The 138,952-nt window shown below is 37.7% G+C and overlaps 21 protein-coding genes across 35 annotated transcripts; 9 read left to right on the top strand and 12 right to left on the bottom strand.

Moving 5' to 3' along the window:
• The first annotated feature begins 15,040 nt into the window (after positions 1-15,040).
• LOC103930278 (rhamnogalacturonan I rhamnosyltransferase 1) lies at positions 15,041-18,999 on the top strand. Its single transcript, XM_009339591.3, has 8 exons — positions 15,041-15,911; positions 16,410-16,477; positions 16,601-16,689; positions 16,809-16,974; positions 17,100-17,389; positions 17,467-17,671; positions 17,769-17,926; positions 18,260-18,999. The coding sequence occupies exons 1-8, from the start codon at positions 15,584-15,586 to the stop codon at positions 18,504-18,506; spliced, it is 1,551 nt and encodes a 516-aa protein (XP_009337866.1). The 5' UTR covers positions 15,041-15,583; the 3' UTR covers positions 18,507-18,999.
• A 3,538-nt stretch (positions 19,000-22,537) lies between these two features.
• Positions 22,538-27,984, bottom strand: LOC103930262 (transcription factor BIM1). Of its 8 annotated transcripts, none has more exons than XM_048587965.1 (13): positions 27,826-27,984; positions 27,598-27,725; positions 27,145-27,425; positions 26,651-26,728; positions 25,035-25,436; positions 24,839-24,908; positions 24,592-24,743; positions 24,377-24,485; positions 24,206-24,275; positions 24,026-24,121; positions 23,463-23,932; positions 23,161-23,290; positions 22,538-23,070 (listed from the first exon to the last, which is right to left on the bottom strand). In XM_048587965.1, exons 3-13 carry the CDS (start codon positions 27,179-27,181, stop codon positions 22,966-22,968), a joined length of 1,719 nt encoding a protein of 572 aa, XP_048443922.1. In that variant the 5' UTR covers positions 27,182-27,425; positions 27,598-27,725; positions 27,826-27,984; the 3' UTR covers positions 22,538-22,965. The 8 variants fall into 8 exon arrangements, with proteins under 8 accessions (XP_048443922.1, XP_018498732.2, XP_009337847.2 ...); XM_018643216.2 differs by having other exon boundaries at positions 26,651-26,739; positions 27,145-27,433; positions 27,648-27,725; XM_009339572.3 differs by having other exon boundaries at positions 27,145-27,433; positions 27,648-27,725.
• Positions 27,985-45,501: 17,517 nt separating this feature from the next.
• On the top strand, positions 45,502-48,606 carry LOC103930247 (phosphatidylinositol 4-kinase gamma 5). Its single transcript, XM_009339552.3, is given in 4 exon segments — positions 45,502-45,692; positions 46,187-47,293; positions 47,295-47,905; positions 47,907-48,606. Coding segments are annotated over 3 exon segments (1,905 nt in total). The 5' UTR covers positions 45,502-45,692; positions 46,187-46,306; the 3' UTR covers positions 48,214-48,606.
• A 5,525-nt stretch (positions 48,607-54,131) lies between these two features.
• On the top strand, positions 54,132-59,287 carry LOC103930229 (protein ENHANCER OF LHP1 1). Its single transcript, XM_048587565.1, is given in 13 exon segments — positions 54,132-54,531; positions 54,852-55,769; positions 55,772-55,968; positions 56,071-56,247; positions 56,558-56,671; positions 57,008-57,112; positions 57,379-57,513; positions 57,611-57,666; positions 57,746-57,848; positions 57,925-58,041; positions 58,172-58,298; positions 58,412-58,542; positions 58,626-59,287. Coding segments are annotated over 13 exon segments (2,889 nt in total). The 5' UTR covers positions 54,132-54,248; the 3' UTR covers positions 59,052-59,287.
• Positions 59,288-60,267: 980 nt separating this feature from the next.
• On the top strand, positions 60,268-61,948 carry LOC103930239 (E3 ubiquitin ligase BIG BROTHER-related). The gene has a single exon (XM_009339539.3). It carries the CDS (start codon positions 60,348-60,350, stop codon positions 61,764-61,766), a length of 1,419 nt encoding a protein of 472 aa, XP_009337814.2. The 5' UTR covers positions 60,268-60,347; the 3' UTR covers positions 61,767-61,948.
• A 1,941-nt stretch (positions 61,949-63,889) lies between these two features.
• Positions 63,890-64,714, top strand: LOC103931732 (basic leucine zipper 43). Its single transcript, XM_009341255.3, has one exon. It carries the CDS (start codon positions 64,023-64,025, stop codon positions 64,542-64,544), a length of 522 nt encoding a protein of 173 aa, XP_009339530.2. The 5' UTR covers positions 63,890-64,022; the 3' UTR covers positions 64,545-64,714.
• A 140-nt stretch (positions 64,715-64,854) lies between these two features.
• Positions 64,855-67,648, bottom strand: LOC103930222. Its single transcript, XM_009339514.3, has 5 exons — positions 67,462-67,648; positions 67,251-67,324; positions 65,387-65,490; positions 65,219-65,273; positions 64,855-65,135 (listed from the first exon to the last, which is right to left on the bottom strand). Exons 1-5 carry the CDS (start codon positions 67,567-67,569, stop codon positions 64,997-64,999), a joined length of 480 nt encoding a protein of 159 aa, XP_009337789.2. The 5' UTR covers positions 67,570-67,648; the 3' UTR covers positions 64,855-64,996.
• A 1,777-nt stretch (positions 67,649-69,425) lies between these two features.
• On the bottom strand, positions 69,426-74,138 carry LOC103930211 (serine protease SPPA, chloroplastic). 2 transcript variants are annotated; one of them, XM_009339502.3, is made up of 13 exons: positions 73,673-74,135; positions 73,370-73,553; positions 73,001-73,138; positions 72,741-72,911; positions 72,563-72,666; positions 72,072-72,139; positions 71,775-71,941; positions 71,320-71,389; positions 70,677-70,831; positions 70,379-70,484; positions 70,199-70,286; positions 69,960-70,103; positions 69,426-69,844 (listed from the first exon to the last, which is right to left on the bottom strand). In XM_009339502.3, exons 1-13 carry the CDS (start codon positions 74,081-74,083, stop codon positions 69,614-69,616), a joined length of 2,037 nt encoding a protein of 678 aa, XP_009337777.2. In that variant the 5' UTR covers positions 74,084-74,135; the 3' UTR covers positions 69,426-69,613. The 2 variants fall into 2 exon arrangements, with proteins under 2 accessions (XP_009337777.2, XP_048443456.1); XM_048587499.1 differs by lacking the exon at positions 69,426-69,844 and having other exon boundaries at positions 69,962-70,103; positions 70,191-70,286; positions 73,673-74,138.
• A 4,546-nt stretch (positions 74,139-78,684) lies between these two features.
• Positions 78,685-79,962, bottom strand: LOC103930193 (protein SOB FIVE-LIKE 2-like). Its single transcript, XM_009339491.3, has 2 exons — positions 79,539-79,962; positions 78,685-79,250 (listed from the first exon to the last, which is right to left on the bottom strand). The coding sequence occupies exon 2, from the start codon at positions 79,246-79,248 to the stop codon at positions 78,901-78,903; it is 348 nt and encodes a 115-aa protein (XP_009337766.2). The 5' UTR covers positions 79,249-79,250; positions 79,539-79,962; the 3' UTR covers positions 78,685-78,900.
• Positions 79,963-84,217: 4,255 nt separating this feature from the next.
• On the top strand, positions 84,218-86,938 carry LOC103930183 (ceramide synthase 1 LOH3). Its single transcript, XM_009339488.3, has 6 exons — positions 84,218-84,501; positions 85,190-85,419; positions 85,573-85,728; positions 85,830-86,015; positions 86,175-86,359; positions 86,567-86,938. Exons 1-6 carry the CDS (start codon positions 84,346-84,348, stop codon positions 86,599-86,601), a joined length of 948 nt encoding a protein of 315 aa, XP_009337763.2. The 5' UTR covers positions 84,218-84,345; the 3' UTR covers positions 86,602-86,938.
• Positions 86,939-87,071: 133 nt separating this feature from the next.
• On the bottom strand, positions 87,072-90,155 carry LOC103930173 (serine/threonine-protein kinase 16). Its single transcript, XM_048587591.1, is given in 8 exon segments — positions 87,072-87,631; positions 87,977-88,101; positions 88,340-88,525; positions 88,712-88,855; positions 89,010-89,086; positions 89,089-89,151; positions 89,640-89,690; positions 89,693-90,155. Coding segments are annotated over 8 exon segments (1,032 nt in total). The 5' UTR covers positions 89,853-90,155; the 3' UTR covers positions 87,072-87,405.
• A 1,199-nt stretch (positions 90,156-91,354) lies between these two features.
• Positions 91,355-95,791, bottom strand: LOC103930164 (agmatine deiminase). The gene is made up of 10 exons (XM_009339467.3): positions 95,597-95,791; positions 94,246-94,360; positions 94,066-94,155; positions 93,852-93,936; positions 93,645-93,700; positions 93,481-93,559; positions 92,902-93,036; positions 92,488-92,720; positions 92,141-92,302; positions 91,355-91,762 (listed from the first exon to the last, which is right to left on the bottom strand). Exons 1-10 carry the CDS (start codon positions 95,653-95,655, stop codon positions 91,493-91,495), a joined length of 1,284 nt encoding a protein of 427 aa, XP_009337742.2. The 5' UTR covers positions 95,656-95,791; the 3' UTR covers positions 91,355-91,492.
• A 1,710-nt stretch (positions 95,792-97,501) lies between these two features.
• On the top strand, positions 97,502-102,339 carry LOC103930149 (inorganic pyrophosphatase TTM1). 3 transcript variants are annotated; one of them, XM_009339456.3, is made up of 12 exons: positions 97,502-97,688; positions 98,272-98,637; positions 98,973-99,087; positions 99,199-99,394; positions 99,478-99,591; positions 99,701-99,874; positions 100,360-100,554; positions 100,726-100,848; positions 100,924-101,033; positions 101,151-101,274; positions 101,364-101,636; positions 101,733-102,339. In XM_009339456.3, the coding sequence occupies exons 2-12, from the start codon at positions 98,298-98,300 to the stop codon at positions 101,946-101,948; spliced, it is 1,980 nt and encodes a 659-aa protein (XP_009337731.2). In that variant the 5' UTR covers positions 97,502-97,688; positions 98,272-98,297; the 3' UTR covers positions 101,949-102,339. The 3 variants fall into 3 exon arrangements, with proteins under 3 accessions (XP_009337731.2, XP_009337723.2, XP_048443448.1); XM_009339448.3 differs by having other exon boundaries at positions 98,265-98,637; XM_048587491.1 differs by lacking the exon at positions 97,502-97,688 and having other exon boundaries at positions 97,710-98,637.
• Positions 102,340-102,406: 67 nt separating this feature from the next.
• LOC103930140 (H/ACA ribonucleoprotein complex subunit 2-like protein) lies at positions 102,407-104,229 on the bottom strand. Its single transcript, XM_009339439.3, has 4 exons — positions 103,994-104,229; positions 103,802-103,871; positions 103,124-103,229; positions 102,407-102,738 (listed from the first exon to the last, which is right to left on the bottom strand). The coding sequence occupies exons 1-4, from the start codon at positions 104,127-104,129 to the stop codon at positions 102,577-102,579; spliced, it is 474 nt and encodes a 157-aa protein (XP_009337714.1). The 5' UTR covers positions 104,130-104,229; the 3' UTR covers positions 102,407-102,576.
• A 159-nt stretch (positions 104,230-104,388) lies between these two features.
• Positions 104,389-108,964, top strand: LOC103930121 (phenylalanine--tRNA ligase beta subunit, cytoplasmic). Of its 5 annotated transcripts, none has more exons than XM_048587495.1 (19): positions 104,389-104,547; positions 104,658-104,713; positions 104,807-104,907; positions 105,062-105,191; positions 105,281-105,396; positions 105,519-105,585; positions 105,826-105,867; positions 105,997-106,038; positions 106,247-106,323; positions 106,530-106,656; positions 106,745-106,912; positions 107,120-107,236; positions 107,336-107,455; positions 107,548-107,757; positions 107,882-107,989; positions 108,101-108,196; positions 108,281-108,364; positions 108,510-108,578; positions 108,695-108,964. In XM_048587495.1, exons 1-18 carry the CDS (start codon positions 104,490-104,492, stop codon positions 108,576-108,578), a joined length of 1,788 nt encoding a protein of 595 aa, XP_048443452.1. In that variant the 5' UTR covers positions 104,389-104,489; the 3' UTR covers positions 108,695-108,964. The 5 variants fall into 5 exon arrangements, with proteins under 5 accessions (XP_048443452.1, XP_048443451.1, XP_009337705.2 ...); XM_048587494.1 differs by having other exon boundaries at positions 108,658-108,964; XM_009339430.3 differs by having other exon boundaries at positions 108,510-108,596; positions 108,727-108,964.
• A 454-nt stretch (positions 108,965-109,418) lies between these two features.
• Positions 109,419-112,261, bottom strand: LOC103930111 (protein MIS12 homolog). The gene is made up of 7 exons (XM_009339410.3): positions 111,978-112,261; positions 111,801-111,858; positions 111,094-111,213; positions 110,836-110,931; positions 110,608-110,746; positions 109,799-109,936; positions 109,419-109,683 (listed from the first exon to the last, which is right to left on the bottom strand). The coding sequence occupies exons 1-7, from the start codon at positions 112,097-112,099 to the stop codon at positions 109,622-109,624; spliced, it is 735 nt and encodes a 244-aa protein (XP_009337685.2). The 5' UTR covers positions 112,100-112,261; the 3' UTR covers positions 109,419-109,621.
• Positions 112,262-114,732: 2,471 nt separating this feature from the next.
• Positions 114,733-117,236, top strand: LOC103930104 (plant cysteine oxidase 3). Its single transcript, XM_009339400.3, is given in 7 exon segments — positions 114,733-114,962; positions 115,832-115,858; positions 115,861-115,896; positions 115,899-115,981; positions 116,084-116,240; positions 116,508-116,708; positions 116,810-117,236. Coding segments are annotated over 7 exon segments (807 nt in total). The 5' UTR covers positions 114,733-114,784; the 3' UTR covers positions 116,935-117,236.
• Positions 117,237-117,356: 120 nt separating this feature from the next.
• On the bottom strand, positions 117,357-120,131 carry LOC103930095 (enolase 1, chloroplastic). Its single transcript, XM_009339390.3, is given in 8 exon segments — positions 117,357-117,664; positions 117,784-117,834; positions 117,922-118,068; positions 118,168-118,485; positions 118,577-118,731; positions 118,870-119,062; positions 119,064-119,178; positions 119,593-120,131. Coding segments are annotated over 8 exon segments (1,467 nt in total). The 5' UTR covers positions 120,015-120,131; the 3' UTR covers positions 117,357-117,598.
• Positions 120,132-121,323: 1,192 nt separating this feature from the next.
• Positions 121,324-123,770, bottom strand: LOC103930072 (protein CHAPERONE-LIKE PROTEIN OF POR1, chloroplastic). Its single transcript, XM_009339365.3, has 5 exons — positions 123,526-123,770; positions 123,352-123,440; positions 122,414-122,796; positions 121,677-121,753; positions 121,324-121,598 (listed from the first exon to the last, which is right to left on the bottom strand). Exons 1-5 carry the CDS (start codon positions 123,582-123,584, stop codon positions 121,448-121,450), a joined length of 759 nt encoding a protein of 252 aa, XP_009337640.1. The 5' UTR covers positions 123,585-123,770; the 3' UTR covers positions 121,324-121,447.
• An 855-nt stretch (positions 123,771-124,625) lies between these two features.
• LOC103930082 (probable acyl-activating enzyme 17, peroxisomal) lies at positions 124,626-130,482 on the bottom strand. Its single transcript, XM_009339373.3, is given in 15 exon segments — positions 124,626-125,010; positions 125,102-125,314; positions 125,500-125,598; positions 125,678-125,803; positions 125,931-126,147; positions 126,310-126,404; positions 126,559-126,779; positions 126,943-127,016; positions 127,332-127,457; positions 127,547-127,587; positions 128,324-128,487; positions 128,490-128,527; positions 128,714-128,985; positions 129,064-129,193; positions 130,051-130,482. Coding segments are annotated over 15 exon segments (2,184 nt in total). The 5' UTR covers positions 130,308-130,482; the 3' UTR covers positions 124,626-124,899.
• A 1,432-nt stretch (positions 130,483-131,914) lies between these two features.
• Positions 131,915-134,411, bottom strand: LOC103930064 (calcium sensing receptor, chloroplastic). Its single transcript, XM_009339353.3, is given in 7 exon segments — positions 131,915-132,262; positions 132,390-132,471; positions 132,474-132,520; positions 132,622-132,763; positions 133,045-133,237; positions 133,785-134,030; positions 134,164-134,411. Coding segments are annotated over 7 exon segments (1,176 nt in total). The 5' UTR covers positions 134,380-134,411; the 3' UTR covers positions 131,915-132,012.
• Between the last annotated feature and the right edge of the window lie 4,541 nt (positions 134,412-138,952).

Genomic DNA, 138,952 nt, shown 5'->3' with positions numbered 1-138,952 from the left:
GGTATCGATGGAAATATCGATATGCAAATTTGTAGAAATATCCATGAATATATCAATATCGGTTGCCTTATATGGAAATGATGGAAATTTGCTAAAAAACTTGGACATTTAAATGAAGGTTAGGGAATGTTATATGGCAATTTGTCGATATTTAAATATGTTGGAATTATTGACGAAATAGGTCAATTTTAACCGAAATTTAAGAGTTTATGCTGATATCATGTGAAGTTTAGACTTCACCACCATTTTCATATCTTTTTCTGATATTTCCACAAAAATATCGCATGTATCAAAGAAATTCATACACTGCGTAGGAGCAAATCACAACCAAGTCAAAGGTAGAATCGCACGTTAGGCTTTGAATCGTGCATGAGAGAATGAAGGGACTTCACACGCGCTTATAATTAAAGAGTTGGTTTCACATATTCACGTGTTACGACTGTAAATCTCACATCAAGGTTGATAGATACACATTAGTGCAACTAATTAGATCCAAAATGGATTACTTTCCACCTTATGATCATGAAACTTGACATTTTGGCAAAGAAATCAACCAACCTTGAATTCAAATTTTAATTGATCCAACTCATACAAGGACCAAAAAATTATTGCAGAATTGTACACTAGCTAAAATTGGCCTCCTATGCTTTGAAACGCATGCATTTGATTAAAAAATGGATGTACGATCAACCCTCTCTCTCGTTTTTATTAACCATAAATAATGCTTAATTGCTAGCCGGTGTTATTACTCGTGTATACTATATACTAATAATTTTGTAATTGACTTCTTTTGGAGCGCCCAAAGTCTTACTCATTCTGTCATTTAAAATCTTGATTACAAGTGATTTAAATTGAAAGAGAAATAATAATATTAATATTTTTTTATAAACGATAGCAATATAGTTAGTTGTTAGAGAGAGGAGAATCGGTGAAAATTAAATTCGCACCATAATGCATAGACATAATTACTTTCTGTCATAGCAGTAAAGTGCATTATCGGTATTATTCATACTTACAATACTAACCATAATGTTGACCTTACAATTGTATGTAGGACTTTTATAGTTGTATTACAGGGGAAGTTGCCACCTTTTTCTGTCAGACTTTCTCGTTTTACCCTTTTCGGTTATCATGCTCATCATGCAACGTTGGACGATTGTAGAAATCAGAAATTGTTTAATTGAGTAACAGGTTTATCTGTTTATTAGACAACCACTACATGACTAAATAATTTTGAATTTAGTTGATCCTCAAGGGGTGATAACCTACAATTTAGATGGTTCGAATCATCTTGCAACATTATAAAATGAGAAAGATAACCCAGAAGGTTCAAAGAAGAATGATGCTAGCATTCGTCACGTATTAGATAGTGTCAACAAGATGATCAATTTTTATGTGTGTCAATAAGAGAAATCAAAATAAAATAAAATAAATCTCCATTAGTAGCTAGGTAGCACAAATCAAGGGTTCTTGTTGGGTTGATCAGTAGAACTGGGATAAAAATAATGGAGACGTGGGTTAGTGTCAAAACTGAAAGTGATCGAGTGAAAACAATTGGCATCGATTGTGATTGCTTCAGTGAGTGTGAGAGAGACTCATGAATATATATGATTGAAAGTTTGAAACAGCTCCACATGCACATGGGCGGTGGTGTGGGTCTCCAAATTAGGTCTTCTGCTATTTGTCCACCTCTCTCTCTCTCTCTCTCTCTCTCTCTCTCTCTCTCTCTCTCTCTAAATTATCGAAGAAGCTCTACATGCATGCAGGTTAAGATCCCCTCTGGATCTTAACTGTTCGAATCCTACGGATCAACCAATCATGATCGTCCGAAAGAGATCGTGCGGCTAGGAATCAACATCAAGCAGCAGCCCTCAGCAGCTGAAAACTCAAGGCCACACTGCAATACATGGTCGACAACGTCTCTCCAGGTGCGCAACTACTTCTCCGACAAAGTCAAGTCGACACCCATGTTTAGATTCACTTCAAGCGGATGGACCTGCTCCGGCAACTAGGAGGAGGGAGAACGAAGTGGACGACCCTGTCTGCAGCCGGGAGGCTCCTTGCTGGACCCGGAGAGGATATTAACCCCTTGCATGCCTTACTACATATATGCACAAGTATAAGCCCTCCCTATTATTTTACGATTTAATTTAAAAATATTATTGAAAAATTCGTTATACGTACGAAAATATTTCGTAAAATGCTACAGACAAGCTGGGATGTTGTCTTTGTCCCTAAATCCCTAAAACCTCACTTTTAATTTTCAAAATTGTTAATAACCGTTCCTAAGTACGATTTTAATTTATTCTAATTTGAATTTATCTTGCAATATTCATATAATAAATTGATTTATGTCGGACAAATATTTCAAAAGATGCTACGAACTTATTGTGACATTTGAGTCGTCCCTACAACTCTAAAACCTCATTTTCATACTAGAAAAAAAGTAGTTGTCGAAACTTGAATTTAGTTACGTATGACTAAGTGGTTTCATAACTTTATTAAACTCGCTTACTCTATATATAAGCACCAACAGTGGCGAAGCCAAAACATGTCAGGGGGAGGGGCGAACTTACAATGTCCAAGTTCAAAAAAATGGCACATTCAAATCCTTTTATATAGTAATGTCTTCCATAATTTATTAAAACAAACAAAAGCATGCAAGGATTTAAGCATTGTTTTTTCTTGCAGTATCGTTTTATTGCGTAACAGTATGGTGAAAAAAAAACTCTTTGACTTTCAGACTATACTAATATGACTAACAACTAATCAAACCAACAATTCAATTAATCAATACCAATAATCACTACAAATATTTAATAAATAAAAATTCAATTCCATTAATCAATATGAATAATAATATAACTTATTCAATAATTCAATTAATCAATAATCATATTAATGTATTACCCTATGATTCAATACTAATTAAACAAAAATTCGTATTAAATAGTTAATTAGGATTTGAAAAATAAAAAATTTACCTAAAATTGGGACGGATGGCGTGGCGGCTGGATGGCTACTGAAATGGAAGCTGGCATGGCGGTTGGAATGGAAGGGCCAACGGAACAGGTGGGGTTGGGTGTTCAGACTACTGTCGTGGCTTTTGGTGATTGCTGGGAATTGGGGCTCTGATGGAAAATGGGGTAATGGCGAATGGGGACGCTGCACAGCAGCAAAGGCCAGAAACCAAACCCTGCTGCAGTAAAACGGGCTGCGTTGGGTGTCCTCCAATATTTTATTATTATTTTGTTTTAATAAAGCAGTAAAACGGTGCCGCTTTGCTTAAATGAATATTTTTCTTTCATGAATCAAACCGTGCAGCCCGCACGGTGAGCTGCACAGCAGCAAAGGTCAGCAACCACCATACTTTCCAGTTTCCGGCCGAAACAAAGGGACGTTCCTGGGCCTGTTTTTGGGCGAGCGGAGGGGCGGCGGCCCCCCTTCGCCCCTATGTAGCTTCGCCACACTACCTAATCGAATAGCATGCATCTTCTCCGTCTAAAGCACCCACCTGGAATTTTGGTCGAATGCAATCTCAGGTAGGGATGGGCAAATACCCATTGGTTATGGGTAACCGCAGTTACCCGTCCATTTAAATTAAACGGTTACGGTTATGGATATAACCGTTTACCCGCGAAATTTAAATTGGCGGTTATGGATATAACTGCGATTATAAACGGATAACCATTTACCCATTTATTTTATATATGTAAAATTAACACAAATCATGTTCTCGATCCAATAATACTTAGCATCCAATATATTAGCAAGGAATTCATCGGTCCTTCTCTCAATAACACTGCTACAGGAATGATGATTCTCATCATCAAGGAATTCGCCAAATTAATTTAAATTCCTTGTGGGTAACCGTAAAATTGACAGAAATGTCTTCTAAATAATTTTTGTAATCCAATAATACTTAGCAAATATTATATTTACCTTCATTGGTAATAGTTAAAAATATCATCCGTAAACTATTATTTCAATTATTAGAATGGCATAAGGACTTAAAAAATTAAAATACGGAAATGTATGCTGAATTATAACGGTGTTTAATTGTCAAAAAAAAAAAAAATTATGACAATTTTTTTAATTTTATTTTCAAGTTGTTAAAAAACATGTAGACGGGTAAAAACGGGGCAATGGTGAAAAAAAAAAGAAGAAGAAAAAGAAGATAAACGGTTTAAAAAGGGTAAATGGGTATTAAACGGTTACGGTTATTGGTATGGTTAACCGTTTATAAACGGTTATGGATATGGGTATAACCGTTTAGGCAATTACCCAACTAGTAAATGATTATGTATGTATGAGCATAAACGGTTATGGGTAAATAACCGCGGTTACCCACCCGCCATAACCGTTGCCCATCCCTAATCTCAGGTCCGTCGAGCTCTGGTTTGACATAAAAAATCGAACATTTTCTGGGTGGCTAGAGAAAATTAGGGTTCTGGTCGGCTGAAGGAGACGAGCCAGTATCTGCTTTCTCTTGCATCCTCCTCCATTCTCACTTCTCAATCACGTAAAATTTAGCCCTTGTGTGACGGGAAGATAGGCCAACATTTGTAGTAGGGAAGAAAGCCAATGGAGAGAGAGAGAGAGAGAGAGAGAGAGAATGTGAAAGTGAGAGTGAGAGAGGAAGAAGACTTGTTTCCGTTTTCAGCCGGGTTCTCTATCTCATTATGCAGAGGAGAGATTCGCCCGATTGGTGATAGCATGCCACACGTGTATGTATTGTAGAAACAATCACATTCCCAATATGTATCCTTGAGGGGTTAGGGTGGCCTATATATGTATTATGTATTCATATTAATACACACACGTGTAATACATGAACCGCGTATCTTGAGTTATTACTGATTCCGTTCCGTGATGAATTTTTTTTTTAGAGAAATATGGTCGGTCGTAAGTAAGAACTTGTAAAACTAATTAAAATTGTTGTAGAATAAATAATATTGGATTTGGAGATTCAAAGTTGGTAAGTGGAAGCAAGCACATGAGCTAATGATTTGTTATTATATTTTCAAGTGAATGCTTGAACATAATGCTTTTGATCGATAATGTTTTCTATCTCCGACGTGCGGTTTCTGTTAGGGAATGAGATACATACATACATACATACATATATATATACACACACACATACATACATACATATACACTGTTCACCATGGTCCCTCCAAGTCTATATTATTATTTAGAGGTATTGACAGGCCTCATCATGCACTTTAAGAATTCAAGAATATTTGGCCCCATTTTATCTTGTTTTTATCATATGCTATGCTAAATTTCCTTTATAATTGACACACTTGGAGTTGGTTTAAATAAAAAATAAAAACAAAAGAAAACAACCTTCAGCCGACACAAAGTGAAATATAACTCAATATCGCCTCCAACAAAGTGTAGACCAAATGTCACAATTATAAAAAAAAAATGATCATTAACATGATCACTCATCTGTACTTCAATTGTGACGAGAACCCAATGCATGCATGTAAGAAAGTTATTTAGAAGCAAAAAAATTCAAGTAATATCAGTTCTGGATCGAGAGATCTTCGTTAGTGTGTGTGTGTGTGTATTTGCATGAAATTAGCCCTAAAATCTCTAGGCAACGTTGATTGATTTTCATTTTTTATAGGAAATGAAATCTTGAGGGAGGGGGAGGCATATGAATCCAGTGAGGTGATAGACAAATGCAGTGGTCAACATTTTGGTCCCCATATGGCCACATGATTGTCTCTTAATTTGTATTATCCTCTCTTGTTCACACTGGTAATTTGAAGGAAGATGATAAACCCTAATAAGATCCACGGTCTAGCTGATATTATACAAATACGTCGTTTCTAACACAATGCCATGTCACTCTCATTCTCCACTAAATCTAAGCCCATATCACATTTCGATACCACACATTTTGAGAATCTTCTGCTTTTGGAAATTGATGAGTCTATGATTATTTGGAGTCTTAACACTTAATCATGCCTAATTATGCAACTATGGTTGTTTGATTCTCTGCAGGTCACACCAAGAAACGGGGTCCTCTAGCTAGTGGTTTAGGGTTTAGCAATTTGAGCCAACATATCGTGGCAGATGCCAATCATGCCATACTCAATTAAAAATATCTCATGTGTATGTATGTATTGCATCCATACTCAATAAAAAATATCTCATAAGTATTTATCAAATTTGATACTCGTAAGTCATAAGTTAATATTGATCGATCAATATTATTAAATTTATATTTTTTACACACAAAATAACATCAAAACATTAAGTTGCTTATAAGAATAGAAATTAAGTATGACGCATCGTACTATAATAAATAGGGAAATCGAATGAAGTAACTTAAAATAGAACCCACAAGCAATCTAGAATTCATCAGCAATTTTAGTATTAAAACAACCAACTGTCATTGAAGACGGTTAAAAAAAACAACATGCTTCCATGAAAATTTATCATTGATGATCAGTCCTTTCACATTTTCCTCATCGTCAGTGAGTTTAGGAGACAAAAGATTACAACCGTTGGAACCAAACATGCATCCAAATTCATGCAAAAACTAGTGATCAGTCCTCTCCCGGACTCGGTACTGTGGATTTTTTTCAACATGACAAATCAAATCCTTCCAAGATGGGAGACTTTTCAGTAGCGAGCTCCGCTCCTAAAATTGGTTTTATTTTATCAACATGCTCAATTAGCTGATCAAGGTCTTCAACCACCATTAAATGGTCGATAGCTTCAGGTTCGGCATTGCGCTTCATGAGAAAAGCGTCAGCTTGCTGCACTAGTTCCATTAAGGCAGTGTTTTTAACTAAACATGTTTTTGATGAAAATTATTTTACGTTCAAAGAGTCCAATGTTACTTCAGTGCCTCACCTTGCTTCTCCATCCACGAATCCTATCCACAAACATCCCCACCACAGTCCACACCTCAACCACCACCTAGGAATACCATTGCCTCTCCACCATGGCAGGTTCCAACAATCAAATTCCATCGTCGACTATCACTCCCTTGATTCCCGTTGTTAAATATTTATATACTACTCCTGAGGTAAGGGTTTCTCATCCTATGACCACTCGTGCAAAGAGTGGAATTCATAAACCTAAACCTAAATATGCAAATCTTACTACGTACTGCTCCTCTTTTGGTTGAGGGTACATGTTATAGTCATGCACAAAAACATGAAGAATGGAGAAAAGCAAATGGCAGATGAATTCAATTCGCTGCAAAGGGCATCTACTTGGTCTTTGGTTCCATATAAACCTAACATGAATGTACATCCAAATAAATGGGTTTTTAGATTTAAAAGACGTTCAGACGGATCAATTGAGCGTTACAAGTCTAGGTAAGTTGCTAATGGCTACCATCAAGTTGCCTATGGTTAAACTTTGAGTCTTGTAGTGACTCATTCCACTATCAGATTAATCTTGGCCTTAGATGATCAATTTTCTTGGCTTATCAGACAATTGGATGTTCAAAACGCTTTCCTGCATTATAGTCTGACTGATGTAGTCTATATAAAACAGCCAACGAGATTTGTTGACCTTCAGTACTCTTCTCATGTCTGCAAGCTTCAACGGTCCTTATATGGTCTCAAAGCATGGTTTCAATGTTTTTCTGATCATTTAGACAACTTGGGGTTTGTTTCTTCTTTGGCAGACTCTTCTTTGTTCATCTACAGACATGGGAAAAGATTGATAAATCTTCTCATTTATGTAGATGATATTTTAATTACCGAAAACAACTCTACATGTGTCTGTAATTTAATTCAAGAAATGGGTCGTTTATTCTCCATGAATGACTTGGGACCACTCCATTATTTTTTAGGAATGGAGGTTCATTGCTCTAATCATGGTATGCATCTGCAGTCTAAGTACATTTTAGATCTCTTATCTCTCACCAGAATGCTTGACTGCAAGCCTATCTCTACTCCAACCATTGCTGGAAAACGTCTTTAGTCCTTATGATGGTGAACCACTAGCTGAAATTCGAGAGTGCTGTAGTGTTGTTGGTGCCTTACAAAATATCTCACGTTCACAGGCTCTGATATCGTTTGCTGTTAACCATGTATGTCAGTTCATGCACCAACCTACCACAACTCATTAGGTTGCTTTAAAACGCATTCTGTGTTATCTAAAGTCCACTCCTACTCCTGGTTTATTATATAAACCTAGTGCACTCTCTCTAATGGCTTATGCCGATGCTGTTTATGCTGGTGATCTTGACAATAGAATTTGTTGGAGAACAATTTAGAAAAAAAAAATAACAGAAATACAGAACTTAAAATACTTATACTTTATTATTCAAAGACACTTGCAATACAGAATGAAATTACACAATAAATACAAAAATTAAAATGATACTAACTTGAATGAATCGAGGGTAGAGGCTAGCGCAAAAGCTATGTCCTTCGAACAGTATTTCCATCCCACTCTTGTGCGTGTGTTTCTACAACGTTTGCTTGATCAAGATACAACTACCTAATTCTACAACCCACACTAGATTATAGAATTCTAGCAAATTGCTTTGTGTGTTTACTCTCTTGAATGTTTGTACAGAAGAGAAGGAAAGAAAAAAGATGATATTCGATGAACTGAGGACTCCAGTTATATAGGCTGTTTCATATCTCTTCAAATACCTTTTGGATGCATCTGAAGCTATACAACTCTTTCCAAAGAGTTGTATCTATTAATCAAAACGTTTTTAATTAATTTAATTAGAAACTTAATTCGAAATTAAAAGTAATTGATCATATTGTCTTGATTAATTTATATTAATATTATGATCTAATCATCAATCGTAATCGCCACAATTAGTGGCCCAAACCTCAATTCTCATTCCAAATGATCCAATACCTCATCACTAATGAAAAGGACTTGACCTATATAAAGGCCTTTGACAGCTTGTGGTTTCCCATGTGGGACAATGGGAGCTCAAAACTCCATCAGAATTTCAATAGAAGGTTATTGTATATTTCTTGGCCAAAGCTTTGTTTCATGAAGCTCGAAAATGCAACGAGGTGTCTCATGGTCAAGTACAGAGGCTGAATATAGACGATCAGCCTAAACTGTTGCAACTCTTTCGTTATTTTGCACTGTTGTTTAAAGATCGTCATCTTCATCTGGCTTCTCCAAAAATCTGGTGTGACAATGTGTCTGCCATTTCAATGGCTTCAGGCACTCGCCACGTGGAAGTCGATTATCACTATGTCAGAGAGAAGGTCACTCAAAAGAAATTGCTGGTGAATTATGTTGCCACCAAAGATCAAATTAATTGTTGATTTTCTCACCAAAGGACTAGCCACTGCTCTTTTCAATTTGTTGCTTGTACTTTTTCATTGCTAAATGCTTATTGGAGTGGTGATTTACTTTTACAGTTTTAACTCCCAATTCTCAGAGTTTTTACAGTCACAGACTCACAAATGTTAAGTACGAGATTTGGGGTTGCTGGAAATTGTTAATATTTTCTCACTTCCGCTACTGCATCTTTGATGGATGCAGGGTTTAGGGTTTAAGCATTCAAAAAATAATAAATTTGGGTTTGGTGAAGCCCAAAAATATATGGAACAAGGCGGATGGTTACAGAGGCAACCCAATTGATGTACAAGGCCCATGCTCATTACTCACTTGTATCTTCTGTTTCCCAAATAGAAGTAACTTTGGGTGCGGAGCGATTCGAACAAATCTTTTGAGATAATTTCTGTTGGAAACACTTTTATTCGTTATCGTTTATATATCTTACAGGTCTTGTTATTATAAATATTAACAAATCTTTATTAAAAAAAAAAAAAAGTACTTAAAAGCTCTTCTTAAGAAGTATGTTTAGAAAATGTTTTTACGATTCAAAAACATTTTTAACTCTTTTTGCCAAACAAAGTCCGAAGCCCTTACCAAATTGGAAGGAGAATTGAGTGGTGTATATTAAAATGAATGGAATTGGAACATCAACTACCTTGAGTCATTTAACAATTATTGATTTAATTTGGAAGCAGTTTTACTCTGTTGTTTTAATGTTCGAAGAGAATTCATTCCACTAGGATGTATGATATATTTGCTATCAAATGATAAGGACCAGTCAACCACAGGAATTTCTATGCTCTTAGTCAAATTACAAATGGAATTTTGTTTATCATGAACAATTATACTCGGGTCTTTCCTTAAGAAAAGACAATAATTCAGATATAAACCCCACCATAAAAATAAGGGCAGAATAAAACTTCCTGTATTCTATTACATTCTCAATCATCACATGATAATATGTGATGTCATGGGTGAGGAAGAGAGAATTTATCTTACACTCAATAACTTTTGTGTAAAAGATTAACAAATACATGCAAGAGAGAAAATTTTCGATAGAGTTTTCTTGCAAGGGTAGCTCTCAAATGCGGTTGAATCGAGTGAAGTCAAACAAGACCAAAATATAGTATCAGTGAATTGTCATACATTAACAAAAGTTATCTTATGATGATGCGATTGGAATGCCCCTAGACAAGTGTTTCTCAATATACAATAAGCAAATACTTTAGGTAGACTTCCCTACTAGGACAGGTCTCACTCAGTCGAATCGCGTGAGGTCAAGCAAAACTAAAATAAAATGTCAATGAAATCTCATACTTTTGCAAAATATATCATACAAATAATGTAATTAGAATGACGCTACACAATTCTTTCTCAAGACATCATGCAAATACATGTTCCCTACATCTTAAAGTTGCATGGTTTTTAATCTATTGATCGAGTGAACAAGCATGAAGCTTGAAGAATGACATCAATAGTTAAATACCCCTCACCTACTCCTCTACCGAAGACCTACTCAACAGAAATTTTTTTTTAAAGTGCTCGGAACACGGACAGTACATCATATGTTATTACACAGGTAGAGAGAAGTTTTATTTTCAAGTGTCACTTCACTTGTATAATAATATGGCGTATGTGTTTGTGTTCTAGACACAATGAAAAACCTTTCATAGTCAATAGATGCGTCACAAGTCACAACTTAAGAATCCAAATTCATTCACCAATTAACCGCATAATCTTTAATAAATACAATTATTAAGGGATTAATGGCTCTAATACTTTTCTAGCTGAGACAATTATTAAAGGTTTAATGTAATGGCAGCTAATTCATGAACTTTTTCCCCTATTTTCTAACAATGATGTGATTCGGAAATTCATTAATTTAAAGTTTCAACCATACCATACATATGAATTCAGTCCAATAATTAAAGGTCGCATTATTCTGTATTTGTAGAAAAATATTATTGGGTTCGATGGATTTCTGTCAATGTGTCATATTTCAAAGCGGAAATTAAGGACGTTTGGGATAAAAAGTAAATTTCGTTTCCAATACGTCCCCCACATGCATGTGCATGCTCTTAAGTATTATCAACCCTACGTACTAATACAGTGGTTTAATAGCATGACTAAACAAGTAAAAAGGTTCTTATGTGGATATATTTTTCAATGTACCGGGACTACAGAGTAGTACATGCATGTTATTATATAATCGAGGGGAAAGTTTTTTCTTTTAAGTGTTTTTTCAATTGTATAATGACATGTATTGTTCCGCCTCGTGTTCGGACACATTGAAAAATCTCTTATTAGGTTGATTAATTGGTAAATATACTTTGTACTTAACAGATAATTTGATTGAATGCATGTTTCATTAGTTGGGAAATTCGATATTCATGAATGGCAAATGAATCCAAATAGAGTGCATTTGAGAATAAAAGTAATAAAAATTGGTAACCAAAGTGAATATAATTATAATTACTAGGATTTAAGGTTTTATTTCGACTAGAGGGCTTATATTTTAAGAAGTATGGTACTGGAAACGAGTTATAACAATTTTTTTCAGCTAAATAAATTCATGGATTACAATAATACAGTCATATTGTTTCTAAAAAAAAATGTGAGTGTTGATAAATTCATCTTACTGTCTTATTTTCTCACTCGGTTTTTAATAAAATAAAACTTTACCAATTTACCTCTTCTAAATGATATCTAAGAACCAACGCAAAAAAGAAAAAGAAGATTATCTTCTCTATTCACCATCTCTCTGCAACTATCTCAATTATTTCAAATAATTTTTTTATTTTTTTTTACTTTCTATTCCTCTAGTTGAATTATATATAATAGTTGTTCAAAACATTTTATTAATTAAATAAATATTTGAAATTTTGAAAAATGAAATGAGAGACCAAAAGAAGAATTGGGCTTTGAAGGGGTGAGATTAGGCTGTCGCAAATTTAGAAATGGGACGTAAGGATGAGATTTTTGGAGGCTTGGTCAGTTGGTTGTGAGATTTGGAAAGGGAAGGGGTTGCTTTGGGCATCTAGAGAGAGGGAAGGAAAGAGAGTTGCAATCACCTGGAGATCTAGGAAGTGAGCAGGTTTTGTAATTCTAATCGGAATAAAAATCGGGAAGAGAGGCCTTGGCGGTGAGTGGAGGCTCGGCTAAGCTTATCAGCACTCTAATATTTATTCTTTTGAAAACTATAAACAAAAATTTAGATATATATTAGAGGTTATTTTAAGAATAACTGTGGGTCGAAAAATAGTATGTCAAATTTTTAACATTTTGTGGTGGGTGAGATTATTAATGGAGGCGGAGGTGGAATAAGACATTTGGTGGGTCTAACAGCACTAAAAAATTGTGTAGTAATGGAACATTGTCGCGTGATATAACAAATTTACCCATGTTATAACTTATAATACGATATCCTAATATTTCCAACATAAATTAATGACTAAATTATAGAATACATGTCATGTGTGAATATGGAAAACTACATCATTGAAATGTATGATCTTATTAGTGAAAGAAAATGTCAAATTCATATAGATTGAGGTTTTAGCTTAATGAAGACTAGCAATGTACACACAAAACTTAAGATTGGTTTGATAATTTTGGAAGTTGACTTGCACCATTGCAATTTGCAAGCTTGGCGTGATGGGATGCACAAAGCTTTGCCACAATTGAAAAATAGAGCAATGTGCGCACCATGCCATTGCCACTACCCAAATTCATACATCATTTAAAAATGGTGAGTCGACCACTCAAATTTTCAAGTCATTTATTTCTTTCCAAATTAGTGGAAGAACTAGAGCATGTCAACGACCTTCGAAGCCTAAATATATGAAAAATTATAGAACCCCAAATAAGGTAGCTTTCTAGTACCATATCGACAAGGAAATTTAACCACCACACTGAGCACTCCATTCATTTCCCATCCGACTTCTTCCATAAAACCTTCACCATCATTTATCCCAAGACTACGATATATAATTTCTTAGGAACCATTTATGGAGAGGTTTTTATTGTGCCGTGAACACGAGCCGGTACAATAAGTGTCATAATACAAGCCAAAAAGTGGTTGGCTACTTAAAAAACATAAAATTTCATCCACTTGTATTATAACTTGGTGTGCTGAGCCGTGTTTCGGCACATTAAAACTTTCTCCATTTTATATGTGGAATAAATAAAAAAAACAGAGATCTTAACACTTTATATAATAGTGTTTGAGCTAGAAGAGAAGAGATCATCTCTGGATCTCTTCCACCAAGGCCACTAGATAAAGTGATATGGGTCTTTGAAATTTCATCGAACGGCCTATCTGTTTTGACCCCTTAAAAGCTATAATAATTTTTGGCCGTTGGATGAAATTTCAAAGACGTCGGATCATTTAATATGGTGGCCTTGGTTGAAGAGATCTAGAGATCCGAAGATGATCTCTTCTCGAGCTAGAGCTAACTAAAATTAAAGATTTTTTTTAGCCAAAATGGTTATTGAGATTGACATTTCTCATTTTGGTGTCTGAGATTTAAAATCAATAAAATTGGTCTTTGAGTTTCCCCACCATCAATTATTTTGGTCATTTTGTTAAATAAGTACAAAAAATGACAAAACACTCTCAATTTAATAAATAATGAGCCAAAATGATTTGAAAAAAAATTTGAAGGTATTATTGTTGTTTTATTGTTATTTAATAAAAAAATTTCAGGAAAAAACCAAAATGATTGATGGTAAACAAACTTAAAAACCATTTCTATTAATTTTAAATTTCATGAACCAAATTGATGAGTTAGACAACTTTCAACGAACATTTCGGTTAAAAAGTCAAAATTTTAATTAGGAATTAATTAAAGAAATGTTAATTAACTATTTTTTTAGGAAAGTATGAGTGTACGGCTCATAGTATGGAGAAAGATCCGCTGCGGGCTGTGGATATCCTCTTATCCAAAAGTGCAACTCAACCACTTGAGCGCGTGACCCGCACACACCAACAAAACCCGGCCACGTTTCCCACAGCCGCACCCACAAAGCCGAAGCGCGCGTGGGACATCTACATCCCCTCCGCTGTACACTTAGACAATGTACTTACAACCCCGTCCAATACGATTAGAATCGGGATCCACAGTCCCCACTTCGATGCGTCCGATTTCAACACGTGTCCCAAGACCCCAGATCTACGTAGATCCGGACGGCTCCTCCCGAAAACGACGTCGCGCCTTGCGCCGTACATGACACAACCAACAGTCGGAGGGTTCAAAGTTGCTGCACTGTACTTATCGCCAAAATACCATCCCACGTTAAAACAATGTTAAACCATTGTTGGCGATTAACTACCAACCAACATCGGGATTAGAGCCCCTAATCACATGAATTAAGAGCTTAATCCGTTAATTATTAACTCCAGGTGCGGGACCTGCGGAACGATAAAAAGAAACTTATCGCGATAAATTGTCGGCGTGTAGAAGGAACCGGCGACAACGAACCGCCAATCTGATACCGAGCCACGATTTCGCCCTCGACGTGTCGTGAATAGAGGGCGGGGATTTGCGACACGTGTTAAAGACAATAATTGGGGTGGGCCCGGCCGGACCGCTGTATAGCTGGCTGGCATTTATTGGAGGCTACGGGCACTTTTTAAGCATATATGTTAGCACACAAACGCCCACTCGAGTACTCGACCCGTCGGTGCACGTCACGCACACCTTTCACGCGTTTTTTGTTCCTCTCTCTCTCTCTCTCTCTCTCTCTCTCTCTAGAATTGCTCGCAACACATGATGTCATGACACCACCACCAACACTGCGCGTCTTCTTCCCTCTCTCCTTCTCCTCCATCCCAATCTCTCTCGCTTCTTAAATCGCTGCCCCCCCCCGGCGGCGAAAGCTCCGGCGACTGAAATCGCCGGAGAACACGGCGGATCTGAGAGGGGATTGCAGCTCGCATTTGGGGTTGGATTGCGGGGTCTGGAATTCGAGTGTGGCGGCAAAGATCGGAGCTTTCAATTTTTTTAATTTGGGATTTTTGTTTTTGCTGTGAGAAATCGGGTTCTTGATGCAATTTTTGGAGGGAATCTTCAAGCGCGAGAGTTTTGTAGCAAATCTTTGAGGAATGTGGTGAGTATTTTGGCTACGTTTTGGGAAATCGGGTTCTCGGATCTTTGCTGTTTTCTATAAATAGTGGGAGCTCAAAAAAGGAAAGCCATTTTTTTGGATCCGGTATCGGCCAAGACGCACCGTTTTGGGCCACTGCGTTGATGTTTGTAGGAGGAAGAGAGAGAATACACAGAGATTGATGTGCAAGGTGGAGAAGAAGGAGAGGAAGGGAGTGATGGGAATTAAGGTACTGGGAGGCGGCGGAGGAGGGGAAAAGTTAAAGAACTCGATGCTGGTCACGGCGTCGTCGTCGCCGTCGAGGTCGAAAATGAAGCTGTGGATGATACGTGCGACGACGTCGATTTTGTTGTGGACGTGCATCGTGCAATTAATGGCGTTGGGGGATATGTGGGGGCCTAGGGTTTTGAAAGGCTGGCCTGCTTGTTTCTCGCAGGAGTCCGCCGCCGCCTCCTCCGTCTTGCAAGACCCATTGCCTTCTGTTCCGGCCAGAGCTCTCCCGCCCAAGAGTGAGTTTGTTATTATTTTCTAAATTTTCAGGAAATTGAGGGGTGTTTTGAAGTTTTTTGGATGTGGGTTCTTGTAAGTAATTGCTAATCACTCCAAATGGCAATTGGGTTGTTTTTGGATGATAATCACTCCAAATGGCAATTGCGTTTTCTGATTTTTTGAAACCAACCCAAATCCTCACTTTTTGTGTGTAATGCACACCAAAATTAATAGCTCAGCAGCTGCTTTGGCTCCAAGCAATGAAATACTAGAAGGTAGAAACTTGTAATCCAGAAAGCAGCTAGCTAGTTCAAAGTTAACTAATTCATACAGGCAGTTACGAACCGGTGGAGTATGGTGATATGGTGATAGTGTTTGAACTACTAATGTAAATTACAGTAGTCTGTACCCTTTTCATCTCTGTCCTGACTTTGTTTGTCTTGGTCTTTATATTTTTCTTTGGTTTTGGATGATTGTTGAATCGGCCTTTAATCTAAATTTGTTTTGTTTGCCATCAGGAGTTTATAAAAACAATGGTTACCTTATGGTCTCATGCAATGGGGGACTCAATCAAATGAGAGCAGCGGTAAGTGGTTGGCAGCTGTTTACTTTGTATTTAACAGGAATTCGTTGCTGGTGATAACTTACTTGACGTTTAAGTGTATGATTACAACTTTCATTTTTCCTTTCTTGGTGGTGATGTCTACAGATATGTGACATGGTTGCTATCGCAAGATATTTGAACGTCACTCTCATAGTCCCTGAACTTGACAAAACCTCCTTTTGGGCTGATCCCAGGTATGCCAATATATTTTTCCTAACATTTTCAAGTTATTGATTGTTGTTTAGACTGTAAAAGGATGACTAGGTTTCTTCCACCCAGTATTGAGAGTTCTTACCTTCTCTTGATATGGCAGTGAATTCAAAGACATATTTGATGTGGATCATTTCATCACATCCTTGAGAGATGAGGTTCGCATATTGAAAGAGCTTCCTCCCCGGGTAAAGAGGAGGGTGGAGCTAGGAATGTTTTATACGATGCCACCAGTTAGTTGGTCTGACATGTCTTATTATCGTAATCAGGTTAGTGTTTGCATTGTTCTCTATAACTTAGCTGGAAATTCTATATGGTGCCACTCTTAAACATTTATAAACCACATCATAATTGATTGAAATAAAGTCCTTATTCTTTTTTCTGTTTCGTACAGATTCTTCCTCTGATACAAAGATACAAAGTTGTACATCTAAATAGAACTGACGCTCGACTTGCCAATAATGGACAGCCTTTGGAGATTCAGAAACTTCGCTGCCGAGTAAATTTTAGTGCTCTGAGATTCACTTCTCAGATAGAGGAGTTGGGTAGAAGGGTTATCAGGCTTCTAAGGAAAAATGGTCCATTCCTTGTACTTCATCTTAGATATGAGATGGACATGTTGGCATTTTCTGGTTGTACTCAAGGTTGTAACATCGAGGAGGTGGAAGAGTTGACAAGAATGAGGTAACTTATACTTGACACTCAATGGATAAAGTGCAGTAATATATTAATTTGTCTGCCTGATGGTTTCGTTTTGGCAGATATGCTTATCCCTGGTGGAAAGAGAAAATAATAAATTCCGACCTGAAAAGGAAAGATGGTTTGTGTCCTTTGACACCTGAAGAAACTGCTCTTACATTGAGCGCCCTTGACATTGACCGTGATATTCAGATTTATATTGCAGCTGGTGAAATCTATGGTGCAGAGAGGAGAATGGCAAGTCTTGGAAAGGCTTTTCCAAAATTGGTAAGTACAAGAAATCTGAAGCCCCCTTCTGTATTTTATATTTGGTTACTTTTAAGTTTTCAGTTCTTACAAGTTGTCTTTGATTTTGTTTAAACAGGTCAGAAAGGAGACACTGTTGGAACCATCAGACCTTAGGTTCTTTCAAAACCACTCATCCCAAATGGCGGCATTGGATTATCTTGTCTCATTGGAGAGTGATATTTTCGTTCCCACGTATGATGGAAACATGGCTAAAGTTGTTGAAGGCCATCGCAGGTACTTTCTGCTTACAGGGTAGTTTTCCTTTGTTCATAGAAAAAGTTATATGGAAAATTTTCAATGCATCTTGTGGATTCATTTGGCTTCGGTTGGTTGATTTTATAATTCAAACCCCAAAAATTTGAAACAACTGCCAGTTTTGGAGCTTTAGTTCATCAACAGGTTCATATATTGGAATCCTTGATATTTGTGATGAAGGATGTATTTTCTACATGATTAACTTCATGCTATTTTCCTCAGTTTAACCGTTACATGATAGGCTGCCCTTATTTCTTATTAATGGTGAAAGTTGTCATCTAAATTAAACATTGTACGTTCATGATTCTTCAGGTTTCTTGGGTTCAAGAAGACGATTCTACTGGACAGAAAGCTTCTTGTTGATCTGATAGACCAGTACACTAGTGGGTCATTGCATTGGGATGAATTTTCATCTGCAGTAAAGGAAGCTCATGCAAATCGCATGGGGAACCCAACTAATAGGTTGATGATTCAAGACCGACCTAAAGAAGAGGACTATTTCTATGCCAACCCGGAAGAGTGCTTGCAACCATCAGACGATGAACTAAGTAGTACGTGATAAATAATGTTAGACGACTTCTGACACTCATCCAGTTTTCTACAGTGTTGGCTACTTTCCCACACAGGTCTATTAGAAAAATTGTCTACAGAGGTACAGCCATAACAAGCGTTTCGTCCTAAGGAGGCGATGGAGATTGTCCAAGTGAAGTAATCTTCAAGAAGAGCCCGAGAGGATGCGCGTATGGTACGAGCTGTAGTACATCTTTTATCTTCTGTATAAGCCGAAATAATCCATCCAAATCATGTATAGAAGCTACCCTGCCATTCAGGGTGGGAACGAAATTAAACTGCATTCTGTGTGGGGAGGGAAGATCATATATAGGTTTGGTTTTACTGGAACTGCGAAAAATCATCATCAAGAGGTGACCCTATTCCTTACATTTTTTTTTTTCTTTTTTTTGTAATTTTTTTGTTTCTTCTAGATCAAACCCTATGGTATTGTGATTCCGTTAGTATATTATATACTACATCCTCAAAGTTTTCTGCTTGCACAGATCATTCTCTCTTTCACTCGTTTTGTAACACCGGTCACGGGTCTCGGTCCAACTCAGAGAGAACGGCCAGGCCGGCCGGGATCCGACGATTGTGTATTTTTACACAAATACGCCATTAATTTATATTGTTCCATAAGTGTTTGGTTTACTTGGAGATCAAGGTTCCAATTCCATGTAAATCTCATAGGACAATGACAGGTCAAACATGTTACCCTAACCGTACGTCGGCTTCCATTTTTGTTAACAATTTGTTCCCAAAAAATTGGTTGTGTTATAAATAAGCAAAAGTTAGAGAGAATCTTTGAAACGGGTGTAAAATATCACACTGTTTAGTTTTATAACTATAACACAAAAGGATGGCAAGTAAAAAGAGGAAGTGAGGGATACTGATATTATTGTTTTTGGTTCTTTTCTTTTGCAGTGTATTGTGATCACACATGGAGTGTTTTTTATATAGAGCAACATCCGTGACAAACCAAACAAATGAAATGATTGCCACTTTTGAAAACATTACACAACAACAAATACATCACGATTTTCAAGTTTTCCTTACCGTGAGCATTCATTCTCACAATTTTACAATAGGTTGGTGCAAGGGCTATTTTTTTAAATGGATTTGGAAATTTGAGAAAAAAAAAAGGAAGGAAATATAGTTGTGGGAATATTTTTGTCGGTGGAGATTTGGATTTTCATGTGAAGGGGAAGTGAAAGGAATCATTTGGTCCTTTGATTTTCCTTAGCTGGCATTGGCATTGAAACCTTGTGTATATGGCAAGCATGGGATCGGGATTGCTTTGTGCACCAATATTTTGGGGAATGGAATGCAGGTGAGTTGAGTGTTTTTTTTCGTTTAAGGAGTTGGTTGTTGAGAGCATCTCAAAAGGATGTGTCGAAACTGTCACATTGATATACAATAGTAAAAAATGATAGAAAATTCTCGTCAACTAAGCCTTCAGTTTCTTATGTGAAGCTTAGTTAATTGAGGTAAAGCCTTCTGAGTTCAAATTTGACAGTTGTTGCCAATTGACGTAATGAATTTTTTTTTAAAATAAATGTTGTTGTGTTTTCCAAGTATTTGAATTATTGTCTCAATAAATGTTGTGGTGTTTTCTAAGTATTTGAATTATAAAACGATATTTTTATTTAACATATCGGGTGGAGCAAAAAATTGTACAAAAAGTGAAATTGCCACATAAGCCATCAAATATCGTTTTCATGTTTTACATTTGACATCTTCTTTGGTAATACTCTACCATGTCATGATCATTTTCTTTGCAAATAAATTACAATTTCTTGTGTGTATTAATTCTTTTTCTTTTTTGTGATCTATGAATATAAGTTATTTGGTATCACAACTCGCATATCGGACGGAAAATTTTGGATTCAATAAGAGAAGTCAGCTTTTAAATCTAAATCATATAAAAATCAAAACCAGAAAACTTGATTCTTTATATACAAAAATCAAACTCACATATATCACTATAAAAAACGTTCCAAGCCCTAAAGTATTGAGCTAAATTTTTTTTTTTTTTTGGTCCCTAGGACAAAAAATAACCACCACCACAAGAACCAAAAATGATCTCATCATCTCAATTAATTGGAAAAAGAATACAAAAGATACCTTGTTAAATATAAAAGTGTCTTTTAATATTTTCATCATTGTTTTAAATACTATTACTTTGTCTTGTTTCGATAACACATATATATATATATATATGTATGTATGTATATATGGTTACAATACAATATATAAATCAATCATGAACGAGAAGACATGCCTAGAGTTTTATGTGTTATTTTTTTTCTCTTATAAAAAATTTATATAATATTTTTTGAGAATCGTTTTGAGATTTGTATGATCCAAGAAATCCACAGTGAACAAAGAGCAATCTGCCTGGTAACTTATTGGTCGATGCTCAATAACTCTAATAACCACAGCGGGTGGTTCTATAATTCGGGAGGAATTCTAGGCCTGTCTTACACACATTACATTCTGAGTTCGATTCTTGCTGCTGATAAATCGCACGATAGTGGCCAGAGAATGTTGAAATGCCTATGTGAATCTTGTCAGCCTCTGAAAGAGTGGACTGCCGTGGCGAAGCCACCAACTGGTCCCCTTTAAAAAAAAAAAAAAAAAACCCTAATCACTACTTGTAGTACTTAAGGATTAATTAAGCAGAGTTTAAGTTTCTTTCGGTGTACGTCGCCTTGAGCATGAAAGGAAATGCAGAAACACCTTAACTTGTATTTGAAGTCAATAAATAAAAGAATCATTATCTTTTACTGCACGAGTGTGATGGTCATAAAACTCAAATATCATCTGTTAGGTTGATATTATATGCATATTTTTTAGTCATGGTTTTAAATGAAATTGTTGAGTATATTATATAATGTATATAAAATTCTAAGTTGGAAGTTTTCTGGGTTTACGATGCTCTTAGGTAATTGAAGTGAGAAAAAGTCCTCAGAAGACGATCCCTATGATAATATTCACCCGATCCAATGTTTTAAAAACTTGATCCAACCATTTATTTACTAATTAATAACTTAATCACTCTTATTGGTTACTGAGTTTGGTGTAATATTCAAATTATACTATTATCAAAATATATTTAATCATGAACAGGTTAATTAATAAATTATATAGTTCCGTATCAATGAACAATTTATAAGATTGGGTCCATGTTAAGGTAGTAGGCTAGGCTGGCATACCTCTTATTGGGTTGGCCCAAATCATTTGAAGGAAAAGAGAGTCAACGGAAAATGATTTTCGCACTCTTTTTCTTTCTGTTTCTTGCACAACCTTATTTGCATTTCTTGATTCTGTTTTGAGTTTTCAATTCAAAGCTAGAAAAGAAAGAAAGAGGCGTGGAGTCACTACCCTTATGCATGTGATGTAGTCTCTTGTGCAAATCCCTAATGTCGGACATCAGGTGCAGGTCGAAGTCTCGACCGATCGTAAAAATCTCTTATATTAACCCTAAAAGTGCACATTAGGTGCATAATTGAGTGTCGAACTAAATATAATGCAGAATACGACTATTAATCTTGAGAAAGCCAACAGGATCCTCTTCGGATCCCTTTGGTGATGATCTTAGGGATCCATAAATCGTGTCCGTTCATCGTACATCGTGTAGTCAATTTTTGTCATGTACTATTTGTATTTAATTTTAAATAAAAATAATAAAAATAATTACTGACCGTATGATAAACATATATGATTTATATATCTCTGAAATCTTCACAAAGAGGATCTGGCGAGGATCCGAATTCTTGAGAAAGGTACATTAAGTGAGCACCTTCATGATGAGAAAAATATACATTCTCGCGAACAACCACTGCATCATGTGCAATAATGAGTTGTTGTTTGACCAGCCCAAGATCAGTGATCACCACTCAGAACTGCACATGATGCACACCCGTTAAGGGCTGCGCGGAATAATTATGATAAGAAATGAGTAAGATAAAAAAAAAAAAATCATTAGCACTTAATCCACAAGCAATAAAAATTACAAGAAGAAAAAGCAGCCTCAACTGAAAATAGCAAAAGCAGCTTCTCAGCATTATAATGGAAGCCTTGACAATAAAGAGATTCTGTTTACACTCAAATCTCGTCTCTGGACACCAAAAACAATAAATAATATTTCGGTTAGGAAATCTGTGGAATTTGGATCCCAACTAACTAAATAAACTATAAGAAATGAGAAACTACATGTACATTGTACACAACTAATCTCTATCTCGATTGGGTAGGTTAAAATACACCAGTAGAAGACATAAACAATAACGATAAAACCTTATCTCACTAAGTAGGATTGACCGTATGAATCCTAGAATATCGTTGCGCTCGATTTAGTGTGAAGTCTTCTGCCACAAACAGAAGACATGAATAATTATAAACCCCATACTTCATCAAAGGGGTTCTTAAAAATGAATTAATTATATTTAAAAAATAATAATTAATTAGTTTCTGCATGTCTTGAGTTTCTTTTGGGCGCGTTCAGGTTCTTCGCTGCTTGCAATTACAGAGTGCTTTTTCCCTAAAGTGCTTATGGGAATCTCATTTTCCTGCAGCAGAACGACAGACAAGTTTAGCTGTGTTTGTAATACGAACTCAAATTCGATGCGTTTTGTGACAGCTACACGAACATGACATACCTTAATAGCAGATTTTGGTATAGGTGATCGTCTATTTGCTCGCTTCCCTAGCTCGATTTGCACGGAGATGCTGGCCAGTGACAAATCCACGCCGGAACTCTGCAGGGCTTGTGTCAGCGTATTCAATAACCTGTCCAATGCCGAAATCTGCTTATGTCATTCACTCATATATCTATACGCATCTTCAATAAGTAGAGATTTCAAGGTTTATGGTTTGCACGTTTTCGAAGTAAGCTCAATAAACTCGAAACAAACACGGAAAGACCGATTGAACATGTAACTTAGAGCACAAGAAAACTCACCCTTGGGAGTAGGCACTTGAGATGTTAATTCGACCGCCTTCAATTGTCAGCTCCTGTTCTTTCAGCTTCTCCCGAGTAGCAGCACCATCAGTGGTACGTGATATTGTCTGACATAACACAGGTTGATGTCGAGATGTGTTCTCTGCATCAGACGGCAATCTAGGTGAAATTTGAGGTACTGCGGCGGCAGCACCACTAGTCCTGACAGGAGTGAAGAAGTTTGGCTGCATTGACAAGGGAAAGGGCATCGGCTTGCTTGTTATTCCAGGGTGGTGATCCACTGCTTTGAAGGTAGTTTCAGTACTTGTGTCGGATTCTACAGGGTTCTGAGCAAAGCTTCCGGGGATTGCCGGTGAGACGGAAGTAGGTTTCTCATCAAACGTTGCAGCAAACGCTAATGCAGGAGCAGACCCACCATTGATGCCTCGAGATTGATCACAGTAACTTTCCCTAAGCTTGTGATTGTTTCTCTGTTTCGAGAAAAAGATTAATGAGTCTACTAATATATACGTCGCGGTATGAACAGCATACATGCCACAAAGGATAAAGGCCTGACTTCTTACCCAAGGCATCAATTTTGCTGGATCAGGATTCCATCCTTGACATGAACCCTCGTACTTGCTTACTCGTTCCTGTAAAAACTGAATGTATTCGACAACCTGGGAAGCGAAAAGATTAAAACCCGGTCATTCAAAAATTCGAAAAGAAAGGAATAACTTACAACAGTTAATAATTGTGCGTACCTCTAGTAAAAACGACGCCTTATCTCTCTTTTGATCACTGTGAGGAATGAGCTCTCTCAACATTTGGAATCTGCACATACAACTTTCAAGGGTCAATCTACGATTATGTTGTCAAAACCGCCAAGGAGCTATCATTAAATTTTTATCATGTGAAATCGAAGATGAACTTGCCTGTCATTTATTTTGCTCCTCCTTCGCTGCTCTGTGGCAGAATGTTTGGATCGTGGCGTGTTAGCCTTCTGATCAGAGCTCTTAACATCAGCTTTTACCCTCAAATCGCCTTCAGAAACACACAAACTCCTTGGTGAAGATAAAAAAAAAAAAGTAGGAGAATAATAGGGTAAAGAATTTCAAACGAATTTTATCCATCTAACTACGAGACATACCCTTATAGGGGGTGGCGGCGTTCGTGGTAGCGGTAGAGGTCTCTTTTTTTAGAACAAACTCTTCTTGATCGTCTAGTTCGTCTTCCTGGGTACTATCCTTGGCGGCAGACTTCATCATCTCCCTGAAGCTCATGTTCTTCTGCCCAGATGACCTATTGACATTCCATATATGTATCAAAAACTGCATATATGATATCGAACCCAATAACACCGACAATAGTAGAGTTTGAGATGGCTAGGGACGGACTGAGAACTGAAGCAGCCGCGATGATTGTTGGAAGATGACTGCGCAGGCCGCTCCAAAGAGGTCCATTGCCCTGTCAAAATCCCAGTAGCTGCCATGAGTTTCATTTCCATCTTTTGTTTCTTCTCATTGCATTGAAATTTAAGGCACACAAATTATGCACCACATGGATGCAAAAACACAAATTAAGTTTAATTACCTCTCACGGTACCCGCGGGTCTTTCTCCCACAACATTCTCCTTCCCTGTCTTTCCCTTATTCTTTGCAGATTCTTCCCACAAAGTGAATCCACTTCCGGCGTAAGAGCTACAGTTCGAGTTTTCGTCAACGTTTTTCTCGCTACTACTTGCTTGTGCAACTGTAAACACCGGCGATCCCTCTGGTTTCGGAACCCTTTGATTAATATACGAAATGTGGCTTATACTGTAAGTCCCAATCCCACCGGGAAGAATGTGCTCCACAGAAGTAGTCGGCTGCGCCGCCGCATGAGACGGTGGTTTTTCAGTGGTTGATATCTCAGCTGAGGTCTCTTCCTTAGCAATGCATGGCTTTCCCATTCGTTCAAGTGGTTGTAGGAAATCGTGTGTTTCAAGGTAGCCTCCTGAAATCACATAAACAAAAGTTAAGGTGTTGAGCGGAGGCAGGAAATTGGTAAGGTAAAGTTTCTCGGGAAACTCAGGGACGCATGTTGCCTAGGTAGTTTGTAACGCTCTCCACCTAAATTCGAATTCTGGTTTTCGTAAATTAGTATATATTATAATAGAATATAGCTCGAAACATAATTAAAAAACCGAAACATTCCGGATTCAGTCCTCACGATCCAGTTTTTCGGATTCATATTTCAGATCCAAGATTTTGAAGAAAACATGTTACACAAAATTTAATTAATATGACAAAGTTTTATATAATTAAACAAAAATAACCCTAAAAAACATGGATCATCAACTTCACAGCCCACGCTTCATACCGTGCACCTGCATCAGGCGTGATATGCGACACGTTAAGTGTCCAATCAAGTCTAACTTCCATGGGTGGGCCCCATCAGGTGTGGTAAAGGGTTGCCGTTTCCTTTTTCGCATTGGCAGCCAATTTTAACTGTTTCAAGGCTGGCCTACAACATAGATGGCCCACATTGATAACAACCAGATCCACGATTCACTTGCGCTCACGTGCATGCATAATCCTGACCCTTATATTTGTCTAAATTATGTCTTACGGATTCGACGTGAAAAACAAAGTATCGGCTGTAGATTCTTGACTCTCTTTCTTTTCTCGATTATTCGGATTAGAGATTGATGTAAGATAAATTTACAGAGACAGAGTTTATATTTGTCTAACAAAACAAGCAAAATACATATTTTCTCTTGCATATCAATTCACACATGCAAATAATCAGAAGAAGAAGGAAAAAAAAAAACTTTTTAAAAAAATAGAAAACAATCTTTAAGAGGAGAAGAAAGAACTTTATTTTTTAAAAACTGTTAATGTGACGGTATCTCTAATCATTTGTAAATACGTGAGAAGATTAAGGCACGAGATAATAAATAATTAGTTATCCACCACTTAATTTGCACATCATAACAAAAATTCTAAATATAAAAATCATCGTGAAGAGAATAAAGATCGTTATGTTACAAACATGTGAATGTGACGCATTGCGAATCTACCACGAACTCTAACGTAAATAACTAGCTTAAGATGCGTTACAATAGAATCTTGTTGTACCAAAATTTCTCTCGCGGTATAAACGAAGAATTATAATTGTTTAAATATTTTTAAAAATAATTAGAAGAAAAAAGAAAAAAGGAAGGATACCTTGTGCGGGTGATCTTGGATCTTGCTGGGCAGCTGAATGACTGTAGAGTGACAGAAAATCATGCGTCGATTTTCTTCCTGTAGAAAAACTTTGAAATCAAGGTTAAGAAATAAAACACATTTAATTCCCTTCCCATTTCCTAAAACACATTTGTCAAAATGTTATTTGAGAATGTCATAGCTCCACTTTGGTCGTCAGATTTAAAATCAATAGGATTGGCCATGTAATTATCCATCATCATCGATCATTTTGCTTTTTCTCTGAAAATCTTCGTTAGATTGGAGAAACTACCATTTCAAGCAGATGAGTTGATTTCATTAAAATACTCGCAATTTACGAAAAAAAATTACATAAAGACTAAAATGATTGACGATGGATAATCTGAAGAATTACTTTAAATATCGGAGCAAAGTGAAGAATTAGAACAAATTTTGCGAATATTTTGGCTAAAATGTCAAAAAATCCTTATAATTCTTTTCGAACAATGAAATACCTTCCGTTCCGAACGGCCGGGGCTGAGGAAGCTCCATATCCGCACAGGCCGCCGGCTTAGATATTATTTTCCCGGAAAATTTCGTAATTTTAAAGGAACTTCAGTGCTTTCTGCTTCCGTTTTCAAATTCTTTCGACTGCTTCAGCTTCACAGATTCGCGGGGAGCCTTGGATGTTCGAAGGCACATTCGCTTTCGCTTTCAGAAGACGAGAGGAAACACAAAACCCAAGCTTTGATTCGAATTCTCCCAATGCTTTTCGATACCAATTGCTTCGCTTCGCCTGCAACTCTTAAATTTTCGGCACGAAATCGTCAATTTTTAATTTTCCCCATACATATCAAGAAAATTCCAATCTCGAATTTTGCGTTCGTTGATCAGATTATTTTAGATTATCAGTCTTTCAGTAAAGCAAAAGAATTTATTAAAAAATCAAGAGCTTGAAAATCACAAACCGATAAGATCCGAATAGAATTCAAATCTATAAACCGGAGAAAATTCGGACCTGCAGTCTCGGCGATTTGAAAACTGTGAATTATTGCAGCAGTTCACGTGAAGATTCAGCTCCACAGTCGGAATTTCACTGCAGAAAAGTGCTTTCAATTCAGATGGAACAGAAATGCATGACAACAAAAAGAGGGAGAAAAATCGGCTCCGATATTTTTCGAGCTTAAAAATCTCACCCTTTCGGAAATTCACATCACCTTCGTCTCCTTTTTCCGAATTTCCGATGACGAACTGTGCGCCGATAGTCGGACTCTCTCTCTCTCTCTCTCTCTCTAAAACTCTGTTTCTCTCTCTTGGCGAGCTTGTGAGCTCTTTGGCTGGAGATCTTTTATAAGTCTGCGTTCCCTTGCGTTCTGCATTTTTTTAATGTTTGTTTTGGGTTTTTTCCGTTAGGTGAAAGCCGCGGTGGGGATAACGACGTTGCGGCAGGGTTGCGGCAGGGTTGACGGCGTTAAGTGAGTGAAACGGAGGGTTAAAGTCTTAAAGGGTACTGTTTGGAGTGCACTCCGGTTTAGTATAACGGGGGTAAGGGAATTTTTTGGAAAAACTAATGAAAATATTTTGAAAACTTTGAGTTTTAACAATAAGGATAAAATAAATAGCATCAAGATTAATTTTTTAGTATAAAAATATAATTTTTTTGTTAAAATAAATCACATGAAGGTTTTTTGTTAAAGTTTTTTTTTTTTTTTTTTAATTTGGGTTCACGGAACTCAATTATTTACTTTTTGGGTTGGAGGTTTTTTATATTTTCGGCAATCCCGATTTTTGTTTATTCTTTTTATGATATGGCAATCCCGAGTAATAGTCTTTTCATGTGTTCTGTCCGTTTGTCCACATACAAGTGAAATTTTTTATTGTGACCGGAACACGAATAGTACATCATGTGTTTTTATATAAGTAGTGAGAAATTTTACTTTTCAAGTTATTAATTTTTTAACACACATATTTCACTATTTTCATAATAACACGTGATGTACCACTCCGCGTTCCGGTCACATTGAAAAATCTATTCACATACAGATAATGACTCTAATTTTGTTTTCAGAAAAAAAGAACAAAGGCTTTTTCTTTCTTCTCTTTTTAGTTATGGATTTTTTTTTTTATATTAGAAAAGAACCGTCTTTAAGATTTCAGACGTTATGAGTGAAAATTTGATGCTAGAAAGTAATAATTTAAATTTGAAGTAAATTTTAAAATTCATACTAATTATAAGGTTATAGTGAGATCAATAAATACTTAAAGTTACCGATTCCATCTTAATATATGTTAACTAGTAAATACATTACCTTAATTGAAGTTTGCATTACTCTAACTACTTGATCTATTTTTGTGATTTGGGATGTTCTCTTCGACTGGCGTGAAATTATGAATTAGGATTAAATGGTGAGTGCATGGAAAACAGAAGTATCATTGTTTGTTTCAATACAAGTTTGATTTGTAATTGTAACCGTACTTGTAATTGTACTTGCAGGTTACACTAAAGTAATGGTACTTGCAGGTTACACTAAAGTATTATTGTTTGTTTCAATACAGCGATATTATATACATTAAGGGAAGGTGAAGATTTTCCACTTTTAAGTGAATAGTAATACAACTAAACTAAGCACTAGGTGATCTATAGAAATCATAAAAGCGAAAAAAAATACGACAACGTGCCCGATGCAAGAGTGGCGGTCCAAATATGCCAAGAACTATAGTTGGCGTTGTTGGAAATGTGATTCTCCTCTTACGCTAGTGGTCATGCAACATCGTGGAGATGATATGCCCATATGCAAGCTCATCATTGATTAATGTACTCTATGTTGCGGCACTCTTATTTTTTCGATTGAATCTAATGCGAATTCCTTCTTAATCAGTAAATATCGTACTTTTTTTAGAAAATATATTTATCTTTAAATATTCATCTAAATTCATTAGATAAGTAGATCCACAAATATTTTTAAAGCATCTCTAAGAGAAACTCTAAATTTTTGTTAAATTAGCAAGTAAACAGCGTCAAAAAACTATTTTAGCTACTTAGTTATTATTAACAATTGAAAGTTAACCTACCTATTTTCTAAAGAAACATGCTACAGAGACTCTCTCAAAATAAGACTTTCCACCATCTCATAATTTATCGTCAATTTTCATACTGATGTTATAAAATATAATGCTAAAAACATGAAGTAACAGAGATTTCACGAAAGTTCATTTTTGAAATAAGATTTTGACTGTATGAAACAGTGGGTTACTGGAAGTAGGGTTAGGGTTAAATGAATGCACGTGCATTGAGGGGGCAAAGGCCACAGAGAAAGGACACTCTGTCTCCCTGCGGTTTTTGGGAGTTTGGATCGCCGAAGCAGACATAACTTGTGGAAGCAAAGCAGCAGGAGTCCTGCCAGGACGCGCAGAAAGGAAGGCAATGCAAGTTACACAGGACGGACAGAAGCCAAAAAATGGCCAAAGAAAATAAAGGAGAGTCACGTGGTGGGGTAAACTAATTAAGCGTTGACATGGGAACAGTAGAATGTTGACCTCCGTTATCTCGGGATTTAATGCACACTTGAGTGATGGTTACTGGCACTAATCCCCATTATTTATCGAATCATATATTATTATTACTGCTACTCAGTCAGAGCTCACGAGGTTTCGAGAGGAGTCGGATCCCTTTTGGATTCAATAAAATTGAGTATGCTGAGCAAACGATTCGAACTGTTAAAACTTGATTCAACAGCCACAAGCAAAAGAACTTTCTAAAATTTATAATAATTATAATCGTCGAATCAAATTTCAACGGTCTGGATCGCTCTAACTTTTAAAGAAGAATTTCCACTAGAAAACACTAAAGGGAACCCGGTTCCGTTGAGAGAGAGAGAGAGAGGATGTTGGTGGTAACGGAGGAAATGTCACGTGCCGCTCCATTCCCTCCTCACGAGTTCAGTCACTGATTTGGCTTTAATTTCATCTGTGCCGGGAAACGCGGGACTTGTATGTGGTGTGGGCCGTCGCATTCCACTTCCCGATGTAACCCCATCATGTCTGTGTTAACTTATATGAGTATATTGTAGGGGTGTGCGGATGCATTTCGTGAAGGAATGTTATTCGCACACTTCTTTTTATTTTTACATTTTTATAATTTTTAATTGTTAGGTCGAATGAATTGAAGAAGATTAAAAAATAAAAATTTAAAAAGAATGTGTGAAATGTATAAAGGAGTGTGTGGATATCATAACCTACGTTGTATACCTCCCTTATAACATTTCGAATATACTTTGTAGGTCTAGGTTTACTACCAACACAACATTAGTAATGTTCTTTCAACTTAACTACATATTATTGGATGTTGGGTTTTATACAAAACTCTCAGTGATATTAAGGATGAAAACTCTATGTATTAGTTGTATATTATTTTGTAATACAACCGACCTATTCTCCAACAACTTCATGTTAATTATACAATTCAATGAGTAGGAAATTTATACATAATATCGAATAATTGAAATGTAATATCATGATAGTTGTTTATACTTGTCATATAAGTTAGAGAAATGCTAAGAAGTTTCTCTCAAAAGTGAGACTTTTTACGGACTTTTTATCATCTCATATTTTTTGCACAATGTTTTATCATGTTGGCACGGGAACTGACATTAACTGTGAGGTGTAGTGCGTCTATGAAGAGTCATACTTTAAAAGAGTCTCATTAGCATTTCTAAGTTATGGACTATTTACATTTTTTAGGACACTGTCATAAAGCTCATAGCTAATGATATCGTGCAATGTGTTTTAACTTACACATATCAATTCTTATTGTATTATTAATATCATATACTGTTATTGCGATTCGTGCATGTAAGTCTCTCTCTTCTCCATATATCTCAAACTAATTTCCAAGTTTTCTGCAAATTCATTTTTCTTTCGGGAAATTCTTACTGTACGTTTATTTCTTATATTTGTTCAATGGTTGGAATTTCATTTGAAATTATCCATCTGTAAATGCTAATACAGTAATCACAAATAAGATTGTGTTCTTTAAACGTAAAGAAAAATGGATAATATGTTCTCGTACTTCCACATGTTCATGGAGAATCTTAATGTTAATTAATCAAGAATTATGGTTCTTTATCTCTACATTAATCTCCGACAATCATGCACGCCAATTTTTAGCATTCACATTGCGATCCAACAGCTTGGCGTGACAACATCTTTTTTTTATCTATTTTCCATTATATAAATCTTAGAAATAGTATATATTAAAATTTGCAGAACATGGCTCTCAATTCACAAGTCGTACAAAAGAAAAAAAATAAAAATTAATAAGTCGTACGATTCATGTTTAAGTGGTGAAAGCAGTGAAATACAAGTCACGTGGTGTATTGTTTTATGTGTTTTAATAAGTCGATGATAGGTGTTATTATATTTTTCCTCACTACCCTCAAGTAATAATGATGACCATCTTATTTACCACCGTTAGATGAGTTTAAAATTTAAGATATGTGTAGGGGATAAACACAAATCTCAAAATTTAAATTCACCTAACGATGATAAGTAATGCGATAATTCTTACCACCATTTGAGAGTGGCGAGCAAAAATACACCGACCACCTAATACTTTTATTCCTTAAGAATTCTTTTGGATACCTCAAGCCTGTCTTAACTACTTTAATATTTCTTTTAACTTGTGGTTTGCCAAAATATATTGGATTTGATATTTTAGGGAACATGAGTAATAAGCCAAATGCCGTGTCAAGGTATATTTATATGTTTATGTGTTGTAATACTAATTATATTATATGAATTTTCATGTGATGCCCATCCAAAAGAGGACCCAAATGATAAGATGCTTGCAAACACTTGTTTTTCTTCTAATTAATTCCTTAAATAAGTCACATTATATCTTAACTAATTAATTAGTATGGTAGCACTTCGTAAGAAGATGTAGCTAACACCGTGTCACCGTGTCCTAATTATTAGGATAATTTTATCATAATATGATAATTATGTTAGAAGAGGATGAACTAGGAGAGAAACCGGACGCAAAAATAGACCTAAAAAGACACGTTATCGAGAGAAAACTATAGATTTGTATACTGGAAAATAAATATTCTATAAATTGCCGTCTTATTTTACATCACATGCAGGACAATTGTCACATCCCGGCCCGGGGCGAATCACTTCCCGGGCCCGACTCCACCACCGTAGCACGATATTGTCCGCTTTGGGCCCCGACCACGCCCTCACGGTTTTGTTTCTGGGAACTCACGAGCAACTTCCCAGTGGGTCACCCATCCTGGGAGTGCTCTAGCCCCCTTCTCGCTTAACTTCGGAGTTCCTACGGAACCCGAAGCCAGTGAGCTCCCAAAAGGCCTCGTGCTAGGTAGGGATGGGAATATACATTTAAGGATCACTCCCCTGGGCGATGTGGGATGTCACAATCCACCCCACTTAAGGGCCCGACGTCCTCGTCGGCACACTCGCGGCCAGGGTTAGGCTCTGATACCAAATTGTCACATCCCGGCCCGGGGCGGATCACTTCCCGGGCCCGACTCCACCACCGTAGCACGATATTGTCCGCTTTGGGCCCCGACCACGCCCTCACGGTTTTGTTTCTGGGAACCATTCCCTCACGGTTTTGTTTTTGGGAACTCACGAGCAACTTCCCAGTGGGTCACCCATCATGGGAGTGTTCTAGCACGCTTCTCGCTTAACTTCGGAGTTCCTACGGAACCCGAAGCCAGTGAGCTCCCAAAAGGCCTCGTGCTAGGTAGGGATGGGAATATACATTTAAGGATCACTCCCCTGGGCGATGTGGGATGTCACAACAATGCTTAGTTGATAGTTGCGTTTATAAATTTATATTAAGCAACCCAATTAGTTAGCACATTAAGTATAGCGTGATAGTAATATAAGAGAACGCATATAGTTCAATATCATGATGAATAAGGTGTTAAGTTTATATGCATGGTTGGCATTTCAGTTTCGCACAATAATTTTTATCAATATACATATGTATTGTAGAGGTCATATCATATGACTTGCGTTTTTGTGTCATGACTAAAAGTGGAGAAAGTGTGGGTATGAGTGTCTAACCATGTTATCCGATGCATGAGTCTCCATTTTTTTCAATTCTATGGTAGTTTCGCCCCATGCGTGGGCTGTTGTAATCAAACAATTTTATCGAAATTTATCTTGTTAACAACTATGAATATTTATACGCGACTATTTGATCATTTACCACTAAAACACATTTACCTCATCATCCTTTCGTTGCATATCAAACACCATAACATAATTGTTTAGATATAGGCCCATACAACTCATATATCTCGGATAAAAACCCACCTATGAATCAACATCCAATAAAAACCCAAAATTTAAATAAATGGCAACATAAGAAAACAAGTAACCTATTAATATAAGTTATTTACAATTTATGCCACAACTTTCTATAACTGTTCTCATACAACCCATTATTAGCCAACCATTATAGCTAACGTTTTTAACAATTTCTTTTACTAGTCTAATAATGAATTAATATAAATGCATTACAATATCTCTTAACTATATTATTTTGCGAACACATAAACATACATATGATAGTAAAACATAAAATAGAAGATACATTTTTTGAAAAGTTAAATTGTAGGTAAATTATATTCATACAAAAACAAAATTGTAGATACACTATTGTTGTTAAAAAAGGTAAATCTTTTATGAAGTATTGTAGATACATTATTGTCACAGTAGGTAAATTAGTTTCATATAAAATCAAAAAGTATGTAAATTATATTCATACAAAAATAACATTGTGGATACATTATTGTTAAATAAGAACAAGTAAATTTTTATCCTAAAATTTGAACAATAGGTACATTATTTTATTGATAAATATTTTAAAATATAGACTATTTCACTAAAAAATATATATATTTAAATTGAAAAATGTTGTTAAGATTAAGAAAACTTGCCAAATTAATTCCTATATCAAATTAGAAGCAAATTTTATGGAGTGAGAGAAACATGAATCAACCAAATTAATTACAAAATGTGGAAATCTTGAATTCTCATATAACATGCAATGCATTTAGAATATTAGTACCTTTTTTTTTTTTTTTTTTTTGTAAAATCATTAATCCTCCTTAAAATCCACATATGTTTAATTGTACACATTAAACATGCAAAAAGGGGTATTTTAGGCATTCAAAAAATTTAAATGTGTAAAGTCAAACATAATTAATGAATTTGCTTATGTGGAGTCTAGTCATTGGGTTTTATTCGAGTAAAAAATTTATGTCGGGTTTTATATGAAAGAAAATGAGTTTGAGGGGTTAAAGTCATATTTCCAGTAAAAATTTTGCTCGATTAAGAGATGGTAACAAAACAATTGATATGACTTGCGTTTTTGTGTCATGACTAATAGTGGAGAAAGTGTGGGTATGAGTGTCTAACCATGTTATCCGAAGCATGAGTCTCGATTTTTTTCAACTCTATGGTAGTTTCACCCCATGCGGGGCTGTTGTAATCAAACAGTTTTATCAAAATTTATCTTGTTAAGAACTATGAATATTTATACGCTAACAACTACGACTATTTGATCATGTACCACTAAAACACATTTAGCTCATCATCCTTTCGTTGCATATCAAACACCAGAACATAATAAAATTTTGTTCGATTAAGAGATGGTAACAAAACAATTCGAGTACCACGTGAGAAAGCAACAACTAATTAATACAAGAAACCAAAGTTGTAATTATAAAAATAAGATTAGGGATTGGGACGATGATGGGCGGATAAGAAGGTAATAATGAGAGGCTCAACCGCTGGGAGGAAGATGTGACCTGAAAAGTGACGTGGCGGTCGTTTTCATGGTGGTCGTCACAAAGGCAAAGCCAATGGCTTGGGGACAACTGAGTTGACCCCCCACCTCACGTGCATCAAAATACCCGCAAAAGAAAAAACACCACCACCACAAACACTTTGTTTTCTTGCTTTACTTAATTGCTTTGGCCCGCTCGTCATTTAGTACTATAATTTAGTGATATTTCTTTTTATTTGTAAATGAAAGGTTTTAGATTTGTTTCTTGCCAAAGACGAATTTGAACCACATTATTACTAGTTTATTATGAGGCTTATCACACCCCTTACCTTAGTACAAATAATATCGTTTGTTAAAAAAAATAATAATAATTATCACATCCCGCCCCAGGCCACCACCACATCCCAGGCTCGACTCCACCGTAGCACGATACTGTCCGCTTTGAGCCCCGACCACGCCCTCATGGTTTTGTTTATGGGAACTTACACGAGAACTTTCTAGAGGGTCACCCATCCTGGGATTGCTCTCGCGTGAACTCACTTAACTTCGGAGTTCCTACAGAACCCGAAGCCAATGAGCTCCCAAAAGGCCTCGTGCTAGGTAGAGATGAGAATATACATATAAGGCTTACGGGATCCACTCCCCTAGGTGATGTGGGATGTTACAATCCACCCCCGCTTAAGGGCCTGACGTACCTCGTCGGCACACTTCCGGCCAGGGATTGGCTCTGATACCAAATTGTCACATCCCGGTCCAGGCCCCCACCACATCCCAGGCTCAACTCCACTGTAGCACGATATTGTCTACTTTGGACCCCGACCACATCCTCACGGTTTTGTTTCTGGGAACTCAGACAAGAACTTCCTAGTGGGTCACCCATCCTGGGATTGCTCTTGCGAGAACTCGCTTAACTTCGGAGTTTCTACGGAACCCGAAGCCAATAAGCTCCCAAAGGCCTAGTGCTAAGTAGAGATGAGAATATACATATAAGGATTACATGATCCACTCACCTGAACAATGTGGGATGTTAAAATAATAATATATTGCTTTGGCCCTCTCACCTTTGGAAATTGGAAGAGATGATCAGAGTTGAGAGACGGGAGATGAGCCCACCAAACTGAACTCTGTCACCATCGATCCTCTTTAATTTGGGTCCCGTGATCCCCATTTATTCTTAAACTAATCCCAAAATTTCTCATTAGAAATCTTCACACTTCATGGTTTTTTTTTTTTTTTTTTTTTTTTGAACTCATACTTCATGGTTTTGGTAAGATAATTTACGTGTTATATTATCGTGGATGCCGAGGATGATATGTTATGAATTTACAGTGCAACATCTATAATAGAAATACATTTTATAATTGAACGTATTCATAAAACTAGCTACTTGAAGGTGTGACAATCATATTAAAAATTTACATATTTTGAGAGCTATTAACAAGCAACCATACATTACTTGTTTAAATGTTATAATATATATGATTGACAAAATTATTGTTTCGTGAATCTGGATGTAATACTAAGTTACTAACAAATAAATACGCGTGTGAGGAATCCAACTCAATATGTATAATCTTTAACGTAAACAATGAATATGAAAGTGTTGTGATATAAATAAGAAATAACCAGATATAAAACACATTTTATCAGGTTTATTAGACCAGCATATACCAGATTTGTTAAACCTACATATTTTCAGTTCACCAATTAAACTATAAATCCATTGCAATGTTTGGTAATTGTCACACATGCGATGATGGTTTCATAATCTACATGGTTTAAAAGGAACCCAACATGCTGCTATTAATTTGGACAATGTCATTTGTGCAGTAAACAATTTTTAAATCCCATTTCATAATCTACATGGCATACGTTTTAAAACATTGGACCATAGCTTTGTATTGAGTTCGATTTCTGGCGCTGGTAAATCACACGATGAAGATCAGAATGAGATCAAAATGTATCTGTGAGTCTTTCCTATCTCCAAAAGGTAGAATGTTGTGGGGAGCCACCAGCTTCCCCCCTCAACCCCTCTTCTTTATAAAAAAGAAAAAAAGAAAAAAAAAAAAAGAGATGGATTAGACCCAATGTGGGGAGCCACCAGCTTCCCCCCTCAACCCCTCTTCTTTATAAAAAAAAAAAAAGAAAAGAAAAAAAAAAAGAGATGGATTAGACCCAATGCAATCCATACACTAAACAACTTAAAAACAAGGTGATTAGTAAAGTGATTAAAGATTCCAATACATAATGACAGCACACTGAGTTCATGTACCATCCACAGCACCAATGTTTTATTTAAAAGCTTTATTTTATTTATTTGAATAATTTTATAACGAGAACAAAGAGAAAGGAGTAGCCAATTCCAAAAGAGTAGTTCATGCATGCATGATCTCGAATATCATGCAGAAATGAAAATTAAAATCTCATTTGCATAAATATTAAATTGATAGTTTTAACCATAATTGGCTTGTTAATATATAGTTCATCTAATTTCAGAAGAGAAAATTAGAGAAATATAATTAAGAAGAATCCGAACAATTATACATTTCAGATTAAAATACATGAATTTATTTATATTAATATACCTTTGAGGAATTTCACCCATTGGAGGAGGCAATAGCAATGGCATGTAATTGCCCGACTGAAAAGTAAGTGTACTTGTGCAATTCCACTCGTTGAACAAGAGCAAGGGTGATTATTATTTACAATTTTTTTATGTTTTGTAAGTGTGTTTGAGTGTGAATTTTTAAGTTTGTTCTTTGAATGTAAAACTTTTTGTTTAACTCCAATAATTTAATTTCAAATACAAAGCAAAGCATGGAATTACAACTATTAGCAGAGTGTTTAGCCACCAATGCAAAACATGTAACGCTGGCATTTTACTAAGAAAAATGAGATTATTTAGAAGTGGAACTCTCCATAAACTCTATATCCTCATCTTAGTTTAACAGTCAATTATCCTTACCAATATTATAAAATATTATTATTAAAAAAACATGAAGAGGCAAATAATCGATAGAGTTTTGAGATCTCTTTAGCATTTCTCTTTTATTAATTTAGTAGGGGGAGTTTGAAAAAATGATGGAACTTTGGGGGGCTTTGGCTTTTAGTAACAGAGTGTTTCGGCGTAACATGGACATTCCCTTCCTAAGGAATCCGTTTAGGGATTAGGTTAACATATTGTTTTCGCGTGTGTCAGGCGTTTTAGGATAACTGGATTTTCCATACCCTATTCCCTCGCAGGCTCCTTTACTGACATCTTTGATTAATTAATTACGTTTTTCTTGCTTAGTTTAATCAAAAGAAAATGAATCCTCTTTCCCGATCTCTTCCACTAAATCTATCAAGGCATACAATCCGAGCTTTAAATTTGAATCAAACAGCTACAAATAGAATGCTATTTTAAAAATTATAATAACTATAACCGTTTGATCAAATTTCAAAAATCTGAATTTTACGCTTTGGTGGAGAAATCCAGATAGAATCTCTATCCTAATCAAAATATTAGGAACCAACTAATTAGTAATTAGATTTCTCCACGACTTTTACGGCCGTGGACGCGTGTCCCTATCCCCGCGGAATCCGCGCTCCATCACGTGATTGAAAATGTCCGCCTACCACATCTTCAGCCTCCCAAATCACGTGGCCAACTCACACTTGCGTCGCGGTGGGCCCCCACGCCACTACAACCATTACGCGATCCCGTTTCTCCTTCTATTTTATTTCCGTCAAAAGAAATAAATTAAAATAAAATTAGTTAACGGCGTTAGTTCAGTTCGTGAAGTTCCCAAACCAATTTATTTGAAAATGCCACACAACAGGATATGGTAGGGTTTGAGGAGTCTTACACTGTACATAAATATGTCGTTATATGTAAGTTTCTCGGATTCACACGTTGAGTCGCTACATTGATTAATAATTTTATTAGATTTTTAAAGATTATATCATCAGTCATTATTGTAGCGTTTAACGCGTTGCACATTGTTTTGCAACGAAATTTTTTTGTCAAAAATGAATGCTGAACATGGATATTGGCACTGTTGCACTCCTCGTTGTGGGGAAGAGTTATTGAGAGAACAATTTATTTACTCTTCACAGGCAATTAGAGTCACGCGTCGAAAAAACGTGAAAATACATCAAACTACTTTATTCATTTGAGATGTCACGATTACGTATTATTGACGCATCAAGAATGTTAGTCAGTCATTTTTGCCGTCAGGGATTTTTTGGGCACGAGAAAAACTGGGAAGGGCAGTTTTCGGTGCAAATTGGCTTTACCCATGTGATACGCATACGTATGTTTTCACAATGACGTGATGGGACCCCCTCCCCCTCAGACAAAGAGAGCAAGAGAACGAAACGGGGACGGCTAAGCACTATGCACGTGAGCAGGCAACCCCTCATGTCTCACGTGCGCCCATCCCCTGCCGTTCAGAGCAATTTCAATGTGTAGGGTACTCCTCGACAATTGATAATTGAATCTCCTTCTGTGAATAGTAATTACTTTTAATGAACGTTAATTATATTTTATATCTCCATCTTTAAAATGAATAGTCATGACAATAGGTAATAAAATATAATATTTTTAACCGATCTTGTCATGCAACGTGTCATTATTCGAAAGTATGATTTTTGTGACTAGAATTTGATAAGATTTTTAACTAATTTCGTCGCGCTGCATGTCCTTACCTATTTAGAATCGTTGAAAATATTGAAATGTGTTGTAAGGTGGGAGAAAATAAAAAGGTATTTATCAAAATATATATATAATTTTTTTATTTTTTTCATAATTTTTTTCAAATTAGTTTTAAAAAAATTATTAACTTAATTAATCTGGACAGTAGGATTACAAAAAATTTGAAATCCAACAGTCCAGAATGAGACACGTGGCCCACCCAAACATTTCTTATTTTCTTTCTTTTTCTAAAAATGTTTTAAAGCCGAAAAAACTGGACCGTTGATCTCAAATCAAACGGTCCAGATTCAAAGTAATTGAGTGGGGCAGACACATGGGCCCCATCGTCTGAAAATAAGCCAAAGACGCGCCCTCACACGCATGACACAATTTTTTAGAACGTGGTTGTGACGTCAACTTGATGTCACTTCCCTTCAAGCACTCGGACCGTGAACTCCCGTCTACTCTCTCCCACAAGCTCTCCCTTAGCCCAATAGTATGAATGGACTGGAGTTAGTTTGGAGGGCAATTAGATTGGATTTGTTGTCAATCCCCATGACTAAATACCAGTGGAGCTGCCGCCTCATCAGTCCTGCCGCCTCATCGCGTGCGGTGGGGACCCTATCTCTCACCACGCCTATCGCCTACATCTTCCCTCGCCTTCATAACGCCGTCATACACCGGTACAGTCTGTTAACGTCGTTTATTTTCACGAAATACCTGATCAACTCCTTTGAGTCTTGAGTGATGCCGTTGGTGAAACGAGGATAATTTGGGAAATGAAATGATGAAAGGAGCATGGGCATGGCCGCATCACGAGTGGTTTGGATTTCATTGTTTGGGTAGCTTTCCTAGCTTTAGGCCATAGGCCTATATACCAAGGGCTCCCTCCCTCTCTCCCTCTCTCTCTCTCTCTCTCTCTCTCTCTCTCTCTCTCTCTCTCTCTCTCTAAATGAGCACGTACTAGGCGGTGGCGGGGTCACTCTTTTTCTCTTCACGGTGTCACGTGGGGATGGAAGGTGGGGCCAGCGTCTTACCTATCCCGGAAAAAGGAGGGAAGGCAAAAAAAACTCGAGTGGGGGCATGTGCCTGCCTCTCCCAAGTGACCTGTCGTTTAGGGGTTGCGAAAGGGGTGTGGTGGGTGACGCGGCGAGGTCACGTGGTGGTATTGCGTGCGCCTTTGCCTGGTTCTTACAAGTGCAACGTGGCCCCTTGAGGGGTGGGACAAGTGTCGCCGTCAACCGTGGCAAATAAATTTGTTTGGAATTTGGCATGGAATATCGGATGATGAGGGTTTCGTTAGTGGGCGGCACTTGCCAGTGTTTTGAGCGCATTGCGGGTTCTTGTGTTGTGTTAGGACCACAAAGCTCCGTTTGGATGTCACATGGTGCAATGTGAATTATGATTGCCTAGTTAAGATGTTGGAATTTGGATGGTGTTGCTACAAACTCATGATATGGGCACACTACATGTCGATATTGGCCAAGCTAGCATTCGGACCTAATCTTTGTACTTACATCAAACTACGACAAAGTTAACTGAAATGCGAGTGGGGTGGGGAAGAGGGAGTTTTATAGGTATGTGGTCGTATGGCTGACTGGATCCAACTCAGAGTCAATAATTTCTCTCGACATGTATGCTTTATGTTCAAAACAGAATTGCGACAACCCTACTGGATACTCTCTCTCTCTCTCTCTCTCTCTCTCTCTCTCTCTCTCTCTCTCTCTCTCTCTCTCTCTCTCTCTCTCTCTCTCTCTCTCTCTCGATATAGAGCTCAACTAGTTCAACTTGGGTTGAGCAAGTTTAGGTTTTGAGTCACCACAACAAAAAGATACTATCCAAAATTATGTTGGATGCCCTTGGTGGAAAGAAGTTGAGCTTTTACATAACAGCGTAAGATCGAATCCTGTCCATGACTAATCTAACAAAATCTATAGTTTGACAGAAAAAAAAAAAAAAAAATTGAAGTTCGATGATGAAGCCCACACGAGGATGAGAATTTGGCCCACGTAAGCTGCACTTCAGAAAATATGGACCTTCATGTACGTGGTGTAACGGATTGGGAGCCCACTATAAAGCCCAGTACATAGAAATCATTTTCTTTACTTATCTTGTTTCCCTAAAATTGTTGTAACACCTTCTAATTCATAGCTTTAATTTTATGAAGGGAAAATTTATTTGAACCTATATAACTTCTTTCTACACCTAACTTAAATTTTAATTGTGAATTATTTTTTTTACCCTATTGCATAATTACCACCAAATACAAGATGAAATTAACAATAAAACCAAAATTTATCAATAAACCCACATCCCAAATAATCAAATTCTACTATCACGCAATGTTTATCCTACTTTCATCACGCAATTAATCAACATTTATCTGAGCCATTTATTCACAAGAAATCATCATTATGTGTTGTCTGCACTAACAATAGCAATAACATCTTTTAGAAAAATCGAAAATCACGAACCGTAAAATTCTTCATAAACTAGACATCCATAACTTTCCAAGCATATAAAGCACAATATCTATTTCATCTTGAGGAAGTACAGCTTAATCTTCAAACTTGACAGAAGTATAATTCCAATAGAAGCCAAACGCCATGGATAAACAACAAACAAAGGAGCCATGACCTTGAATGCCGTGGTGAGGAAAGGAGATGTCAAGTATCCTCTTTGTCTGATGATGAGACCCCATCGTCGATTTGTAGAAGCATTGATCATACGTTGTGAATAATATTCCACGAGTTCTTATTCTTCAAATTGATGCACCAATCTCTACTTTTGCTAATGCAAACTATTTAAGGGAAAGGTAATTAAATACAAGTTAGATATCGATATATGAAAATAACGTAGTTAGCAAGATGGAGATTTAATCTGCTCAAAATCTGGTTCACAGGATCTCAAAGTGGTACATGAGGAGGAAGACTAGTTCTGTTTGACATAGTTCATAGTTTTGTTTGATCATGAGCTTATGTTTTATTCTTTCTTCTGATCTATCAGCTTGTAATAGCAAACCCTCAAAGTAAGGTGATCAAGAAGCTCACGAAGTCCAAGTTCACCAAGAAAATTGGTAAGGAATGGGTGTAAAGATAAATATATATTTTGAATTGGGTTTACGTGGATAGTTTAGGTAGTAAATTTGGGTTTAAAAATATATTAAACTTTTAATTAAAAATAATATAGGTGTAGAGTGTGAGTTGGATGTAGAAAAAGATTATATGAGTTCAAATAAAATTTACCTTTTATGAATACCTATGAGATTGGATTGAATACCTGGTATAACAAAATGAGTGTCGTTGTATTGAATTGTCATGTGCTTATATATTTGAAGTTTGAGTTTGATTGTATCAAGATGCATTCATGTGTGACGAATGTTTTCACCAATCTGAATCTATATGATATTACTTGATTTCGTTTTATTTATTTATTTAGTTCTCTAAGTACAAATACAATTTTACAATATGAAATTCTAAGAGCTTTAAATATAGTGCCAGGTGTTGGAATTTGGGTGTAAGAAAGCGAACATGCTACTTTATTCCATTGACATAACACACACTGTTTACAACTAAATGAATCATGATTTGTATGAATGTGTAGATGGGGAGTATTGGTCAAGGAAAATAACTTTCACACACTCATTTTCATTTTCTCCTCATGCATATTATGTTTATTTCTTACCATTGGATTGAACAAAGTTTATTATTACCGATGCGCATGAAACTTAATTCTGATAATATTTTTCGGCTTGGAACTCAAAAGCTGTCACTTTACACCCTAATACTCAATATTTGCTTCACTTTGTCGGAATTTCATCTATTTTGTCAAAATGACAATATTACCCCCAACAAGTCAACATATTTGACTCCATTTACAAAATAGACAGAATCTTGCTAAATTGAAACAAATATCGAGTTTCAAGATGTTAGATAATTTTTTAATTTCAAAGAGTAAAGTAAGATCATAATTCAGTTATCGATAATATTAATAAAAATAAAATAAATCATCGAATAATGTCACATCCCGGCCCGGGGCGGATCACTTCCCAGGCCCGCTCCACTACTGTAACACGATATTGTCATAATATTTTTCGGCTTGAAACTCAAAAGCTGTCACTTTACACCCTAATACTCAATATTTGCTTCACTTTGTCGGAATTTCGTCTATTTTGTCAAAATGACAATATTACCCCCAACAAGTCAACATATTTGACTCCATTTACAAAATAGACAGAATCTTGCTAAATTGAAACAAATATCGAGTTTCAAGATGTTAGATAATTTTTTAATTTCAAAGAGTAAAGTAAGATCATAATTCAGTTATCGAGAATATTAATAAAAATAAATCATCGAATAATGTCACATCCCGGTCCGGGGCGGATCACTTCCCGGGCCCGCTCCACCACTATAACACGATATTGTCCGCTTTGGGCTTACCATTCCCTCATGGTTTTGTTTTTGGGAACTCACAAGCAACTTCCCAGTGGGTCATCCATCATGGGATTGCTCTAGCCCCCTTCTCGCTTAACTTCGGAGTTCCTACGAAACCCGAAGCCAATGAGCTCCCAAAAGGCATCGTGCTAGGTAGGGATGGGAATATACATTTAAGGATGTGGTATGTGGTATCAGAGCCTAACCCTGGCTGTGATGTGCCGATGAGGACGTCGGACCCCTAAGGGGGTAGATTGTGACATCCCACATCGCCCAGGGGAGTGATCCTTAAATGTATATTCTCATCCCTACCTAGCACGATGCCTTTTGGGAGCTCACTGGCTTCGGGTTTCGTAGGAACTCTGAAGTTAAGCGAGAAGGGGGCTAGAGCAATCCCATGATGGGTGACCCATTGGGAAGTTGCTCGCGAGTTCCCAAAAACAAAACCGTGAGGGAATAGTAAGCCCAAAGCGGACAATATCGTGCTACAGTGGTGGAGCGGGTCCGGGAAGTGATCCACCCTGGACCGAGATGTGACAAATAAACTTTAATCATGACACGTAAAAAAATGATCTACATAAAACTCATTCACCGTCACGCGACAACGATTGAATAATACATGTTGGTTTTAGGACATACCTCTTGAAATAAAAATCTGATTTAGATAGCATTGTAAAATAAAATATTCCCTGCGGTCCAGCCTGGGCTCATGCTGCAAGCCGGTAAACAAGCGGCAAATGTAATTACATACGTACACGATAAGACCCCCCTCTCACCGTCCCGCCAAAAATATTTCCACGCATTCGACGCGCTATTCTCCGTACACATTCATGACGATCTGAATCAACAGCCATGATCACGTCCTTCTCTCGATCCTACGGTCGATATGATCAGGTGTTTGTCGTAACTTCACGAAAAATGGAACCGACGTAGAAGATAGGGAGAGAGGATTTGGTGGCTTTTGGTGGAAGACAAACGCTGTGCTGGAAGAAGAAGCCGTGACCCTGATGGCTGAATCTTTTAGCCGTCGGATCTTCTCCGTGTCCTCTGATGATCGTCAGCTCTTCTTCTCCTTCTTCTCTCTCCGTGTATCTCGCTGATCTCGCCGTCGAAGATTTTTGATTTCGGAGACCGCCGGTGAGGTTTCAAATGTTTGATATCTTCTCTTGTGATCTTTCTTTTGGTTTCTCACTTTTCAATTTGATTTTCTTGCTGTTTGTGATTTATATTTTCTCTGCGTAATCCTCCGTTTGGTTGGCGAGAAACTGCGGGAAAGCGAGCCAAACAACAATTGACTTTTTATTTTTATTTTCAAATTTTTAGTAGATTGAGATTAAATACTCGATTTTTTTCCGAATATCCGTACGATTTGGCGTAATTTTTATTTTTTTTCCTGCGCATTTTTCCAGCAACTTTCTCAGCAACCAAACAGACAGTAAGACCAGTAAAAGAAAATTCAGTGATCTTTGTGTACACTAAAAATAGTCAATTCTGAGAGTAATCAAGATTTAGGCATTTTATGGAGAAATTAAATAGTTAGAAAGCTTGATTACAAGTAGTTTGACGATTTTGCCTTACTTCTTGTTAATATGATGGATGAAATGAGACGTATTTACACCGTTTCTTGGCAGGTTTTCGGTTTGCTGAATCGAGCGGCGTGATCAGAAAGGTTCCTGATGTAGTATCTTGAGTCCACATCTTGCCTGTGTGAACGTTATCAACGATTTTATAGAGTAATGTTAGCATAGTGTATGATTGATTTGCATATACCGCGCGATTCAACAAGGATTTTTCATCCTTGTTTGATGGCTACAAAGTTGGAGAGTCCTGTTAAGACCCAGATGGCTGTGACACTGCTCGGTGGGCTGCTGAATGGCGACCGCCTTGAGAGCGCGAGAGGCAGTCTTGCTCGGAGGAGGCGTGTCTTTGTGCAGACTGAGACTGGGTGTGTTTTGGGAATGGAGTTGGAAAGGGGTGACAATGCCCACACGGTTAAAAGGAGGTTGCAGCTTGCCCTCAATGTACCTACGGACCAGAGCTCTTTGACGTTTGGGGATCGTATATTGAACAATGATCTTAGTGCCATCCGCAATCGTTCAACGCTACTACTTGCTAGGAATGTCATGAACAGAAGCTCGTCAACTCCTTGTCTGTCACCTACTGGGCAAAATCTGCAGAGGGATCAGGGTGATTCTATTGAGGTTTTGGGGTGTCCAAATAATTTTGCGAGAATTGATGAACTGGTTAAGGAGATTGTGGTTGCTATCAAGAAGGGTTTTGATCCGATCCCCGTGCATAGTGGGCTTGGTGGTGCTTACTTCTTCAGGAACATCATGGGCGAGAGTGTTGCCATCGTGAAGCCAACAGATGAGGAGCCATTTGCACCGAACAACCCTAAAGGCTTTGTAGGCAAGGCACTCGGGCAGCCTGGCCTGAAGCGTTCAGTGCGAGTTGGGGAAACTGGGTTTCGAGAAGTTGCTGCCTACCTTCTGGATTATGATCACTTTGCTAATGTGCCTCCAACTGTTCTTGTGAAGGCTGCACATCAAATCTTCAATGTTAATTATGGCGTCAATGGAGATAAGATTCAGAAGAAGAAAAGGGTTAGCAAGATTGCGTCTCTGCAGCTGTTCATCCCTCATGACTTTGATGCCAGTGACTATGGAACTTCAAGCTTTCCTGTATCAGCCGTTCATAGAATAGGCATTTTAGACATTAGGATCTTTAACACTGACAGGACATGCTGGGAACCTTCTGGTTAAAAAGCTTGATGGGGAGTTTGGTAAGGTGGAGCTCATTCCAATTGACCACGGACTTTGCTTGCCGGAGCACTTGGAAGATCCATATTTTGAGTGGATTCATTGGCCTCAGGCATCAATTCCTTTCTCTGATGATGAGCTTGAGTATATAAGTAATCTTAATCCAATTTGTGACTCTGAGATGCTGAAAATGGAGCTTCCCATGATCCGAGAGGCATGCCTTAGAGTTCTGGTCCTGTGCACAATATTTCTTAAGGAAGCTGCTGCTTTTGGACTCTGCCTTGCTGAGATTGGTGAGATGATGAGTAGGGAGTTTGGAGGGCAAGAGGAGAAGCCAAGCGAACTTGAAGCTGTATGCCTCGAGGCCAGGAAGATCATAGCAGATATGAACTTGTCAACCTTTGAGGCGGAAGAAGGAAATGAAGAGTTTCTGTTTGATATAGATTGTGAGAATGCTGGGATTCTTGATCCTTCAGACGTTATGTCACATCACTTCTTTGATCAGGTTTCATATCCTTTTGGGTCTAGAGGCGCTGATGGTCGAAACTTGCTGTCCAAGCTAGATGAGTGTTTGGAAGAGGATGAAGTTAGGGCAGACGGAATCACTATCCAGCCAAATTTGTATCAAACCTGCTTCAAAATTGCCCCTTCCTCCGAAAAGAATAGATGTGGGTGGGAGAAGCCGGCTCCAGAGAGCTGCAACCATATCCGGAATCAGAAGAAGTGCAAATGATCAGTTACCAACCTCACCATGCTTCGTGAAGGTTGCTGACATGAGTGAGGAGGAATGGATTCTGTTCCTTGAAAAGTTCGGTGAGCTTCTTTACCCCGCCTTTGGCAACCGAAGGTCTGCAACACTCAGGCAGAGAAAGAGACTTGGAACATCTTGCAGATTTTAACCTAATTCGACTGCTAGTTTGACATAGAAGCGCGGAACCGCAGAGTACAAGCTGCCATCAGTTTTTGTTGGGGGATTTGGGGATTCTCTAATTTCTGCAGCAACGAAGAACATCGTCATCAGCGGTATAAGCAGTCTACAGTACAGTTATGTAGATAGTTTTAGAATCAAGAGGGATCCGGGATCAGCTCGAGTGCAGGAATAAAGATCACAAATCGGTCTTCTTCGTTTTCTGTTTTATGCTTGTAGTTTCCTTTCTGAGTTCTGGCAAGAATTCAGTTGTAGAAAACTAGAGAAAGTACAGATAGAAATGGGAAAAAGCAAATACAATATGGTGTGTGTGTGTGTGTGTGTGTGTATATATATATTGCTAGTAGTTTCTTTAAATTGTTCAGAGCAGTGTGTCTGACTCCTTGCACCTGAGTTAAATACGGGATGAATCTCGATATGCTAGATTTCTTTGAATGCCTCGACTCCTCGCCCATAAATGGTATGCGTGGAAAGCCTTGTGATCTCCTTGAATGCCTCGACTCCTGAAAAACAAAAGATTTCGAGTAAATTGGTTAACTTCTGTTTCAAGTAACAAATTTGTTTCATCAAAAGCCGTTCTTGGACGCTCCGAGAGTAGATATAAAAGCAGATGTCCTAATTAGTTAACCATGACAGGCAAGTATGTGGCAAAAGATGTCACATGTATGCACTTGATGTGTGACGTCTTTTGACATATACGAAAGACATGATTAATTAACCATGACAGTCAAATATGATTGATTAATCACAAGTTGATTTCGATAACTTCCCATTTGGCTATTTGTCAAAAATCCATCATTTGCAATTTTTTTGGTTATATAGTAGATTACTTTATTGCATGTAACTATTTGCCCCCTACCCCCAAATGCAGTACTTCTATCGTTCCTGTTTGTATTTAAGTTCTTGTTTTAGCTTGCAGCATTTTATTGTTACTCGATTAATTCAAATAGAAGCCAAATATAGTAAATAATAGCTTGCGAGGCTAAGCTCACACTGTCCTCTTAGTATAGATAACGATATTATCTATATTAAGGGGGAGGTGCTGAGCTAAGCATCACAATTGGCTAGCAATAATATAGTTCAAATTAACCCTTGACGAAAATCGAACCTAACACCTCTCACTTACAAATGAAAATGAATATTACTACTCGACTAGGTAAATAATAGTTAACTAGTTAATAAATAACAAATGAAAAGAAAGAACCCTTAAAACATATATATAGAAGGAGGGAGAATCGAATTCGGAACCTCCAAAGCAAGAATGTTCTTAACTAACTGAATTTCAAATTTACAAGCCCTTGTAAATGAGAATAAAGAACATGATTTGGGTGGCTTGAGAAATTTGAACAAATATATAAACCTGTTGCAGGGATCCTTTCGAACTCTCGTAGCACTTAGAAATAAAACAAAATATATAGCTTTGAATATTAATTCTATATTTCCAAACTTGTTTCTCTGTCAAAAATGCTTACATAACCGGAAATTGTAGCCTTAAAAGTAAAATAAATAAACAACCAACAAAATCCACAAAGATAAAACACTCTCTGTGTGGAAAACCTAGCTAAAACAAGAAACAATGAAGAGTAAGACAAAACTTTGTGCCCTAAAGCTAACTCTAAATTCAAGCCGCCGCCGGCCTCTCCACTAGTGCTCTGCAGATCTTCGATCCTTACTTAGTTATTCTTAGGTGGATGAGGTTTTGGGACATGGTAGTCAGCATTGAAGGGTATAAACCCAGGTATTTTAACCTTCACACGACCACTACTACTTGCCACTTCTCAATCTACGTTCTCCATTGCTTTTCAACACTTCCTCTTTTGCCATTCCTAGATTCCTTTCTGGCATCATTTTCCTCCCCCCAATTCTTGTATCTTCAGCTTCTTCCACAGCAGCGGGAACGCCGTCATGAATTTCCTGAAAACGCAGTAGTTTTTCTTAGAATTGTAAAGATCTGTGTTTAAAGTGATGCTTAAGGAAGTGATTTTTGTACATTTTTCACCTGCATATCATGCTTATTTATGGTTTTTGAATTGATAATCAAAGGAAATCAAGACAGAAAATAAACAGGAGTATGATAAGAAGAAACGGATTGGTGAAAATCGTATTTCCCATCTGTATTATAGCTAGTGTACCTTTTCAACATCGACGAGGCTTCTTCTCAGCACTACTAAATGGCCAGTTTCATCAGCAGTCAGCACCACTTTGTTCATAGCTACATGAAGCATACAGAAAAATCGATTAATAAGGAGATAAGCGTTTAAAAAAATAAAATCGATTACGCGTACACACAGATTATCTCTAACTACTTTGAGAAAACATACTTAATTATCAAGTCAAGAAATATTACCTCCATGTGTATGAGCTGTAGATTGTATTAGATGTAGCAAAATGAAGACAGGAACGAAGGTAATTAGCTTGAAAGACGCCATTTTTGGTTCCTTCTTCTTTGATATATGTATATATGTAATGTGTATGTTTTTCTAACTTCGAAAGCTATCAAAAGAGAGGAACCCTAGTAGTGAAAAGGAAGAAGATCTTCATATATATATATATAAAGATCAAACGGTCATAGTAGCAAAGCTACGGCTAGTACTAGTCAACACATTGCCTTTCTTTTCTCCATCTATCGTAGTATTAAAATATGAATACGGTGTTTTTGGCAGAGGTACAGTTACCTGGGAAAAAGGATCGATGAAGAGAAAAAAAAAGTAACAGAAAACAAAGCACTGTTCAAAGTTTTGGTTGATGTAAAAGTTGACAACGGTTTTTGCGAGGGTTGGCAACTTGGCAATATATATTTCTGCAATTTTATATGAGAAGAGTTAACTGTAATTGTTAGGAAAAAGCGTTGTGATCGCGTGGAATGGGGAAGATACGGTGTTCAGCGCCTGTCTGCCGCCGTGCATGCAACGAGGAGGCTTCTTTTCGTGGCCAAGGTTGGCCGCATACAACTTAACCCTAGGGTTTCGGGCTTTATAGTAATTTTATTTAGTTGTCGACTCTCCTCCCCATATAAACATGTCAGTCTCTCCTAGGGTAAATTAAACTAACATGCATGGTAAAAATTAAGGTGGAGTTTGAGAAGGAAGCACATGCTCCTCATTTGACCAAGTGGGTGTTTTGGTAATTTTCGACGTGTGAAGAGAGGAATATTTATGTAATTATATGTATAGTTAATTGGGTTATTGGATTTTTTCAGAAGGCTGCTTGAGAATGTCCACATGTGAGATTTTACTGATTTTATAAGGTTCCCCACCCCAGAAGTGGAGTCGTCAACGGTGAAAAAAGGGTTCAAACTTCAAACACCATGGAATGCATGGGAGTGAAAACTTTGTACATTCCCATGGATTTAGAAATTTGAGATATGTAACAGTCGGTGAATTAGTTGATGGAATTAACATTCATCAAACTTACTTACTAAGGGGATGTATTTATATTATCTTCCTTCTTAAATGACTACGTGAACAAAAAGAAACGACAAATATAAATCATGTGATGCATGAGTTCTTTAGATAAATAAATCATGTCAATCTTGTCTTTAATAACTCATTGGAATATAATTTCTAGTGAGCATTCTTCTTTGTTTTGGTTGAAGAATTTGTACCCGGATGTACGGTAAAACAACTAGCTTAATATAGGGATTCTAAATGTATGTGGATATGATGACAAAGTTTAACTCCAAATTTCAAATGCAGACAGCTTTTGGTTTGCGAGTTTGGCGTTCAAACATGGGGATTCAAATATAAAGGAAAGTTGGGTTGCCTTTATAAGACATGGTCACATGCAACCTACCTTGCCATGCATATATATATGTGTGTGTGTGTATCATATTTCAAAGAAACAATTGTATATTATGCATCATTGAGATACTAATATGTCGCTCAGTAACTCATAGGAAATGCCCCAATAGGAAACATAACCAACCATTTTATGCAGATTGTTCCTACCTACCGAGAGAGCTTCAGTTTAAAGGGTGGGCGCCATCCGGTTATGTTTGTGATACTTATTTATATCGTGTGTCGTGTTTGTGTAGACTCACTTGTTGATTAATACGTATATCAATATAAAACAACAGTTAATACTATTCATTGCAAAAATGAGAAAGGAGAAAAGTTATAGTTTTATTAAGATAATATTATGCGATGAACAATGTTCATGTTTCATTCGTGTATCATGTACTCATCGAATCATATATTAGTACAAATTTTGAGTAGTGTGAATGTGTTAGCATCTGAAATTACAACCCCTAAGTACACTAAAACAAAGCAATTGCCCATTTGTTATAAAAAAAAAAAAAAAAAAATTAGTGCTACACTTATCATTTAAATATACCACCTCATGTGTCTATATAATGGATAATCATAAATTTCAAAATTTAGTCATTGTCTGGAATAATTTTTAAAATGAACTAAAAGCGCTTTTGGTGAAATTGATTTTGGTTTCCAAAAGTTCCAGATATTTGTTTTCTGCAGAAAGCACTTTAAGTGTTTTTCTATGATCTACTTGGACTTTTACCAAGGATTAATTTCAAAAACATTTTCATCAAAAGTGTTTTCAGTCATTTTAAATGCATTTCTAAATGAGCCCTTAAAGTCATCTAATTGTAATAAGTAGGTTGATGAACATTACCACCACTTTAGGACGGTGAGCAAAAATACATCATTTTAGAAAGGGAGTTTTAACGAAAAACCCACGTTACTGTTCACTTTAATGAAAAACCATATTTTTACACTAAAAAAATCAAACATGGTACTATTTACTTTACTATTTATTTTGTCTTTATCGTTAAAACTCAAAGTTTTCAAATCCTTTTCATTAGTTTTCTTTATTAAAAAATGCCCAGAAGTCGAAGAGAAGAGCCAAAGATTGTCCAATCTATTTCACATTTATCGATCATTGATGTTGGCTGGATTAAGAAGCTATGAAATCCAAATATTAGCGGAAGAGGGAGTGGAGCACCATTAGATGATTATCCAGTTACCGGCGAAGGTGGGATTAGAGCACCATCAGTCACCGGTGAAGCAAGATGGAGATGGAGAGATGGGAGGGAGGAGGAGATGTCGATGTGGGAGACTGGAAAACTTAAAAAGTCGGGTTTGATTAATTTCTTAAAATTTTACTAACGAAGAGATACATATTTATTTTATAAATTTATTTGAGGTGATTATCGGAATCGGATCTCCTTCGGACTCAAATGAACTGAGTTCAAGGATCAAATGATCCGGACCATTGAAATTTGATCAAACGATTATAATTATTATAACTTTTAGAAGGTCTCCTATTTGTAGTCGTTGGATTAAATTTCAATGGCCCCATATCATTTAATCCTTAAACTCCGATTTTTTTGGTCCAGAGGGGATCCAATTCCGTGAGTATCCACCTAAACTGGTACTATACATTTTTTTAATTGATGTGGCTATCCACTTCATCTTCCACGTAAGGTATGAAATTGTGATATGTTTTGATGGTAAGAAATAAGAATAATATTATTATAAAAAATAAGTGAACGCATGTGAATGTGAAGAAATTAGTTCAGCTCATTCAGATTTAATCAAAATTAAGAACAATTTCTCAAAAAAAAAAAAATTAAGAGTTCGATATTTGCAATGAGTTTTAGTAAAATTTATGTAGTAAATTGGTAAATATCGCTGATATTCATTGATTTTCTTATATTTTGCTAATATAGATTGAAGTTTGCATTTCACCTCCCATTTTCATATCGATCATTGATTTTTCAAATATTTCAACTGAAATATCGACAATTTCATGGATATTTTAAATAGTGGTCGCAACAAAAACATAGACCAATATTTACTGGTGGGCGTGTCACGCTTAGTAAGATCCAACTACTTGGTTATTGAATCTTACCCGCCAAACCTAAACCCCCATTTTCCCGCCAAAACCCACATTGCCTCTCTTTCTCTCTCAATTAAATCAAACAACAAAGAAATCTGGAAAATCCAACAAAACCCAAATCCAAGTTTCCGTCGATCCGCACGCAGAGCCATGAAGATCCGAACTTTGAAGCTCCGAGAGGCCCACAAGCCCACGAGCAGCGGCGGGGGGCCGTCGTACTGCTCGGTGCTGTGGGACCAGCAGGCCTACCACGTCGTGACGGCCTCCTCCTCCGACCCCACAATCGCCATCCACGACTCTCTTATTCTGTCCAGCCCTCCCAAGCTCCTCCGCCACCACCGCGACGGCGTCACGGCTCTCGCTCTCAGCCCCAACTCCACCTGCCTCGCCTCCGGCTCCGTCGACCACTCCGTCAAGCTCTACAAGTTTCCAGGTCAATATCTCCTAACCATTTCTCGTGTTTTTTTGGTTTTAGGGGTTTTGAGAAACTGGGTTTTTCGATTGGTTTGAGTTTTGTCTGAAATTAATATCAATAAGCAAAAACAAGATTTGGTAGATTCAATGTGAAATGCTGGATTTAAAGGGGGTCATTGAATTCAAAGGCTCACTAGTTCTTGGATCCCTGAAAAAAGTGAAAGCTTGGATTTTTTTTCTTCAGATGTTATAATTTTGAAGCGTTAATTGTTACAAATCTCTCTGTGTAATTGCTCTCGGATGTTAATTTGTGATTAATTTTATAATTAAACTTGTTAGGTGGAGAATTTCAGACAAATATAACCCGATTCACGCTGCCAATACGTACCCTGGCGTTTAACAAATCCGGGACACTGTTGGCAGCTGCTGGTGATGATGAAGGCATTAAGCTTATTAACACAGTTGATGGTTCAATTTCAAGAGTTCTTAAAGGACACAAAGGACCAGTGACAGGTTTAGGTTTCGATCCCCACAGCGAATATTTGGCCTCTATTGATTCAACTGGGGCTGTTATATACTGGGAACTTTCATCTGGAACCACCTTGCATACCCTTAAAGGGGTAGCTCCTAACTCGGGTTTCGATCATTCCATAATGAATGTACTTAGCTGGAGTCCTGATGGAGACAAGTTAGCCGTGCCAGGGTTGAGAAATGATGTGGTGGTTTATGATAGAGACACAGCTGAAAAGCTGTTTTCGTTGAGAGGTGATCACACACAGCCTATTTGTTCCTTGGCTTGGTCACCTAACGGAAAATACATGGCTACTTCTGGTTTGGATAAGCAGGTTCTCATCTGGGATGTTGATCGGAAGCAGGACATTGACAGGCAGAACTTTGAAGAGAGGATATGTTGCTTGGGGTGGAAGCCCATTGGCAATGCACTGGCTGTTATTGATTGTATGGGAAAGTATGGTGTGTGGGATTCAGTGACTCCTTCATCAATGAAGTCGCCCACTGAAGATGTTCCCAATCTACAATCTAAGAACAGCAATGGGCTGCTTTTGTTTGACGAAGAGGAGGGTCAGGAGCTTAGCACTTCTGGTAGTTTAAGTGATGTTGGTGAAGATAGTCTTGGGGAATCCAAACCGCCTAGCAGGAAGAGGCCACACAAGCACTCTGCATATGAGGATGATTTGGAAGAGGATGGTTTTGATGGCTTTAGGTTGATACCAAATGTTGAGTTGGAGTCCCGAAAAAAGCGCGTCGTAAACACAGTGAAAGTGTTGATAATGAGAATGAGGGAGCAAGCAGCAAAGTGACATCGATTAGATCAAAAATGCAGGTGGCATTCCAGCCTGGTGCTACTCCTTTGCAGCCTGGAAAAAGGCGCTTTCTGTGCTATAACATGCTTGGAGCCATAACTACAATTGAACATGACGGATTCTCCCATATTGAGGTAACCTATGGCATAAGTCACCAAACTCTCACTATTACGTGATTGCTTTGTTAGCCCGGAGTGCCTTTATATCGTACTTACATTTAAGTGTGTGTGATGCAGATAGATTTTCATGATACAAGTCGCGGTCCAAGAGTTCCATCAATGAATGATCATTTTGGTTTCACAATGGCTTCACTTAATGAGAATGGAAGCGTTTTTGCAAATCCCTGCAAGGGAGAAAAGCACATGAGTACTCTCATGTATCACCCATTCAGTAGTTGGGCAAATAATAGTGAGGTTAGATCATTGCCTTTAAATATTAAGGAAAACTAATGAAAAGGGTTTGAAAACTTTGAGTTTTAATGATAAGGACAAAATAAAGGGTAAAGTGAATAGTATCAGGATTGACTTTTTAGTGTAAAAATATGGTTTTTCGTTAAAGTGAACAGTACCGTGGGTTTTTCGTTAAAACTCCCTAAATATTATGCATTAATGCTATATTCTGGTGTGTATAATACATGTGCACTTTGAATATTTTAACTGCCTATGCATGATGAATATGAGAGCTTTTGTATAATGTTGACTTTGATGTGTGATGCAAACCCAGTGGTCTATGCGATTGGAGGGGGAAGAAGTGAAGGTTGTGGCACTTGGCACATCTTGGGTGGCAGCAATTACGAGTCTTAACTTCCTTCGCATCTTCACTGAAAGTGGTTTGCAGGTATGCTGATATACTTCAAATCATATTTCTTTTGTCGGTGAATTAAGTTATTTTGGTGGAATGGGATTGTTAAGTTGTTTATGGCTGTCTCTTTCTTATGTTTGTCTAATGTTGACTTCTTTAGCATTTATCTCTCGACAAATTTAATAACAGCTTTAGCTATAATCTTTCATATATTTAATGTAAAAGGGCCAGGAACTTGTTTGACTGATTGAGGTTAACAATGTAACAATTAGTTAGTGCATCAAATTTTTGATTTTGAGTTACTCTAACTTGTTGACGATAGTAAGCTTAGTTTCTGGAGTTATATGTTTTTCTGAATTCATTTCATTACAGAAACATGTTGTCTCCCTTGATGGACCTGTCGTGACCGCATCAGGCTTCAAGGATGAACTTGCGATTGTCACTCATGCTTCCAATTGTCTTCCTTCAAATGAACAGGTCTGATTTTCAAGTGATTATCGATACTATATTACTGCGTTGATCTGTAAGGTTTTTATTTTTTAATTTTCTTATAACAGAATTCTCCTTTTTCTACTTGAGATATGTAGATTTACAAGTCCAGCAGTGCATGTTTGATACCATTGGCATCATTTTAAAATAAAATCAATTATCCTCCATTTGTTCGGGCTGATGATTTTGCACTCATTATCTCATTCTATTTTATCTGCTGAAATGAAATTGTTCTTTTCTTCTGAAACATGCAGATGCTTGAATTTAGAGTACTCAACGTAACTAATGGAAGCCAGCCTCTTAGAGGACGGTTGCCTTTGACTCCTGGTTCACATCTAACATGGTTCGGGTTTAGTGAAGAAGGGCAATTAAGCTCCTACGATTCCAAGGTATTTTAACTCTATTTTCAAGTTATTCTATTACTATGACTTAGAAACCGCTTTTGAGATTGGATATGAGCCGTTTTCTATATTCTTTTTTTTATAGGGCGTGCTAAGAGTTTTTACAAGGCAATATGGTGGCAGTTGGCTCCCACTCTTCAGGTTCAAGATTCTTCTGCGAAACAATATACATGGAATGCTTCTCTAAACAAAAATCTCTAACAAATAATCTATCATGCAGTGCTAGCAAAGAGAAGAAGTCAGGCGAAAACTATTGGGTGGTTGGGCTGAATGCAAGCAAATTGTTTTGCATAGTTTGCAAAAGTCCTGACTTGTACCCGCAGGTAAGGAATGCTCGCCACCTCCTTCCTCTCAGATGTTTCCTCTGCAAATCATATCTTGACCATCCTACTTTTTCAGGTGATGCCGAAACCAGTCCTCACTCCGCTAAATTTTTTGTTCCCTCTAGCATCCTCTGATCTAGGGGCAGAAACCCTTGAAAATGAGTTTATACTCAACAACACGCACCTCGCACAGGTCTGTCCTTTTACCCTCCTCACCTCATAGCGTTTATGTTCTATGTTTGAGAAAAGAACTGCCTGCTCTATGCCTGTTCTACCTGCTGCTGGTCTATGGCTGAGATGCTCACACGTATGTTAACTGACAGATTCAAAAGAAAATAGAAGAACTGGATGCTGTCGGTTTGGACACCACTTCACTTGACGATGAAGCTTTCAATACAGAAGCAGCTCAAGACAGATGCATCTTAAAGCTTATTGCATCCTGCTGCAACGGTGAGTATTTTACAGTTTATTGCAACATCTGGCCTCTAATCTTGGTTCTTGATTCCAACAAAATGGAAAATATTACAAAGTGCTGAAATGCTTGTTTGTGTTGGCAATTTCAGGAGATAAGCTTGTGAGAGCAACTGAACTCGTGAAGCTTCTGTCCCTCGAAAAATCAGTGAGGGGTGCAATCAAGCTTGTCACTGTTCTGAAGCTCCCTAACTTGGCTGAAAGGTTCAACAGCATTTTGGAGGTAAATATTTCAATAACCGATGAAACTGATTCGTTTCAATTTCCATCCTGCGGTTTCTTATGATCTTTCATGCCTTCTAACAGGAAAGGCTGCTCAACGAGAGTAAAAGAGCTGTGGAAATCACCTTCCCTACCTCAAACCACAACGCATCTTTCATCACGGATGACATTGCAGCCGCAAAGAAAACAACCTCTACCGAGCCAAGTAAGTTGTCAGGAAACGACATTCCACTATCAACGCCAAAATTGTCGGCTCCTTTGTTTACGAAGAAAGCCAAAACACAAGAACCTAAAGTTGGAACAGAGAAAACAGACGAAAAACTGGCGGAGGATGATGTTGGGAAGGTAAAAACGACAGAGGCGAAGAATGCTACACAGGTGAGCAACAATGCCGGAGAGACCAAGAAGGTAGGGGAAGTGTCTGAGGTACCAAATGATCAAGAAAAAGTGAAGAAGGCAGAAGCTCCTCGACGAGCATCTAATCCATTCATGAAGAAATTAATTAAGTAGATTAAGTTCCTCTTGGTTCCCTAATTACAAGGAGCTTAGTGTTTGAGCAGCATTAGTAGTAAAGTAAATACGACCCAGGTATCTATTTGTCTCAATATTGGGCCTGAACCTTGTTATGGGCTAAAGAAGCAAATTAAAGTATCCGGTCCACGGCCCAAGCAAATTTGCTTGTTTCCGACATGTCTTTCTCCATAGGAAAAATAGGTTCCAAGTAAAAGAATATATAATTGGAGTAATTGCTTCTTAACTTTAGCTCAATTAGAGTTTCGGTCGGTTCTTCAATTAAAAATTCTTGAATATTGGTTTTTAAACTTGTAATAATGTAAAGCAATGGTTTTTTTGGTTAATTACGGTAGAAAGTTCATGTATTTTATTGCTCCTTTAAATCCTTTATGTTTGAATGAAAGTTCTAACGGAATTAGCAAAAAATACTCGCTCCAATTCATAAAAAGTTTAAGGATCAATACTCACGAATTGTAATTCAAAGACCAAAACTCTAATTTAGAAAAAATTCAAGAATTATTGCTCTAATTTTCTTGTCAATGAGTGTTGGTCGGTTCATTGCACGTAAGACATTAATTTTGTTTTTTTTTTTTTGCAAGAAAATATATTACAAATTAGTAAGTTTAGGATCTAATTAGCCAAAAGTAGGCTCAATTATAGATACGTGATTCAATTTGTAGACTTTGAGCTCACACGTACATATTCTAAACTAAATGATCTACAGTAAGGGAGATTTGAATTCGTTTCCATTTTGAATAACCTTCACGATTTGAGATCTTTTTTGGAACTCTGTTTTCCGAGTCAACGGAATAAGTGAACTGGACCATTCATTTTAATATTCGATCCTCACTAGTCCATTTCATTGACTCACCCTACATAAAATTAAGGGTGTGGATCTCTTTCTTTTTTCAACGGCCTGAATCACTTAATTCTTGAACTCTGAACACAGAAATCCGAAAGAGATGGAGTTCAACCTTCACCCACACCTTCGAAGTTTACTGAATTAACAATTATTAACTTGGAAAATGTTTTATGTCGGAAATCAGTGAGTGACACTCAACAAATAATAAAATAAAATAAATTAAAATAAAATAAAATAAAGTGAGTGACAAACAATCAAACATGTCTCTCCCTCAAACAAAAAATGTGGAAAAACGAAGGGTGATCTCGTAATTTCAGAGTCGGCAAATCACAAACTTTAAAAGCCCGCAACTTTCCTCCCTCGGAAAATCGAAGCACACAAAAACCAGAGAGAAAGAAGGAAACTTTAACTCCTTAAGAAAACGAAACGACATGTCGATGGCGGAGGTCACCTTCTTCCAACTCCACGACGTCGACGACGACCCTCCCGACCTCCCCTACTGGGCACACCAGGACCTTGACCTCTACTCCTCCGATCCCGATTTCCTTCAATCCGATCGCGCCCTCCGCCCCTCCCGCATCGTCACCGTCGACGACGACGGCGACCTGTTATCCCAGTACCAGTCCCCCGTCCACGTCATCCGCAACGACGCCGTTTTGGGGGAGCCCGATTCCGGATCCAACCTGACCAACCGATCGGATTTGCTGGACCGCCGCGAGGACCAGGTGAATTTCGTGATGGATCTGTTCCAGCAGCGGGTCGAGCAGTCGTCTCAGGTAAACGCTCGCAGTCCCCTTTTGGTTTCTGAAGATATTGACGACGAGGATCGTAGTTTTGGGGTTATTGAGTCGAATTGTGATGTGGGTATGGAGGGTTTGGACCTCGATTTGAGTTTAGGGTTAGGGTCGGGATTGGATTTTGGGAATTGTTTGGATGGGGACGGGATTGATGATCCCGAGGAGGATGATTTCTTTGTGGGGAGGAGGGTGTCTGGGTCTGAATTTGGTGAGGAATCTTCCAATTTAAGTAGGGCAGATGATGATGCTTACGAGAATTGCGTGAGGCTGGTTGGGTTCGGGACCGATTCGGAGGATGATGAGAACGGGGTTATCGGGATCGATTTGAATTCCGGGGATGAGTATGGCGTGCAGGGTCGTGTCCATGGTGAGAATGATGACGATACGAGCATCCCGCTGCGTTGGGATTCGTTTATTTTGGAGGACCATAGGGAAACTAACGAAGATTTCGAGTGGGAGGAAGTTGAAGACGGGGTTGATGAGAGAGAGGTCTTCAGTACGTTTATTGATCATGACATCGAGGAATCAGGACCGGTGGCAGTTTCAGTTTTGGCAATGGTGGCACCGGAAGAGGAAATGAGTGTGGAGAGATCCGAGCATGTGGATAGTTTGGAATGGGAAATTTTGTTGAATTCCAATACTTGGGAGATAAATCCAGATGTGGCGCCTTATCCGGACGATGATTATATTCACACTGCAGAATATGATTTGCTGTTTGGTCAATTCTCTGAGAGTGAGAATGCAACAGCGGGCAGGCCTCCGGCTGCCAACGCTGTGGTTGAAAGTCTCCCATCCGTAGTTTTAACTCAGGAGGATGTGGAAAAGGGCAATGCACTCTGTGCCGTTTGCAAGGATGAGATGAAATCGGGGGAACAAGCAAAGCAGCTACCTTGCACACATCGGTACCATGGTGACTGCATTGTGCCGTGGCTGCGCATAAGGAACACATGTCCTGTTTGTCGACATGAATTGCCCACCGCTGACGCTGCTTACGAGCGTAGAAGGAACCAAAGGCATGCTCGTGGGTCGAACGATGGTCGGGCAATGTTTTGAGATCTTCCTTCGGCATTAGGTATTCGAAAATGTAGATACTGCTGTGGTAAAGAGTTTTCATTTCTCTGTGAGGATGTTATAGTTCCTGATGCTTTGTCAGCATATACATTTTTTTGTGCTTGTTTCTTGTTGGAGGATGATTGTCAAGCATATAATGTAATAATATTTTGGTGGGTACTCAATTTTTGTCTTGTATTCTTATTTTTTGTGTGCTTTTTTCTTTTTACGATATATGCGATAAAATTCATCTAAACTACGAGATTGAAGATTTGAACTTGGGTACGTGTGCAAAAATACACGGCTCTAGCAGTTTTCTTTAACCCCTTTAGATTTGAAGGCATAAAACTACACATTTGGACAATGTTCATAGGTTTTTAGATACCTCTTGTTTTCTTTTCTTTTTTTTAACTTTTCTTTGATTGGAAAAGAAAAAATATATTTTATAAATAGAAAGTTAGGCATATTTAGGGTAAAAGTGAACAAGTAGGTTCACCAAATGCAAAACAATCAGACAAAATCAATTAGTAACTAAAGAACGGGGTCACCGAGTGATTGGAGCGAATTTCAGGTTTGTATTTTACACGGTTCATTCTGAGTTCAATTTCTAGCGCTGGTGAATCATATAATGGTGGTCAAGGGAGGCTAAAATGTCTCTAGGTTCTTTTCAACCCCCGAAAAGATAGATTGTCGTGACTTCACCACCAGCTGATTTCCTTTTCAAGTAAAAGAAATTAAAAACTCAAAAAAAAAAAAAAAAAAGGAATTGGTGGTGAAGACATCCATCCAATGTTTCATTACAGACATTGAAATCAAATTATTGGGTAAAATCCAAATGACTCATAAACCCAAATTTTTTATGTTTATTTTTCCATCCATCGTGCATAAATAGCTTATTAAAAACATAAAACAAAAAATATGAGCATGCGTGTTAAATTATAATTTGCAGTAAGCAAGAATGGATACTTTCAAAGGAAGAAGCCAAGTATTTTTCCGAAATCTTATCCCACTACGTCCCTTCTATTTTTTCTCGCCGGCCAATTTTAGTAAAAGTGTTTAAACACACAAGTTGGTGATTACGTAGATTAAGCAGATGTTAATGATAGTCAATAGATTGGATTAAGTTTTCAGTAATATTTAAGTGTTCAACCACAAAATCAAATGAAAATTATGTTTATAAGTCCAACAAATTCAGCATGAGGAGGATGGTGATGCCCATGATTTGCACCTTGTTTGTTTTCTTCACAAAATTCCTTTTGTTTCCAAAATTAGGGTTATCTTTTTTGGTAGATAGAGCCACTAAGTCAAACTTTATGCATGAGCTTTCTCAATCCAAACTATTGGTATTTATCACATAAATTAATCTTAGAAGTAACCTGCACGTGACTATCTGGTCTAGCGACATTCAGTTTTCAATTGATTGTAAAAGGCCTGATATTCGGCTCACACAAATCCAATGGCGAAGTAAAGTATAAGAATTCAATAATGAGTTATGGTATGTTGTAACTCGTATTTTTTGCCGCAACTTGGTTAACCCACTTATAATAAAAATAAACATGTCGGCTCACAGGGTTTGAGATTCGACTCACAAGGTTTGTATTGCATGGATTTTACAAGGTTTGTAATAGAGACCACCACTATTTATATTTGCAGCGAGTTCGATACCAAATTGTGACCGCAACCTATACGACTATATATGTTCCAAATATATCTTTGTAAATATCCTATTGTGTATAGAAAAGAGAAAAACCTAGAAGCAACCAAAAGAGCTTAAGAACTAAGTCTATCCAAAACAAGGACCCCTACTTATATAGCCATATTTTTCACTTTGCAAGGTAAACCTAACCATTTCATGAGATCACTTGTCTTCAAGAACTAGCCCTTCCCTTTACATTTTTAGCAAATCCTAATTACTCTGTTAATCACATTCCTGGCCAGACGTCGGAAGTAAGTAATGTGAGATTAAGACATCCATGTTAGCAAATCAAGGTGATCATCCGCTCTGATTCTTTCCTTAATCTCACACGCCTTTCCGAAAACCGTCATAATCTCCAGGTGCAGGTATTTGCCTTCAGATGTTGATATGAATGTGTAAAGACAAAAGATGTTAAACAACACAAATTACATGGCAAGAAGAAGCTTAATCTCAATTAATTTCTGATTACGTGAAGGTCAAGAAATGTATGTATATATATAGATGCTAGAAGCTCACTAAAAAATTACTAAAACCCCTGTGAATTCTTCTTCTTCTTCTTCTTCATGGAGCCAAATGAATCAAAGGGGACTCGGTACTTACCTAATCACTGCCTCCCAACGCATCCCCATCCAGATTCCATGCCGATCTACCCGCCTCGATTCTTCCCCGTCTCTCATATCCATGTTCCGGCCCATGATTTCTCACCAAACGCCTCGTCTCTCAGCAACGAAGCGGCCTTCGATGAAGCTGGGGAGCCGGACATGAACTACGAAAGAAAGCTCAAGAGAATGATATCCAACAGGGAGTCCGCGAGGAGGTCGCGAATGCGTAAGAAGAAGCAGATTGAAGAACTGCAGTATCAGGTGGATCAGCTCCACTCTACCAATCGCGGGCTCTCGGATAAGCTCATCCAACTGTTAGAGGGCAACCAACTGATCCTCCAGGAGAATGCTCAGCTAAAAGAGAGAGTTTCTTCCCTTCAAATCGTCCTTGCTGATCTCATAACACCTCTGAGGAATGCCGGAGATGTCACAGGTAACACAAGTGGCAATCGACTTAGAGCCGAAGACTCAAGTACGCCATGATTGCCTGCCTCCCTACTACGGAGAATTCCACTTTGCTTCATCCGGTATAGGGGTGCAGTAGTATCGATGCGTAAAGTTTTCCCTCTTCCTTTCTTCCCCTGCTGTCTTTCTACAGGTAAAAACAGTTAAAGATACACGAGTTTAAATGGTCGATGTAATTTGTCAGCGATTTGCACACATACGATGTTATCATTCTGTAAATTGTCGTCGATTTGCATCCTCAACTCTACGTTACATCCATATGATCTTATCAATAAGATGGCAGGTATCCGACCCTTTTCGGTACAAATGCATACATCGACAGTAGATATAAGAAACTTCTGATAACTCGATTAGAGATTTTCAAAATTTTGGGTCCATGTACTCCAAGTCATTTGTTAGCGTGCATCAGAACATTCGTTTATGAAACAATAGATATAAACAGGCCCTGAAAATCGAAAAAAAACCTATCATCAATCGCTTTTCTTTACTTGATGCTTCCCATTTGAGACGTTAGGCGAGGTTTCTGCTGTAGCGGTAAAAGTTGAAAAGATGTTGCTCTGTTCTTCAAAACCCTGGACCGGGTCTGCATATGAGAGGGTGCAAGGCCATCTAGACATAGAGGAACTAAACATGATTAGCTTCGGAAACAGCAAGTGAAATTCAATTAAAAAACACGCTTCAATATACTCTACCTGCTCGACTTTATAACCTGATCATGTATTGTCACACTCTCATCAAAGATGTTGCCTGCAAGAACGAAGAAAATTAATTTTGAATAATTCAGCGACTTGCACTCATTGTACTTTGTATACATGTATTAAAATGAACCCGCATCATAGATTTAAGAAAATGTTGCACACCTCCATATAGGTTCGTCTTTGAGAAGTATTTTGCAGTCAACCAACGACTGTAGTCCACTTCATATTTCTTGAACTTCTCGATGTGGTTTGCGCTATGGAGGTCACTAACACAAACAAAGGACATAGTTTATCATCCAGGCGCTAGGCACAGGTTCAAATTCATGATATGACACGCAAGAGAAGTTAAGGCTCATTTTAAGCATGAAATATAACTGAGAAGCTAATATCCGGCAGCAGTGGGAAAAACTTTTCCGCTAAGCTGCACCGAGAGGAGAGCTGAATATGAAGAAGACATCGGTAGGAGCAAACTATAACAATGACAATTATAAGTCTACGACAGGGAAAGAGTGATAAAAAAATCAATGGGGTGTTCTGTTAAAAACTAATTACAAAGACTCAATAACGTATCAGGGTTACAGCACCCCTAGCATCGGAGCCATTGGTTATGAAAGTAACCTGATACGTGATAGTCCTAGCCCCTTAGAAATACTTAAAACTCATATGTCACGTGCATTTTGAATAACTGAGCTCATAAATGGTAGATCAACCAGGCATCAGTAAGCCTTTCTAACGCTCCTGCATCACACAAAGATCTAATTTGTGCACATGAAAACCCCCTATCACCAACCATAACCAATTCCAAGAATTTTACAATTACAGGGAGAAGAAATAAAGACAAAGCACAATGTAATAGGCATGTGAGCTTCTAGATGGAATTCCCATATACTCTACATTTTTAACAAAAGGGAAGATAGGTCAATGATACCCTACATGTGTCTGCGTTGGAGGTCAGGGGATGTTGGGGTATCATTATGTAAACCAAAGAACCTCCTCAGTTTAATTTAAGAACGTAACGTAGTACCTTCTTACAATGAAGTGGTTAATAATGTCGATAGAGACTTCATATCGCTAAATTTTGACCACTATGGACTGCTAGATTACAACAGTTGTAATTAGGGAAATTTGTGGCCGATAAAGACTACCATTTCTGTTTGTGTGTGTGCAAATGCAAAGGAGAGCGCAAGGCTTAGAACTTAGAAGTGTAAGCTAGTGTAAGGCCCGGAAATTCAAATTCTGAAAATGGGAAGAAGTAATCGTGAAAATCAAACAAATAGAAAGTAGCACTACTATGTTCTCAATCACGAAACCATTAAAACACTTAAGCATACTAAAGCGCGGAAGATGAGAGAGTCTGAGAAGAGTTTCACAACTGAATTTTCAAAGTAATAGAAACCACTCAAACTACTGAGTCCACTGTACAAATAACTAAAATCGATCATGCATTGCAGAAAATCATGTCAAAACGATCCACACAAGATCCATTCTTCGATCAATCTTTAGGTCGCAATTATCTGTAACATGTTCTCCCTGCAGATAATTAAGCTCTTCCTATACAATCTATTCAATTTTTGGGAAGTTTACTCGTAGCTCATTCCCATAATTCAGGACTACGCAAAAATTGGAAAAACGAGTATAATTAATAAAGTCAACAGCTTCATTAATTTTCTTTTACCTGGAAACCAATTCACACACACTTAGCAAAATACAAATGACAAACACATAAACAAGCATAAGTCTCTGAAGAATTGCTACCGAAAACCAAACTTACAAGTTAAGCCAAATAACCAGTAGAGCAAATTACACACAGCGGTACGAAAAATTACATCATTTTCACTAAAATTGAATCTACTGGGAAAAATAAATACCAAAAAAATTGAAAAATAATTACTAAAAAGAGAAAATAATGGCATGGTAATTGCAAAATACGTTCCTCAACAAGGAATATAAGCATGTAAGTTGAAAATTTGAAATATTCAAACAAAAAATAGAAGCGAAAATCGGAAGAAAAGAAAGAGATACTCACTCATAATATGCAGAAACAATACCAGGCTTCTTCTCCTCGGCATCCAGAACTCCATTGTTGGCTCCAGCTTCAACCTTCAACGTATTTAAAATACGAAACGGTGAAAACCCATAAGAAATCATTACACAAAACCATATGTGTGTGTGTATATATATATATTATACAGATATACGTATAGGAAGAGATGGGGAGACAGAGAGAGAGAAAAAACCTGTGGATTTGGAGGAGAGTGAGAGATGGGTCGAGTGGCGGAGTTGTCGGAGCTAGAAGCAGAGGAGGATGGCGACGCCGGAGACGACGGAGACGGCAAGCTCGCCATGCTCACAATTTTGCTGTTGCTAACAGCTAAGAAACTATAACAAAGTCCACAGCCAAGTGAAAAAAAATCGTGGCTTTGCAGTGTTTTTCTTTATTATTTATTATTATTTTTTAATTTTAGTTTTATTTCAGCGAGGAATAGTTAAGAAGGGATCCCTTTTCTACCAAATCCATCAAGTTCAGAATCGGAACCGTTTAAATTTGATCAAATGACTACCGTTATTATAACTTTTAAAGGGCCCTGTTTGTAGTATTTGTATCAAATTTGAATAGGCTGATCCCTAAGGGCCCCTGTTTGTAGCCTTTGTATCAAATTTGAACAGTCTGATCCCGAATTTGGTGAATTTGATGGAAATAGATTCAGAGATGATCCCCTTCCGGATAGTTATTGCAAGCCCAAGAGGTAGGGTTGTCAAAGTTCCCAATAATAAGAAAACTAATTAAAGGGATAAAATAAAGGTTAAAATGAATAGTACTGGGATTGACATTTTAGTGTAAAAATGTGAATTTTCTTTAAAGTGAACAGTATCATGATCTTTTCGTTAAAATTTTCAATAATGGCATCTCTTGCTTTGAAATCGTCCTGTATACCCGTTTAATACTTTAAAAATTAAAATTATATGGTTTTATATAAGTTTTTGTTTAATACAGGTTTTTTTTTTTTTTCATTGTTCATAAAAAAAAGAAAAAAAAAACTCTTAGGCGATATGCTTTATGGGACGAAATGGCCAACAAATTTTCAGTCAGACAACTCTCTTTGCCGACAAACCAATTTTTCAATGAAATCGAAATTTCTACAAATGATTCCATTGGCATCCCAAGATAGAGGCCATGTAGGATCAATAAATCCTTTACTTTTGAAAAGTCAGAATATATTTTTCGTTTTTGCTAACAAAATTAGGGTTTAGGATAAGAAATACAAGCCACGTAAGGTGCGAAGAGTAAACGCCCTTAATTATTTAAGCCTGGAGATGATTATTTCCAATAAAAAAATCAAGGGCGAGATCGTTCATTAGATTTTGTCCTCTTGGAAATGCACTTTGAAACAGTCAAAATTAATCAAATAAACTGATTAAGTACAAAACCTTAACTACAAATTATTGAAAACTTTTAATCTTTGTAAGCATATATGGATTAGATGAGTTGATCAAGACAGTGTGCTTGTCGCCCTTTATTCAAATTCGAAAACCTCTCCTTGTGTAAATGTTATGGATCTAAGATATGATACCAATATACATGTTATAAAGTAAACAAATTGGTAACACAACGTGACGGTTGACGGAAAAATTATTGTACAAGCAGGTGTGATGCTAATTAAGGGCTTGTTTAAAAGTGGGTTAAAATGACTAAAGACATTTTTGGATAAAAATGTTTTTGATTTCCAAAAACATTTCACAAAAAACGCTTTCAATCATTTTGAAAATAGTTCCAAACAAGCCCTAAATGAGAGGAAAAAAAATCGCTATTCTGTTATGTAACTAGGATATCAATATATATACTTCTTTAATCGAAAATAATTTCCGCACACCTTTTTCTCCATTGAATTCGAAAACCCTTTTTCTCCATTGAATTCGAAAACCGGTTTCCTCCTTGCTTTAACAATAATCTCCACAAGAACAAAGGCCATCTTTTAAATGATGGAAGCGTTTATTCTCTCACAATTTTCTCCCTTTCAACAACTTTTGATATCAGCTTAGCCACAGAAGCCATAGTTGAGATGCCTGTTCGTGTGGAGAGGATAAGACATTGGCCATAAATATTACATAACAAACATGTTTGAGTAAGGGAGCGGAATTTGAACTCGAGTGCAAAGCAGTAGGCCCGGCCAAACAAAGAGCAACTGATTTAACTCACACATGCAGTCGTCGAATATTTTGGTATTGCTTGATCCTGTGGTAGATGTACAATTTGCTTACAGAATACTCCACAACAAAAAAAAAAAAAAAAAAACTTCCACTTCCGATAAATATGACCACAAGATATAGCAAAAATGGAATTTTAGCCCTCCCAGAAGAAAAATAAACGGGAAAGCTAATAATACGGTTTTAGAGGGAACCAAAGTAATCTTTCAACAAAGAGAAGATGGGGTTGGCCTGAGAAGCTCCCTCCAGTCTCTGAAACATGATTCCGTCCATTCGGGCTTGGACTCCGTCGGAAAACGTCAACTCCTGCAGCACTTCCTTCATTGTTCTATCCACTCCAACCAATGTAGCCCCTATGCCACTTAAAAGTTCTGGCAGCGTCGGGGAAGGTCTTGCGAGCTCCACGAGCGCAACCTGGCACCACAGTATGCACCACCATTAAAGAACATCCCAAAGAAAGGATAATACACTCAAACACTCAAAGTCGAAATTAATATTAATAACCAACAAATTTTGTTGATGACCACACCTGTCTGTCTTGGGGTATATTTGCCTTGAGCTTTGCTATTGCGACAGCACGAGAAAATCCGCCAATAGCATCAACTAAACCTCGTGATGCTGCATCGTTACCAGTCCAAACTCTTCCTTGTGCAACCTCCTCCATTTTATCTACCTGGCAACACAACAAAAGAGGGACACTTTAATATTTCAAATTAACAGAAGGAAAAGTATGTGAAACCAAAACAAAAAATGAATTGACCAGCATACAGTCATCGATCTGGAAAAAGCTGCCTTGTCTCGAAATTGCTTATATGCATTCTGTGCAGACTTAGCAAACAGTTCAGCTTCTTCTGGTCTGTATTGGAAAAGAAAATGTTGAGTTTGAAATTTTTGCCATTTATAGAAATATAGGAGACATTAGATACTCTTGGCAACGAATCTTTTTACCTGAAGGGTCGTTGTTCAGCTGCAAGAACTTCAGCATATTTTCCCCTTGATATGATTTCTTTGTTGAAGCCAATCCTCTCATACAGTTTTCCCAGGTTAAACTTTCCTATAAACAAAATTCATATGCAAATACATTAAAAAATGTCACACAATTACGTAGTAGATGCGTGTCTGTCACTGTTTTGACCAGCGTCGTTATACAATATAGATCAAATGGGGCTGCAGTGTAGAAGCAATGCAGACTAATGCCTTCGCCACTTGGCTAATTCAATTTATGATTATATAAAGTCAAACTCACCTGTCACAACTCCAATGGAACCAGTTAAGGTTAGATTTTCTGCAACAATGGTGTCTGCTGCCATTGCCATATAGTATCCTCCACTTGCTGCCACATCAGACATCGATGCAATGACAGGTTTTGATGCAGCCAAAAGTCTGATTTCCCTCCACATCCTGCCCGACATAAACACATCAGGGCAAGCAGTTAATCGTGTGCACCCATAGGCACACAAATACACAGTTTCTTCTACACAACAGTACTTTCCAAAATATCAACAATTTATGGGGCAAAATTTAACATGTAGAGTTTTATGCAGCTAAAATAACAATAACTGTAATACCCCACTTGTCCAAACATTTCGCCTTCATTTTACTGATATTGTAGTTTCAATCAAAGAGAATTATCTTCTTTATCAGGCTCATTCATCATAAGCAGACTAGACAATGAGCTAAATAGAAGCATCATCCGTTTCCCCAAATCAGACCCTTACTGCTGCAAGACCCTGTTTTAAGCCATGCTAGCACCCAAACTCTACACTATGTGGACATTGCGGATGAGAATATCCATACTCATTCAGATGCTCGGGATGTTTCCCAATTACTATAAATGTACACTAATAAATATACGCATGAAATTAAGCTTAAAATATACTAGCACTTACAAATCAGAAGCAAGAGCATCACCTCCAGGGCTGTCAATTCGGATGATTGCGGCCTTATATCTTTTTGATTCTGGAATGGGAAAAATATCAACATGATGGGTAAAAAAAAATGAGATAGCAGTAACCAATGCCGAAGGGTTTCATATTCAGCAACTACAAAGTACACAATTGCGCATCATTGGTCTTGTTACATGTCACTGCTTTCTATAAATGATACGATACTGCAAGTAAATGGAACAAATTTATCTACGTTCATCGAGTTACTCCATGTAACTATGTAAGTAGTGTTAGTGACACATGCAAGAACTATATAACAAACTAATCTCCACAGTATAGCAAACCATAATGTACATCCACATCTTGTATCTTATAAAGCCTCTGCAAATGCATCAAAAGAAAGAAGGACACCATGCTAGGCAAATGAACTTCCATATGATAGACCACAGTCACCATACCTCTCACACTGCGAATCTTCTCAATGAACTGTTCCCCAATAATACTAGAACCGGGAAGACTTAAACCGCCTCGTACACGAGTAATGCTGCCTGATGCTCTAATTATGGCTATCTTGTCTTTACCGCCTGATAATCCAACAGTCCATTGCCGAACCCTTGAGTACTTTCTGTTTTAATAACGAAAAAGAATGAATAAGTAAGGAGAGGGACGGAGGATGGTTAAACACACACATATAGAGCATCTAGTGGACATCAAAATACTAGTAATTGAAGGCCACCAATAAGAAAGTTAACTACTTGTAATCAACCATAGGAAGAGTTTTTTCTTTTTGTACTCCAAGTCTTTCCTTCAACATTGAAATAACCTGCAAGGCCACCAATACTATCACAACGATGAATGAATACTGTTTTGCACACAAAATATGGGACGTTCATATCAAAATACGGACAACAGGATAATTATAATTAACATATCAGAAGACAGAATATAACACTGGAAGACAATTGAATGTATGTTTGTATGTCATTAATAAACTAAGGTAATTTGTAATTACCAGGCCATAGAACTTCAATATACTCTGACAAACTTGAAGAGCGAAACTGAACTTTAGAAAACTCTCTCAAATTTCTCGAACTATGTTACTTTTTAAAATGTCTGGATCCGAAATACTTTGAAACAACCTTCTAAGTCTTCTTAGTATCAAATATTCCAATGGTATTAAATTTTGATTATTTCTAAACATACATCAAACGTCAACTCCAAATCAAAAGGAACTAGAACTCCATACCTCGTCATCATAATGTATGTTTGTGATCCAGCCTTCTTGTTTCAATTTTTCTACTTGGTAGACTCCTTCATTAATAAAATTCTCGATATCTTCTCTTTTCTTTCCTGTTGAAAATTTTCAGAAGTCCATCAGTTCCTTAAAGACTTGAAGATTGGCCAAACATCAAATTACAAAGCACCTCTCGTGGAAGAAATCACATCCAGCCAATTCCCATATATATTATCAAGCAATGCTGTCAGCATCTCACAATTCTCTTTGGACATGGTTTTGCGTGCAAGTTGATCACCGGCACTTTTGTATTTACCAATCCTTTCCACTTGTGGCTCGATTCCAACTTTCTCAAGAACACCTGAAAGAGAGTATGACAATTCCCTGCAACATGAGCTAATGAATAAGCATTTTCTCACAACAGAAACAACGGATTTCAGGGAAACTGACCTCTTATGAATGAGGCCTGAACGGTTAGACCAAACAAAGAAAAATAAGCACTTGGAGGTGCATATATCTCTTGGCACGCACTAGCAAGGTAATACTCTTTCTCTCCGCAAGCCGGTACATAGGCCACAACAAATTTACCTGCCACAGTGAACAGTCCATATGATAAGTTTTTTCTCCTCGACAAAGCGACATTCTAAACTACTCTAATAACTCGAGCGCAGGGGGGCGGGTACACTTACAAAAACAACATCAACAAAGCCTTATACCACTAAATGGGGTCGGCAGTATGAATCCTATAACGCCACTACGCTCGGTTTGGCGCCAAGTCTAAGAAAAACATAATGAAAATTAACAAGTCACAAAAAGTACCTGATTTCTTGAAATCCAAGATATGTCTTCGGATTTCTTCGACTTTGCCCCAACCACAATTCAAGCTTTCAATTTGGAGATAGACACCGGAAATTCGAGGATCGTAAGCTGCTTTAATCAAATTCTCACAAAGTTGAGGCAGCGAAAGTCCACTCGAAAATCGACTCTTCAGCTGATCAGATACCTGAAAAACGCCAATAAAAAAATAGTAATTTAGAAAAAAGTCAAACAGAAAAATGCTTTTTTCAATTGCAATCCCCGAACACACAGCACAAAAAATGTAACTTAGAAAAAAGGCAAAACCTGGCCGCGCAATTTGATGGTCAAGACGCTGCCTTTCTTGACGCGCTGCCAAGGGAACGCAATGAGCATGCGGAGCTTGACGACGAAGCTCTTCCACGCGCTCGCCTTCTCGAACTGAAACTCGCCGCTCGGATACTCCTTGTCTGCTGTTTTGGATTTATTTACGATCTCGCCATCGCTCTCCTTCGATTCGTCTTCTTTGGTATCCGTCGACGACGGAGACGAGTCGAAGGCGCGAGCCGAGATGCTGCGCAGAGAAAGAGGGGGAGAGGGAGAGATGAATTGGGGGCGGAGGCATAGGAAGCGGAGGGAGGTGGGAGTGAAGAGAGGTTTGGAGAGAGAGGTCGAAACGACGGCGTTGAAGGCGCGGCGGTGGATCGGAGAAGTGTGGAGAAGAATGAGCTTCGACATTCCTCTCTCAGCTCACTGTAACTGTGAGGAGGACCGATGAGAAGAAGGAAGAAAGAAATGAAGGGGATGGCAATTGGCAAAGGTTAGATTTTGTCCACGTCACCACTTGTGGTTTTGTCGATGTGTCGTATCCTGGCGCGCTTTTTTGTTTCCTTATTTCCATTTTATGAAATTACAACGAATTTGCCCTTGCACATATTTTTACTTTCACGTACATTTGTTGATTATTCCGCCGTTAATTTTCGTCAATTCATTTAGTTTAATAGTAAAAAATTAAAAGAATGCGTGAAAAGTGAAAATAATAGTGTGGGTAGCTGACGTTTCACATAAATGTCAAATGTTAATTTGATGGTTGAAGTGGTAATGTCAGATTTTCTCTTTTTTCAACCAATATGTTTTTTTCATTTTAAATGATATTTGTACGATATATTTTAAAATGAACTCAATTAAAATAAAGTTTCAAGATCTATAATTTGTGCATTAATGGGATTTACACAATAAAATAATTAAAAATTATTTGACATCATATTTTCTCATATGTCAAATTTGACATATGAAAACTTAGAGTATCTCCAAATGAGATGTCAAAATCCTAAGTGGAATGCCACTGCGCATATTTGACGTTAAAAGTTTCTTCAACCGAAGTGTTATTTGCTACGTGGATTTGAAGGCTTAGTGATTTGATGTCAAATTTATTTTTAGTTCATTTTAATAGTGGGTTCCTTATTCCACTAATATTTCAATAACATTTGAATAATAAAATAACATTTAACAATTCAATTGGAGAATTACAAAATTTAACATAAGGTTTCAGATTGCCACATCAACTATCAATTGTAATTTAACTCTTATAATTTGACATTTCCTTTGGAGATGGTCTTATATGTCAATCCATATATCGGTTGGAGCTTACTCCCACCTTAAAATTTGATTACATGGAATTCCACTTAAGATTTGACATTTCCTTTGGAGATGGTAAAGGATGACAATTCTAACTATTAAATTCGATAACCGTCCGAATAAAATAAATTTGCATATGAAAGTTCTGGTATATTTTGGATCAAAAGTCGCATTTGTGTGAAAGTACAAAAGTTTTGAATCGAAATCAATGAGAATTCAATGGTGCGTATGAGAGATACCAAATATCAATCAACATCATCAATGTTTTAAATTCAATGCTTTCGTTTTTATATTTCACAAGACCAATTCATTGAATGACTTTATACATCAAATGTTTAATGATGAAATTAATATATACTAAACTATAATGCGTCAACTGAACAAATATATTTTTTGTATTGACAAACATAGATAAAATCGTTAACCAATGAGGAATCCGTTTCCCCGATGGTTAATTTGCAATTATGGATATGGTTAATTTTAATGGATATAACATTTCTGTTCACAAACCGAACCGTTGCCATCCCTAGTAGTACTACTCATTTTCTTACATTTTTTTTTTTTTTTACACAAATGATATTATATACACTAAGGAATGGAGAAGCGGACTAGTCTACAATGAGTTAGCACTCTTTTTCTTACTCTTTAAATATCAACATAAATAACTTTTACATTTTACCAGACAAGAAAACGTTTGAAATTTCCAAAAAATTGGCACAGATACAAGAGTTGGATGGTCAAGTTGCCAGATCGATAGCACGAGAAACAAACCCTAGAAAATTTCTGAGATACAGCTTTTAGGTTCACAGAATTTTGGGTCGTTGGAGGAACTTGGTTTTCTTTGAGAAGAACTGAGTAAGTTAATCTCAAAGGTACATACATACATACATACATACATACATACATACATACAGACCTTTGCTTTTGTTATGGTTTTTTCAATTAATTAGTTAATTTACACCTAAGTCAAAGTCTTTTCTTTTTGTTTAGGGTTTCTTTGTTCAGATCCGAGGATTATGTATTTTTTTTTTTTGTTGAATTTAAACATCCCAACTGTGTTACTCGAAATCAAGATAATGCAGAAGATATTAAAGTTTGTTCTTTGTAAATTTCGGAATTTGAATGCAGTCCAAATTTTTGTATGTTCGTAGGGCAAGGTGGAAGACGACTTGATGAGTTTAAATTTTGAGTTTTGACTACGATGGAAGACGACTCGTTCAAGGACGGTCTGTCAAGAGCAACAAAGTATCTACTAGAAGCAGGTTGCATTAGGGTACGGCGCAAGGAACGCGTCACCCGCTGTGTTAGCTTACATCTTCAGACCATCTTCGATCAACTGGTCTCGCTCTACATTCCTCTCTTTCAGTGTCAATGGCAACGGTTAAAGTATCTATTCGAAGAGTCTGCCCTTCCATCAGGCATAACTCCGCGGACTCATGCCACAAGATGTTACATCTCGGCATGGATACACGATCTGTATGTTTCAAATCGCGAGGCTGTCCAGACGCTATGCTCCATTACATTTTTAAAGCATTACTCGCACGAAGAAGTTTATTGTTCATCGGAATATGATGCCTTTCTGATTCATCTGAATGCAGATATTCGGCCTACTCACATTAAGGGCACTCCGGAAGATACTGTATATGTTCCTGTTCTCAGTGACAGTCCAGCTTGGGGTACTGATAATCCATTCAACATCGAGAACTTTGTTTTGGATCGTAATTTGGTTCGAGGAATTATTGCGAATATGAAGGGATATTGGAGAACATCAACCGTTGGATCAGACAACCTAGGGAGGCCATTTTGGCTATTCGACTGGCACGAGGACTGCAAGTGTTGTGCTTGGTTTCCTCTCGAAGGAAACTACACGATGGAGGATGTCAGGGTTGCCTTTATACTCGGAGCTGCCTGTACTCCCAATCTTGGATTCAGAGATGTTGATGATTGGCAAAACGGAATTGTGCCTGAAAATGTCAATCCGCTTGTCCTATGACCGTGTTAACGATCGACATTTTTATGGTGGTTATGAGGTGAGGACCATTGAAAGAAGGCAAATTGTTGTAAAACTTGATGAGGAAACATTGGACCGCGTCCTTGAAGATTATCGTTTTTATAGTGGTTATGAGGTCGGAGATGGTAAACAAAGGCAAATTATCCCAATATTTGTTAGGGGAACAACCCAAGGCCCTCCTCCGAACAAAAGGAAGAAGACCAAGGACAAGGTTTCCGTTTCAAATGCTGCTATACAGACTGGAAGCGAATACTCCGAAGCCATAACCATACAGACTGGAACCGAGTCCTCCAAAGCCACAGCCAGACAGACTGGAACCGAGTCCTTCAAAGCCACAGCCAGTACCACAGTCGACCAGTTCCAGATAGTGGATTGGTCCTACTATCACCGTGTTATTCTATGCATGGATTCCGATACAAGGTCCCATTCACTGTGGGAAATTGTGCAAAATTTGGATTGCTAGTGATAAATTTAGGTAGCAATGTCAACATTTAGAATCTTGAGTATGTTTTGATGTTTTGGAATGTCGAATTCTGTGGCAAAAGTGCTTGAGACATTGATATTTTGCAACTGATTTGCATTAGAGTTGGCTGTTTTCTGCATTTTTCTGCTCTTTCAGCATATGCTGGATTGTTTATCCATGGACTCTTGCCACCAGAGCCCACATCTCTGCATGCATCCGCGCTCTATACATTCCAAATCGTAAGGCTGTCCAGCCACAATGATGCACCACATTTTCACAACCTTGCCGGCACAAAGAACATTACTCTTCAGACAGGTACGATCCATTTCTCGTTGATTTGAACGCAGCTATTCGCGCTACTCACATTCAGGGCACTATAGAACTCCCCTCCTGGCCGTTCGATTGGCATCAGTAGAAGTGTTGTGTTTGGTTTCGTTGTCAATAATATTTTGGTTGCCTATCTTATCGGGGTTGCTTCTTCTCCAAACCTTGGTCCTTGAGATGTTGACGATTGGCGAAACGGTTCTTTGGCTGAAAATGCCAACCCCTCAGATTATGAACGTATTTTAGACCGGCGTTTCCATGGTGCTTATGAGGTCAAGACCCTTGGACAAAGGGAAGTTACCGGCCAAAGAGATCAAACGCAAAATCTCCCCATAGTTATTGAGGAGACAACGCGAGAATCTCCAACCAAAAGGAAGAAGACCGCCAAGTCCATGACCGCTACCTTAAACGATGCGACGCAGAACGGAAGCAAACCGTGTGAGAAGGTGAAGTCACAGGCTACACAGCCTGCCAGTTTCGGCTAACATTTTGGTCATCTTCCCTTATGGTTTCACTTGAATGTATCTGCAACTTCTGTTCAAGGCTATATTATTAAGAACATTAACGAAAAGCTTCCGATACTGTTCGTTTTAACGAAAAACTTCATTTTAAAACTAAAAATCAGTCATAATATTATTCACTTTACCTTTTATTTTATCCTTATCGTTAAAATTAAAAATTTTAAATCATTTTCATTAATTTTTCTTATATTTTATGCAACTGGTTTTGCAGCAATATTTATTTTACTCTATCTATTTTCTACTCTATGCAGGGCGTCGTTTTTGAGGATTCGCTTGATGGGATTTGGATATGGATTTAAGTCTCCCATTTCGTGCATCAATAAATTTCTCTACGTCGCCCCTTCAACGAATCCTCAAACAATAACTCTAAAAGCCAATCCCATAACGAAACCATAGTCATAAAATTAAATTGTACCCCTATTTTTCTACCTGAGATACAATTGATCAGCTAACCCCATTACTAATTACCCGATTAACTACAAAATAATAGCAATTAGCTGATGATTAAGAACATCAAAAAACATCTACTTAATCAATTTCTTCTTTCCCAAAATACCCTTTTCCGGTTGGTTTCCGCCTCAGCGTTTCTTGCCGTGAATCAACAACGCCTTGTCTTTTTCTCCTCCTGCTTTCTCCTTCCACCTCTGGTTTGCTTCTCCTTCGCCGGCTTCTTCTTTCCCTTTTTCTCAGCAGCTGCCACGCCCTGTCCTGACCTAGATGGACGGCCGTGATGATGGCTCGGGCCGGACGAGGCATCAGAGACCATTGAATCGTCACTCTCTTCACCCTTACGATGACCACCATAATTTTCTCCACCTTCATCGTCTTCTTCGTGATGCATGCCACCGTCGTTTTCGCCTTCCAGGCGGGAGCCAATGTACATCGTCCACCCGGATTCACTGCTGTGGCATTCCTCCGCACCTCCAAGCATTTTTCCAGAATCCATAACTGAATTTACAGATCAAACCCAACAGAAAACTGAATTAACAGAAACCAAAAGCAGGGGAAAACAGGGTAAAAAACAGAGGTAAAAACAACTAAGATTTCTTATTGTAACACGTGGATTGCCCTGTCGATAGGATCTTTCTCTTTAACCGACTGCGTCTCGCATTCAAACCCTCCCCTCTCCCCTTAGTTTAGCTCAAAGTAATAATATCACTTGTAATCAAAGCAAAAAAAGAAAGGAAATGTTCTTAGAGAGAGAGAGAGAGAGAGAGGAGAGAGAGCAAAGCTTACCAATCTCACATTTGAAAGCAACACCACAAAAGCCAGAAGCACTGCTCTCCCTCTACTTATACAAAAAGCCAATAAGCTGCCTGCAATAACTGAGAGTGCTACTACCACACTGCCTGGAAATCTAAATACCAATTAATTCTCCGGCTTTTTTACTGAGCAGAAAGACAGCTAGCTAGCTAGAAGCTGCCGTCAGTGAAAGTGAATAATCTATCCTGCACAAACCAAAGCTTAAAGCTTTTGCTATCTCTCATGAATTTGAAAGGACATTGGTGGTTGCTCACTCACTAGGGCTCATTGGGTTTCTCTCCCCAATGGTGAAGCCTTAAATGCAGATGCAGAAAGAAAAAACCAGAGAGAGAGAGAGAGAGAATAACATTGTATGAGTTCCATACACGGTGTTTTTAATAGGGAATACAATAGGACCTCCTCTCTATCTCATTTAGCTTTCACACCCTTATAAAAAATCCCTACTTGTCATTTAAAATGGAACATCCTTTCTCAATGGAACATGTTCGTTGTTACTGTAGTGTCGCAGTCTAATTATATATTGTCATTGTGGTGTCGCGGTCTAATTACATATTATTACTTGTTAAAGAATACAATCTTACATCAGAAAACTTAGATAGACGCAATATCTTACTACTTATGAATGAATGGTTACATTATTAATCATATTAAAGTCTTTTGTGATAAAATTTCACACATGTTGAGTTGTGCATGTGGTTAAGTTGAGATAATATCGATGTGATTAGTTGTAGACAACTGATCCGATTCTGAAACCTTGACAGTCATGTGTAAAAAAACTTTCCTATTACAATAAATTATTAGACCAAAACATCACATGACAATGAACCAGTCATGTGTAAGTCCTACTTCCTTCTTATAAAGACAAGAATTTGTATAACTAAGATCGTTGCGTCACAAACATACCACAAGTTGTTACATATTTTAACTTTCTCCTGTATAACAGTTTTGAGAGAAACGTCACATTAGCAATTCTCTTTTGTGTGAGTTCTACCTTGGAGTTGTAGGTTTTATTTGATCAATAGATAGGAACTAGTCAAAAACCTATGTCTGCTAGGGGTAGCTATGTTCTCCACCAAATTGATTGTTTTGATGATGTGTGTCTCCTAAAGGCAACGATTATGTCTTTTGTTTTGCTATTGGGGGAAGAGAAGAAAACAGAACACAGGTCCTAATCCTTTTAACAGCTCAATAATCCCAATGTGCAATCCAGCTTGCTATGTTAATTCAATATATTATAGTACCGTCGACATCGTTTCAAAAAATGGAAAGGATCTGGGAATTTAGGAATTTTGTAATCGTGATCGTTCATCATATATTATGTAATGAAAAATTATTTTAAATTTAAAATTAAATATAAATAGTACCTAATGAAAACTGATCAAACGATATATAATAAACGATCACGATCACGAAATCCTCAAGAAAATGATCCGGCTAGGATCCTTTTTCTCAAAAATACTATCAACACCCAAAAATTATATAAAATAATTTGTGATGTATTTCAACAATCCGAATTATTTTTTATACGTATTTTTGTAGGTTCATTTTATAATGTATTTAAACGATTCGAATTATTTATCTTTTAAATTTTCTTTCAAATATCATGTTTATAAAAAATCATTTAAATCTGAATTCATATGATCGTTGGATTTAAAGTTTAAGGTTTCTTTGTGGAACCGTATTCGTTTATTATTTTTTTACTACAAATGAATGTCTTAAATAGATTTGTCTAATTTTTGCAAAAAATGATATATGAATAATATTCTGAAAGATAAACAGTTTAAATAGTTAAAAATAAACATTACAAATGAGTTTCACACAAATATATATATGTTCAATTGAGTAAAAAAAGTGACTTTATGGATCCAACTAATAATATTATTATTTATGAATTATTATATCACTAATATTATATATTCATACATGCTGCCGCAAATATTGAAATTTCATATCAACTTATCAGATAAATCTTGAAGAAACCATGTGCTTGTCTTGTTATTTATTGCTCTCCTTCTGTGCTTCTTGTACTGCTTTCGCGAGGGCGTAAGTTTGGATGTGTGAATTTATAGTGATCCATCGGACAGATATCTTCCACAAGCAAAAGTAAAAGTAAATATTTACTTCTGCAATAACTCTTGAAACGACATACATTGTTGGATATCCAAATCTCATCTTCTTCTCTCTCTCTCTCTCTCTCTCTCTCTCTCTCTCTATGTATGTGTGTGTGTGTTAAATTAACACAAAATTTTAACTAAATTTTAACGTAGTTTAATCGCAGACGTTCAAATACAAAAGGACTAAAGAGAAGAAAAAATAGGAGGGGAAAGAATCTGAATCCTTCACTTTTGTAAGCCCCAATCAGTATTCCAATGCATGAGCAGATAAGGTGAGCGGCTGACATTATGAATGTGCAAACTCTTGAAGCCAATGGTAAAAGGGCAGTACCCTATAATCCGAGAATAACTCCCTTACAACGAGATGGTTCTATAACGACATTTTAAACCAATCACGAACTGTAATGTAAGATGTGCTTCTAGTAGATGTGATTTGCCTGTAAAATGCATGGATATATAATTGACAACTCATGCGATGGGGCCCTCTTTGATTAGGAAGGGACAAGAACAAAACGAAGTTAAAGAGTTTAATAATCCAGAGGGTTTGGGGAACACCATGCCCCCGATACTTTTGAGCAAGATTTTTGGCTGTTTCCCACTTCCAATTTCTCTTCAGTGGCTAGAATCGAACCACTTAGCTACCATACAACACACACATATATATACACACATATATATAATATTAGGAGGAGGAGGAGACAGGGGTGAGGCCCATGCATAATGTATTATTCTTGCTGCGTGTCCTTTTGCGTTGATCACATCCCGATTTGCTTCTCCCTTGTCTTCCTTCCCACGTGAGTACTGTTTTCGAAATCGGACAATGTTTGTCAACGCTGGTTTTCTCTTGATTATTGACACAAAACATCATTATAGAGAAATGTAGTTATGTCGTACAAGTTACTCTCAACCAAGAGAACATTTCTATGTAAAGGCTAAGAGTTTTCTCAATAAAAATTTCATGAGTGCATGTATGCACTCTATGCCAACACATATTTGATTCTTATATTTAACGGTCATCCGTCACTACGTTTAAACCGATAATAAAATTTAATAGTTTTAAGTTCAGGTAGTTGGGGCACACCGTGTCATTGAAATAAGCAATGTGCATAACGCTACAGTGACATTTTACTCATGTCATATAAATCTTTCTCGGCTTGAAGAGCGTTTGCCATCGATCTGGACTACATTGTACAGCCGATTGATGAAAACCCTAGATAGTAAATGCAAGCATGCCAAGGCACAGTACTAGTTGTATCTGTAGGAAATTTTACTCCGAAAATTTCATGGAAATTGTTACATATTTTGCATGAAATGTGACTATTAGTTTACGTGACATTGCATGCAAACTATGTACTCTTATTCGTTTAATTCTATGAACAAATAAGAAATAAGCTTAGGGAAGTTTTGACGGAAATAATGGAGGGGGTTTGAGCATTGGTTAATGGGTGTAGACAGAGCTCGAGCAATGTTCAAGGGAGCCTCTTAGAGCATCTCTAATGGAGTTTTTCGAATTAAGCGCTCATTAAGCTACTCCTCCAAATCTCTTGTCCTCTGTTATTTTTACAGAAATGAAAATTCAGTTTTCGATCAAAAAATTAGACTACTCCTCATATTGCTAATTAATTTTATAATGAAATCTCACATTTCTTCGTTTTAGGACAAAATAGTTGTTTTGCTGACTAGCGGTCGAAAATTAAAAATAATGTATATGTATAGCACCACTCTGTGACAAAGACGCTGCCTACAAGATCGAATATATCGTGTGTGTGTGTGTGTGTATCCTAGTATTATTCTGCGTCATATGTTGCTACTTAACCTAGCATCCACATGTGATACTAGAAATAATACATGCCTAACTCTAGTCAATATTCTTCCAAGAAAAAAAGATAACATATTCATTCTCAAACGTGCTCTTCTTTTTAAATAATTTTCTTGCTTCGAAAGACAATTGAATGGATTAAATTAGTACACACGAAATAAACATTTTGGTCTACCATATTTGTCTCCAGTCTAAAGTTTAACTCGAATGGATAAATGTGACGATAACAAATATATATTTGTGACGAATTTGTTACATAATTTAATGACCTAACGTTTTCTTTTATTTGACACTAATCTAATCTTAGACTCTTACGGTGAGGAAAAATCTAATCTGATATACCTTAGAACTTGGTTATTGAGCAGCCTTCTGATTGAGAGATTATCTATTACAGTTAAGATATAGTTTCAATGGTGTTACTTGTCCACTATATACTTGTCACATGTTCAGAAAATGTACCACATGTCTAATAGACGCTAACCACATCGAGAATTAATGATACGAGAGTGTCTCTCCTTGTGGCGTTGTAAAGTCCTTGCCAATATTCTATTATTTTGTTAAAACAGAGTATCATTGATTTGGGCCAATTGAATCGTCAAAATAAGCCCACGTTTCTAAATTTCACACAAAACATAGCCCGCTTAAAATCGGATACATCCAAACCGGGTCATCTTAGACTGCATGACCCGATAAAATATACCGGTCAAAAACCGTTGAAGTTGTTGTGCGTACGCTTTTCAAAAGTCAATCGCCCTTTCATCTTCCTCGAACACCGATCTACGACGCGTTCCGCCGGCTCCTCCACCGCCTCCGCCTCCGCCTCCGCCTCTGCAGATTCTTGGGTTTGATGGAGGAAATAATGGGTCTGTTCGGAATCAGTGATTTGGTCAAACTCAACTGGGAGGAGGAGTCGTACCCAGTGCCCAATGACTTCTTTGTCCTCCCCTTGTTCGTTCTTCTTTTCCCTTCACTCAGGCTCGTCCTGGACATCTTCTTCTTTGAGGTACAACTCCTGGTACTCTCAAATTTATCAGACAATTGAATTTTATTGTATTTTGGAACGGAACTAGTTTTGCACTCTGCAATTATTTGTGGGAGAACATGATTTAATTTCAATTTCATTCACTTGATGCTGCTTTCCTTTTTATCAACTACTGTCGTTTGTGAGATTTGAGCTCGTTACGTGCTCCAATAAAGCGGAGACTGAGTGCCGCTAGACCAGATGATCACGTGCATTCGCTTGACGTTACTTTAGAACCATCAAATTGTAGAAAATGGTAATGAAATTGGGTCTCAGGCTGCATTGTTAACATTTACGGTTTAAAGTTGTGATCTTTTTGCTCTTATTTTGTTGGGTATTTTTTATTCTTAGTATTGTCATTCATGAAAGTGGTGATCCTTTCGCGGTTACTGTTGAAATCCCCAAATGTATGCAATCCCACAGATTCCAATTTTGTGCAGAGATAATTACCATGCCCAACTTATTAGTCATATGGAAATCCTAAGCTCGGAAAACTTCTTTTTGTATCAATGTATGAGAAATGCAAATCTAACCATCTGAAGCTTTGCGTCGATATAATGTTGATCTACGTTACATGTTTCATTGCTTTGTGGGGGCTATCTTTAGTAGACTTGAAAACTATGGTCCTTACGGTTTGAATTGTACTTTTTGCTTTTTGTTTTTTTGGCAGAGATTAGCAAAGCGCCTTTTGTTTGGAAAGAAGCATGCATTGGTGAATGTTGAGACACGCGATAATCGGAAGAAAGTTAGTAAATTCAAAGAGTCAGCATTCAAATGTGTGTATTTTTTCACTGCAGAGATTTTGGCCCTTTCTGTTACATACAACGAGCCTTGGTTCACCAAAACCAGATACTTTTGGGTAGGGCCTGGCGATCAGATTTGGCCCGACCAGAAAACCAAGTTCGTCTCTTAACTCAGTTTAGAAATCATTGTTCAGTGTCAAAGTGAATAGTAGCTTTTGTTTACTTTGATTTCTGATCATATGTGTAATTTTGCTCTAACAAACAATTACCTTTTGCATCTCACCTGGCCTTGCATATCCCCTTTTGGCAGATTAAAATTGAAGGGACTTTACATGTATTCCGCTGGATTCTACATCTACTCCACCTTTGCTTTGGTGTTTTGGGAAACAAGGCGTTCTGACTTTGTGGTGTCAATGGCTCATCATGTAGCAACTACAATTTTAATTGTGGCATCTTACATATTCAAGTAAGTTTTAAAGCATCTCAGCTTGCTTCTTCGCTTTTTGTTTTTTCAGGCTTGCCTCTATCTTTTCTGGTGTCTTAATGATCTGTTTTGTCCCCCTGCAGGTTTTCTCGAGTTGGCTCAATCATTTTAGCTCTCCATGAAGGATCTGATGTGTTTTTAGAAATTGCAAAGTTGTCAAAATATTGTGGCTTTGAAATTCTTGCCGGCGTTGCTTTTGTTACTTTCGTTCTCTCTTGGACAGTACTACGTCTTATTTACTTTCCATTCTGGATAATATGGAGTACCAGGTTAGCTAAATATGCAGAGAGAAATTTTCTGTTTTCCTTTTGGCGTTAACATTGGCATAGAAAATATCATATAATTGTTGAATTTCCTCCTTAAATGACGCTTTTTTCTCGTAATGTCATATACAAAGATTGATTTTTGGTTCCATTTGTTTCTGGCAGCTATGAAGCTCTTCTGAAGTTGGACAAGGAGAAGCACATAGTGGATGGATCTATATACTATTACCTGTTTAATACTCTTCTAATTTGCTTACTCATTTGTCATGTTTATTGGTGGAAGTTGATGGTTCAGATGCTCGTGAAGCAAATTCAGGCTAGAGGGAAAGTTGATGACGATGTTCGATCAGGTAACAAGTTATTCAATTCATAGTTTTATAAGTTGGACAGATATCTTACTTGCATAGGGGAAAACGGTAATTGAAAAATAGGATTACCAGCTAGAAACCATGACAGCAACTGTCCGAAAAAAAATGATTCGAGGTTTAAGGTTGTTTGTTTTCAAACTAGCGTCATATGTTTCCCCTCGCTCACGCTACCTTTCACGTGGACTGCAGATTCTGAAGGCGAGGATGATGAACACGACGACTGACAGTAAAAAGACTGTTCAAACTCACCGGGAGAGTCAGCCAGGAGATAGGTTTGTGCTTTCACCATAGGGTAGCTCGTCGTGTGAGGTGCCTATGTATTCTTTAGATTACATTGAAACATTTTTTATGAGATCCATATGATGTCGTATAAACAGGCAAGCGAATCTGTTCGTCCATTTTTTCGTATTCACACGAGCAAATGTCTATGTATTGTTGATATCTGTAACACAGTTGAGTGAAGCGAGGAGGTAGGATGAAAAACCACCATAGTTTATTATACTAAAATTACTATCGTTCGAGTTGTAGTTGTATAATAAACAAGTTCTTGGTTTAGCGATATTTATTTTCTCAATAGTTGAAGACGTTCCAACTTCGAATGATTTGCGTCATCATTTTCGTTGTCCTTCCTTTCATCAATCCGATAAAATGAACAAAATAAACTGCTTTGTAATTAAACTTGCAGCTCGCTTAATGAACCGAAATTACTGTATTTTTAACTAATCGAAAGAATTCGAGCCAGGGGAGACGAGCAGTTTGATAACTTACAAGGTCGAAAATCAAACAGTTGACGATAGGAGCACGATAACGATAAACCAATTCACAAACTGCCAATCCTACAGCAAAAAAGTAAGAAACAGTGAAATAATGGAGGAGCTGCTATAACTCAGTTGCCCTATGGACCCTTGAGTACAAAAGAAAACACACGACGTAACGTCCGTCCGGCTTCAAGAACGTTTGCAGAAATGTGCAAAGTCGACGCGTGCAGAGAAAGTTCGTTTTCAGACTTTCTTTCCTTCTATATTATCTCAACTGGAGAACTTGGAGATCAACTTGTCCACATGTATCAGGATATCGTCAATGCGAGGACGGACTGCAGCCTGCGGCTGAAGCATCCATGTGATGAACTGGTGAAGAGCGTCCGGATATGGAGGATTAGGTCCAGCTGGCCACTTTATCTGCACGTTGACTATCGCCAACTGTAGGCTTCCTCCAGATTCGCCGAGTGCATATTCAAATGGAGACATTCCGTACCTTTTAAATAAAACTTGGGCATCAGAATTGAGAAAAAATAGCTACAGCAGCTAAATAGAGGCGTAGTTTTGCTTCTATGGCGGACAAGAATGATGCAGATCACAGTACCAATCGAGTATTTGGCAGTAAGCCGTTAATATGCGAGACAAAGGTGTCATGTCCATGGTAGATACAGTTATGTATATGTAATAGGTACGCATATATATACACATCAAAACAGCTTCTTAAACAATCCAACAGAAAACATTCACTAGTGAAGTAGTGAGGCAGAAGGCAAACGATCAATACGATGTTCAAACGTCAGAGCTATAATAGTAAGTTCAAGAAAGAAAGCTCAGTACTCACAGTATTGCATACAAAGTGCACCCTAAGGACCATACATCAGTCCTCTCGTCAATGTCGGCTTGGCTCGGGCAATCCCACAACTCTGGAGCTCGAAATGGTGCTGAGCAATGCTCAGACGCCCATTCCTACATAACAAGCAAGAAAAATCACTTCAATAGTTTTTTCAACTAAAAGTTACCAGACGAGAGAACCCAACAATACAAAGGTGTCCTTTGACGGTATTAAACCAATTGAAATCAAGGAGGTAAGTATAAGCAACATCAGTTTGTAGGCATATTAAGCATACTAAAAAAGAACAATTGCAGTTACTACATCAAAAATAAATGTGTTTAGAAAAATCTAAAATGATTTTAAAACATATACCTGCAACTGTAGTGCCTCTGTACGAGAGTGAATTTGCCTCCTCGCAGGTCGAGCACTGCCAAAATCCATCAACATTGCAAGAGGTGATTGTCCTTTTCTATGGGTTATCAGAACGTTACCAGGTTTGATATCATTATGTGCATATGGCGGATCCAAAGTGTGCATATGCTTAAGTCCTGCACAAAGCTGCGACATTGTTTTTTCTAGGTTAGAACGGTTCTGATGCTTCTAAATATGTTTTACCAACAAGATAAATCATCACGGGACATGGAAAAGAAATCAGAACATGGCACATCAATTGCCCCAGAACTTGGTAGCATTGTTGAAGGCTAATTTACAACGGAAAAAGAGAGGGATGATATATTCATTGACCTGCCGGAATATTTGAAGAACATCTGAGGTGGAAAAGAACTCCTTTTTAGCTTTCATAGTCTTGGCATTGTCCAGTAAAGTTCCATCCAGATGAACTGGAAATAACAAGTATGCTTCATGGTTCCAAGATTGTTCTTGTGTTGTCTGTCAGCCAGAGAGTATTATATATGAATCAATTGCATGAAAAGTATTAAGAAAACTGAAAACGATGTTCGATTTCATGGAAGGCTACCATTCTGAGAAGAAAAAACCAAAGTATTGTATAAGCCATATGAAATTAAGTAATCCAGATTTTAACCTTAACGGCAATAATGGCATGATCAAGAAGCGGAAGCAGATTGGGATGACTGAACAGCGAAGAAACACGGATCTCTCCTTCACCAACTCCAACTGCTCACTATTCTGAATGAGAACTTTTTTCATAGCATAAGTTCCATCATCTGCAAAAGAATAGAGTACAAGCAAGCTGTAATCATTTCCGAAATTGAATTGCAAACCGATCAATCACCTGAGCATCAGTCAAGCATAAACAGTAGGAACATGAAGGCCAAATCACAAATGCATTCATCAACGCAATCCTCGGCAAAGGTCACAGCATTCTTTGAAACAATGATATAGAGTCACAGATCAAACATTCATATCACCAAATAATCGACGCATGCTACCACTCAGCACATTCGAAGAACAAAAGAGTCACACTTTAAACTCGATTCAGCAAATTCACTGGCCAAATCTCCATTGCTTCCCAGCTCAGAGAATCAAAACCAATAATTTCAGATTCACATATCGAAATGACCCAGATCACTAATTCCTCAAAGATACAGACTTCAACCATTTTCGATTCACAAAACTTAAAACAGATCACTACCCAGATCCCAAAATCTGACAAACACATAAAAAATCAACAAATTTCCAGAAATTGAATCACCTGAGACATGAGAGGGATCCTTGAATTTCTTGGCGAGACCACCACCACCGAGGCGGAGGAGTCGGCGACCACCTCCTTGACCAAAAACACATAAGCGAACCCACCTTCCCCGAGCTGCCTCACGATCTTGAACCGATTCTCGTTAATCCACACGTCGCCTCCGCCGTTCACGGCGTCGTACAGAGCGCCCAAACCAGAGAATGTGCACCCCATCTGGTGTACTCGTTCTTCAGCTGCTGATCCTCTCTCCCTCTCGAATAAATAAATAAATCCAAAAACAAAAAAGGGATGTTTTCAAAAACGGAATCTAGTTTTCGAAAACGGATTCGGAAGAGCTGAGGAGTTCATGTCAATCAGTCAATGGAGAAGGAGGGTAATGTGAAGGAGTTTGAGTGTGATTTGGGGTTGGATCTCCCAAATGACAAATCTGAGCCAAACACATGGATGCTTTTTTTCGGTTCTTGAGTCACTCTCACTTCCCCTCCATTTTTTTCGGTTATGTCTTACCGAAAACCAACCTTTTTTGCTCAAAGGCTCAAAGCAATATAATTAGTTTTGAATTGTTTTTAAGAAATTGATATAAATTGATCCTTTCTCAAATTTCAATTTACTAAAACAATCATTTTTTTTCATAGATATTTGATGTTTTATGTCGTCAGATTTTTGGCCGTATGCCATCAATATTTATTTCTAGTCTAATTTTATTCAGGACTTTTTTTTTTTTTAAAAAGAAGAGTTTTTTAATCCCATCAAGAACCATATGTCATTAATATTTAATTTTTAGTCTAATTTTATTCAAAATGGTTCTTTTTAAAGAATTTGTTAATGCAGTCAAGAATTACACCCTCTTAAAATTCAAAATATTATCCATAATTCACTTATTTCGATTTTGTTATTGCTGAAAAAAAGTTGTGTTATATTTTTTGGTATGAAAATTTTAAATCATTAATCATTCGAGTTTTTACGGTCATAAAACAATATTAAAAATAATAATTAAACCCGTCATATGTAATGGTTAAACATCTTATTATCAATGTCTTAAAGCTCATAAGTAAACCCATCACATGTACTGACTAAAAGAGTTATATGTATGTCGAACGTTGGGGTTACAACTTGTAGCATTTAAAACTTACAGGTGAGTTGTCCCTGTACACGATAGTACGGTACTGTGACGCACGATTGATCAGTCAACCGTCTGACTGGAGATAAATCTCCTTTCTTCCAACTGCCAACTTCCAAGTGAGTAAGGATGCTCGCCAGATTCTTTCTACGACGATTCGAAGATTCTCAAATTATATTCGTTCATTGTATATTGTGCGGTTATAAATTAATGTAATTTTTTTATTTAAAATTGAATATAAACAATACCTAACGAAAACTGACCGTACGATAAATGAATGTGATTGAAGGATCCGGTGAGGATCCACTCTCCCAACCGACAACTGAAGTTAAAATTAAGCAATATTACCACAGTAAAAAATTAAGCAACATCACTTGGGATTCAGTTACCCTCAGTTGGCCAAATTTAGACTTGCAGGCAGGGAAAACCAGAAATTTACTGCTATGAAAATTTCATAACCATGAACGTGAAATAGTTGAAAGCTCTGTCAACGGAAAGATTTCACGAGAAAGCGAAAAAATTTCGTGCTGCAGTTAGCCGAAAACCTGCTGGAGCTACCGATCCTAAACCGATGAACTTAGATGTTTCACAGTAGTTCTAGAAATTGAAACGTTTAATTTGCACGCAATCGTCATATCAAAGACACTCAGCTGTTTCCGATGATGCAAAGTATAAATGTTATGCAACTCGATTGAACAAGATTTCGTCGTAGCAATATTAATACACCAAAAGCTCAATCAACAAGAATTATGAAAACGTCTTTGTCTCTAGAGTCTAGACCTAGGCACTTTATTACCTTGTACTTCGGAGGCTTGCAAGCCATACGCTGTAATGTTAGAACAACTCGGAGATTAGCGGTCTCTGCTTGAGTGAGTGCCATTCTATGTATGAAAGCAATCATTGTGGACATAATACTGAGTGAAACGCGTGGTTGTTGCTGAGTAATGCAGTGTATATTTCCACCCGCCAGAACAATCTCCCTTGCGCCTTCAATTCTTACCACCTGACCAATCCGACAGTATAAATTAGGCTTGTTCAGCGATAGAAAAAGCGGCAGAAACAAACATCAGTAAATATAAAAGAAGATGAATCCATTTTCATCTACAAACTACGTAAAACCGGTCTTGTTTGTTTCCCCTAGTGTTGAAAAGAGACCGCTTTGTATCATATTATTACTCACTTTCACAATGATATTAAGCCTAGCGCAGCATACACTAACGATACGTTTTACAGTCTCATGATTGCAGCTAATAAAATCACAGGGTGGGTGAGGCTTTATAATTTGCAGGTCCAAGAAGTTCAAACCTTTGGATGATGTATACGATTATATCTAAAATGTATATGAAGATGCTGGAGAAAATCAACAATAAATGAAGCTTACTTCATGGTTTGGAAAGGCTTTGGATAGGACGCGAACAGCCTCATCATCCCATTTCTGGTCCCCAAATTGGGGTGCAATGATGGCTCCATTTGCAATGTAGAAATTTACATATGAAGCAGCAAGTCTCGTGCCTGCAAGTCTCGGTTTAGCTTCGCACTCCTCCTGTAGGAACATTGAACACCAGGAATAAAATGAGGCACCAAAGCATTTCAAAAAAGTTAACAACAACGTAACCATCAAACTAAATCAACATTTTCAGATGTTAAATTAGCCTTCAGCTGGATGTATTCATACTTAGTTGAAGCAACATGAAAGTTGAACCGTCGTCTGTAGTGTACAATGTTTACCTGAAAAAGCCCAGCAGCCTCCTTCTCTGTCATGTATAGCGGCCCTGGTACGTGAAGTTTTATTATTTCTAATTTCCTACCCTTGGCATCAGTAGTATTGGAGAGAACAGAAACGGCTTCTACAGCTCTTTCATACTGAGGATCCGTTTCATCATCAGTCCACGACAACAAAACCACACCAGGCTTTACAAAACAGCACATATTGTCGATGTGACCATTAGTATCATCGTCTCCTGTCAAGGATTTTTATACGTAGTTTAGGTTTCAATGAAATAGGAGGCCTGAATTATATCTACTATATGCGAAGTCGATATAATGTAATGTAAATCATTGCAAGGGGAAGGAAAATTGAGCATCAATAACAACGAGCATTTCATGCAAGATAGTAAATTAGAAACCAAGTAGAGCTCTTACCGTATAATCCACGAGGCAACCAAATGATTTTCGTCACTCCGAGATACGCCTTAAGTTGATCCTCTATTTGCTCCTTGGTCAAATGTGGGTTCCTATTTTTATTTAACAGGCACTCCTCGGTGGTGAGGCAAGTCCCTGAAGAAAGAAAGCAGATTCTGATTCGATCATGAAGATTACAACTACATACTGGCAGAGAGAATGAGTTTTTGTAATGGCACTTTTTGTGCTGAAAAGAAAAATATGCAGGGTTCTGAACTTTTACGAGACGAGGCACATGGTAGTACAAATCATAAGCAGCTACTGCCAATTTTTGTAGTATAAGAATAAAGAATAATGAAACAGAAAGAGATATAGGGTGAAGTCTAAAGTGGTGTAATTGCCTATCAATCAAAAGCACGGTTTTGACACATAATTAAGAAACAACAGATTACAACAACGACCAGAGTCTCCCGTACATTTATGATCCAAACAGTTTCAAGGCATGGATCAGGGAAGTAATCTGCTGGCGGTGAAAGCCAATTCTAAGATAAAGAGGCAAGAAATTTCCAAATGCAAAGATAAGCTTAAAATTTTTGTTACCTTCTCCATCGACATGGATGCTACCGCCTTCGAGAATCATGGAGTGTTGAAACCTTGGAAGCTTCTCAATTGCCAGGATCTGCAGAGTATGAGTGTTCAGTGTCTCAAAGAACAAAGCTGTATGTCATGTTCAATCAGACAATGATCTATTTAGTTACTCTAACCTTTTGCGCCACAAGAAGATCATGACTCCAATCTCGATAACAACCATCATCAATGCCTATAAATTCCAAAAATAAGTCCATGCAAAATGCACCGATGAGTAAACATCAAAATGATGAAAACATTGAAGTTTCTAACGATATTACATATTGTTCAAATAAATATTCTAGTGTTACGTCACTTAAAAAATTATGAACGATAAACCCTACCTCCCCAGCTGTTGAAATTCCAATCAATACCAGCAACCTTTGGCTCTGGGGTACCAGAACAAGAGGCGCTTTTTCCTACGACAAACTAAAGAAGAGAGAAAAAGATTAGGACTGTAAGAAAAATAACGCTTTTAAAGGTAAATATAAAGATCATAGTATACTGTTAAGGAATATCTCATCAGAACTTGACCATGAGTCAAAGGAAGAAGCTCACTGTTGGTCCTGTATCACGAAACCACGAATCATTCAAACTCATCTCGACAACCCTGACAGTTTCTGGTAGCTGACTTCGAGCATTTGCCCACTGAGCGTAATGAATTCAAAATAAATCTCATATCATATAAAAGACTAGTAGAGATGCTAAGGACTTTCATCTCTTACAAATTATACCAACCTGATTGGCACTTGCACATACAGTAACGGGCTCAAACTTTGAGATTGCAGATGCTACCTTGGTAAACACCTGCTGATGCTGGCACTGCATTGTCTCTCCAGTTATCCGGGCGTTCCTATAATTCACAACAAAGCTTGATTATCATGAGTGTTGGACTTAAGATATAAGTAAAGATCAATACATCCATGAAACGAACATTTTAAGATTGACGATATAGATTTTACCAGAAAATGTTAGACTGATATCAATCTTTAGATAAATAATGCGAGCGACACCTAACCTACTAAGAGAGCCGAGCCCTAACGGTACAGAAACAGACAACATAGATCACTGGATACACCTACGATGGCGGAGTAGTATATCGAACCTTCACTTGCAGAAACAGGAAATTATGTGTTTCTGATAGGGTAAGAACTGAGAATTACTTATAAAATGCAGAAACATACCTCAGTATTTTCCGAATAACACGGAATTATCCTGCATTCTTATAATTACCATAGAGCAAGCTAGCTCTGCACTCGAAAATCGACTTTTCCTAGTAACTTGCAATTCATGATTTCACAAATCAATAGAATTTGGCAGAACTCATCATGTAACTAAGCAAAACCTATGATGCACGGATACATCTGTTTGGTCCCGTATCTCGTATCCGATACTTGATCGGATATGGTACTTGCCCGATACTCTCGGATACTCATCCAACATGTATCCTGGTTGATGGACACGAATTTGACACGATGGATACGCGTATCCTACATTTAAGATACACGTATCTGGCTTTTAGGATACATTTACACTTTCAAAAAAAGGTAATGAGGAGGAGAAAATTAATAGGAGACATCTATAATTGAAAATTTCTGAATACAAAGAACTTCCCTCTAATTAAAACCATGAATACGACTCTCGTACTTCTTCTACTGTATAAAGAGGATTAGATTTCGAACTTTTCTTCTCTAACAACTCAAATGTGCTTGAATTTGAATGATGAATTATGTTTTAAAATGTATATTTTGTTACTATATATATTTTTATTTACCGTATCCATAGCGTATCGTATCTTAATTTATAGAGATTTTTCATATCGTGGTGTCATATCGTATCGTATCGATCGTATCGCCATATCTGTATCCATAATTCATAGAGCAAAACAGAAACAGAAACATAAAAATTTCATATATTTCTTGAAGAACATGAATTAAAACACAGATTCTGAAAAACCCATCAGCCAGAGAACAAACAGAAGAATTATACCATATAAAGATGCAAAATTGAAGGAACCCAATTAAGGCATGTGGGGGGTAATCAGAATATCAGATGGTAATTAAATGGAAGAGAAGGGTTGGTTACTTACAGGCCATCCAATCCAGCACTGGGAATGGGGTTCCCACTCTGCAGGCATGTAATATCCATGGACAGCCGGCGTGCCTTCCATCTTCATCTCTCTCTTTCTCTCTCGTTTCTCTCTCTAGAAGCGATGATTGAGTTTGGAGGAGAAAGAGAGAGGGTGAGAGAAGCTCTGAAGTGGCTTCTGGTGAGTGGAGACAAAAAGTAGGTCTTCAGAGATACGATAAATAAGTGTTGGCTGCTTTTGTCAGGTAAGGGTTCCAACTTTATGGCTCTGTTAATTTGTACGAGAGATGCTTAGGTTAGGTAAGTTTCAAAAGTAGGACTAAATTCTTCGAACTTCATGTGTTTGACACAATTATTATATCAACATTATAAAATATTATGTCTAAAAATATACGAGGGTAGAAAGATTATGTAGAGTCACACTTTAAAAGAATTTTCTTAAAATTTAACCATACAACAATTAGGAAACCCACATTTTTTTTTATTTTGTCGAAGAAAACCCATAAAATTAAAAACAAACAAATATTTAGATGTACGATTACTTTAACCGTTACATTAGATTTTCACAACTGTTATTTTAGCCATCAGATGAGATTTTTCGATATCAATCATTTATTCTCGAACCACTTAATATTATGTGTCATTGAAAAAAAATTCAAATGATTTATGTGTTCATAGATTAAAAAATATGTTATTATTGACACTCTAAAATTTTTAATACGCACTCTTCATAAATATATTTGTCTTACTATCAAATTCGGAGTGCCAATACATTTATATAACAGTCAGATGTTTATCAAACATGAAATTTGAGTAAAATACACATTAGTAATAGGTGCAAAATAATTGTTTGAAATGTGACAAGCGAACAACATCATTTGGCCAGCTACACTTCACAAATAAAGAGGAGTACCTCTTGCATTGGATGAGACCAATACGAGGCAATGTGAGTCCAATATAGGGTATCTGTTCTCTAACAATATGGTCAAATGAGTAACGTGATCACTTGGTCGAACGTAATAAGTTGCTGCAATCTGCACTGAGTCCAGGTTTTACAAGCAACTTTCAGCTTCTCAAGACATGAGATAATGTGCAAATTTGGTGCATCTTTAACTGCATTTTACTGTGAACAAGTGTTTAGCCAATATACTAATGTTTACCTTGTTTTATCAACAAGTTTATACTTTAAAATGTAGCGTGCTGTGCTGTTAACTTTTGTATTGAATGATAAGAGAATGCGGCTTAAACAAAATTTAAGCTCCGGTGAATGCGATTAAGTATCAAGAGCTTGTCTTGGAAAATAAAATAAAATTGTTCATCATAAGCTGTGATGTGGGAGTTTTCGTCCTTGTTAGTCGGATGAGTCTGGCAATCAAAGCTCTCGTTTGCCCTTGCACTCGAGGGCAAATCTTGATTTGACCCGAAAAAACTTATGCAAGACAAATCAATGTGTTATTAATTGGAATATTTCTAGCGTAGATGATGGATAAGTCACCTACTACATTTTGGCCAAGATTGAGGGGCTTACATTTTTTTGGGGAAAATGATTCTCACCGGATCATTTTCTTTGAAATTCTAAGAATTTTGTGATCGTTTATCGTATATCGTGTGATTAGAAATTATTTCAAACTTTAAATTTAAATATAAATAGTACCTAATGAAAACTAACCGCAAGATATACGATTACATAATTTCTAGAAATCCTAAAAAAATGATCTGGCAAGAATATTTTTTTCTTTTTTGGTAACTGAAAATTAGTGGCACAAAAAAAAATAAAAAAAAGGAAGAAGAATCTTTCCCAACTTGTAGTGATTCAGTCCAAATCAACGGTGGTCCTTTCAGGCCACTACCTAATCAAATCTACACCCGATCTTATCCATTTTTTCCTCTGGAGTTTTTGCAACTGATCTGTTTTCGCGCGTACCTCTCAGACTCAACCAACCGCTCGCCGCCATGTGTCATCAATTTCTACATAAATCCTTCGCGCAATCTGACAAGAATTATAGGAACATATTAAATTCTCCCAGAGACTGCAAGAATCCAGAGAAAGCAGTTGCAGCAACTTTGAGACTTCAATTTTTTTCCTGAAAAAGGTATGAGCTATGATCACTCTGTCTCGATCAAATCTACAAAGTCTTCAACTTTTTGCGGTTTTAATTTCTAGGTCTCTGTTTTTTGATGATTTCTTCATCTGGGCAATCTCCAATTTCATGTGTGTTTTCATCCGGGAGGAGTTCTTGAATGCTAATTAATCAGTGTTATTGAATTGTTAATTGTTAACTTGATGTTTAAGCATGGACATTTATGAGTTTCCCAGTTCACAGTTTTGCAATTTTATTACTGTTTGGTTCTTGTTCTATTTTCTCTCTTGAAAATGTTTGATCACTAGGAAGTTTCCAACTTTATGAGATTTTAAATTTCTGGGGTGATGTTTCTTGATGATTTATTCATGTGGGCAATCTGCAATTTTCATTAATCTTTTGAGTTCGTTTTTGTATTTCTGTAATTTTGTCGGCTGGGGAGGAGTTATTGAATGCTAATTTATCAATATCAATGGATTGTTAATTATTAACTTAATGTTCAACCATGTACATTTATAATTTTCCCAGTTTAATGTTCTGCAATTTCCCAATTAGAATGTTGCTTTTGCTATTTGTTGAATCGTGCAGCGTGTAGGACATAACACAGATTTTGAGCTCTAAATGGTTCAAGATACAAGTTCTGGGGCTGAATCACCGCGGCTGCGCACTGGTCTGTTGCGGGATCAGGTGCAGCTTGTGAAGAGAAAGGACTGTGATCGTTATGAGATTGTCCAAATTCCAGATGTCCTGTCATTTGAGAAAGGTTTCTTTATAGCTATTCGAGCGTGTCAGCTGTTGGCTCAAAAGAATGAGGGGATAATACTAGTTGGAGTGGCAGGCCCCTCTGGAGCTGGTAAGACTGTTTTCACTGACAAAATGCTCAACTTCATGCCCAGCATTGCAGTTATTGCAATGGACAACTACAATGACGCTAGTCGAATCATCGATGGCAACTTTGATGGTAAAGAATCTCATCTTTGAGTCCATCAAACATCTGTTTTGATTTGATCATTATAAACATGTTTTGTAGGGTATGCTAATAGTTCAATGATTTTCCTGTTTCGAGTGATTTTCCTTTTATAGTAATTGAGTTCTTTACTTCGTTTCCGAATTGTTCACTTCCTTGTTTATAGTGTTCTTTAAAGTTTTGTCCTTCTGATGTCTTCCTTCATCGTCATCTCTGAATCTTTTTGTCCAATTTTTGATCATGGAATAAGTGATTTTACATCTGAGAGTCATGGCTGAACTCTAATTGTCACAATGTTTTGGACTAATTGTCATAATGTTTTGGAGCAGATCCACGCCTGACAGATTATGAAACATTGCTTGAAAATATACATGGTTTAAAGGCAGGCAATCCTGTTAAGGTTCCAGTATATGATTTCAAGACTAGCTCCCGCATAGGGTACAGGTAGTGCATCTCTGCATGATGTGAAAATGCTTTGCCACATATATAACATGATAGCTTTCATTTTCTTCTGATTCTATTGTATATTGATGGTCCTTCTGGTGCTTCTAACAGGACAGTGGAGGTCCCTAGCTCCCGTATTGTGATCATTGAGGGCATATATGCTTTAAGTGAGAAATTGCGACCTTTGCTAGATCTTCGTGTATCTATAACTGGTGGAGTTCACTTTGACCTTGTAAAGCGGGTTTTAAGGGACATTCAGCGTGCTGGCCAAGAGCCTGAAGAAATTATCCATCAAATTTCTGAAACGGTTATCCCTTTATCCAGTGTTACAAAGTTTTTGTTATCAGTACAAAAGATTTATGGTGGTTCTCATCCAGAATTTTGGTACAGGTGTATCCTATGTACAAGGCCTTTATCGAGCCAGACCTTCAGACAGCACATATAAAAATCACCAACAAGTTTAATCCCTTCGCTGGTTTTCAGAACCCTATTTATATTTTAAAGGTTGACTATTAAATTTTCTTGTTTTGGTAAATCTTTTTCTCCAGTTGTTTGTTTCAAGAAATACGTAATCATTTTCTTTTCTGACTGTCTATGTTATATCTTATTGCAGTCAACGAAGGCAGTGACAGTGGATCAAATCAAGGCTGTTATATCTGCAGATCACAAAGAAAGCACAGAAGAAACTTATGACATATATCTTTTACCACCAGGTGAAGATCCTGAAGCATGTCAGTCGTATCTAAGGATGAGGAACAGAGATGGCAAATACAATCTCATGTTTGAGGTTCGACATCTGTAAACTAAAGTTCCTAAAGGATATTACATGCTTTTGACTTTATCCGACCAGTGTCATTGCCTACATATATATCGGAGTTGTTTTCATCATCGATCAACAGTAAAGAAATGAATCTACAAAGGCTTATTTAGGAGTCCGGATAACAATTTACATGTCTTTCCATTTCAGTCAGGAACCCTGCTGTTTTTCTTTCTGAAATGAATTTCTGATTCCATATACAAATAAGCTTGATCATCATCTGGACAATGGACATTTTAAGGGAAAGATTTCAAGATTGTGACATGGGGATTTTGACGGAGAATTCTTACATGGTTGTATTTTAATTACATGGGGGCGCAGGTGAAAACTTTTGTATAAACTTGTGTGTAGGATTCTGCTAATATGTGCTTGGTGTGGATCGTTGTATCTAAATTTCATAGTTTGTTCTGGAGTAGGATCTCTGACTAGCTTTACCTCCTCTCTCTCTCTCTCAGGAGTGGGTCACAGATAGTCCCTTCATAATATCTCCCAGAATAACTTTTGAAGTTAGTGTGCGCCTTCTTGGAGGTCTCATGGCCTTAGGGTATACAATTGCATCCATCTTGAAAAGAAGCAGCCATATCTTCTGCGATGAGAAGGTTTGCGTGAAAACTGATTGGTTGGAGCAACTTAATCGTCAATATGTTCAGGTATCATGCCAGGCATTCACTTTTTCAGATTATTTTGAAACTTGTGATACATTTTTGCTTTTCTGTTCTTCATGTCAGGTGTTTATTTCTGGAAACGAAAACAAGACTTGGTGTTTTCTTTTTAGATAAATTTTGTAAAGCTGGGCACTAACTTGCTGGAATTGTTTGAAGGTGCAAGGAAAGGATCGGTTACATGTTAAAGATATTGCACAGCAGCTTGGCCTGGATGGTTCATATGTTCCTCGTACTTACATCGAACAAATTCAGCTGGAGAAACTTGTAAATGATGTTATGGTATGACTCTCTCTCTCTCTCAACTGATCATGCATTTTCATGTTTGTGCATTGTCGTGATGTGATCAATCTACAGGCGTTGCCAGATGATTTGAAATCAAAGCTCAGCATAGATGATGATTCTTCGAGCCCTAAGGAAGCTCTTTCCCGAGCCTCAGCTGATCGGAGAAACAAGTATCTCAACCGGTATTTTTTATTTTTCAGCTATTTTCTCAGAATTGAAAGGATAATAAACTATCATCCAGCTGATCATGCTTGTATGTATTGATTGGTTCCTTTAACATCATATTCCATACTGGGCAGGGGTATATCGCAGTCTTACTCGAATCAAAGGGACAAGACTATTTCCAAACTAACGAGACTTGCTGTTAACAGCAGAAGGTTTGATGGGCGAAACCCAATATCACCTGCAGCAATTTCGAACCAGGTGAGTTACCGATTTTTCATGTAGTCCTGTTGATGGCACATAACTATGAAATTGTTTTTCACCAATAATTCTGCCTTGTATTATTTCAGGGAATTTTTACTCAACTTTCAGAACAAATTTCTACGCTGAATGAGAGGATGGACGAATTTACATCCCGTGTTGAAGAGGTGAACTCCAAGATATCACTCAGAAGAGCTTCAGCTAGCCAGCAAAGTTTGGCTCTGCAAGCCAAAGCCTGCAATGGATCCGAACCAACTTCTCTTTTTGTTAATGGCTTGAGTAATGGCTCGTTGGCAGGAACGCTACTGCCCAATTCTTCGTCGTCCTCCCAGTTGGTCAAGGATTCCCCACTGATGGAAGAGGTTTTTTGTGATAATAATACACTTGTGATGACATACTGTCTTCTATCCTGTTTCCTTCTGATATGCTTATTTGGTTGCTTGGTGCACACTCAACAGATACTAGCCATCACACGAGGCCAACGGCAGATCATGCACCAAATAGACAATTTGAGCAATCTTCTGCGAGAGTATACGGCAGAGAGGTTTCGCCAAGGAAGAACAGATACTGCTGGAAGAATGCCTGATATCGAATCAGTTGTCCCACTTGTTCTTGCTTTGGCAATTGGCGGTTTAGGTGTCTTCTTCTTCAGGAGTCTGACTTCCCCAAAATAATTTCATGGCAAGCAGCTAACTTTCAGCATAGAACCTTGCTATAAACACGTTTGTATGAACCCGTCCTGACGTGCTGTATACCGAACAATGGTAGTCTGCCCTTGTGATAGGGGGCAAATATGGATTTGTAGGTTTATGCGTGGTCGGCCAATGTTGTAAGTACTAAATAATTGGCATACTGTATACGGAAAGAGAGATTCAAACTTGAGTGCAACGGACGGACAGTGCTTTGGTTGATGTTTGCATACCATAAATGTACGATAACTTTTGATGGCCTTACAAGTGCAAGCGACAGTGTTTCAGATGAGACGGTCGTATCCATCTGTTTTATTTGAAATCTTTTAATTTGCAATGGTACGGAAGATCTAGCAATTCTTATTTTCATTTAGTACTTAGATTTCGATTTTGATCCAGGCGTCCGAACACACGGTCGAAGTTGATTCAGAACACCATATCGCTGGCTAACTTGTGATCTCATATCTAAATCAATTCCGCATAGCGTTCGACTTCAATAGTTACACAAACCAAACACATTCTAACATGAAGTACAACGACAGCTTTCAGAGGCCGCAAAAGAAAAAACCTCAAACAAGATATTCGGTACAAGGGCACGTAATCCGTCCAGCATTCAGAAAAGGTTCGCGTGAAGTTCTTTGACCTCTCCTACAACTTCGTCGTGAATTGCCTTTATTTTATCTTGATCCTCTTTGGATAGTTCCCCTTTGTTAGGCTTAGTTGTCACCAGGACACAGCAGGTTGGCCTCTTGGTGGCACCGGCATTTGCAAGATCCTGAAGACGACATTCACAATACTAGCATTAGTGTGTTTTCGATCAAGAAAGCCGATGACAATAGGCAATATCTTTAACAAATGCTCAGCTATTGGATCATACAATGTAGGCTTTTTAGCCAAATTGGTCCTTGAGATTTGTATAACTCATCATTTTGGTCCTGAGTTATGCAAATCTCGGGACCACTTTGGCTAAAAAGCCTACAATGTATGATAAAGTAGATTTCCAAATTTGTAAGGAGCAGAAAAGACGTGTGAAATAAAATTTTCTGTATGCCTAACTACTTGTTGTGTTGGTTTGTTTTATTTATAGATGCGCAAGCAAAGAAATGTCGCTCAACTTCAATGTAGGTAGGGTGAAGAACAATGATGTTGAGTAAACTTACTTCTTTTGAAGGCACGTAAACATATGGAATTTCAGCCTCTTCACATAAGATTGGAACATGAGTAACCACATCGATAGGAGAAATGTTACCAGCTATAACACAGAACCTGCACTCCAACACAAGGTATAAGAAAAATCAATATAACATTCATAGAAGTAACTCGAGCGGTGAACACAATCTACATGCTAAGCTGCTTATATCTCTAGGAACTAATAAACTAATGCTTGCATTTGAGCAACCACCTCTGAACCAACAAATGCATAAAAAACTAGCGCTAGCAGATCAAGCCAACTTTCTACATCAGATAAATACACTGATTACACGGCATTGACATTACGTAGATTGTCAAATTAAGTTCCTACTCTCTCTATATGAATCTACTCCAAAACACTTCTCTTGACACTCATGATGTGGCCGTCTAAATCACGTTAAAATTGGACAGTTCGACCGCAATCTCTCACTAAATCATGTTTCTACACTCCCTTCCAACTCAACCCATAATTCATAGCGATTGAATTAATACCAATATAACACAAGTGAAGAAATGCAAACGAAATCCTCGAATCTACTAACAAAGTTGCATCCTTTCCAATTCAAATTCAGTTTTTTCAACAATAAAATCGATTTCCCAATACAAATTAACAAAGTACAAAGACGAAACCGATATAAAAAACTGACCCCTTTTGACCACGCCGGATGCTTTTCACCACTTCCTTCACTCCCCTCTTCAAGCATTTGTGCTCAGCAGCTACAACATAAACATCATCATCAAACTTTCTTTCACCCATATACAAACATCCATATATATACACGCACACATTTATACATGAATTTTTATACGTATATTTTTATGTACGTATGCGTGTATACCTTTACGGACGAGCTTGAGGGTTCGTTTGCAGAGCTTCTTTCCGGCGAGGGGTTTGGCGATCGGAGCAAGAGCCTGCATCTTCTTCTTCTCCCTCTCCTTCTGCGCCGACTTCTCTACTTCGCTATCGCTTCCCATCTCTCTCCTTCTCTCTCTTCCTCCTCTCTCTTTCTCTCTCTAGCTTTCTGGAGACTGGGATTTTTCACTGTGCTCCGAGTCTCGCAATACCGCCTCTGGAGATTAGGGTTTTTATTTTCGTTTTGTTTCAAGGGTTTAAGGAATTATGGGCCTTAGGATGGGCTTGAACAATGTACACATGTTTGGTCCGTAACCCAATTATTGGCCCAACTTTTGGCCCAAATAAAATACCCGATAGGCCCAAAGAAAAATAAAAAAATCGGAAAAGGCCAGAGCTTAGGGTTTTACGTTTCTCTCTTGTGGTGGCAGTCTGCGTGAGAGCTACGCCGGAGGGAGACTCAGAGTCCTCGAAAGTCCGCCATGCCTACCGTCAGCGTCGGCCGCGATCGTCTGTATGCAGCTCTAGGAAAAACTTACAGTGAGCTCTTAGTCTCTCTCTCTCTCTCTCTCTTCATTTGATCGATGCATTTATCTATGAATTCAGAAACTCACACTATCTCTCTGCGTTGTTGAATTTGAATCTGACAGCTCAGGAGCAGTTCGAAGAATTATGCTTCGACTTCGGCATCGAGCTCGATGATGTCGTAAGCAGTTTTTACAGTCTCTAGTTTTGTTCAATTTAATTTATTTTTTTGTTTATATTTCTCTGATTTATCGTGATTAATGTGTGTTTGTAGACAACCGAGAAGGCAATTATTTGGAAAGAGAAGCATTTGGATGACGATGAAGGCGGCGAAGACGAAGAAGTTATTTACAAAATCGAAGTTCCGGCGAATAGGTATATTGTCGTTTTTCAATTTTCGATTTCTATTTGCGTGTAGAATCATGTATTTACTAATCGGATTGGTTTCGCAAATTGATGTCTTATCATACTCCGTTGAATCAGTTGGTTCGAGATTTTAATACAATGTTGTTATTTGATTTGTATGCAGATACGATTTGCTTTGCCTCGAAGGGATTGCTCAATCGCTGCGTGTTTTCAATGGGCAAGAGGACATTCCTACGTATAAGTTGGCGAACATTAGTAAGGAGTCGATGATTAAAATGCATGTAAAACCAGAGGTAGTTATATTATGCGAAGGACTATTGTAGGTGCTTTTTATTTGATGGTGATACTTGTTAGTTTACAAAGGCTTCTTTTCCACTTGCAGACGTCTTTGATTCGCCCTCATGTTGTCTGTGCCGTTTTAAGAGGTGTAACATTCAATGATGCTAGTTATAACAGCTTTATTGATCTCCAAGACAAGCTCCATCAAAATATCTGCCGGTAATCTTTTCCGACTCGTAGATTGATTCATAGCTTGTCATGTTCTCAATTGCTTGTCATTTGTCCAAAGATCGTTAGTGGTTATTCAGCTCTAGTGATTACACCTGCTATTTATTTTACAGGCGAAGAACCCTAGTTGCCATTGGGACTCATGACTTGGATACATTACAAGCCCCTTTCACATATGAGGTGGGCTTTTGATACTTGTTCTCTTTGCTACATTCTTGTATTCTACATTTTTTTATGAAGATTCATTTGGTATTGGATTTTATGGTAAAATTATGGTAATGGTTTAGATCCGTTATTGAAACTTATGGTTCTTGGAAGGAAAAGTAGAAAGGCGAAGATTTCTTGATGCAACACGCATTTCAATGAAAGAATTTTCGTGTTCTTCTTTGTTGTGGCTTACAATTCTCTTTCCATGTTCAGGCTTTGCCACCTTCGAGTATAAATTTTGTGCCTCTGAAACAGGTACTTCTTTAAGTTTAATACTTTTTTCAATTAGTAGTTATGTGAATATGAATATGGCTTAGTAATAACTTTAATTCTTTTTAATAGTTTGTTAGCACTAATATCATGTTGTTTTGATTACTACATTAGGTGAAGAACTTCAGAGCAGATGAGCTCATGGAATTTTATAAAGTGAGTTCTTAACTGGGTGGTTTTTTTATTTTTATCTTCTTTTCCCCCTTTTTAGGGATGGGCTATAGTTTGTCCAAACCAAACAACAAATAGAATTTTAGAAACCATTGCCGTAATAGCTAATTCGCACAAATCCTTTTCCATAATCTACTGTTTTCTATGACCTAATAATATCTTGATCCATATTTTTACCATTGTATTCTCGCAGTCTGATTTGAAGCTGAAGAAGTTCTTGCACATAATAGAGAACTCACCGGTGTTTCCTGTTTTATATGATCACAACAGGTATGATAATTTCTTTCTCATACATTGATTAATTTGACATTTCTCATCATCTTTTAACTACCTCCTCCCCTTTTCCTAGTGTTGTAAAGAGCTTGACTTTGTTGGGATTGTTTTCAATGACTGCTTGTGTAACGTAGTGTTGATTACTCTATATGGCTTTGTATTTCTTTAAATCTTGATAAGCGATGTTCCGTTTACTTTGGCAGAACTGTTTTGTCTTTACCACCCATTATTAATGGTGCACATTCAGCAATCACATTAAAGACAAAGAATGTTTTCATAGAATGTACAGCCACTGATTTAACAAAAGCCAAGATTGTTCTGAACACAATAGTAAGAACCTGAAATTTTATAATGCATTTATTTCCTAGTTTTTGGTTCACCTGTCAGTGGATGATGGCATAAACTTTTATTCGTTCAGGTAACAGCATTTTCAGCATATTGTGAAAGGAAATTTGAGATTGAACCAGTTGAAGTGTTATATTCTGATGGAAACTCACATGTTTATCCTGATTTATCGATCTACAACATGGATGTTTCTCTATCGTATGTCAATAGTTACACTGGAGTGTCTTTGAAAGCGAAAGAGGTATATCAATAACTGCATGTTACTTATTCCTTTTTCATTCTTTAATATTGCTTATTGTTTCCAATGATTTTTTATTTGTGTAATTATATGTTGTAGGAATACTGCTGTTACCGATTGCATAACAACCATTTTCATGAATTATAGCAGATTTAGTTGATACACTGCATCCTTTTGCTTTTCTCATCATTCTTTATTATTACCGTGTAGGTTACTGATCTGTTGAAGAGGATGCAATTGCATGCTGAGCAATCTAAATCTGACAATATTACTGTGTCTGTACCTCCAACCAGAAGTGACATTCTTCACCCTTGTGATGTTGTGGAGGTATAATTATTCATAGCGCACTCACTGTATTAATAAACCAAACTCTTTCCGTTTTTTTTTTTTTTTTTTTTTTGACAAAGTATTCTCTTTTGTGTTTAGGATGTTGCAATTGCTTATGGATACAATAATATTCCAATGAGAAAGCATATTCCAACGAGCGAGCCTGTTTCTTTGAAGCCACTAGCCTTGAATGAGTTCACTGAACTCATCAGACTAGAGGTTTGTAATAAAGATTTGTCAGTTGACACATAAACAGTTTTAATTGTGTGGCTTATTCTAATTTCTTTTGTGTTGCTTCAAAATTGTGTTAGATTGCAATGATTGGGTTTACAGAGGTCTTGACATTCATATTGGGCTCGTGGAAAGAAAACTTCTCAATGTTAAGATGTAAAGATGACAAATCGAAGGCTGTGGTTATTGCGAATCCCCGCTCATCTGATTGTGAGCTTGTCAGAACCAGTCTGATGCCTGGCATTTTGAAAACTGTTAATAACAACAAAGATCATCCGAAGCCCATAAAGGTATATGTTACCAAGTTCTCTTCTACAATATAGTTTCTCATCTGCGGTTGCACTTTTTCCCCTTTTCTGGTAAGTTATTGTATGAATTTTAGCAAGGATGGATATAACTTTCATATTGTTACAGATTTTCGAAGTGGGTGACGTAGTACTGTTGGATGAGAAGACAGATGTTGGTGCAAGAAATCATTGCCAACTAGCAGCTCTATACTGTGGTGCTACGTCGGGGTTAGAGGTACAATACCAAACATCCTTGCTGCATACTGTTTGTTTCTCCTACTTTAGAACCTAGTAGCATTTATGAATAATGATTACATGTTGCTGACCTTTGGTTTATGATCTGCAGTTGATACATGGCCTGGTGGACAGAATTATGGGAGCGGTTGGGGCTTCTTGGGTTCCTGTTGGTGACAGTACAGGATACTTCATCGAGACTTCAGATGTGAGTATATCCTTTACTTTTGTCTTTTGCTAGCTCTTTTGGTTGGTATGGATAATTTTCATGCAATTTTGACATGTCCTGAAGGATCCCGAGTTTCTTCCCGGGAGACAAGCAAGCATCATCTATAAAGGGAAGCACATTGGAATTTTTGGCATTTTACATCCCGAGGTACAAATCGTAACTTAGTTTTTTGATAAGGCTATAGCTACCTGATTAGATTCTGTACTATAAACTTTCCCATTCTTGCTTTGAGTCAATCACGACCGATAGTCAATTTCTATTACCTTAATGGTGTATTTTTGTGTCTTTTCAGGTGTTAAACAACTTTGACATTCCTGATCCGTGCTCCTATGTAGAACTTAACGTTGAGAGCTTGTTGTAGGTCTGTATAACAACAAATGTAAGCTTCGTCTTTCATTCTTCCCATAGGTTTATAATCTTTTTTTTTTTTTTTTTTTAAGATCTTTCCTCTCTTCGTCTTTCATTCGGCATGCACAGAGCTTTGTCGAGCTTATTTTCTTGATTTGCAGCTGACAACCGTACAAGAGATAGATAGTCATTCTTCTGCACGAAGAATTTAGTACGAAATCAGGAAACCACAACGAGGATACAAATGTCAGTTTTGTTCTCTTGGTTTCGACTTTTATTAAACTATTGATTAGTGAATTGAGTTTTTCTAAAAACATCGATTGTAAGATGCATTCATACATACAAGCTACCATTTGTTGCCAAACCGTAATGTTGAATAGAGATCTCTTATTCTTCGAACTTTTGGGTACGGATAGCTTCCGGTTTTGCATCCTCGTGTTTTATTTCCGTTTAGCTTCAGTTGTGGATTAGAATGTTAACAGTTATGGTGTTTTTGAAGAGAGTTGCAAGTTTACTCATTTATTTTATGCGTATTTTTGCAGCCCTTTTATTTAGTCAAGAAATTAACCTCGCGTTTACGCTGTAATTTGTAGTAATTTCTTTTTCTTTCGGGATTATGCCCCGTTGCAACAAAAAAGTGTCATGAAAAAAGGCTTTGTGATTGGTTCTGTAGCTTACAATTTTTGTGAAAAATTTAACTATCGAGTTTTTACAACATTATTAAGTCGTAAAAAAACTACCAATTGATTTTATTATTTTTTTCTTTTTTGAACAAACGGTATTCTCTACATTAGGGAGGAGGTGAGGGTGATTTAGCCTCATCATGGACTAACAATAATATGGTTCAAATTCATTTTTGACGAGAATCGAATATAAAACTTTATTTATAAGTGAATAGATATACTATTAGACTGTAGTACTAAGTGGCTCTTCTGATCGAATTTTTCAGTTGAATATTCATACATAAAAGTTCACAAGTTTCTCATATGGACTAAAAATTCTTCAACATCTTCCAACTTCACAAGAGAAGCCTGCAAAATAGAGCATGCATGAAGCTCACATGTTTTTCATGTGGGCTATAAATGCTTCAAGATCTTCCAACTTAGCACTATAGAAGCCTGCAAAACAGAGCATTGTATAACCAAATATGCAATTCAAACGCCTGAAAAACAAAGTTCGACTTGAAAGGCCACTAGTTGAACATGAATATAGTCCGTAGTACGTAGCTGTTACCTCTGCGAATTTCCATAACAGACGGGTCTCTGTGCGCGTTGTTGATCCAAGCAATCTTACGGCGTTTGGATTCTTCCATCTTTTCGGTCTGCAGCTTTCCTACTTTCATCCGAAGTTCTGATGCCGTTTTCACCATCTCTGCATAAAAACGTAATCCACTAAAACTTTTGCTTTTCAATACTTCGAATTGTAGCTCGAGATACAAACTTTCGAATGCCTAAATGCATGAATTTTCCTATTCAGTAGTCTTGAAACAAGATATGGTTGGAGTAGCAGCGCATTACCAAATGCAGGTTTGTCTGCACAACATATATATACCTATCGGGAACCTACGGGCAAGAAAACTATTCACATCTCTGCATTTGCTTGAGGTTTTAACACCAGAAAATTTCAGAACAACCAGAACTGTATAGTCACCAATTGAAACTTTTAAAACAAAAACAAAATCATAGCAAAACTTGATGAGAAAACAAATATTTCGACCAACTCCCGAGTGTCTAAGTGATCAAAAGGTGTGCATATTACAGAAATCGGCAATGGCTGGGGAAATCTTTATGAAGTGATCAATACATCTCAGCATACTGGTTGATCAACGCTTATCGCTTATACACAACATTTAAACGTAGTAACTTTGTTGAAGGTTTCAGATACACGATAGGGAAAAGAGCTTAGGGAAATATGGTAAACGCAAAACACAAACATGCACATGGTTAATGACTTAATACAATGTATTAGAAGAAAACCTTCTTAAAACTAAATCCATGCTTCCTGAATTTATACATATTCGAAGGAAGTATTTAGTTAGTTACCCTGGAAAATTTCATGGTAAGAGTTTAGGTCATATTGTTGCAATGTCCCATTGACAAGCGCAGAACAACGATCTCTAGACACAGACTGTCCTTCTAATGCTTGGATCTCTTGATTCAGCGCAGCATTCTCCTTACTAACCTGTATGCGTATTCCATTAACGGAATGTCGATCAGGAATTCAATTTCATGCAAACAAGACATTCTTGCAACCTCTGGTATTATAATTACCTCAGTGAGTTCGTTCCTCAACAAATCCAGCTGGGCATCCAGGTCTGTGTCAACTATTGCATTTTGACATAAACAAGCGTCGACAGGTAGTTCATCCTAGAAAGTAACTTTCTTTAGTCAACAAATTATACAAGTTTACAGAACGGAAAAATCATCAGTCACCAAATCAACAAGCAGCATATGGAACTTGATTTCTCTTACAGTCGGAGTGTGGATGAAAATGTAACTGAAAGCATCAATAAACTGAAAAGAACATACATTCTTAGACAGGTCGAACCCCTCTGGAACTTGAAAAACGTAGTCAAGGCAGTACTGCTCCCAGACACCCAGCTTTTTATCAAGATCTGATTGAACCTTTTTGCGGATGATATCAACACCCTACAGAGGAATAAACAAACAAATAAACAAACGAGTAAACTCAACAGTGGATTATCGAAAAAGATTGCATCTTCCTACTAAGTTCGAATACGAAAATTATAATCCTCAATCAATTTTCTTTTGTTTTAAAGTAATCATCCAATGCAACAGCCACTCAGTACTACGGTCTGGTAGTATTCCTCTTCACTTGAAAGTGAGAGGTCTTAGGTTCGAATCTCGTGGATGGCGGAATTCGATACCAAATTAGGCCGCCCATTGTGTGACTTAACCGAACTCCCCCTCCCCTTAGTATAAAAATATTGTACTAAAAAAAAAAACAAAAAAAATCATCCAATGCAACTTATCAAGCACCAAAAGAATTCAAATTTAAAAAAGCTACAAAACATTTTTAGCAAAAATTAATAATATGAAATAACCCCCCCAAAAATAAAATAAAAAATGTGTTCACAAATACTCTCACTCACACAAAACATAGAAATTAGTAAAATTTGTGAAGGGGAAAACCCTAGAATTATGAAATAAATTGAAATTAAGCATATTGGGGCAAAACAAAACAAAAAAATGGTGTGTAGAAATTGGAATTATACCCTGGATAGATCTTGGGCTCTGTCAGTGCCCTCAATTTTCAGAGAGGTTGATGCTTGTCTGGAAAAAAAAAATGGTAAAAAAATATTGTTATTAATTACAATACTTCACCTCTAATAACAATAAAAATAGTAAAATTAATGAAAAAAATTAATTAAGATCATTAGAGAGAGATTTACTGAAGGAAATGATCGAAGGCGTCGTCGACCAAGTCATCGGTGATGTTTAAGACGTCGTTGATGAACAGCTGTGGATTCAGATTCAGCGAATTGAATGCTGCCTCGCTTTCGCTGCCTTCCATTCTCGATACACGCAAAGCTCTATTGCACAGAAGCACTCGCAATTACTCCACAGATTGCTGGTTTTCAGATTCGCATTAGGGATTTTCCCGCGCAAAGTGCCTGTAAAATGGCGGAGGAGAGCGGAAAGGGCAGGACTTGAATTTTGAAAAGTGAAAAATAAAAGCAGTTTTCGAGAAGGAAAAGGAGATTTCCTAGGAATTTAGAAATTTATGATCGTGACCATTCATCGTATATCGTACAGTCAGTTTTTATTAGGTATTATTTGTATTTAATTTTAAATTTTGAAATGATTTCTGATCGTATGATGTAAAATACATGGTCACGATCACGGGATCCCTAGGAAAAAGATCCGACGGGGATCCTTTTTCTTTTGAGATAGCGAGCCGTCTACACGCGTGTACTCGTTCTGCCACGTCAACATTTTTTTTTTTTTTTGAAAGCCAGGAAAAAAAGAAGTAGCAGGTAACGATTATTCGTATGTTTGATGCATAACGTTTTTGCGTCCATTAAGTGTTTGACAAGATCTCTTGTAAAAGTTCCTCAACAACATTTGACATAACGTTAACAACATTCGACATTGGATCTCAATGTCACTCGGCTAATTATTTTGACATTTGTCGATATGAACGCATATGAAAATAAGTCCATTGGTGCGTTTGTTGCACCGGACTATCTCAAACTAGACTAACTTTAGGAATTAAACTAAACTGATTTAGTAAAACGTTTGATGCTATGTTGAACTAAAAAACAGGACTCATATATTATATTATTAAATTTATATTTACAATATTTTATCATTAATTTTATCTATATATACTAATATTTTATTATTAAATTATAATTTTCCTTTCTAGAATCATCTTCCTCTCTCATTTTTTTGTCCGCCCATTGCATCCCCCCCGCCCCCTTCCCTTTTTCTCTGCCATTTCATTTTCCTCTCTCATTTTTTTTGTCCGCCCACTGCATCCCTCCCCCTTTCCTCTTTCTCTACCATTTCATCTTCCTCTCTCATTTTTTGTCCGCCCACTACATCCCTCCCCTTTCCTCTTTCTCTGCCATTTCATCTTCCTCTCTCATTTTTTTGTCCGCCCACTACATCCCTCTCCTCTCCTCTTTCTATACCATTTATATGTGCCACTGTCTCTTTCCCCTTTCCTTTTTATGGGTTTTCTAGGTTCAATTTTATAGGTTTTTTGGTTGTGGGAAGCAGGGAAGGAGATGTGAGGAGCAAAGCGGAGCAGAGGTAGCAGTGGAATAGGTCAAGGAGGACGGAGCCTGAAGTCCTTGCCGTCGAAAATTGAGGCTAGGAGGAAGGAGCCCAATCGGAGGCGTGACCGATGAGCTTGGTTTGAGGGGAGGTGAATCGGACGACGGAGCTCGTGAGTTCTCTGATTGAAGTTCGAATCGAGGTCTTTGTTCATGATTCAGGGTTGGGGACGAGGAGTGAGGGAGAGAACGCGAGTAGAGAGGAGAGTAGAGGACGTGAGCAAAGAGCGATCAAAGGGAGTAGCCACTAGCCAGTCCCATGGTTCACGACGTCTCTCACTAAGACCGTTTAGCATAATCCTTAGTTGAGACGAGTCCGGCTTACTCCCACTAAAGCTAGTCCCGTGAAGTAACAAATATGGGACTGAACTAATTATTAGTCTAGTCCAATCTAGTGAGAGCTAGTGAAGAGAAACAACACAACCTAAGCACTTCACGAACTTCCTCATGGAAAAAAATTTCCTCTTCGAAAATTAAAAGGATAATATAGGAGCCTCGCGATGACGCGCACAAATAAACAAGGGTTTGATGTGCATCTAAAGATTCAACAATTAATAAACTGACGGTTACATATATTAATAATATACTTGGACATACTAGAAAATTCCGACATTTGTCTCAAAGACAATGAGAGTGGGGACCACAGTCAAATGACTGATAACGGTTGTCGTGAAGATCGAACGGCTTTGAACGGAGTACCAAATTTAACGTGAGGAACTCAACTCACTGGAAAATATAGATCCAAACATTCTACAATAAAATTTGGTTGTCGCTCATGAATGAGATCATTTCCGGAGTGGAGATTTTGTGAAATTTTAAATCGTGTTCGTTTATTATACATTGTGCGATCATAAATCACTTTAAATACTTTTATTTTAAATTAAATATGAATAGTATCTGATGAAAACTGATCGTATAATATACAATGAGCTGACACGATTTAAGGATCCCTATAATCCTCACAAAGATAATCCAAAGAGGATCCTCCTAGTGTCACTCATGTTGTAATTAATGTGATATTCACACCCCACTTTTTACTTTCATATTCCTTACATTTCTTGACAATCGAATTATGTAAATTGAAAAAGATCAAATGACAGAAATTAAGAAAAAAAATATGAGAAATAAAAGTGACCAATTTAATATAATATTGTGTAATTGCGTAAATTCTTGATATATTTAGTTTAAGATTCCTCGTTAATTCTTTTTCATTAGATTTTGTATTACCCAGAAAACAAATTTCTTTCGCGATTTACTATCCACACATGCTTATTTAATATGTGTGATTGTGTAAATTCTTGATAGATTTAATTCAAGATTCCTTAATAATAAAGAAAATACTATAAGGCCACATTCTCTTTCTCTCCTTTAGTAATTTGGCCCCAAATTGTTTCTGTAATTTGTGGGTGGCCACCAGAATGCTTCCAAAATTTCTGAAAGCAACAGATAAGTTGCGGACGTTTCGAAGCCACACAAGCATGGCGAGGAAGAACTCCAAAGTCCAGGCTCTCTACGAGCTCTGCCAAACGATCTTCACGCCGTCAGGGTCTCCTCCGCCTTCTCCTCCGGCTATCGATAAGCTCTGTTCTGTCCTTGGTAATTCCCCATAATATTTTTTTCTTCAAATTTTAATTAAATTGCTCGTCTGATATGTGATTCTATTAAAATTTTGGAACTTTGATGTTGGGTTTGCTTTTTTTTGGGGGTGTTTTGAAGAATTGAGTGATATATTTTATGGGGTTTTGTTAAATTGTAAGAAAGTATAATTTTTCACTAATTACAGTCCAAAGTAACCCTTTTTTTTTCTTTCAGAATTAATCCTGCATTGATATATAATTTAATATGAAATTTGTGAATTGGAAGCAAATTTGTTTGAAAAGCATGTTTGGATTATGTAATACATACATTATCGTTCTTGGAAGTATGTTTTGCATCCCAAATACTAACTGTGTTAATCCTGTTGAAAACATACTTTGCTTGATCAAGAATCGACCCTGAATCGACCGGAGTATCATTGCTTATCGAAGATTCAGGGTCGACTCCAGCTTGATCAAGAATCGCACTTGTTTTATATTTTCCATTTGCGGCGAAGTCTTGATGTTTTTTCCTTGAATTGATGATATAGACTTGGTTGATAGGGCTTTGTTGCTTATTGATGGTAATGCCTAGAGGCCGCTACCTCTGATATAGGTTTCCATGGACCGTATATGGAATGCCTCATTGGTCCATTGACAATGATATCTTTGCTTTTGTTCTTTTGGTGTCATATGCGTTATGTTAATACTTAATACGTACGTGTCTTTGGTGCACGTATTAAAAGATTCCTGCTTAAAACGAGCCTGAACCGGAATATCAGATCTTGAGCCCTAACTCAAAACGGTGATGACAGTTTGAGTTGCTTCCTATATGTTACACCGTATGAGAGAATCTTGTCTTAATATTCTGATTTTGGTTTGAATTCGCAGACACTATATCTCCTGCTGATGTTGGGCTTAAGAGGAAAATCTGGATGACGATCGAGGGCTTGGTTTTTTGGACTTGACCAACTAAATAGAGTTTCTCGATGGGCTCAACCCATAACATACTTGGATATGTACGAAGGTGATAGTTTTACGGTAAGCATTATAAGTTATCACTCAAAAAGGAATTTAGGTTCTTCGTTATATTCAAAGCTCTCTGAAATTTATACTCAAGGACTAAGCAATGATTTTATGCAGATGTGTATATTCCGTTTTCCTACTTCCTCAGTCATTCCGCTTCATGACCATCCTGGGATGACTGTTTTTAGCAAAATTCTCTATGGCTCTTTGCATGTGAGATCTTATGATTGGGTCGAGCCTGCCCAGGTGATCAAGGGACCAAATTACTTTCCAGGTCTGTTTTTTTATGTAACTTTTAATACACACTACAATGATTATCGGTAGACAATGAGCATGGCGATCGAAAATATTTGTTAATAAAATATAGTAGGGAATGAAAATGTTTGCATCATCATATCCTTACGTCTAGTTACAAATGCCCGTTGAATGATTTTCAGAAGCTAAGTTTCACGAGAGATATACAACTGTATGCCATGCTCATGATTTTCGTGTTTAGAGGGTTTAAATACGGGAGGACTGATGAAATTGCTCTCCAATGCAGTAAGATTGGCGAAGCTGGCAGTGGACAAGGTTTTAACGGCACCATGTGCAACATCAGTTTTGTATCCAAGGAGCGGGGGGAATCTGCATAATTTCACGGCAGTCACTTCTTGTGCTGTTCTTGACATTCTCACACCTCCTTACAGAGAAGATGCAGGCAGAAAATGTACCTACTACCGTGATTATCCATATACCGTGTTTGGTTAGTAACTTTGATTTCTAGTTAGGGTTTTCCTTCGTTCTTGAACTTAATTCGCATGAAAAGAAAAGCTGATGAGTTTAGCTGTCTGATGAAAACTGCAGCTACAGAAAACAAAATTAAAATAGAGGACGGCGAAGAAGAGGAGTATGCATGGCTTGCCGAGACAGAACCAGATAATCTTTACATGCGCTCGGGAAATTACACAGGGCCATCTATTCAGGTTTAACCTTCATCACTATCGTTAGGGACGATCGCTAAATGAGCCTTATTGTGTGTGGTTTGGCTTCAGCACCGTAGAGAAAGCATACCATTGCGGTTGACGACAGAAAGCCAACGAGGTACCTAAGGCGCCAAGAAGCGAACTGAGAAAAAGGCTTCTTGCTAGACGATGATATCAAGTTTATCGAGTCAAGACATCCCATGTCGGTCGCCCTCCTTGTTTGTATTGGCCTTCATTAGCAAACTCAGCAAAGTTGTGATTGTGATGAATGCATCCAAGGATTTGTTATGATAGTAGTGATTAGTGAAGCTCTCTCTTTGAGTTTGTGTTTGTGATGTTATGTTGTGCCATTCAAACACGGACATGTCCGCACAGGAAAACACAATCCGCGCCTCCGACGGTTAGAGCTCTACTTAAAACGACAGAGATTCGGAAACTCAAAAACACTTTCACTAGTAATTGATGTTTTGCCTCTAAAACATTGCAAGATTCGGTCGACAAATTGAAAATTTGTCGCACAAGAACTACTAAGTTGAACTGGATGATGCCGGCACATGGAACTACACCTGACTTGATAAACTCTATAAAAAATTTCTGTAGATTTTCCGGGAAATCTGAACTGGCTGGAAGCTTAGATGACTTGGATGAATGATCTGATAAATTTCGTCGCTTAGGGAGATCTGAAAGCTTTGCCGGCATAACGCACATTGCCGAGTTCCTCTTCAATACGCAGAAGCTGCATCCAAATCAAAACAGACAAAGAGATAGTTTCAGTCACTCTTCAATTCTACTGCTTTGTTGAAAACAAGTCATAAGTGGATGGTGTTGGGGGAATGGAATTATTCCGGTTTTAACCTGATTATACTTGGCCAACCGCTCACTTCGGCAGGGAGCTCCTGTCTTGATCTATACAGAACAAAATGAAATCGTCGATTTCATGTATATATGAAGTCAAATAATAGAGAGCATGGTTATAGGAATTGGCTAACAAACCTGTCCACTAGCCAAACCAACAGAAAGATCAGCGATAAAGTTATCTTCAGTTTCCCCACTCCGGTGGCTAACCATCACACCCCAACCTGCAGCTTTTGCGTCGAGTGCTGCCTGAATAGATTCAGTTATTGTGCCGATCTGGTTAACCTGCAATTCAAAGGATGAAAATGAGCTCGATCAAGTTACTCAAATCCCAAGGTTATTACCATTTAAAGGAAAACGATCAATGCAGTTAAATATGCTTGCCTTTAGAAGTAAACCATTGCATGCCTTCTTCTGAATGGCTTCAGCAATTTTGGTTGGATTTGTGACCAACAAGTCATCTCCTACAAGTTGGATATCAACAGAAGACTGAAGTGAAGACCACGAGCTCCAATCATCTTGGTCAAATGGATCTTCGATAGACACTATCGGGAATTCCTTAATGAACTCCTTGTACAGCTCGCCAAGGTTCGGAGGCGAGAGCACATGGGCCCTGTCATTTGGTTGTTTCTTAAAGTTGAGATCGTATTTCCCTTCTTTGGTGAGAAATTCTGAAGCTGCAACATCCATTCCTATTTTGATCTGCATCAATGACATTGTTGTGAGTCCGCATAACACATTTCTATAAGAATTTGCAAGAGAGAAATAATGCCAACGCCTACTACGGTCCTACCTTTCCGGTGTATCCAGCCTTTTCAATAGCATCAATGAGCAAAACTAGACCCTCCCTATTATCCTGCACATTGGGAGCAAACCCCCCTTCATCTCCAACATTGCAAGCATCCTGTCCATATTTTGCCTTGATAATTCCCTTTAGTGTATGATAAACTGCTCCATGCAATCCAGAACACTTTATCAATTATCAACCGTTCAAAAATCGCCAAGAGCATACTAATCATTAGCGATTCAAGCACTTTCTGCTCCAGAAACCATATATGCGGAAAATGAATAACAAATCTGACTAACCTTCACTACCCATGCGGAGTGCCTCAGCGAACGAGGATGCACCCACAGGCAAGATCATAAACTCCTGCATTGCCAGATTATTTCCTGCGTGGCTGCCTCCATTTATCACATTGAAAGCCGGGACGGGCATAACAAGCTCCTTCGTTCCTGAAACTTCCTGGATGTGCTTGTACAATGGCACTCCCTTTGCTCCATGCTCCCGCTCTACACACGCTCAGAGATACTCCCAATATGGCATTGGCCCCCAGTTTCGATTTGTTTGGGGTTCCATCGATTTCCAACATAAGTGCATCAACCTCATTTTGATTTCTAAAAAATGAAAAAAGCAAAAACTTCGGAACTTCATAACCAGCACTCAACAAATATGCCTAAACAACTCATATAAACATAATCAACATCAAGGCTAACAAGTTAGTGCTGTTCGAGACAGCTTCTGGAATGGCCAAACGTGCTTTAGTGCTTCTTCAAGAAGCAAATCCCTGTGCTTTCTTGAAAAGCACTTGAATTTTTAGTAAAGATTTTGACATGCTTCTAACAAAAGCACTTTGAGCAAGAGTAGAAGTCCCCGACGGGCTTCCAAGCGGTCCCTTAGTAAATTTTTCCTTAACATTCCTAAAATTAGTGAACTTTTTCTAACATCTATTGCTAAACTATTACTAATTAGAATTAAGAAACGGATTAACTATAAAAGCGATTAAACAAAAATGCTTAAGCTTAATTAACCTGACATCGACGCCAACGAGCTTGGGTCCCAAAATCTCATTGATGTTCTTCACAGCAGTGAGCACACCTTTCCCGCCGTAGACAGCCTTGTCACCGTCTCTGAGCTCCAACGCCTCGTAAATCCCGGTGGAGGCGCCACTGGGCACGGCCGATCGGTACAGATCGTCAGTGACCAGATCAACCTCGACGGTCGGATTGCCCCTGCTGTCGATGATCTGCCTCGCCTTCACCGACTTGACCTTGTACTCTTGGAGGCCTTGGCGGCCGCGGTGGGCGCCACGGCTGACTGAGCATTGGACGAAGCCGGAACGACGCCGGGCCGGGCAGGGGATGGCGGTGGGGAGCTGCGGTCTGGGCTGGGGTTTGGAGGAGAGGAAGGGGTTTTGGAGGAGGTTGGTGATGGGCTGGCTAGCTAGAGCCATGTGTAGAGAGGGAGAGGAGAGAGGGAGTTTTAGAGAGAGAAAAGTGTTTCGATGGAGAGAAAGTTTGGGGAGGAGAGATATGAAGGGGGAGAGAAAGTGTGGGAAAATCCGTCGAGGTGGCGACGAATCTAATGTGTGGGTTGTTGGTTGGTGGTGGTGTCGTTTGGACTCGCGGAGACGCTGTGACTGAAGCAGCCTTCTTTGGAGAGAAGATGGCTGAGCGTCACGTGCGTGCGTGTATATGCTGAGGTGGCATGTGGGGGTCTGTCTAACTACTTTAAATATTTTTGGTCCCGCTTTGGACATAATCTGAAATCATTATAATTTTTTTATTTAAAATTAAATATAAATAGTACAAAACTCACCGTACAATATATGATAAACGAATGTAATTAAACAATTCCTAAAATCCCGAGGATTCTTGAAACCCTTACTAAGAGAATTCGAAAAAGAGTCTCATTTGCTTTGGACAACCGACACGGTGCATGCATGCAATGCAACCTACCACCCGGTTTTTTTTTAACCTAGTTTGGACTTTGGGGCCCAAACCCACAAGAAAAAAGCTGTTCATATATGGGCCACAAGGCCCACAACGACCCAATGGAACGAGGGTAAAGTGGTGGTTATGTGTAGAAAAAGAAAACTTCAATCACTATTTCGAAAGAGACTTACATGAGATGACGTAAAAGCCCATCTATCTTAAAAAATTTATAATGTGATTGTAACATAACCACGTAATGCTACTAACTCACGTATTAAACAGTTTAAGTGAATGACATGAATCATGCTCGATACTTTATTAACCTAAGAGTGTACTAATAATAAAAACTTCATGTTAAGACATATCATTGATTGATACGTATTATGTTCATGATAACAAAGTTAAGAAATAAAGATTTTTCAAGTTGCCAATAACACAGCCCGCTACACTAAATGTTTTCATAGATTCATATTAGTGGTTGAATATTTTTTTTTTCCAAGTATTCAAACACATTATGATATTGGTAAACCGAACAGTGTTGCCAACACACTAAAAAATTTCTCGTTAAGAATGGTTAAGTTTATAAACACATGTCAGTAAACATATAGCCCACAAACATTATACACAAAATGGGCGCAGAAGATTTAAACTCGTTGAACCAGCCTCTCCCTTTCTCATATGAAAAAGAGATGGAGGTGGATACTGGATAGACGGGTTTGCCACTTTACCCTCAAAAGTGAATTACGTCTCTCAAGTGACACCAATAGAAAGTACTAAATTCCAGAAGGAGAAAGAAAAAGAAAAAAAAATCCCAAACTCTCAAATGCATAAGCTGTAAAGTGGCGGACTCGTAATTCATCAAAACGAAACATACAAGCTTTGGCTCAGTTCACAACTATCAGAAAAATGTGAATTCTAAACGATGGAGCCTGACAAAATAATTTGAGTTCTACTACTTGAGAAAGGTACAAGCAAGAAACAAGAACAGGTACACTACGAGTGAAGTTACAAGTTCGAGAGTCCAAGTCGGGTGTAACAGCATTGATGGAATATTCGGGACCAAAACCGAACCGCATACCCAACCAGTGACAAGAGCTCCAAGTCTGCAACAGGGGCAAGGTGTAAGTATCGAGAAGAGTGAAGGAAGAAGGCAGACAACTATGGCTACCGTCCAAACTTACCCGAAAATGGAAGCTCTGGCCAGGCTCTTTGTCTTCTCGTTGAGGAAATAGATGCAAGCTGCCAAGGAGACCGCGACCTGTAGTAACAAATATTTTGATTATTTCCAAATTCCAGAAAAAAGGGGCACCAGCATTGCAATCTCTTTTCTGCGTGCTTAAATGCAAATTATAGTGTTTTAATCAAGATCAACAACGAGGAAGGGTGCATTTATGTTATGGAAGAAAAACGACTTAAAAGATCCCAACGTTGGATTCAGCAAAAGAAGGTAGGCATTTGCTCTGTACGTCGAGAAATGTCTAAAAGTCTAATTGTGTCAGCAAGGCATGTTTCACAAAGAGACTGAGGCAATGCCACTACCATATTCTATTCCAAACCGTTTGTGCTCATCATATGACGAGAGCAACTCAATCAAAGATATCATCCACATTGCGAACAAACGAAGATGTCTCATGAACAGCTTATAGGATATCTATGAACAGCACACCAAAAAAATAATGTCTAACTAAGTAACTGAGAGAGTAAACCTCCTCCTCAAACTTGCACAAATCCGTCACAAATAAAACATGTTTCAAATCAATGCTTCCAATAAAGGATGCACTAAGGACAAGCCGATATTAGCCTACACATTCAATTACCATGGCTGAAGGTTTGACTTGGATAACAGAAAATGATAAAAATGGCAACAGGTATGATTAAAAGATATAAGGCCATTTGAGCCTTGGTAATCAGAACAAACCTGAAATGCAGGTCCACCTTCAGCTGAGTTCATGATACTCCAGCCACCCATGAACGCAAAGAGGAACAATCTTCTAAAAATAACTTCAACAGGTGGAACTTCCACAAAATTGAGCAGATTCTTAACCCAAGGTGGAGACTCTTCAACTTTCTTTTTCAACTTGCTCTTCAAATTAATTTTTGTTTTCTTCCTCTGCTGGAAGCTGGTCATCAAGATTTTCTCAAAAGCAGCTTCAATTGATTCTTCGCTTCTTTCATGTCCAGCATACTGTTGTAAGAGAAAATTGCGCGATCCCCAAATTTCTTCCTCAGACGCATCATAGGTCACACCAAGACGTTTATACGGATCCCAAACACTGATTCTAGGGAATTTTGGAGCATTACCTACAGAGGCAAAAAAAATGCGAAATGAGCAAAGGTCAGCTGTCTACTTATCCAGGCAGAACTCTCAAGTCAGATATATTAAACCACTAAGTACTGGTACCAGTACTACATATCCAACGTAAGTTCTAAGTGTCGGGTATAATAAAAAAGATTTATCTGTCATGCTCGTGTTTTAATCATTCACCACATAATGCAATTGTTAGAGTAAAATTGGCAATTCCTAAACAAAATGCAACCGATTCACTCCCCTCTAGGTTAAACTAGTACCCATCCTAGAACTTTCAACAATGGATAGCTGCCATTCACCCGAGGGGCGAAAAAGAGCAGAGTGAGACAACAACTACTTGATTCTCGATGCTCACAAGAACTTTGCTTTGCAGTTACCATCAACTTGAATTCAACTAGCAGGAGCAAAAGTTTGTGTCTTTTATCCTGACTACAAAATCTTGTGTCCTAAAATCTAAATTCTGGGTCCGAACAGTGAAATCAGGCAACCAAATAAATAAAAATTCCCCAAATTACAATAAAAAGAGCTAGGGCAGAAATGAATTTTACCTCCATAAGAGGTACCAGCAGCGGCACATCTAGGAGCTCGTACAACGGAGCAACAAGTTCGCAGCTTCTTCGAATTTTCAAGAAATTTACTGCAAGAAAACATCCAAATCAATAGATATTATCACAGATATATACATATAAACAGAGAGGAAAGAGGGGAGAGAGAGAGAGTACAGTTTGTGGCCGAGGAAAGTGGTGGTGAAATTGGGGGAGGAGATGGAGAGGGAGGCCATGGTTTTTTTTCTTGGGGAGGTCTGCGAACTGAGAAAACCCTAATTCGAATGGTGGTTGGACGCCATGGAAATAGCCTCCGAAGCTGCAAGCCAAGAGGGGGTTTTGGGGTGGCTGGGGACGGAAGGGGAGCGACGATATCCGCTGCTGCCTTGAATATTTCAACAGAGTGAGCCGGCCCCAACTACCTTGTGCGACGATGCGTACTGCGCACCTTTTCTTTTTGCTTATTTACGTCAGTGCCCCCGAGGAACATGAATCCTCGTCCATTGGCCCTAATCTACCAAGTCACATTATCCAAATTATTGAAATTTGATCAAACGGTTAAAGTTATTATAACTTTTAAAATGGACCCCTACTTGTAACCGTTGGATTTAGGACCAATGGATCCGGAAAGGATCCATGTCCGTCCCCGAGAATCAATTTTAGTCACTTTGCCATTGTAACTAAAAATGTGTCACTTACACCCAAAAACCTAGCTTTGTGTCCTATCTCGTTTTTTTTTTTTTTTTTTTTTTAACAAACGATATTATCTACCTTAAGAAGAAGGGAGTATGCTTAACCTCACAATGAGCTAGCAATAATGTAGTTCAAATTTGTCTTTGACAAAAATCGAACCTAAGACCTCTTAGTTATAACTGAAGAGGAATACCATTAAACCATAATACTAAGTGGCATCCTATCTTGTTATCTTCATTAAATTCTGTTAAATCATTGTGGCATTGATATTAATAAGCCTTTTGGTGAGAGGAGTATCCGCCGAGATAAAGATGGAGGGGGCATGATTGGTGTAGATTTGGAGTAGTCGCGGGGGAGCCGGGGGGTGGGGGAGTATCCCGCAGCGGCGGGGATGATATGCAGGAGATTGTACGTGAAGATGGGAGCGGTGGGGCCAAAGGACGTATGATTTTGGAAGCAAAGCGTAATTTTAAGTACGATAATGAGATGAAAAAACTAGGAGTAACAAAGTACGATAATGAGATGAAAAAACTAGGAGTAACAAAATGCGAATTTCATGATGCTTGAAGGTAGTAAAATGAAAATGAAGCAAGAATTACCCTATTTCCATTGACGAAAATCCTTGGATATTAAATTGCAACAGTGCAGTAAAACGATTGTACAACAATGTAGAGCTGAGACAATGTTTATACATCAAATTTATTTCTTCTTTCTGTTGGTACAACTTTGTACATGCTTGATATCGAGGGCCGCATGTAATTCAACAGTCTATGGCGCTGCGCGGTTCATATTCCGCTGCGCTACAAATTCTGGACCGTGACGCTTGGCACCGCCTTTACACGGAGGAGCACCACATTGTCACAGCTTAGCACCTTGGTCGGGTTGAGCAAACTGCTGCCGCAAAATCCTTCGCATGACCTTATTTGTTGCTGTTCTTGGAAGAGACGGGAGAGGAACAACTTTGGAAACCTGCACGGCCAAAGGAAAAAGTCAGCAAATTATCCATAAATATACAAATGTAGGGCATGTTGTTTGTTAACTCGGAGCAGAGGATCGGTACCTTGAACAACGGATTTAGTTTCTTCTGCACGGCTGAATTGAAGGACATTCTCAACTGATTCAAGTCTGCAGTTGGGTTATCTGAGTTCTTGAATACGACAGCAATTACTAGCTGCTCAGGCCCGCCTCCAGCAAGCGGCACTCCAATCGCAGCTGTCTCAAGAACATTGTTATCAACTGCATTACAGATTCGTTCAATCTCAACCGAACTAACCTGGAAAAAGAAAATGGAGGTGCATCAGAGCAAACGTGTCGTGATTATAACTAGTGAGTTCATTTCAGGCTAAGCTGTGTATACTTGGAACTTTACGTCAGAAGGTTTAGGTCAGAATATTTCATGCGCATGCGTATCCCAAATATTGAATTTCATTGTGTTTTCTCTCCAAAAGTAATGCCTACCTTGATGCCCCCAATATTCATTGTATCATCTGCACGACCGTGCGCATGATAGTAACCTCTAGATGTCCGTTCAAACACATCTCCATGCCTCCTTAACACCTTCATTTTGGAAAATCAGAGAAATTTTTATTGAGCTAGATGGTATATTGGTATGACGGTGAAGAAGAAAGTCGCTCACCTTTCCATTCCAAATTGGCATTCCCTTGAAATAAATGTCATAATGATTAGCATTCAGTAATGTACTAGAAGCTCCAAACATGATAGGATCAAGCGCCAATTCACCAACCCCTGGCTCATTTTGTGGCTGCAAAAGAAGATGTAACTTTCTACAATAAGTAACGTGACCATGCTATACACGTCTACTGAAAAGTTGCTGCAATTTGAAAAGTAGAGACAAAATTTGTTCGAATGTGAGGTATTATGGTGCGTACAATAGGAACACCATCACTGCCAAGAATATACAAACTGCAGCCCATAGCTGGTGTGCTAAAAGCAGCCAACGACTGAGCCTGCAAAAACGACCCAGTAACAAAACCACCACCAATCTCTGTACCACCACAGTACTCAATGATAGGCTTGTAGTGAGCCCTCCCCATCAGCCATAGGTATTCCTCTACATTTGATGCTTCGCCGGTGGATCCAAAGCAACTATCCCATTTCATAGGAAGGAAAGAAAAGAGATTATGGCTTGATCAACACCAATAGCAAAGATTATAACTGTCGTAAAACATACTTCATTCAAAATGCAATGCAAGAATCCAGATGTTCAGACTAATATGGTACATACCAAGGAAGACAACTAAAACTTACCGAATGGCAGACCAATCATAGCCGGAAACAGAATTTGTACTTTTCCATGACCGAACAATACTCGGGATTACACCAAGCATTGTTACTTTGGCATCCTGGCAGATTGCAAGAGTTTTAGTTCTAAGAAAGTATTTACAACTAAAATATCATATAGACAATTAATGAGAATATCTTATCATATATGTGCATTTTCTATCAAGCCAAAATACTTTTAATTTACTGTTCCTAGCATATAACAGAGCTAACTACCTGAACAAACTTGGCAAAGCTGGATCCAAGTGGAGATCCATTATATAAGGCAATGGAAGCTCCATTTAACAATGAAGCATATACCAGCCAAGGGCCCATCATCCACCCAAGATTTGTGGGCCAAGCAACAACGTCACCTATACGGATGTCCATGTGACACCAGGCATCTGCAGCAGCTTTGAAAGGAGTTGCAAGGGTCCATGGGATTGCCTTTGGATCCCCTACAGAACAGTTAAAACCCAAAATTAGGACTGTTGCTGGAAGTCGCATAACTGTTGGCTAATTTGAAAACTTAAATTTATCCACGACTTAACAAATTTTTCATTCGTGGAAAAGCAACATAGAATTATTGCAGGGCTAAGTTAAGTTCAATGTTAAAATTACCAGTAGTTCCAGATGAGAAGAGAATATTTGTAAATGCTTCTATGGGTTGTTCTACAGCAGCAAATTCATTGTCTCTGAAGATATGAAAAGGAACAATCCAACATCGGTATCAGAGCCTGTTGATAATTAGATTCTTTGAAGATAATTATGTAATAAGTCAAGTTATTTTAATGTACACAGACAGCATTGACAAACCTAAAGAGGATCTCATCTGAGACAACAAAATCGAAGGAAAACTGGTCCATAAACAAGAATGGAGATGGAATGAAACAACCTAACGTTGCCCGTCCAAATGTCATATTGGCTAGTTCACACACAATGGTATGCCAAGATTTTGTAATCATGCTGAATCATGCAGATTTCATAAAGGAAGAAAAAATAGTGCATACTTGAAATCTTTTACTGTTTCTAGAAAATCATGCCAGGAAATGTCACCATCACGCAATTTCGTGCTAGAACTGGAACCTTTGGTAAGAATAACGATTGCCATAGGAGACTCTGCTGCCACAATTTTACTGCACAATTGAAGCTAAATGTGAGACATGCTGTCTGGGAAACGAAAGCATGAAACATACTATTTCAACTCATAGCTAGAGTACTTCACCTATACAAGGGCAGACTTTTCTCGCCGCGTTTTATTAGATCCTAACCAAAAGAAAAGAAAAGACAAAGATTAAGAATTTGAGACTCAAAGGACTAGATTTGTAAAAGTCAAGTTTTCCTTGTTCAAGTTGGAAACTAGATCATGAATTGAGAGACTCAAAGAGCTACCAGTAAAACAAGAGAACTGTTTCCAAGTGACTTATACTAATACCAAAAACAAAGAAAATCAAACTACAAACAAAATTGGAAAACAAGGTGGCAGGTGTTTCATTCAAAACTACCAAGTCCTTTTTATGTTGAAGCAAAAACATAAGACATGGAAAAAAAAAAAAGGAAAGGAATAAGGACGAAAATATGGTAACTATACATATATAATCCTAAAGAAGCTGAGGCAATATCAAATTCGTTCTGTAACAATCAGAACAAAAATCATCAAGTTAGATGTAAAACCCGAAAATTATTCAGTAATTTCAAGTGGAAGAAACAGCAATGGAGCTAGTGTATGACATACATGGTGAATTGAGGCTATCAAAAAGAGAATTCAACAATCAATGACAGAAACAAATGATATAATTCCATAACAGAGGAAAGCCTTGTTACCATTTTCTCATAGCATCCATGTCAGTACAACAATCTCCCACTAATACCTTGAAATTGAATAGAATACTTTTGTGTCCTAACATGAAACTAAGGTATAGACCCACACCCTCCAGTTTACACATCAAGAGGATCGAATAGATTATGGAAAAATGAAAAATTATCCAGTGAAAAAATGGACCTGGGTAAATATGGCTTTTGCATCCGATATTTTAAGCCTTGTTGATATTTCAGGAGGAGCAAAACTATCAGCGATTGATACAACGACACATCCTGCCAGAACAATAGCCAGGTAAATAACTATGGAATTGACATGCATCGGCATATCAATTGCGATTGCAGAGCCTTCTCCAAACCCAGTGCTTTTAGCGCATGTGCAACTAACCTGCATATTGAAGCACCAAAAATGTGTTAAACAAAACTCTTCTCTTTATAAATGCATAAATACACATACTCCCCTTTGTGTGTATTTCCCCTTGTTGTGTGATAGGTGCAAATAAATAAGTAAACATATATTAAATCTCAAAAAGATTTCAACATGACAAAACTTAGATGATCAAAAGTAGCATACCAAACCTCTGTGCGCAATTCTTTAAGCGTCATCTTATTCAAAGGCAGATCATCATTTCCCTCATCGCGCCATATCACCATAGTATCATTCAAGCTCCTCTTACGATTTACAATCAAGCAATTTTTGGCCGGATTCCCAAACGCTCCAGGAAGCCATTGACCTCCAGGAACTAACAAATGCCCATCTCCAGACAAATTCTCGCGTAAAATGCATTGGGGAGGTGTATAAAAGGATGCATTCATCTCATCTAGTAGTACAGTTTTCCAATAAACCTGTCGAACAAAGACAGGGATCAGATATGTGAAATGAGTACCAAAGTGATAAACATCTCAGCATTCAATAAATACTACCTCAGGGTTTGACACCGAAAATTCCTGAAAATCCGAAAAGCTGGATATGGGATCCTTGTATCTAGAACCCAAGAGCTCATTTCCCCTCCTCTCAAGTAGCTGGCCAACATTTGTTAGTCCTGCAGTCTCCCTTATCACACAAAAAGAAATGCACTTTCAGAATTTATTATCAAAATCTCAGTGTAAAAACTTCAAAGTTTCCTACTTTAACAACCCTCTAAACTCTAATGGCTTCATTTGTCACACGCGATTCATTGCCAAGAAAAAAACTGTGAACAACTTTTCCCCAAAACAACTTTCCAAGGAACCAAACACTCCCCCGTAAGAGAAATGGCACCGCTTTCATTAAAAATTGAAGTACTTCCTGGAAAAGCACATGAAAGTCAGAGCATTTATAACCCAAAAGCATTTTTTTGGACAAATTTAGCGGCTTAGTGCTTTTGCTGCTCTGAAAGTGTTTTGGCCAAGCACTTCCAAAATGGCCCTGACTTTCCTAATTGTTGTTACGTTCACAGGCGTTTCGTCACCTAGGAATTACAGAAGTCTTTTCCAGGAACCAAACACACCCTTTAAACTTTAAACTCTTCTGGGAAGCAGTTATGTTCGTAAGAGCTTTTGCAGAAAGTGCTTTGGTTAGAAGATGGCGCAACTTTTACTAAAAGTTGAAGTCTGCTTCCTAGAAAAGCACTTGAAAGTAAGTGCACGTATAACCCATAAGCGTTTCAGCTTTTTCTGTGAAATTATCCCACAAGCGTTTGTTGCTCTGAAACAGAAAGTGCTTTTGGCCATTCTAAAACCGCTTCTAAACTATCAGAATTTCCCGCTGGTTCGTTTGTTCGTTATGCTCACAGGCGCGTTTCATCACCAAGAAAACACACAAATTTTTCCAGGAAGCAAACACTCCCTCTAAACTTTGTAAGTAAATAATTTATAACTCCAAAACTAAAAACCAAATATCAAACTTTTTTTCTGGGTTGGAAAACTAACGGGTCAGGCATCCAGGCGGGCGGGTCGGGTCCGAAGTCCTTGTAGCAGCCGTAGTACAACATCCGGTGGAACGAGAAGGGAAGTTCGGGGCTGAGCACGTGCGCAGTGATATTGCGCCACGTCTCCGGAGTGGTAGCTCCGTAATTAGCGATGATATCAGTCAAACTTCCATGGAGTCTCTTCGCAGCACCCGATTCGATCCCCAGATCTTCGATGTCGGAAATTGTAACGCCGTCCAGGCTCTTATACGCCATCATCTTCCCGCCGCCGTCGCCAATAATTAGAAACACAGAGAGAGAGAGAGAGAGAGAGAGAGAAATGAGAGCTAAGCTGGTGAGCAGGTAAGTTGGAGGGTTGGGGAGGTGGGGCCCGGTGCGTGGTGGTCGAGGGTGTGGGTGCTTCTACTTGGTTGTCAGTTGGCAGATTTTGGGTATGCGTGTGTGTGTAAGATAACAGCTTCTACTAGGTTGTTGGTTGGTTCATTTTTCAAATTTTTTAGAAGTTTTAACGAAACATTAAGTGCTATTTACTTACAATATTTTTTGTTATTTTAATTAAAACTCTAAGTTTTCAAATATTTTTCATTAATTTTTTTTTTTGGAGCTTTTAGATCCAAGTCCAAAAACATAAATGATTTTTAGGAGTGAGTTCAATTATTTAATTACATATTTTTATATTTTTATACTCATTTTATATTTTCTAAAAATATTAAAAATCAATTAAAATCTTCTAATATTATGCATTTTCCAACTCCAAAAAATCTAATTAATATTTTACAAGAAAAAAAAAAAAACTAAAATACTAACATAAATCTATTTGCAAAACATTCTAGCTTAACTCAAGTAACAAATATATGAATGTATTTTATACATGTAAGCAAGATATGAAACCTAACTAAAAGGTAGAAGAAAAAAAAACATAATATACCTACAAGCAAGACACATTAATTTGTGACAGGTTGATTATAAAAAAGAATCTGTTATATAGATACATAAAAATAATTCCTATGATATAAGTTGATTATAAAAATTAAAAATATAATTTATAAATGAGGTTTAAAGCAGAAGGAAGAACAAGAAATAACAAAAATAAATAAGTAAATAAAAAGAAATAATTAATGAGATAATTAGGAAGAAATTTAATTTTTATAATATATTATTTATCATTGAATAGATAATTATTAATAATTAAATAATTAAATTTAAAGAATTGGATTTATTTAAATAGATTGGACTATTTCAACTATGGGCTAAAAAAATTTGACTTATATCAAGATTCTCCATTTTATTTGTTCTTTTGTTTGTGCTCTGTCGTTTCATGGGGAATCTTGTGCGTTTTATGCATGAAGTTGTTCTCTTCTGGAGTGTTCGGTGTTCCCTTAGACTCTTTATTTTTTGTGGAACTTCTAACGGTGTTACTCAAAATGTCATTGCTCTCCATTGTGCCAAGTCCAGGAACCAAGACTTTAATTCAGTACCATCGCTCCAATTAATCCAACGTCAGATACCATTACTTTAATTTTCTCTTATAATTTTATTGGTTAAGACTTAGGCACGCGCGGTTTATGGCTCTTGTTGCATGCATGCACACTGATAAACTGTTTTCTTGGAGAAATTTTTCATTGTGACCGAAACACGGATGACACACCATGTGTTTTTATATAAATGGTGAAAAATTTTACTTTTTAAGTTATTAACTTTTTAACACACATATTCTACCATTTGCATAATGACACGTAGTATACCATCCCGTGTTCCGATCACACTGAAAAATCTCTCGTTTCTTGGCGCAGTTGAAGTTCTGGTCTGAGGAGATGTTTAAAAAGCATATAAAGGGGCCAAATGCCCACACCATAACCTCAAGGTAGTACAAGTACTCGGTTATTGCCGTTGTACAAATGCTGTTTTACACGTTCTGTACAAGATTTCGACCAGCAAGAACACGAAACAATTTAAAAGCTACTCAGTCGGATCCAGGAAGAAGCTTTCGACCGGACCGCGCTGACGTGCTGCTTGTGCCAAAACGTCCAGCCGCTGCCGGGATGACTCTTGATGGCGAAAGGACCTCCGCAAAAGATAAATTGTACGAATCTGCGCCTAAACGGCTCTGTAACCATCCCTTGCTTCCTGAGAACCCATCTGCTACTGTCCAACAGTTCTTGAACCCTAGACTAGTTAGTGCTCGTGCAACTATTTTTCCTGAATCCGAGTACCTGTTTACGCGAAACAAGAACGAAAGCAATGTCACAACTCATAATTTAGCTACTAGTATGATCAAGAGAGCAATATCTATGTCAGGTAGTAATTTTAAGTGTTGGAGCTTAATACAAAAGAACTTACGAATCCAGGATCACGATGTTGGAGCCTTTGTTAACTCTCTTGAGGTAAGAAATCTTCAGAGCGGCTATCTCTGCCTCTACTTCTTCACGTTTCTGACAAGGCCTCGCAATTTGTTCGGTAGTTCTTCCAAACTGGAAAGAAAAAAAATATTAGAGGCACCGAAAAGTTCATAAATCGGATGCACAAAGGGTACAAATTAAAGGATTGAGGATGCCGAGGAGAAGTTACTCACGGAATGGGAATCATTTTGTTTTTGGCACTTGATGGTAGGCGGGGAATGCCTGCCTTGTCCTTGTCCTTCTCTGGTCGAATATCGATCAAAAGGTAATTCTTTGTTGATACGAGATCAAGGGTTTGAGCAGGAGTAAGCGAACCTGAAGTTAGTACAACAGAAAACCATACAACAATTAGTCCATCCCAGCTTCACAACACATGAATTTAGTAATAGTACCATCCAAACCAAAACTTGTTTCGAATATGTGTTAAGCAAGCAAACCTAAATTTAAAGTACTCGAATTTGAAATTGATCGATATGGTGCGTAAATGCAGTTATACGTGCTATTTCAAGCAGAAGACGCCATTGTTTATTCTTGTTTCGAATATGTTTACTGTTATACAGACATGAAGCAATTCCATTTCGTATAAGCTTGTATACCTTGGTAACCACGGAGGCTAAAAGAGAGAGCAGACCAGACGGGAGGAAGAAGGAGGTACGCGAGGAATAAAGCTCCAGCAGTTCCGGCAATCACAATAGGATCTGCAGATGAGATGGTCTCGATAGTTGATGAAGCAATGGGCTTGGCCTCTTCGATTGCTTTGGTGGTCTCCCCTGCCACATCAGCTACCGTCTGAGACCAAATCGATCTCAGTCAGTGTATTTAATTTAAGTAAACGGAGTGCTTTGTACACAAGTCAACCTTACAATCATCCATTTCCCAATAAGCAATGGATTTTGCAGTGTCAATTTGTTCACATAAAAGTATATGGAAGTGTTTTAATGCTCTACTAGAGATGAAGACTGTTGCATAGTGAACCGCTTCCGACTACATTATATTGATGAGAATGTCTCCTGACATAGTGAACCTAAAACAACTACATTTAGCGGTGTTTGTATCTCAGTTGGTAAGAACTTGAGAGCATTCTCCCTAGCACCCGAGGTCCGAGTTCAAAATGAAAATTGTATTGCTCATAGATATCCAAAAGTCAGGTACTCAGAAATTATATCTCAATTCGAAGTTCGAACCACACTAACCACTTATCTGAAAAAGTAAGTTAATCAGCAAACCCCTTGTGATTGCATTTGTAGTGATGCCCTAAAATCAAGCAATTCATTGGGCTTTTCACTAATTTTCGGCAGATCATTGCAAGTGGAAATTAAATTGTTAAAGAATAAACCTTTGCAGCACTGAGAACAGGTTGTGTGTCAACCCCAGCGCCTTGGATTGCTTGTTGAGCAATCTTAGTAACCTCGGAAATTGCCGGAGAAGCAATCTTCAGCGCCTGCTCTCCGGCCTGTTTCGCAATAGGCAAAGCCACATCAATGCCGGGCCTCACTGCATTCAGAACAGCTTCCAGAACATGTGCTGTGCCGTCGAAAACGGTCGAACCCACTTGCTGTATCTGATCAATCGTCTGCTCCACCTGCCAATTCAAGCAAACAAAACAAGAAAGGTCAGAACTTTGAACAATTGGCGGCAAAAAACGAGAAAGATCAGAACTTTGAACAAATGGTGGGAAACCCATTTCAAATAAAACAACTTTATACAATTCTTACTTCAGTGAGTGAAGAGACAATCTGGTCCTTGGAGAGGCTGAAAGCTTTGGCTTCAATGGGGGAGGTGAAGAGGGCTAAAAGGGAGATTGTCGTTGATGTTGGTAGGGAAACAGAGGTGGGTCTAGGCTTGAGAGAAAGTTTGGGTGTGGTCGGAGATGGTTGAGGCAGGGAGGGTCTTGGGGTGGCGGAAGCTCTGATGGCCATCTCCACCGCCATCTCTGCCACCTCTCACTCAGTCTGAGTGGCAGAAGTTTGAGTTTATTTTGGATGGATCACAAGTATTTCTTATGTGGTGAGAAATAAATGGACAGGATAAGGAACTTTACTGTTTGGCCAGTGATAAAATGGCTTTCTTCCATCGGCTAATGATACCCACGTGGCATTTATTGTAAAGGACTCCACACCAAGCAAATCCTACGTCGCATACAAGTGGTAGTTGGGGGTGAATGAGCCAACAGGATCCTCTCCGGATCTTTGGTGAGGATTCTGAAATTTGTGAATTGTATTCGTTTATCGTATATTATACGATTAGTTTTTGTAAAGTACTATTTATATTTATTTTTAAATAAAAATATTCAAAATAATTTTTAATTGCACGATATACGATAAATAAATATGATTCATGGATTCGCAGAATTCTCACAAAGTGAATCTGGCAAGCATCCGGACTCACGAATGAGGATCATCCCTCTTTTTTTTTTTTTTTTTTTCTTTGAACAAGGAGATCTGATCTCTCAACTCTCAACTAAGTAGTACAGCTTACCGTGCGGATATATGAACCACAAAACCCCTAGGCCTTGTTCAGTCATTAGGGTTGGATAAGTAAAGATGTCTGCAGCGTGCATTCTCATAAGTTTGCCAATGCACTCTATGTCAAATTTCAACAATCTAAATCGTCTATTTTTTAAATTATACTTCATACTCATAAAATCATCTTTGTAAAAATTGGCCATATCGAAAATTATTTGAGTCATCTAATTGCGTTAAAAGAAATTGACGAACATTATGTTCTAATAAATATTGAAATTTCATTCTAACAAGTAAATGGGCAAATGGTTTTAGATTAAATTGAATTTTTGAAAGGATGATCTATGAATCGAGACTTACAAATAAACGTTTCAGATCGTTAACGTTCAATGTGAAGTAGGTCCCACAATTTCAAAAAGTGGGGATCAACTGTATATACATAGGGGATATGTATATATTGCAGCAACCATTACTTTTTTATGGTTCTGTTTGGACCTAACATTATTGGGTTCGGGCCGAGTATGGAATTGTTCTCTGCCCAGAAACTTTGTTCGAGGATTTCTACAAACCAGCCGGTTCATGGGCCGCCTAACTAAAAGTCGGCCAAGCCCTATTTGGAAAAGAATATTCCAGATGAATAGGAAGTAGGTGGGCCCTATTGCAAAGCAGATGAATGAAGTGGTTAAGTCCTGATGTAGTAAGGATTTTCGGCCAGATAAGGATACCGGAAAGTGGAAGTGAATGTGGCCTAGTAAGAGGTTGAATTCAAAATCCTAATAGAAGTGGGATTGGTCAAGATAAGATGGATTGGGGTAAGGAGTCCTAGTTTGAGTATGGTTAGGATTGGGTTTTGCTGGTATAAATAGAGAAATGAGGGTGCAATTCAAGGACCTCCAATTCAACACACAATTGCCCTGCGCAAACCTCTCAAACAACTTGAGATTTTTTTTATTTTCTTTTTCCGCCGACACATCTTCAGTTTGGATAAACAACACTGTGGAGGCAACTGGCAAACACCTTCAATTTGGATAAATAGCACTGTTGCCGTAAAATCAGCCGACCGAGGAGTACCTTCAGTTTGGATAAACAGCACTACATCGAGGCCGACTGGTTACTTATCTAAGTCTTGGTCGAGAAGGGTTTCCGAATCCTTATTGGCAGAGGTTATCTTATTAGCCTTTTCAACGAAGTAAGGTGTTACGAGTTACGACATTCAGCGCATTAAACGCTGAGTGGTTTTATGATTGGATACTCCCATGTGAGTTTTAAAGTTCGGCATTCTAAGGGCTGAACGACATTTACCATCAAGACACACATTACCTTTGAATACTTGTGTCCATATAGTTTGGTGTCGATTCGACGTGCTTATACTTTCACGAATATAATCACCGTGACCGAATCCGACGCCGACGACTCATGAACTTAGCAGAACTAGCAGCCTTGTCTTCAGACTCGAGAATCCAAAGGCTGAGATTTGTTCATTCCTCGGCCGCAGTCGCAAGATAAAGAAGTCAGCAACGCGCTCAACGCAACATCAACAAATTTTACTCCTCGGTCGACTAGTTGGCACGCCCCGCATTCAACCAAATAACGTAGTTAACTTATTAGTTACTCGGCATGCCCGCCACGTAGGCTTTGTAATTTTTAGGGTCAACAGGTTCCAAACTTCCAACCATACAAAATGAGGGCTAATCTACCATAATAATTCCGAAGATCGGCTTTAGTTTGAGTACTTGACGTTGCAGAACTTGGGCTAGCAATTCATATATTTATGGTGGAGAGTTATATTCCAACTGTGGGAAGAAATACAAAAGACTATAGGAATCTAATTCAGAATGTCCCAAAAGAAGTATTTGTTTTAGCCTTTTAGAGCATTTCTAAAAGATATGTCAAATTTTAAGTATCAAAATGATATTTGACGGCTTATGTGGTAATTTGACATTTTATACAATATTTTGCTCCATCCAATATATGAAATAATAATGTCCCTTAATAAAAATCTTTCTATGGGTTGGGTCCAATGATTGAGACAATCAATCAAATACTTGAAAAACATAACAACATTGATCATATATTATATTAATCAATTTAATAAATTTAACATCTGCTGTCAAATTTGATAGCAAAAGGCTTTGCTTTCAATTGACTCAGCGCCACGTAAGAAATTGAAGGCTCGGTCGGAGAAAGTTTGCTGCCATTTTTACTGTTGTATGTCTACGAGGCAGTTTTAACATTTCCTTTAGAGATGCTTTGAGGTGAGCAAATTTCATAAAACAAGAGTTCCTTGCTATATTGGAAATGAATGAGAAATCTGAAATCATACAAAGTGACGATAAAAAAGGGATTATGATCAGGGGCAGAACTAGGATTGAGGGATGTTTTCTTGAGTTGTTGGGATTGCGAGGGCTAATTTTGTTAGAGTAGAGCGGGTTCATTTTCGAAAAAAGGGGCGAACCTCGTAAATTTAGCACCAAAATCTATTTGTCCTAAACCACGTCTTCAAATGAAACAATGCTTGAGATAGAGGGAGAGTGGGGAGAAAATCTACTTTACTACTAAGTTGTATACAATTATGTATCTATTTTTATCATTACAAGGCTAGTCATGTCTCACGTGATGAGAAAGAAAGGCGCATGATTATGTACAACTCATCAATGACAGAGTCAGGAATCGAGGGTAGGAGGGGCTCTAAGCAGTATTAAAGAAATTGGACAAAAAAAATATAACTAATGGGAGAAAAATTGAAGGTTCATTTTTTATATTGGAATGAAAAAATTATAATCAAAAGAGTGTATGGAGTCACGAAAAAGAATTAACATTGAGATAGTTACATCAAGCATCAAACTTCTTTATAAGTTCCTACATTGAAGTTGAACAAAAAATTAATAATCATGGCTCAAAATTGTAGCTGTGAAATTTTCCTTCAAGATAAATTCTTCATCTATTCCATATATGCGTGTTTTCACTGTAGACAACATTGTGTCATGCAAAGTGGTGAACTAAATAAGGAAGGATAGTTGATATATATATATAAGGTTTTGGTTTCATAACAATACTATTGTAAAACACATTTTTTGGTCATTCAGAATAAACATAATAAAGCTAGCTGAGAGAAAAAACACATAAGCCGATGAATGCAGAGTATCCACCAAAAGCACACAAACAGAAGCTACAAAGCGAAAAACTTCAGGATAGGCCTAGACCTCTTTTCATCCTCAAGTGACTCCGCCACTTCAACTCGTGACAACTAAAATTCCATCTGAGAGAGAATAAACAGATATTATATACGTAAAACCGGATGAAACCTAAAAATTCTGTCTAAGAGTAAGAAAGTACATTAAGAATCCATCAATAAAGTTGAAGATTTGGATTACTTTTCAGAAGACAAGAATTCCCCACAGGGATTCAAATTTTGAATAGAAAGTAGAACTTGTTCTGCGAAAAGTGCCAGAGTTTCAGTATTTTTAATTTCAAGTATATTGGCACTGTGAATATTAAGTTAGAATTAAACACTGTGGCTCTGTTTGATTTTTGGCTTTTGAGGTGTGTTTTTTGTTTCCTGGTAATTGGATGCATACCAACTTGAGGTATTCCCTAATTGGGGTTGACAGTGAGGTTAATTATATACTAATCACGATTATCATAGCATCTGTCGACACCTCATTGGTTTGGACATTTCTGCAACTACTCGAGACAAATATTCCCTCCCAGATCGTCATCCTGGCAGGATGTTAAACTACTAATCTAACCCTAGGATTTGCATGCTGTATGGATTTGGATCCATGTCAATTAATGTGTGCACCTACACCATTCATGTGGGAGACGTCCAAATCATCTTCAACCTTTTCTGATCTGCAACCAAAGCCTGGGAATCATGCTAGCTGCATATGGTGGCTGGTACTATTCCAGCACACATCACGTGGTGTTACTAATTTATGTTGCTTAAAAGTCACACTTAAGAATTTCTCCTATTGACGTTGAAGTTGACTAACTTATACAAGATCAAATCTCAATTACAAAATAAATATTTATAACCAAAATT

The sequence above is a fragment of a genome, unplaced genomic scaffold, assembly GCF_019419815.1.
Source record: "Pyrus x bretschneideri cultivar Hongxiangsu unplaced genomic scaffold, Pyrus_bretschneideri_v1 Contig27, whole genome shotgun sequence".
In the NCBI taxonomy this organism is placed as follows: Eukaryota; Viridiplantae; Streptophyta; class Magnoliopsida; order Rosales; family Rosaceae; genus Pyrus; species Pyrus x bretschneideri.
This window is presented reverse-complemented; position numbering and strand designations above follow the sequence as displayed.

Excerpts from the sequence above, each read along its gene's own strand:
- LOC103930183 (XM_009339488.3), top strand. The coding sequence starts at position 84,346 with ATGGAGGAAATAATGGGTCTGTTCGGAATCAGTGATTTGGTCAAACTC. Across the intron at positions 85,729-85,829 it reads GTGGCATCTTACATATTCAA|GTTTTCTCGAGTTGGCTCAA; the intron begins GTAAGTTTTAAA and ends GTCCCCCTGCAG. Across the intron at positions 86,016-86,174 it reads TGGATAATATGGAGTACCAG|CTATGAAGCTCTTCTGAAGT; the intron begins GTTAGCTAAATA and ends TGTTTCTGGCAG.
- LOC103931732 (XM_009341255.3), top strand. The coding sequence starts at position 64,023 with ATGGAGCCAAATGAATCAAAGGGGACTCGGTACTTACCTAATCACTGC.
- LOC103930239 (XM_009339539.3), top strand. The coding sequence starts at position 60,348 with ATGTCGATGGCGGAGGTCACCTTCTTCCAACTCCACGACGTCGACGAC.
- LOC103930111 (XM_009339410.3), bottom strand. The coding sequence starts at position 112,099 with ATGGAAGGCAGCGAAAGCGAGGCAGCATTCAATTCGCTGAATCTGAAT. Across the intron at positions 110,747-110,835 it reads TGAGGAACGAACTCACTGAG|GTTAGTAAGGAGAATGCTGC; the intron begins GTAATTATAATA and ends ATACGCATACAG. Across the intron at positions 109,684-109,798 it reads TGTTATGGAAATTCGCAGAG|GCTTCTATAGTGCTAAGTTG; the intron begins GTAACAGCTACG and ends TCTGTTTTGCAG.
- LOC103930278 (XM_009339591.3), top strand. The coding sequence starts at position 15,584 with ATGTGCAAGGTGGAGAAGAAGGAGAGGAAGGGAGTGATGGGAATTAAG. Across the intron at positions 15,912-16,409 it reads CAGAGCTCTCCCGCCCAAGA|GAGTTTATAAAAACAATGGT; the intron begins GTGAGTTTGTTA and ends GTTTGCCATCAG. Across the intron at positions 16,478-16,600 it reads TCAATCAAATGAGAGCAGCG|ATATGTGACATGGTTGCTAT; the intron begins GTAAGTGGTTGG and ends TGATGTCTACAG.
- LOC103930262 (XM_048587965.1), bottom strand. The coding sequence starts at position 27,181 with ATGGAGCTTCCTCAGCCCCGGCCGTTCGGAACGGAAG. Across the intron at positions 24,276-24,376 it reads AGGAGCAAAATAAATGACAG|ATTCCAAATGTTGAGAGAGC; the intron begins GCAAGTTCATCT and ends TTGTATGTGCAG. Across the intron at positions 24,122-24,205 it reads AGGCGTCGTTTTTACTAGAG|GTTGTCGAATACATTCAGTT; the intron begins GTACGCACAATT and ends TTCGCTTCCCAG.
- LOC103930222 (XM_009339514.3), bottom strand. The coding sequence starts at position 67,569 with ATGGCGAGCTTGCCGTCTCCGTCGTCTCCGGCGTCGCCATCCTCCTCT. Across the intron at positions 65,274-65,386 it reads AAAGACGAACCTATATGGAG|GCAACATCTTTGATGAGAGT; the intron begins GTGTGCAACATT and ends TCGTTCTTGCAG. Across the intron at positions 65,136-65,218 it reads CAGGTTATAAAGTCGAGCAG|ATGGCCTTGCACCCTCTCAT; the intron begins GTAGAGTATATT and ends CTCTATGTCTAG.
- LOC103930164 (XM_009339467.3), bottom strand. The coding sequence starts at position 95,655 with ATGGATATTACATGCCTGCAGAGTGGGAACCCCATTCCCAGTGCTGGA. Across the intron at positions 92,721-92,901 it reads GTTGCCTCGTGGATTATACG|GAGACGATGATACTAATGGT; the intron begins GTAAGAGCTCTA and ends AATCCTTGACAG. Across the intron at positions 92,303-92,487 it reads AGGCTGCTGGGCTTTTTCAG|GAGGAGTGCGAAGCTAAACC; the intron begins GTAAACATTGTA and ends ATGTTCCTACAG.
- LOC103930149 (XM_009339456.3), top strand. The coding sequence starts at position 98,298 with ATGGTTCAAGATACAAGTTCTGGGGCTGAATCACCGCGGCTGCGCACT. Across the intron at positions 98,638-98,972 it reads CATCGATGGCAACTTTGATG|ATCCACGCCTGACAGATTAT; the intron begins GTAAAGAATCTC and ends GTTTTGGAGCAG. Across the intron at positions 100,849-100,923 it reads AACTTGTAAATGATGTTATG|GCGTTGCCAGATGATTTGAA; the intron begins GTATGACTCTCT and ends ATCAATCTACAG.
- LOC103930193 (XM_009339491.3), bottom strand. The coding sequence starts at position 79,248 with ATGGATTCTGGAAAAATGCTTGGAGGTGCGGAGGAATGCCACAGCAGT.
- LOC103930140 (XM_009339439.3), bottom strand. The coding sequence starts at position 104,129 with ATGGGAAGCGATAGCGAAGTAGAGAAGTCGGCGCAGAAGGAGAGGGAG. Across the intron at positions 103,230-103,801 it reads ATCCGGCGTGGTCAAAAGGG|GTTCTGTGTTATAGCTGGTA; the intron begins GTCAGTTTTTTA and ends GTTGGAGTGCAG. Across the intron at positions 102,739-103,123 it reads TTTACGTGCCTTCAAAAGAA|GATCTTGCAAATGCCGGTGC; the intron begins GTAAGTTTACTC and ends TGTCGTCTTCAG.
- LOC103930121 (XM_048587495.1), top strand. The coding sequence starts at position 104,490 with ATGCCTACCGTCAGCGTCGGCCGCGATCGTCTGTATGCAGCTCTAGGA. Across the intron at positions 105,586-105,825 it reads AAGCCCCTTTCACATATGAG|GCTTTGCCACCTTCGAGTAT; the intron begins GTGGGCTTTTGA and ends TTCCATGTTCAG. Across the intron at positions 106,039-106,246 it reads AGCTCATGGAATTTTATAAA|TCTGATTTGAAGCTGAAGAA; the intron begins GTGAGTTCTTAA and ends GTATTCTCGCAG.
- LOC103930072 (XM_009339365.3), bottom strand. The coding sequence starts at position 123,584 with ATGGCCTCCCTCTCCATCTCCTCCCCCAATTTCACCACCACTTTCCTC. Across the intron at positions 123,441-123,525 it reads ACTTTCCTCGGCCACAAACT|TAAATTTCTTGAAAATTCGA; the intron begins GTACTCTCTCTC and ends GTTTTCTTGCAG. Across the intron at positions 121,754-122,413 it reads AAGGTGGACCTGCATTTCAG|GTCGCGGTCTCCTTGGCAGC; the intron begins GTTTGTTCTGAT and ends TTGTTACTACAG.
- LOC103930211 (XM_009339502.3), bottom strand. The coding sequence starts at position 74,083 with ATGTCGAAGCTCATTCTTCTCCACACTTCTCCGATCCACCGCCGCGCC. Across the intron at positions 73,139-73,369 it reads CTTGGATTTCAAGAAATCAG|GTAAATTTGTTGTGGCCTAT; the intron begins GTACTTTTTGTG and ends TCACTGTGGCAG. Across the intron at positions 71,942-72,071 it reads CTTCCTATGGTTGATTACAA|AAAGTACTCAAGGGTTCGGC; the intron begins GTAGTTAACTTT and ends TTATTAAAACAG.